At 47.4% G+C, this 136,385-nt stretch overlaps 2 protein-coding genes across 5 annotated transcripts; both read left to right on the plus strand.

The window, feature by feature from the left end:
• The first annotated feature begins 2,085 nt into the window (after positions 1-2,085).
• On the plus strand, positions 2,086-63,975 carry MACO1 (macoilin 1). 2 transcript variants are annotated; one of them, XM_047792630.1, is made up of 11 exons: positions 2,088-2,382; positions 18,570-18,711; positions 20,156-20,282; positions 24,523-24,646; positions 26,595-26,773; positions 27,981-28,482; positions 49,116-49,274; positions 50,895-51,077; positions 54,965-55,085; positions 57,198-57,372; positions 62,797-63,975. In XM_047792630.1, the coding sequence occupies exons 1-11, from the start codon at positions 2,303-2,305 to the stop codon at positions 62,997-62,999; spliced, it is 1,995 nt and encodes a 664-aa protein (XP_047648586.1). In that variant the 5' UTR covers positions 2,088-2,302; the 3' UTR covers positions 63,000-63,975. The 2 variants fall into 2 exon arrangements, with proteins under 2 accessions (XP_047648588.1, XP_047648586.1); XM_047792632.1 differs by lacking the exon at positions 49,116-49,274 and having other exon boundaries at positions 2,086-2,382.
• Positions 63,976-97,911: 33,936 nt separating this feature from the next.
• Positions 97,912-121,647, plus strand: LDLRAP1 (low density lipoprotein receptor adaptor protein 1). Of its 3 annotated transcripts, none has more exons than XM_047792640.1 (9): positions 97,912-98,094; positions 107,254-107,396; positions 108,171-108,283; positions 110,184-110,298; positions 115,581-115,653; positions 116,046-116,129; positions 116,595-116,725; positions 118,188-118,219; positions 119,710-121,647. In XM_047792640.1, the coding sequence occupies exons 1-9, from the start codon at positions 98,007-98,009 to the stop codon at positions 119,852-119,854; spliced, it is 924 nt and encodes a 307-aa protein (XP_047648596.1). In that variant the 5' UTR covers positions 97,912-98,006; the 3' UTR covers positions 119,855-121,647. The 3 variants fall into 3 exon arrangements, with proteins under 3 accessions (XP_047648596.1, XP_047648595.1, XP_047648598.1); XM_047792639.1 differs by having other exon boundaries at positions 97,913-98,094; positions 118,185-118,219; XM_047792642.1 differs by lacking the exon at positions 97,912-98,094 and adding an exon at positions 105,923-107,089 and having other exon boundaries at positions 118,185-118,219.
• The last annotated feature ends 14,738 nt before the right edge of the window (positions 121,648-136,385 follow it).

Genomic DNA, 136,385 nt, shown 5'->3' on the forward strand with positions numbered 1-136,385 from the left:
GTCTGGTAAGCCTTCAAACAAGCGTCAACGGAAAAAGAGGCTCTGAGACATTCGGTAACTTGCCCAAGCTAGTAAGTGGCCAAGCTGGAATTTCAATACTGGTCTGAAAAAGCAGGTACTCTGGCCATTTTTCTAAACTGCATCTCTACAGGGTGTGGATCCAATCTCCAAGAAGCTTTTCATCTAGGTGGATGGACAAGCTTCACCCAAGAAACCACAAATTGGGAACAGTACTGGTGGAGATGCTCCATGTGGGAGTGAAGGCAGGAAGGGGGGAAGATAAGGTTGTACTAAAGGGTTTGAGGACAGTGAGTAGATAGGACTTGTTTGCCTGAGGAGGCCCAGAAATGAGGGGTGAGTCCCCATGTGACCAGCTTTGGATGCCATAATAAAGAGAATGGCTTTTCTTTTTCAGGCATTGGGGGATCTTCAAAGATCTGTGGATGATGCGTTTGGTATAAATTACAAGTTCCTTCTTAGGGTGGGTTTTTATTTAGGGGATGATCATAGGGCAGGGAGAGGTTCACACATCCCAGGACAAAACAAGATGACATCTGCTTCCTGCAAGTTTCTTAAATGTGCTGTAAGACCTTCCAAAGTTCCCACTGTTGGTGAGTGTTTAAGCTGGTACAGCCCCTTGATAGGATATTTTGCAACCATCAGAAATATTTAGGAAGGGTGCATCATAACACGGGAAAGTGCTCTTGTTAGCTAAAGAACAGGATTCAAAATCAAATAATGTGATTACTATTCTGCTTCATAATAATAACAGTAACTAATAATATATCATCCACGGGGGAAAACTGGAGAGAAAGGAAAAAATACAGAATTCTAACAGTACTTGTGTTAAGGTGATGAGATTCATGGGTGTTTTTTTTTCCCCTTCATCTACTTTCTACATTTCCCCAGTTTTCTTTAATGACATGCATTCCTTTTTGAAATATATTCATCTTTTTCTTTCTCTTAATAAAAAATCTTTGCTGCCTTTTCTAATTGTTATTTTGCTATATGTATGCTGCAGGGGAGTAATGAGTAAATGAACAAATAGATGTAGAGCACCCAGCACAGTGCATGACCAAATCGAAGCTCTAGGAATTTTAGGTGAGAAAGGTCGCTGGTCGGGCATCCCGGCGGCCCCATCCCCCTGTATGGGGACCAACATGTTCCGACACGGACGCTTGCCTTCTCCAGCAGGCGCGGTGCCCGCTGAGCCTGCCGCCCAGCCATTCCTGCGGACGTGGAACTCCAGCCGAACCGCCCTACACACCCCCAGCAGCCTCGCGGGACGTCGCGCGCACCCACGGCCCCGCCCGCTGTGACGCGAGGTCCAGGAGGCGGGACCGCCGCGACCCCGCCCCGCGCCTCCTTCGATTGGCTGCCGCGCTGTCACCACGTCGCGGGAAGCTGGCAGGCTGTGTGTGTGTATGTGTGTGTGTGTGTGTGTGTGTGTGTGTGTGCGCGCGCGTCCGTGTGTGTGCGCGGTTTGCTTTGTCATTCGTACCCTGGTCGCTCGCAGACACGGCCGGCTTGGTTGAGTGCTCCAGAATCCTCAGAAAATGCTCCCGGTGATGTCCCCGGCGCCTCCCGCTTGGGGAGAATGCTGAGAACCCCTTACATAATGATGCGACTGACTGGAGCGCAGGTCAGCACAGAAACAGCACGTGCCGCAAACCCAGGCCTCTCGATTTCAGAGTGCTAGTGATAGCCTACCGTGAAAATAGCACGGTATGCTCTAATGTGGATTATTATACAATGAAACACAATCCAATAATAAAATGTACCTTCGCAACAAAGCATAATATAGGATGTTATATTTATAGGGCCTATTTATAAGCCTCTATTTAAATCTTTTCTGATAGGCCCAGACTCGGGCCCAGACGCCGTCATGATTGGCGCATTCTTCTGTCCTTCGAAGAGGCGGGTTCTAGAGTCCGTTTTGCCTCAGCGGGCCCTGGGCGACAGCGGTGTAGAGTCGCCTTCGATTGGTCCGGAAGCCCGTCCGTCAGGGCTGAGGAGGCGGGGCAGGCGGCTGGCTGGTGCTGGGGCGGGCGGGCCCCGGAATTGTCATTTCTTTGTTTCCGAAGGCGGAGGAAGCTCAGAAACCCCCCCTCCCCGTCCCACCCCCTCCCCCCCGGGTGCTGGCTCCATGTCTGTGTGACCGGGCCCAGGGGTAGAGTCCAGGCCCGACGCGGGCGGGCAGGCGGCGGCGGCGGCGGCTGAGGTGAGAGACGGCGGCGGCGGCGGCAGCAGCAGCAGCAGCAGCAGCAGCAGCAGCGCGGGCACCCGGCCCCCCAGCGGGAGGATGAAGCGGCGGAACGCCGACTGCAGTAAGCTCCGCCGCCCCCTAAAGCGGAACCGGATCACCGAGGGCATCTACGGCAGGTGAGCGGCGGCGCCCCCGCCTCCTCCGGCGCGGGCCCCGCGGCCCCCGGCCGGCTCCGGAGGGGCCGGGCCCCGTTATGTAACCCGGACTAGGCCGCAAGCCCGCGCCTGGGGCTACCCCGAGGAGCGCTGCCCAGGGGGCCGCGGCGGGCCCGCAGGGGTCGACCCCCGGGGCGCGGGGCGTGGCGAGGGTCGCCGGCCGGCGGGGAGGGCGCGGCGGGCGCGGGCTGAGGGAGCCGCCTCGCCGCCGTTGGGAGCGCCCGGGCTCCACCGAGGGGGAGGGGCGGCGACCCCCTCACCGCCCGCGCCGCTGGGCCCCGAGGGCCGCTCCCTGAGCCGACGGGCCTCTGCTGGTCTCCCAGCCCGGCTCTGGCCCAGGAGTCTGAGCTGGGAAGCGCGTGGACCATATACACTGGTGGGGGGAAGGCTGACAAAGTTGGGAGCAGACAGCGGCCCCGCGGTCCTGGGGCAGCCTGGGCAGGTGGTCTTATTGCCCCTCTTTCGCCTTTTATTCCTCTTCTGGGATCTCAAACTTGGCACCGAGGGCCGAAGCCGATAACCCCAAATCATGCCTTGTGGCCCCGCTCCAGATTTAGGAGTGATGATCATTTTCTCAGCAACATTATTTTGACAATCCCAAGCAGGTAGTTTTCGTCGAACCTTCTAAAGGAATTTTCTCCAAACTCGCATGTTTTGTTTTATTTGTTTTAATCCTTCTAAAACAAAGCAGTGTCTATCTTTTCGAGTAGAAATTGAATTCAGTACTCCGAGGGGTAGAAGGACAACAGGTTCATGGAGCAACTTAATGACAATCCCAGCTTCCCTAAGCAGCGTTTGTGTTTGACTCTTATTTGCTGGTTCTCACAATGGTGATTCTAAATGATACTTGCCTTGATAAAGAAATGATTTCAGTAGAGAAGTAATTAGTTTACAAAGGAGAGCTCTCAGGATGTGGATATAGGCTTAATTGAGTCCTGGTGGTGGTTTACAATTTAGCTCTTCTAGCTCTGGGACTTAGAGAAATATGTGAGTAGCTAGCTGATGACACCCAAGTTGCCTTAGCATAACTGTACACCTTGCACAGGCTACTGTTTACACATATAGAATGATTGCTTTTTGCAAGCAGCTGACTGATGTAAACATTTATTTCAAGTTTAAAAGCATCAAGAAGTCAGCTAAAGTGAAAAGTTCTTGGATATATCCTTGCATGATGAGTGATAGATCATAGGAGTAGTTCATTCATTCAACAAATACATAGACTATGTGTCAGGCCCTGTTCTGGCTAGTAAGGGGACAGAAGTGAGTAAAACAGGCCAAAATCCATGCTGAATCAATCAAACCTGATCATTTAAACCAAACTGTAATAAAAGTAAAAGCCACTTTTTCTACAGATTTAATGGAGGAAAGGTCTCTTCAAGTTACACCTACTGTAATTCCTGAATAAAGGAAGGGGTTTTCCCCGGCTATTGAAAAGGATTGGAAGACTTTAATATAAATAGTGACACAAGAATAGAAAAAGCATATTAAACAGAGTTAATAAACCAAGGACAACTCCAGCATTTGAATGGCTACTGTTTACAGTAACTTATGTGATGTGTATCTGTTTATACTGAGAAGATTGGGAATCTCATGTTGTTTACATGTTTTCTGTTGTATTTCAGCTTCTCTTGTATTTGAACAAATATGCCCAGTTTAGTACCTGCCGCCTAGTAACCAATCAGTGTGAATGTAGGAAGAAGTAAATTATTGTCTACTGAAGATCTATTATTTTACTGATGAACTTTTGAAATTTGATTTTCTTATGCTGAAGATTAATAGTAAATACCTTATGCAAACTATTCACAGTTTCACAGTTTCATCTGTAAAATTTTAAGAAACCAGCCATACTTCAGCTCTCAAATCTGTTCACTCTCCTCTATTTGGCTCTAAGTTAAATGTTAATAAAAGATCTACATATATTTCTACCTGTCTTTCCTCTTGTAGCATCAGTATATCAAATGAGTGTTTCAGTTCACTTATCTGTTTTGTAGTTTTTATTATGGAATGTTGGTCTGAAGAACAGATGATAGTTTGTGTTTTTTTGCAATTTTGTTTTTAAAAAGAGATTTAGAAAATTTCCAATTATTTTTAAAGCAGATAGAATGAGTGGGTTGGTTATGAATTAAGGATTTGTGAGTATCAAATTTGAGAATTTGTGAATATGATATTTCTGTTGATCATCAAATTTATGTCTACACTAAACTATTTTTCACACCATCTATTGCCCATTTTGTTTTTCAACATCTGGCCAATTTTTGTCTCATTAAATAAAGAGCTTTGTTTTTTTCAGAGGCTTTGTTGACAATTTTGATACCCACTATCTACTGTTTCATAGCGTAACCTGTCATGGACTTATTATTTTCATGTTCTCAGTCCGTACAACTTTCTGAGCTTGGGCATAGCAAGAAGGTAGCTGTGTTGAAGACAGCCCTGGACTGTGAGTGTCAGGGGACCTAGGTCTAGACTCAAAATCCCCGCTCTGCCATATGGAACAGGCAAGGGCATCCACAGCTTTGAGCTCCAGTTCTCTCATCTGTCAAATGAGTTTTGAGGACTAAAAGGAGATAATGTACAGTTTGTGAAAGTCTGTAAATTCTAGCATGCTTGATACAAATATTATTTACCATGTTGTTCACAGTGTACCATGTTTGGTTTATTCTTTAGGGACTCAGAAAAGACCATAAGGTTTGGTTCAACAATAAACAAAAGTTGGTTAGTCAAAACAAGTGTCAGTTGCTGCTTGGTCTTGCTGGGGTGGGGGGGGGGAACCAAACCTATTGCTGAGACGTTTTTAATCATGGGCGCTAATCCAGCAGCTGTGACCGAGGTGATTGTCAAAATAATGGCTGTGATAGCATTCTGTTTCGGGGCAAGGTAGATGGAAAATAGATGTTAACATTATATTAATGTTATCTGCATTTATATATATGCCCATCATTTGAAAACTGAAATGTATAGAAATATGTTATTCCAGTCAAGTTAATCAAACGTAAGAGAAATGAAACAGGAGTGGTGATCATTTTCTTTAATATTATTATGAGCTAGAATTCAGTGTCATTTTCAAAGTATCAGAGCCAGCATAGAGCCTGACACAGAATAGGAATTCACTGCTCAATAAATGTTGAGTGAGTGAATTAGTAAATAAATATCAGCTAATCCATTTTATTCATTTAAGAACATACATTGTTCTGCTACTCGGGGAGGATACAAGATATGACGTGGTTCCTTCTCTTCAAGGAATTTACAGTCGAGGAGGCCATAATAATTCCCTCTTAAATGTGTATAGTGATTTTGAGGTTCCAAAGAACTTTGTTCTGTTCAGGTAAAAATAGTTGAGTTAAATTTTAGCTTGCTGTTTTAGTGGTTTACCTGATGCATTAACAGCTTAATTTTGCCCTGTGCTATTTTATGATAAAGTAGGTAGTCACCACTAGGTGAGGGAACATATATATATATATATATATATATATATACACACACACACACACACACACATATATATACATATATACACACATATACACACACATATATACATATATATACACATATATACACACACATATACACATATATACATATATATACACATATACATACATATACATATATACACACACACACATATATATATATTTTTTGTCTTTTTAGGGTCACACCTGTGGCATATGGAGGTTCCCAGGCTAAGGCTCTAATCGGAGCTGTAGCTACCAGCCTACACCACAGCCACGGCAACAGCAACGCAGGATCCTTGACCCACTGAGCAAGGCCAGCGATCGAACCTGCAACCTCATGGTTCCCAGTCAGATTCGTTTCTGCTGCCCCACGAAGGGAACTCCAAGGGAATATGTATTTTTAAAATTTTTATTTATTTATTTTTGTCTGACCTATGCAGTGGCTTGATGTAGGATCTCAGTTCCCAGATCAGGGATTGAACATGGGCTATATAACCACTAGACTACCAGGGAACTCCCGGGAATATGTATTTTCTAATTCAGATGAAATAGATGTACAAGTTCTTTGGAAGTTATGAAAAAACTTATTAATAAGAGAAAGGAAAATGAATAACAAACAAACAAACAAAAAAAACACCTCTACTTAACTATGACATTTCAGATGCCTTCAGGTTTTAGGGCAATGATTCTTTCCCTGTGTCTGCCTTCACACACACATCAGACACTCCTAACAGTAATGTCTAGTTACTGCTTGCAGTGACTCTCCAGGTTAGGTAGGGTTGGAGTACTATGTAGTTTTTAAAAGTCTTAAGGAGATTCCATGTGGTTCACCCACCGTTCATCTTGCCATGCTCTCTGCTCCCCTCTGACAACTACTGACTTTATAATAGGAAGATAAGGAGATAAGCTGTGGTGAGTAGAAGAACAGAGTCATAAACATTTATATTTAATGTTTCTGCAGTTAAAATCGTTGCTTTCCCAAGTAAGTATAGTAAGAATTTTAAGTGAGGCATGTGTTTTAAGCTTCAGGAAATTATTTTATATCTTTGTTGGTGGTTGAGGAAGCACCCCTCCACCTGTGGATTTATGAATACTTTCTGTCATGGTATGCTGGGTTCTGCCTGAAGCTTGAGCAGTGTAATACTGTACCTGGCTCTTAATATTTTTAGCTCAAAGCCAGGACCAAGGACCCAGGACTTCCCTGGTATGTATGACACCTTTCCCCATCTTTATTTCCGAGAAGAGTTTTCTGGCCTTTAACTTTTTAAATGGTCAAAGTTTGCGTACTTCTCAGCTTCCTAATTTCCTTTTTCAGATTCTTGTCTAAATAATCTGGTCTCCAGAGATTTCACTTCACTGTTTTGCCTGCCGCTTTAATGATATTTCCTAAGCCTCGTTTTAGACTTCCTTGGGCTGTGCTTATTAAAGCCACTGGAGGATGGCATGACCCTTGGCTGCCTTGATTTTACGTGTGTTCTGCAACTGAAACCCCAGATACCAGTGTTGCAACCTCACAGCCTAAAAGCATTTTGGTAATCTTGTCAGGCCGTAACTTCAGCAACAGCTGGACCTGGCATAAAAGTGATAACATTCAGTATTGTTTTATAGGGGTATTGGTTAGGAGGTAAGCACAGTGGAGGAATTAGAAGTTGGAATGTTTTCACTTACCTTTCTAATGAGATGTTTAGCTAAACCATCATATTTGTAGTTTCCACAAAATACATTTAAATAAATCCTCCATACTGGAATTCTGCTGGTAGTATACTACCTTTAAAACTACTTTCCTTCAACTTTCATTTATGATTCTTCTCATCGGAGCATTGTTGGCAGTTTACTTTCTTAGATGTTTGGAAAATCCCTTTTTAAAATTTATTTTTTATTTTTATTATTATTAAAGTATAGTTGATTTACAGTGTTTTGTCAAGTTGTACAACAAAATGACCCAAAATCTCTTCAAATTTCTACTGCAGATTGAGGCAGGGAAAGGAGGGAATGTGATCTATTTCAGATTATTTTCATAAAAGCCTCCTATTTGTTCAGTGATACTCTCCTTTTTCTTCACATTGATTCCTCATGGCTTTTCTTGAACCTCAGTAGATTTGGAAATTGATTTAAAGGTATACCTAATAACTTGTTTTCATTTTTGTGTTAGTTATATACCTATATATTGTGGACCCAACTTATGTTCTATAAGCACTTTTATTTCCAGTCTTTTCTTCGGCCATTTCTCCCAGATCACTCCAATATTAACCCTTTGGAGTTTTATGTGTGTGTTATGTGTGTTTTGTTTTGTCATTTTCTGGGCTACCATCCAGGTGATGCTTAAGGGGCTATAACAAGATATAACATATATCTTGTGGAGTCTGGAGATCAGATAGAAATTTTATAAACTTAGTTTAGACCTTAAAGTTAAATACTATAATTGGGTTACTTTTCTTGTTGAAATTTAGTGTGCTTTTCAAATATACTGATTACTTTATTCTTTAGGCTTCCCAGATTTGAATGTAATTATTTTACAGAATCATTTTCAAGAAATAGGTCCAGAAGAAAAATAAGTTGTCTGCTCAACAAGCTGCGTAGGTAGAATGGTACATAGCAACAGAAGAAACATATTCTTTGGATGGACCTCCCTTCCCGCCCCCCCCCCCCATCATGGGTTTCTTCAAATACTTGAGAAATGACTATTTTCTTAGGGTCTCTCACCTTTAGGCATATGTGTCCTAGGAATGGAAACTTTAAAAATTATAATCAGCTGTTAGAGTATATTCTTTGAGGCTTTATATCTTTAACATTTAATTTAACTGACATCAAACTGACCCCAGCTCATTAACCTTCTGAGGTGCCTATCAGCCCTAGACTTTGAAGCCCCTTCATGGCACTGGCCTTCATTCCTTTGTATTTTTCCCTCTGCTGCCCTTAAGATGATGTCCTCACATTGATTCATGGGGTTGTGACATCAGAAGTAATTTTTCTCTCACCCCATCTCCTCTGTTTCTGTTGTAGAAGTTTTGCATTTAGTGGATTGAAATGGTGCCCTTAGTCCACTTTAGGCATATCCACTGGGATCACTGATTCCTTGAGGCTGTTTGGGATCTGTTTCCTACCCAGCACAGAGGAGGTGTCTAGAAATAATCTTTCTCTGTTTCCAAATTATAGTATTACTTTTGTTTATTTTCAAAACACTTTCAAAAACCAAATAAGCTGCTCAATATTAAAGTCAGTACTTTGCCTATCTTGTAGTGAGGACCTTTGAGCTCTAGAATGAGTGCCATGTTCATTGTCAAACAAAAACTGTCTCAGATGCGAGAAACACTAAGGCTGGAATCTTCTTTTTAGGATGTAATCAGTATTATTTTCTTGTCTTTCCTAGGCTTCACAAACTATACCTCATGGTTCATTGTGTTTCTGGCTTTTTAAAAAATGAGTTGTCCTTTTATTTTTAAATTACATGTTTCTCTTTTACAGTAACCTTCTATGAGTATGAATACTGTTGACAAGCGCCTTGAATTGTCCCGTCTTTTGTGCCATAGCTATTTCTGTAAAGAACGTTTAACATCTTTTTCTACAGAGCTTCATAGTGTGCTTACAAATTAAGTTTACAGATTCATAATTTATGAATTAAGGTACTGTTTATTCTTTCATTAAGTACATAGGCTCATTTTTTAAAAAACTTGGTTCTCTTGGAGAATTAAAGAATTACATAACTTGAATATATATACAAACTCACACAATAGGATATAAAGAAGGGAAATAATACTTATTGAGCATCATCTAATGAGAGTGAGTTCAATGTGATGGATAAGCATATAGCCTTTAAAACTTTGGATTTAGGTTCAGTTAATGTCCCTGATACTAGTTATGTGATCTCAAACAGGTCATTTACCTGCTTTAACCTTCAATTTTCTCGTCTATAAAGTGAGAATAGTAGATAATATTCTTCTTTATAGCATTTTTATAAGGATAATTGAGATAAGTCAGGTAAATACTTAACATAGTGCCTGATACAGACTAATTGCTCAAAAATTTGTTTGCTGTTACTATTGTTATAATTTATCTTCATTCTGTTATCTAGTTCCAGTAAAGATATTAGCTTGTTTCACTAGTGAAGAAACTGAGATCACAGGAGGTTTTGCTACTTGATAGACACTTCTGTCTAACCCCAAAGTCAGTCCTCTTTCTGTTTTACTTTTTGTGCTACTTCATTATTTCTTTCTTTCTTTTTTTTTTTTTTTGGTCTTTTTGTCTTTTAGGGCTGCACCTGTGGCATATGGAGATTCACAGGCTATGGGTCCAATTGGAGCCGTAGCCACAGGCTTACATCACAGCCACAGCAACACCAGATCCGAGCTGCATCTGTAGCCTACACCACAGATTACGGCAATGCCAGGTCCTTAACCCACTGAGCAAGGCCAGGGATCGAACCTGCATCCTTATGGATCCTAGTCGGGTTTGTTAACCGATGAGCCACAACGGGAACTCCCCTATTTCATCATTTCCGAATGGTGTTTATGAGTAATAACTCTTGTGGTCCTCTCAGACTCTATACTACATGTAGGACAAGTGTCATTATCTTCATTTTTCAGGTGAAGCAACAGGTACCAGGAGTGTCTTGTGCAAGGCCATTAATCTTTTTTCCTCCTCAAAATGAGAATCTCTTTTCTATTAAATAAATAATCCAGTATAGATACGACAGCAGTGCAAATTGTGATCCTGAACAAGGGTTGATCAATAGATCAGTCAGTCTATCTGTTGCCATAAAGGACATTAGTGAGAAAATTACTGAAATTTGAATAAGGCCTATAGATCAGATAGTAATAATATATCAGTATTAATTTCCTGCTTTTGATTATTGTTGTATAAGAGAATATTCTTGTTTCCAAGAAATTAGGGAGGAAAGGGGCATTATCTCTGCAAATTATTTTCAAATGGTTCATGAAAAAAACAGAAACTTGATAAATGTTTTAATGTTTGTGGAATCTAAGTGGGAAAACACATGGGAATTATGTATATATTATATACATACATAAATATTATATATATGTGTGTATATATATGTGTGTGTGTGTGTGTGTATATATATAGATATAGATATTTTTTTTTTGCTTTGTAGGACTGTACCCGAGGCATGTGAAAGTTCCCAGGGGTCAAAATCAGAGCTTCAGCTGCAGGCTTACACCACAGCCACAGCAGCACAGGATCCAAGTTGCCTCTATGACCACAGCTCATGGCAACCCTGGATCCCCACACCCACTGAGCAAGGCCAGGGATCAAACCTGCATCCTCATGGATACTAGTCAGATTTGTTTCCACACCACAACAGGAACTCCAAGAGAATAATATTATTTATGCAACTTTTCTGTAAGTCTAAAATTACTTTAAAATGAAGAGTAAAGAAAATTAAAGTAGCACATACTTGTTATGAAAAATTAAAGCGGTATGACAGTGAGTAAATATAATGTAAAAGCCTTAGTCCTGCTCCGGAATGAGCACTGTTATATAATTTATAAATATGGTTTCTTCTTTGATCTGTACAAACATATGTATTTCTTTGTTAACAAAAATAGGATTCTGTTTTACACAGAAATTTCTTGTTTTTTCTCCTTAATCTGGTGTCTATTTCTTTACATAGATATTTACATTATTTTTTAAAATCAGCAACACAGCATTCCATGTAGAATTCACTCTGTTCTCTGAGGTCTCTTAACTCCCATTTTTGTGCTCTTTCAACAATGCTCTGCAGTCTTTTGAGTTTCCAGTTCCTCAGGTTTCTTTCCTATAAAAGGGTAATCACTGCCCTACCTATGACACAGTTAGAAGGATAAAATGAGATAATTAATATGAAAGCATTTGGAAAAGTTACAAGTTAGATATAAATGTAAAGTGTGATTAGTAGGTGATTATTACTGTTGAAGATACGAAGTACTTGATTCATTTATAAAATGAATTTCTTTTTTTTCTTAGTCCAAAGTTATTTATTTATTTATTTTTGATTTTTAAATTTTTATTATTTTTTTATTTTACAGTGGTTTTTATTTTTTCCATTATAGTTGGCTTACAGTGTTCTGTCAATTTTCTACTATACAGCAAGGTGACCCAGTTACACATACATGTATGCATTCTTTTTTCTCACATTATCATGCTCCATCATAAGTGACTATGAAATGAATTTCTAATGTTTATACAATGTTAACAGTTTTTTTTTTTAAAGCCTATGGGCTGTTTTCTTTCTCCTAATGTCTTCTTCACCCCTCTTCATCTCAAACCCCCAGAAATTTTCCACACTGTTGGAAGTGTTTTTGAAGCAGAAATTCTAAAACTTCAAACTCTCCAGTTGCAATAGGTTACAGTACCTGTCCTTAATATCTTAGTAGTCATATAGTACTTTATAAAAATACTATAAAACACATTTCTTTTTTGTTGCCTTTTTTGTGGGGGGGTGGGGTCCACCCTCAGCATATGGAAGTTCCCAGGCTAGGGGTCAAATTGGAGCTGCAGCTGCCAGCCTACACTGTAGCCACAGCAACACCAGATCCAAGCTGCATCTCTGACCTATACCATAGCTCACTGGCAATACCGGATCCTTAACTGACTGAGTGAGGCCAGGGATCGAACCTTCGTCTTCATGGACACTGGTTGGCTTCATTATCACTGAGCCACAGCAGGAACTCCCAATAGCACAATTCTTAAAAGGTTTTTAAATGTGATTTTCATTCTAAGTTTTTTTTCTTTTTAATTTGGACATATTTCACACTTATATTTGTTACTCCAGTGGCTGTGTATGTGTATGAGAGAGAGAGTGACTCTAGAATGGTTTTCTTTGCAGTCCACAGGAGGACCAGAATAGAAAGGAAAAATACAGAATAGCTTAGGTCTTCTCAAGCTGCCCCATTTTCTGGATTTTACACAGAATGTGGTTGCAGAGTATAGCAGTCGTTGCAGTCTTGAGGCTCAAGCACAGATATCTGTAGACCACTAGTCCTCAAACTTTTTTTGTCTCAAGACCTCTTTACACTCTGAAAAAGGATTGAGAATCCCAAATAGCTTTGCTTTATATGAATTATATCTAAAATCTTTACTGGATTAGAAATTAAAACAAAAATTTAAATAATTACTCCTTCATATAAAAAATAACTAATAAGTCTATGAGGAGAATAACGTGTCTTTACATTTTTGCAGGTTTCTTTAATGTCAGACTAATAGAAGATACTTTGAGGATGCCCATGGTAGTCAGAGCTAGTGGCATGTAGGCTAAATGGAGTGGTAGTCTGGCATCCAGAGCAAGGCTGATTAAATTCTTTTCCTCCTAACAGAAAAATATTGAGAACAGATTGGGGCAGGTGCATGGTAATCGTTCAGGCAGAAGCTGTTTTTGTTACCTTTGTTGATGTTGCTTTGTTCAGATACCCTTCCCAGTCACCTGTGCATCTTCTCTCCCTTCATTGCAGGTGTGTGCTTTGATAAAAGCTCTACTGTTCGTCCTAAACACTCTTGTGCATGGCAGATCAGTCATTCAATAAATATTTGTTAATTTCTTCCGGTGTGCATGGCATTGAGAATAAAGCAGGGAACTAAATGGGCGTCTCCTTTGTTCTTGTGGACTTTATGTTTAAACAGTAAATTGTACAAAATGTTATTTAATTATAATATTATTAAATATTCTTATGGTATAGGGTAATATATGAGTATATAATGGGGTAACAGTTTTTACTGTGGGATCAGGGAGGTCTTCTTTGAGGAAGTAATGTTTATCCTGCATGCTGAAGGATAAATAGTAGTGGAAGTGCTTGATTTAGTTTAAATTGTATTTAGGTAAGGATGTTGTCTGTGACTCAGAAAGAAATGCAGAAAAATTGAAGAACTAACCCCAAACAGTTTGAATGTTCCCAGTTGAGGGAAGGCTAACAGTTTGAACATAAGTGTGGATAATCTGAGTAGATTGTTGTCTTCTTTCTGAGATATCATGGAATTCAGTGGAAGTTCTATGCCTATGAGAAGTTTATGTAATAGACCAGTACTTTTCCAGTTTTAATGTATGTACAAGTGATCTAGGGATCTGGTTAAAATGCAAGCTTAGATTAAATAGGCCTGGGACGGACCCTGAAATAATGCTTTTCTAAAAAGCTTATGCACGATGCTGGTTCTGCTGGCCCATGGACCACACTTTGAGCAGGAAGACTATAATTACATATCATAAGACTTAAGGGAGTTCCCTAGTGGCCTAGGGGTTAAGGATTTGGCATTGTCACTGCTGTGGCTCGGTTTTGATCTCAGACTTGGGAACGTCTGCGTACCTTGGGTGTGGCAAAAAAAAAAAAAAAAAAGAGCAAGAGAGAGAGATTTTAGCAGGAGACCAGCCAGACAAGAGGCTAGGTGAATATTCTAGAGGTGATGTCCAGTAGGCAGAAGTATTTGATAACATTTGTAAACAAAGCAGTTCAGTTCAAGAAGTACCCTGCTACATACTGAAAGATAAGAGGGATTCACAGTTGCTCTTACAGAGAGGACAAGAAAGCTTGGAATTGAGATAAATAGCTGGCTGCTAGCATAGCCAGTGAAATATTCCACAGACTTCTTTCTGTGGTGAGGACCAAGTGAATTAAGTGGCCATTAGTCTGCCTAGGGAAAAGGTCAGCTACTAAGGATTGATGGCCACCCTGTGGTAATTATGTGGGCTCTATAAAATAATCTAAGTGACAGGCAGCTAGAGATACTAGAGAGAAGGTGCACTTTACTTGGAAAAAGAAGAATGTTCAGTACTATTTCATTAATCATGGATGATTAATCCATAGATGGATGGTATTGCTAAGCAGCTTCAGTTAAAAAAAATGATTGTAAATGGCAAGGGTAGGAATAGAATGGGGGAAAAAAGAATCTTGTAGTTATTATCCACTATGAAAGAATTACCACCATTAACCCTAATATTTGCATGTCTTGTCTTTAATTCACGGGCACCCAAAATAGAAGCTAATCAGATCATCAAAAGACATTATTGGTCTGCCCTTGTTTCGATATATTATTATGGAAAATAGCTTTTGTTACAGTTATGCTTTAAATTTTTGTTTAAGATATTTTAAGTTATTAGTATATTTATGAGGATCAGAGAATTAAAATAACATCAAGTTAGTTGTAAGTCATATTTTGAACTATATGTATAAAACATTTTTATTTAATCATTTTTATGGTTTAAAATAAATATTTTGAAATATTATAATTACGGCTTAAAACTCTGCCTAAAATTTTCTCCTCCTTTAAAAAGACATCTTTTGATTTGGCAAAATCTTATGACCTTCAGAACATAGAAGGAAAGGAATTAGTTTTTCTGCACTGATGAGCAGTCATTTTAGGTACTTGTTTTTCAACTTTTGTACATGTACCTATGGAAGGATAATAGGCATAATTTACTGAAACAGAAGGCTCAATACTGAATCAGACAACTGTCTTAAATTTTCTAAAATGATTAGATTGAAATGAATCTATAAAATTTAAGACTAGTCCTAGGGTAAAATCAACTTTGTTAACTAAAATTGCCTCTTTTTTTTTGCTTTTTAGGGCCACCCCTGTGGCATATGGAAATTCTCAGGAATTGGAGCTGCAGCCTCCAGCCTACACCACAGCCACAGCAATGTGGGATCCAAGCCACATCTGCGACTTATACCACAGCTCGTGGCACCTCCAGATTCTTAACCCACTGATCGAGGCCAGAGATTGAACCTGTATCCTCATGGATCCTAGTCAGGTTCATAACCTGCTGAGCCACAATGGGAACTCCAGTTGCCTCTTGATTTTAGAGGCAGGCCCATCTAAAAGAGCATCCTGAGGAAAGCTGAGGGTTAGCACATGTTGGTGAAAGAGCAAGTTTCCTTAGATATCTGTACTTCTCTACTGTGACTCTGTAAGAACTGGATGTCAGGGAACATCAGATGTATGAAAGCAGTTCTTTGAAGAGAAATGAAATATATAAAAAGAAACGCCCTTGAAGTTATAGGATTAAAAATGAGTAGTCACTGTAGCAGAGATGATCGTTTTTGTATTTCCCTGGGTTTAAATGATAGAGTTATTAAAAAAGTATTCTACAGGCTGCCATTCTTAGGATAGTGCTCTCTAAACCATGAAATGGAATGTTGTCAGCTAGACTAGATTCCTGCCATACTTGGGAGCATTAGTTGCAGAGAGCAGTTGGTAGTATTCTGGCTTCACCACCTGGAGAATAGTGATGACTGGGCATGATGAGATACCCACCATGTCTTATTCACCTACGTTCCATAGACAGCCCCATGGGAAGATGGATTCATCATCTTCCATGCCATGTCTTAAATGCCTTAGGTACATTTCTTCTTTAGAACTTGGAACAATTCTAGAAGCAAGGAAAAAACCTTTCTGTTTCAAAGCCAAGCTTGGAAATCTAGTTTCAGACTAGATTTGTGTTCCCGAATGCCTGCATGACTCAGTTGTTCCTTCTAACAAACTATGCCTTGCTCTCCACTGGATCAATGAGTGAGAATGAGGGCTCCATTCTCATCTGGCTAACATGACTCTAAAGAAACTGGAGTTCCTGGCGTGGCAAAGTGGCTTAGGAATCTGACTGTAGCAGCTCAGGTTTAATTCCCAGCCTGATGCAGTGGGTTTAATTCCCAGCCTGATGCAGTGGGTTGAAGGATCCAGCATTGCTACACTGTAGCATGGCTCAGATTTGATCAGGGAACTTCTATATGCTGAGGGCGTGGCCATAAAATGAAAAAAAAGAAATGAAACTAAAAGGTGGAGCTTAGAATCCAAGCCTGTGTTCTGGTTTGGAATCTGGTTCCTCGATTCTACAGCATGCCTCTTAATCAGAACTTACTGTCATGCCCTAAGGAGTTTTACCAATAGTTAGTATTAGAAATTGACTCTAGTTGCAAATTATGTATAATTATGATTCTGTAACACTGAGGGTCATATGTGTCTGTTTTTTTTGTTTGTTTTGTTTGCTTTTTAAGGCTGTACCTGTGGCACATGGAGGTTCCCAGGTTAGGTGTTGAATCAGAGAAAGCTACAGCTGCCTGCCACAGCCACAGCAACTCGGGATCTGAGCCATGTCTTTGACCTACACCACAGCTCACGGCAGTGCCAGCTCCCCAGCCCACTGAGCAACGCCAGGAATCAAACCCACATCCTCCTGGATTCTAGTTGGATTTGTTTCCGATATGCCATGAAGGGAACTCTCCCATGTGTGTCTGTTTTTGACATCTATTACCTGTGTGGCTTTATAGGGTATAGAAAGAATGCTCAATGCTGGATCCTACTTTTATTCATTTTTCCCCTAAGAATATGTCTTTTTGTACCTTATTTTAATATATTTCAAAATTATTCATTAAAAGTCTTGATTTTGTTGGTTGTGTGAGTTCAAACAGGTGATTTAATCACAGCAATATTGGAATGTTTGTATTGTAAAACACCATGCAGGGCTCTAGCCCAAGTCAGAGTGAATTTTAGGTATTTCCAATTTGTATATCATAAAAAACTTTTTTTTTTTTTTTTTTGGTCTTTTGTCTTTCTAGGGCTGCACCCAAGGCATATGGAAGTTCCCAAGCTAGAGATGGAATCAGAGCTGTAGCCACTGGCCTACACCACAGCAATAGCAATGAGGGATCCGAGCCACATCTGCGACCTACACCACAGCTCACAGCAACTCTGGATCCTTAACCCGCTGAGTAAGGCCAGGGATTGAACTAGTCCTCATAGATACTAGTAGGGTTTGTTAACCACTAAGTCACTATGAGAACTCCTGAAAACTTTTCAAAAAATATCTGAATTTAACTCTTTCCAGAATTGAACAGATTAAGGACCTAGAATTAGGAATTTATTAATGGGTAGAGTCTGAAGGTTTCTATTATCTGTGATACAACTAATGAATTAAAAGAATGGACTTTTAGATTATACAAAAAATATTTTTCAATCCAGATTTTTACCTTGCTTTGAGATACTATAATGGTTAGATGTGTGTTCTGACTGTCTTGTCAAAGCGTGTTTCTATGTAGTATAAGTCCAGAGGGAACTGGGAGCACACATTTACATCTCAGCTAGAGCAAGGCTGGGATATTTCAGAATTTTTTTCCTTAATGTACGTTTTTGTGCCCTCATAGCCCTTAGAAGTGATTGGTGTCTGTTAAGTTCTATTTTGGGAAGTCATTTGGTTTTTGTTTGGTTAATGCAGATAAATACTATAGAGAGAGGCAAGAGGAGAAGAGGGAAATAAAGACAGAATTCTTCAAGCATGTAGGGATGTGCATCATGAATTTCAAAGACGCTTCAACAGATGTAGAGGGTGGAGAAACAGCAAAGTTGAAGCCGTTCAACCATGACATTTTCTTCTAATGAAGAACAGCTTGAAAGCTGTAATTTTGAGAATATTGCAATATTTTGAAGCCAGACACTTTGCACATTTTAAAACGGTGAGGTTTAAGTGGGTTTTTTCATCTTAAGTGAAATTAAACATTTTTGGTCATTATGTTATTTTGATGGTTGTGGGTCTCAGAACAAACACTAGAGCTTTTAAAGTATAGATGGGCCATGGCAGCATCTCTTTTTGTCCTGTATCTCTGTTGTTTTCATGGTATAGGAAGATATACTTTGTCTCTTTTAAACAAAGCAATGCGTTTTCTTTTTCTAGTTCTTCACGAATGACCTTGACTTCTTTATTTTTATATTTTGCAGTACATTTTTATACCTGAAATTCCTGGTAGTGTGGGCACTTGTCCTCCTGGCAGATTTTGTCCTGGAGTTCAGATTTGAATATCTGTGGCCATTTTGGCTTTTCATCAGAAGCGTCTATGATTCCTTCAGATACCAGGGACTGGTATGTTTGTTCATACATGTTTGTCAAGTATAAAGGATTTGATTATCCTTCCAAGAGAGTCTTCAATAATTGAAAGTGAAACTGTTTAGATTTTATTAGTAATATTTAGGTGACTATATCGCGCTAATAGGGTCTATGGATTGAAACTGGCTCTTAAGACTATTTGGTCTAAACCCACTGATCAAATCATTATACTACCTCCTTCTCCACCATTCCAATGAAAAAAAGGAGAGGGAGGGAGGACTTCAGGAAGGAGACAGAGTAGAGGGAAAGCAGTAGTTGCCCAGTCCTACCCTGAACACCTCTGGAGCCTCTACCACTGGGTTAGGAATTAGGCAAGAGTTAGAGCAGTGGTTCTCAAACTTTTGGGGCTCAGGATCTGTTTATACCCTTAAGAACTACTTGGGATACCAAAAAGCTTTTATTTACGTGGGTTCCATCTATCCATATTTACTATATTAGAAATTAAAACTGAAAAAAATTAATGCTTATTAATTCACACTCATTTCATGTTAATACACATTGCATTTTAAAATGAAAATTAACTTTATTTTCCCAAATTAAAAAAATTAGAAGATTAATTGCATTTTTGCAGATCTCTCTAATGTCTGGCTTGATAGAAAACAATTGGATTTTCATATCTGCTTCTGAGCTCAATTGATTACAATATCACATCATGTAACTTGCAGAAAATGCCACCATACTCCTGGGTAAATGAGCCTGAAAAAGGCAGAACACCTTAGTATTATTATGAACATATTTTTTACTCCATGAAAGGACCTCAGAGATCCCCAGGGATCCCCAGACCATATTTTGATAATTACTGGATTAGAGCAAGGGTACAGGACTGGGCTTGCTCCCTTGGTTTGACCTGTAGTTCTTTTGTGTTCCAAAGCCATGTCTTAAACTCTGTAACTCTGCCTTCCGGACCTGGTGCTTTGGTCAGAACAAATCCATGCCTTGAAAAGATGGTTTCCAGCTCATGTCTTGTTAGTAATAGATAGTGGTGTATCCAGAGGAAGGTTGCATTGTTAAAATTATGAACATTAGCATACTACTGTGCTCCAACAGCCTGTCCTCTAGGAATGAGGTGCTTTAGCAGTGTTTTATGAGGATAGAGGAGCCTTTCCACGTTAAAATTTTAGTTCTTTGAGTTAACACACCTGTGGAGTCCAAATAAACTCACTGTGAATCCACCTCAATTTGTTCTGGTCCAGTTTTTAATGATTTGAGGCCATAAATAGCATTACTCTTTAATATTAAATTAAACCACTACTTTTATATGGGTAATTTTAAATACTTAAAATTTCCTGTTGTAACTTGCTCTGTAGTTATTGCATAGCAGTATTAGAGATTTGTCTGATGTGTTTCTAATAGTCTCTTCTGTTTCTGCTTGAAAGTAACAAATTCTAAGGTGTGTTTTTTATTTTGTTTTTCCCTCTAGGCCTTCTCAGTATTTTTTGTTTGTGTAGCATTCACGTCAAACATAATATGTCTGCTGTTCATCCCCATTCAATGGCTTTTTTTTGCTGCTAGCACATATGTGTGGGTTCAGTACGTATGGCATACAGGTAAGTCTTAATGATTTCTTAGATGGATAAAAACCTTAGATTCAAACTTTTTCAGTGTAGTGATTTCTTTGAATAAATTATTTGGAGTTAAGTTTTAATGTTGGCATTTTAAAGTTCCCCTTTCATAATAGGTAATATACCTTTAAAATGTATCTTCTTTTTTTTATTATTGAATCAAAAGTTTAAGCCTTTATGATTTGTTATTTCAATTGTAGGCTTCTCAGTTATCAGTTCTCTTTTTGAAGCAGTTTTTATTTAGGTAGACTTGAAGATAGCCATGTGCCAAATAGGAAAAATGTTGCTGGAGCTTTAGTATTGAAAGGAATGTCATCAGAGGTCATTTAGTTGAACTCTTATTTGGTAGAAGACTCCCTACAGCATCCCTGGCACATGGTGGTTTAACCTCTGATTGAAAACCTGTAGTGACAAGGAACTTACTGCTCTTGTTTTGGGGCAACTGGAATAGAAAATTCTTCCTCATACTGAGCCAGAATTTTCCTCTTTACACTTTTGACCCAGCATGCCTTGATTGTCTTGGGGCTCACTGATTGCTTAGAAAATGTAAAGGGCTTTCTCTCTCCAGAAAAATATCTGGGAATGTATGGATTTTTTTTTCTTCTAATTTTAAGGGGCCTACAGCCCATCCCTCTAGTCCAAACATTAGATCCCTGCATTAGAGCTACACTGAGTTAGTGTAACCTTCCAGCCACATTAAGATTTCTTTAGAGTTCTAAAGACACTGTCATATCATCTCATCTTCTTTTCTGTAAACAAAACATCTGTGATTTTATCAGCTTTTCCTTAGATGTTATTTTAGGCAGCTTTACTATTTTGATTTCCCTAGTTCTTAACCGTTCTGTAAATCAAAATGTGCTGTTTCAGGTATGTTCTGACTTGAGTGGAGCCACAGTCACCTCCCTTCTTCCTAGAGCTATACTTCTGCTGTTTCAAACTGAGATGAGATGAGATGTTTTGATAGCTCTAGTCCACTATAAAGCCTGCACACAGGACGCGTGGGGATGTGCTGAATGGCTCTCAGATCATCACACTTGTCTGTAATGCCGCATGAAACTTGATTACCATGCCCAGCTGCAACCTGTAGCATTTTAATCACTGAGAGAGTGCCAACTAATAAAAGCTCTCTGGAGCATCATTTATCCTCTTCTCTAAGCTGCTGGAAGGATGATGTCCATGTTAGAAGACAATTCAGCTCTGTTATTTAAAGTATCCGCTGTGAAAAAAAAATAAAGTATCTGCTGTGAGCATAGATTTCTCTCATCTTCAGCACTCTCATTTCAACACTAAGCATGCTAGTTCCTTAGTCTGCTTATCTCTAGTAAAAGTGAATTTTCTATATACTGGTTTTAACTTGTATTTCCTTGTCCTGGGCCTCAGTTTTGAATGGGTTGCCATTTACACTTGTCATTCTCTCTAGGTCTCAGCTTCTTCTCTGTCGTATGAGGGTGGAGCAATCTAGATAATGTCTAAGAGAGCCTTCCAGCTTACATAATCTGTGACTCCGATGAAATATAATTACTTATTAATGTCTTACTAGTTGAGAAAAAACTTCGCATATAACAATTAGTAGAACCTATTGGAGTTTAGTGGGTGGCCCACAGGGCAGCAAATGATGCTAATGTCATAAATGATATTGGCATCTCTTTAGCTCTAGGCTTAGAAGTGCATGTTGGAGTATGTTTTAATTTGGAATGATGAATGATCACACAGACAAAACAAACTGTGTGTTCTTATTAGGCCCAGTAAATATGAGTATAATTTTTATAACTGGATTAATTTCTCTTTCAGTTGTTAAAATTAAAAATTCTTTCCTAAGAATATTAGGAGTGATTGATAAAATTATATTGCCACAAAAGAATGATATTATATCATTAATTTTTTTCCTTGCTGATAAGAGAGAGAAAACTAGGTATAAAACTGTATGTATGGAGTTCCTGTTATGATAGGCTCAGTGGGTTAAGAATCGGCATTGCCACAAGCTGCAGTGTAGGCCAAAGATGTGGCGCAGATCTGATGTTGCTGTGGCTGTGGCAGAGGCCAGCAGCTGCAGCTCCGATTCACCCCCTGGCTTGTAAATGTCCATATGCCATGGGCATGGCCATAAAAAGAAGAAAAAAAAAATTGTATATACAACATGATTATTATACTAGTTCAAAATGTTTTCAACATTATGTTATTTTATTTATTTGGTAGGTGTAGAAATATGAGCAGTTTGTCCACACTTTCCTATAATGTGCTTATGCTGTTTCTGATAGCTTTAGAAATTAATATAGGGAGTATTGAATATAAATTTTTAAAAATTAATTTGAAAATGCATTATCCTAAGATTGCTATTTGTCTTCTTACATTCTGAAAATACCCTTTTTTGGGGGTATATTTAATCTGTAAGAATGGTTGAGACCAATAGCTGCTTTCACAGAGCTTCAGGTGCCTTCTTCCCTTATGGATTAGATCTAAAGGGACTTAGATTCTCCTAAGAAGCAGATTCAGTATTATCTCTGTGAACTTGGACTCAATTCGTATAAACTCTGGGCCTCACTTTACTCTTCAATAAAGTTGGGAAGTCAGACTAAATGATCTTTCTAGTCCCAAGATTCTATAATTTTTTTTGTGTTTCATCCCAGAGTCTTAGAAAAAAGCCATTTAGTCCTTCAGGTCCCTGATTTTCCCTTCCTGTTCTCTCTTCTATAACTTCCTTGCTATATATAGTTTCAAAGGAGATCTTTCCAGAGTTACTGGATCTCATGCCTGTGGTCCATCTTCATAAAATATCCCATTATTATTCAAGTCCTGACATAGTTGGACCTAGCCTGCAGACTTTGATTCTAAAACTTTATGAAAATTATCCAGTTATTTGCATCTATTGCAAGTTGCTTTTTCCTCCATTGAAAATTGTTTTTAATTACAAAAGGAATATGAGCTTATAGTTTAAAATTTTTTTAGATAATACTTAAATGTCAGAAACATTTCTTAGTACTGTAATTCATTCTTACTTAAGAATTGGGTTTTTTTGTTTTTGCTTTTTTTTTTTTTTTTTTTTTTTTGTCTCTTTAAGGCCTCGCCCTCATCATAGGGAAGTTCCCAGGCTAGGAGTCAAATCAGAGCTGAAGCTGCTGGCCTATACCACAGCCACAGCAATGCCAGATTCCAGCCATGTCTGTGACCTATGCCACAGCTCACAGCAGTGCAGGATGTTTAACCCACTGAGCAAGGCCAGGGATCAAACCCATGTCCTCATAGATTCTAGACAGGTTCATTACTGCTGAACCACAACAGAACTCCAAGAATTTGTTGGGGTTTTTTACATATAATTTTATGGCAGTACAGATCTTCATTGTTTTGAAAAGTTGCATCATATTTTATTATATGGATTTATCATAATTAAATAGTTCCTACTGATAGTCATTTAAGTTAATTCTAAATTCTAATTTTTGCTATTGCAAAAATAACGAATATTCCTATGCATTTATCCAGGGCTCTTTTGTATTTTTATAGTGTAGAGTCCTGGAATTGGAATTTCTGGGTCAAAGGTATAAATTTGTTTTTGTTTTTGCTTTTTTTGGCCATGCCTGCGGCATATGAAATTTCCTGGGCGAGGGATTGAACCCACAGCACAGCAGCAACCCAAGTGGCTGCAGTGACAATGCCAGATCCTTAACCCACTGTGCCACCAGAGAACTCCAGCGTTTTTAATTATACTGCCAAATTGCCTCCAATAAAGTTGCCCCAACTTATATTATTGCCAAGTATGAGAATAAACGCTTTTGCGTATCTTCCATATACTCTTACTCATCTTTAAAATTTTTGCTTTAACAGGTTAAAATAATCGAATTTCATTTAAACAATTTTTATCTCCCTAATTAGTAGTGAAGTTGGCATCTTTTCAACATGTTTTTTAGCCATCTGTATTTTTTTCTTTTATGACTTGCAACTTTTTTTCTTCAATTGCCTTCTTATTGACTTCTAGGAGCTCTTTGTATGCTGTGACTCCTTTGTTTTACATATATTGTAAATATTTTCTGCTTGAATGCTTATCTTTATTTTTGTCTATGATTCCATGTCGTCTTTTCCCATAAAAGCTTTGAGTTTGGATCAGATTACTTTATAATTAGTTTGAAAGTCTTAATGAAAGTTGTTGTAGTTGGACCAGTCTCCCAAACAACCCATCTGTTGTATTAGTTAATGTTTCACTGATGCTTGTCTTTCTGCTACTTTCTCACAGAAAGGGGAGTGTGTTTGCCCACAGTGTCCCTCTGGATACTCTTTGTTTATATTGAAGCAGCCATTAGATTTAAAGATCTCAAAAATTTTCATGTAGACCTTTGTCGGCCATTTGCTGCTCACTGGTGAGTATTATGCATATTCTTAATCTGTAATTCAATTCAGTAGTTTCAATGCAGAATGTTAAATCCAGTCATAAATTTTATTTAGAGAAGAACCTAGAAGACAACATAACATGGTGTGGTAAAGAGCATGCTCTCTCTATTCAGGCACACGAGTGTCTGAATCCCAGCTCTGCCCCTTAACAGCTTTGGACATGTCACCCTCTCTAAGCCTTAGTTCTCTTACCTGTATATTGGGAACCTATCTCATGGGGTCATGGGAAAGATGATATATGTAAAGAGTTTAGCTTAATGCCAAACACATAGGTGTCTGATAATGTTATCTCTTTTTATTGTGATTAGATAATGATTCCAAAAAGTCTTGACCAAATATATGGCTGTTTCATGACGCTTAAATGAACTTACTATTTCTTCTGCCTATTTACAAAAGCTAGAGAATATTACTAATATTTTTTAAGGACTATTATTTTTAACCTTAAACCATGAAACTTTTTTTTTAAATGGAAATTCCCGGGCCAGGGATTGAATCTGAGCCAGAGTTGTGACCTATGCTGCAGCTGCAGCAATGCCAGATCCTTTAACATACTCTGCTGGGCAGAGGATTGAACCCATGCCTCCACAGTGACCTGAGCTGCTACAGTCAGATTCTTAACCTACTGTGCCGCAGTGGAAACTCAGAAACTTTTTTTTTTTTTTAATGAGCTTGATTCTTGTTTATGTCTGTTGGAGAAATAGGCTCTTAATGTATGTTTTCTTTAAACACACCAATATTTGCTAATATTTGTGGCAGAAATCAAAATACATAGGAATCAACAACAACAACAACAATCATTTCTGGTATGTTTAAAGTCTTTTCATAAATAAGTGAAGTAAATAAACCTAGTCAGTAAAACTTGTCACTTTAAATTTGTGGTGGGATCACATTTAGACTAATTATAATTAATAAGTTTTAATGAATCTTAATATGAGTTTGACAGTGTTTTCAGAGGCTTTGAAATGATATTAAACAGACTTTTTTTTTTTTTGCTATTTCTTTGGGCCGCTCCCGTGGCATATGGAGGTTCCCAGGCTAGGGGTCGAATCGGAGCTATGGCCGCCGGCCTACGCCAGAGCCACAGCAATGCAGGATCCGAGCCGCGTCTGTGACCTACACCACAGCTCACAGCAACACCGGATCGTTAACCCACTGAGCCAGGGCAGGGACCGAACCCGCAACCTCATGGTTCCTAGTCGGATTCGTTAACCACTGCACCACGACGGGAACTCCTAGACAGACTGTTGAGTTGAATGAAAAAGTATTTTAACTTTTTATGTCAGAGATTAGAGTTATAAGTATAGTTGGTTTAATTTGTTGTTATGGACCAAATGTTGGCATTGATGTCAGATACTTATTTAAATGGTTCTTAAATTTATGTTTGACAGAGTGTTTATGAACCCATTCTCCAGAAATAGCTGGTGACAGTACCCCTCAGACAGCAAGATTAGTCACCTGAATTTGACCCTGCCTTCTTGTATTAAAAACCAAAAGATGTTCTTTAGATTTTTTAGCACTTGTGATGTTCACTTATGACCACTCATAAAACCTCTACCTGTGTTGGTTCTTAAAAGCATACCGATGCCTAAGTTCTAATCATGCACAAGGCAGTTCAGTGTTAATCAGCTACTATATCCAGCAGGCCCTCTCATAACTTCTTGAGTTCATTTGAAGAATGCCGAAGTCTGATGCGCAGCCTCTTATAGTCCAGCAGTCCTGCTGTTCCCTGGGGTTTGTTCCATGTGCTAGTTGCCTCTCATTTCCATAGCAGACATCACATTCATTTGTGTGTTTACTGAATGCTCAAGCATCGTCGTCTAGAATTTATTAAGTTCATAGATGTTCCCATGTGCTTGCTTGATGCACCTGTTGCTTGTTTTTAACTTAAAATTACTGGTGGGATTGTCTTCTTTCTAGTATTGGGTACCCTGTGGTGACTTTGGGCTTTGGCTTCAAAAGTTATGTCAGCTACAAAATGCGGTTGAGGAAGCAAAAGGAAGTGCAGAAAGAGAACGAATTTTACATGCAGCTTCTTCAGCAAGCCCTCCCCCCAGAGCAACAAATGCTGCAGAAGCAAGAAAAAGAGGCCGAGGAAGGTAGGTCTTTACTCTAAAGCTGTTTGCTCAATAGGTTAGTCATTATTTTGTCTGTAGTAGAAGTTTTGTTGTTTTTTTTTTTTTTTTTCTTCCAGAAAAGTTGCTAGGACTTTAGAAGATTACCAAGGCTTTTCCTGTTTTCTGATGTTCCTCTTCAGGGCCTTCACGGCCATTGCTTTGTTTGGTCATGAAATGCAAAATGTGCCTGATGTTTTCTACTTAGTCTCCAAAGACCATGTGCTTTTAAATATGTTTATTTTATTTTATATTTCATTTTAATAGCTTATTTTCTATGTTAATGTCTTAGTTATGTATATTTTAAAATACTCTCAGTAGGAAAATAGTGTATATAACTATGTGCATCTGTAATTAAAAGCAAGCCAAGAACCAAAGTATAAGCAAGATAACAAAGTAAACATATCGAATTGTTTTATAGGCCAGAATTCTTCTGAGTAGAGTAAAGATGAGAGGTCTCATTTTAAATGGTTTGCATAATGCAACCTGAATCTTAAATTGACCTTTTTCTGACACAACCTCTCTCATGAATATATAGCCAGTTCAGTAGATGAGCTGACAGCAACACCAGTTTTCTCTGGTTTGAGAGGATCATGCTTTTAGTTGATATGTGACAAAATCTTATTCTCTGGTGTGGTGTATAATTATCTCTTAAAGTAGACTTTACTTGGAATATGTAGACCTGATATAGAAAATTCCTCACCAAAGGCCTAGTAAATGATAACAGACTTCTTATTACTTTAACAGTAGAATCAAGACAAAGGATAGATGCCCTGTATCTTAACATCACTTAAGCTCTTTCTTAAATGAGAAAGAGATTTGTTTGGTCCAAGCATCTTTTAAAATGTGGCATCTTAAGAGTGCGATCTGTCTATGTCCTCTCACCTCAGTGATAGGTTTGATTTGACTGAAAAATGAAGTATGACGTGATTATAAAATCCTCATATTATTTTCAAGGCCAAAACTTTAATGGTTTGGTGATTATAAATGTGCAGCTTCTCAAATTATTTGGATTAGCATAATGTTAGCATAATGTTATAGTGTGGTTATTGATTCTAATTGGGTCTGCAAATTAATGTAGTGGGTTTCTAGGCACAGATAATAGAGTTTGTTGAATCAATCCATGTGTTTTTATACAACTAAATATTCCAGTGTGGGTTTTTTGCTTGTTGGTTTGTTTTTGGTCTTGTAGCAGCCAAAGGATTACCCGATATGGATTCCTCGATCCTTATACACCACAACGGAGGTATCCCAGCCAACAAAAAACTCTCCACAACTTTGCCAGAGATAGAATACCGAGAAAAAGGGAAAGAAAAAGACAAAGATGCCAAAAAACACAACCTTGGAATAAATAACAACAATATTCTACAACCTGTAGACTCTAAAATACAAGAAATCGAATATATGGAAAACCATATCAATAGTAAAAGATTAAATAATGATCTTGTGGGAAGTACAGAAAATCTCTTGAAAGAGGACTCATGCACTGCTTCCTCAAAAAACTACAAAAATGCCAGTGGAGTTGTGAACTCCTCACCTCGAAGTCACAGCGCCACAAATGGGAGCATTCCTTCCTCATCTAGTAAAAACGAGAAGAAGCAGAAATGCACTAGCAAGAGCCCAAGTGCACACAAGGACTTAATGGAAAACTGTATTCCTAATAACCAGCTAAGCAAACCAGACGCACTGGTAAGGTAAGTGTGTGTGCCGTGTCCTCACCAACACTTCTCATAAACTTGACTTAGGTCTTAAAAACTACACCTCTAAACAGGTCTGAAGGAATTGTTTGTGATCTGTTACTGTGACAGTTAGCTCTGTGGTATTTGACATTTTAGTGTTTTTTTCACATGGGTTTGTTGGCCACCTAGTGCTGTTGTCCAGAAGGGTTGACGCCAGTTCTTTCCAGTGTTCTGAGTAAGTGGTGATGGTAATTACTTTACATATTTGACAAATTTACATGTATCTTGATTTTTCTTGTGGAATTGAGAGGCCTATCTTTAGTCTTTGACCTTTTCTGTTTGCATATCTAAAGCTCTTGTGGCATAGACACACACAAAAAAGAGTTTGTGTCCTGTTCACGCCTTTTTTTTCAGACAGATAACAAAAATGGGAGTGGTGGTGGTGAAGAAAGTTGTCCTTTACCACCTTGTGCTTGTTCTTGATTTTCCACTGAAAATACGAATTATCCCCCAAATAACTCTGGGAAAGTTAGGTTTGAAAAATAATCTCTTTCTAAAAATTCTGTAGGTTAAAATACAGTTGACCCTTGAACAATGGGAGTTTGAGCTGCATGGGCCCATTTACACATGATTGTTTTTCGGTAGTAAGTGCTTTAATACTGCACAGTCCATGGTTGGTTGAATCTGCAGATGCGGAGGAACCATGGATACAGAAGGCCAGCTACGAATTATACTAGGATTAACCCCCACGTGTTCAGGGGTCAGCCATATGGTGTTAGACATGGGTTTTAATCAGCAATGTTCCTTTCCCCATCTTTAAGTTGAAGAATAACATCATTGTATTACCTTGACTGGCTTAGACTTGATTTTGCTGTGTTTCATGTATTTTATAAAATATGTATATGTTCCTTTTATCTCATGTCTTTCAGTTTGGAAACTGAGATCTGAACTGGAGCTTTTTTTATTTTTATTTTTTTCTCTCTTTTTTTAATTGAAGTATAGTTGGCTTACAAAGTTGTGTTAGTTTCTAGTGTACAGCAAAGTGATTCACTTATACATACATATTCTTTTTTATATTTTTATCCATATGGTTTATTACAGGATATTAAATATAGTTCCCTGTGCTATACAGTAGGACCACATTGTTTTTCTATTTTATATATAGTAGTTTGTACCTGCTGATTCCAAACTCCTACTTTATCCCTCTCTCACCCCCTTTCCCCTTTGGTAACTGAAAGTTTGTTTTCTATGTCTGTGAGTCTCTTTCTGTTTTGTAAACAAGTTCATTTGTGTCGTATTTTAGATTCCACATATAAGTGACATCATATGGTATCAGTCTTTCTCTTTCTGACTTACTTCACTTAGTATGATAGTTTCTAGGTCCATCCATGTTGCTATAAATGGCATTATTTTATGGAGCCTTTTTAAACCGTATAACTCAAGAGGGCAGTTCTAACTCCCCCTGTCCACTAAGTTATCGTATATTCTTCTTCCTTTGGCTTGCTTCAGAGCAGACAGTTTATTCTAGGAGGGAAGGTTTCTAGTGTTAAAATTATATAATTTAGATTATTAATTTATTTTAGTTTTCTAATTGGCAGCTAGATCAAGAGAAATGTATGTGGGTTCTATTGCTGAAAGCTCTAGAGGTTTCATAGCCCTCGGCCGCTTTTGGAACCATACTCTGTTGTTGCTGATGCCAGGCTGGCATCCACATCTGTTTGTTATGACATTCTGCCCCCATCATACCCTGCAGAGAAAACACTCAGCAGAGAACTCTCTTCCAGATGCCCATGGGAGAAAGATGAATTAGTTGGCTGTCTATGTCAAAGGGAATATCCCACAAATTTACTCTATGCTATAGATGAAGCATGTGCCACTAGCTTTTTAACATCCTTTCTCCTGCACAGTTTTATTAATAGCAGTCAAGTCAAAACAATTTTCCTTTTGGGTGTTGCAGAGAGAGATTGGTCAAAGCTCAGTCTTGTGATACCACATCACTTGGGCCTCACTTGTCATGTTAGTTGACTTTGCTACCTGATCTGCCTTTAGTAAAGAATTTCAAAGACTCAGATGGCCAATTTTCCAGTCCTGGGTTCAGTACTCTGTGACTGCTCCTGGGGTGCACACCTCTTCCTGTGGTCACTGACGTGTACTCTGAAGTGCTGTGATCCTGAAGGCCTCAAAATATTACCCTGTTTTAGGGAATGCCTGCTGTCAAATACATAAATATCAAATATTATATTTAAATAGTTCTATAAGCTTCTGTAAGGATTATTTCCCATTTTTAATGTAATATAAAAAATAAAGAGATGATATAAATACCCAACAATAGGAGAGAAATTTAAATAATTATGGTCCATCTATTTGATGGGTTTTTAATACAGATATAACAAAATCATATTTTTGAGCCATATTAAACAATATAGGGAAGTGCCCTTGACATAATATTTCATGATGAGAGTGTAAAGCAATTTTATCAAAAACATTTTGTTTTTCTAATATAGACAGAGAAAGGATTTGAATGGAAAGGAACCAAAATGATAACAATAGCTATTGCTCCATGATAGTACTGGGGCTTTTAGTTTTTCTTCTTTCATGCATTTTCAAGTTTTTCTACAATAAACAACAGTGAAAGCTTATAAAAGAAAGAGTATCCTAGCGAATTGTCATACTGTCCCTTGTCCTTCTTGGCTATCTCCTGCTTCTTCTTCCTTGATTTTGTGTATGTTTTCATGAATATTAATAAGGCTGTAATGGATCCAAACCTGACATGTTTGAGCTGTTAGCCTGAGAGTGGTTTTGTTATCTTCGGGTGAAAAGGGCTAAACTTGTCTCTAAGGCTCCTTCTGATGCAGAATACATGGGCTAATGGTATGTAGTGAGTCCTTTATTCCTGCAGATACAGCAAGGGCTGTATACAGGTCAAGGCTGGCTGTAGGGATGAGACCGATCACCCCTTTTATAATTTTTTTTTTAACTTGAAAACCAGTATTATATTATTAGTAGAAATTAATTGCAACATGTTCTACGTGGCTATGTCGGTCTCAATATCATGGTTGAAAACTGCTATATTTGAGAAACCAGTTCATTGACTTAGAGAAGAAAATTCATTGGTATACCACTTTCAGAGAAAATTCTTGGAGATCTGTGTGGCTGTCAAAATAGAGTTTGATGGTCATTCCCTGTGAAAGTACAAGCAGTCCTTCAGGTTTTTCCACCATCTCTCCAAGCCCCCTGGAGGTTCCCTAGTGTGCTATGTACCACAGGCTGGCAAACGACTGCACGCACGCCAAAGCTGGCCTACTGCCTGTTTTTGTAAAAAAATTGTATTGGAACACAGCCACGCTCATTCATTTACGTAGTGTCTGTGGCTGCTTTATGGTGGCAGAGTTGAGGAACTGGCCAACAAAACCAATATGTTTACTTCTAGCCCTTCATAGAAAAAGTATGCTTATAGATCACTAAGGTGGGGGAAGGTAGGGAACTTGGGAGTAAGTGTTGCCCATAGGCTCCTTCCCAGGAAAAGTTTGGGAACTTGCTAAATCCACTCCAAAGTCCTCTTTTGGTTTGAGAAACACATATCTTACAAAATGACCCAATTTCTGCCAGCTTGATTTCTGAATTCTTTACCCAAGTTATTTAGAAACAGACTTAAAATGTTGGTAGCCAAAAATATCTTTAATTTTGACATGCGAAAAATTCTAGACAAAAACAGAAAAGTAGGAGTTCCCATCGTGGTGCAGTGGTTAACCAATCCGACTAGGAACCATGAGGTTGCAGGTTCGATCCCTGCCCTTGCTCACTGGGTTAAGGATCCAGCCTTGCCGTGAGCTGTGGTGTAGGTCGCAGACGTGGCTCAGAACCTGTGTGGCTGAGGCTGTGGCATAGGCCAGCAGCTACAGCTCCGATTAGACCCCTAGCCTGGGAGCCTCCATATGCTGCGAGAGCAGCCCAAGAAAAGGCAAAAAGACAAAATAAATAAAACAAACAAACAAACAAAAGCAATGAGGAACATCAGTTATTTTAACTAAGTGCTGGATTAGAAAGGAATAATATAAATTAGAATGAAGCTTGCTTAAATTTTTTCTTCAGTGGTCAATTTTAAAATATTTTAAGTGCAAAAAAATTATAGAAGCTTTGGATGGAAAAAAGGGGAATATATGACACAAATCACTTTTAAATTTTTGTTTATTTTCATCAGTTAAGTTTTTGTTTATTTCCACAGCTGAATTTATATAGCTGTGACCATAGTGTTTGTGTAGTTTTTGTGCCCTGCTTTTTTACCTAAATTATATTGAAATCATTTTCCCAATGTAGCCTAACCTGGTTTTCACTTGATACGGAATATTCCATGGCAGGGCCAAGTGACCCATCACTGGTCACTCTAGGACTGGGCAGATCAGGGTGCAACACCTGAGCTGCTTTCAGTTTTAGGGCTTGCAGTTTTAGGGCTGCAAGCAGAAGAGCCAGCACTTTTGTTTGTACTTGGCACAATGCTCCCTCTCACACACAGCCCAAGACTGTGGAGTTTCTTGTTAGGGTTTGTCACTTGTTTCAGTTTCTTAGTTGAGGGAGAGAATTTAAAACTTTGAACACAAAATGTAAAGTGATCCATATTCTGTAGAAATGTTGAAGCAAAAATCTCTTCTTGGTTTATTTCCATCCTACTTTTTCTTTCTTTCTTTCTTTCTTTTTTTTTTTTTTTTGGTATTCAAGACAGAATATCAATCTTTCTGTTTCTAGTGCTTATTCTTAATAAGGTATCTATCGACTCTTTAATGTAGTTGAATAATGTTGGTGTGAAGAGTCATAAAGAATAAGTATCCACAGTTTGGCTAGTAAAGATGAATTTAACAAAATTGAGTAGGATTTAGAATAATGAATTTTGCAAGAGTTCTGAGAGACATGTAGACCAGCTTTCCCAACCCTGTCTTTTTATCCTTGGAGTAAACAAGCCTTAGAAGAGTAAACGGCTAGACCAAGTAACCCAGCCAGAGTGGCAGTTGCCAGGACCAGAACCGAAGTTTCTTGACTTCTGCCTTTGCTGTCATACCGTACTGCTTTAAAAAAAAGTTTTATCAACCTGCTTTATTTTTGTGTGTTTTTTTTTTAATTTTTGTGTTTTTGTTTATTTTACATGCACATACAGCTAAAGTTGGCACAGGGCTTGGTATCAGAGCTAAATTTTATACATTCCTGGCTAAAATCTGTAGAAGAAATGCTTAGAATTTCAGAATTCATTTATTATCCATTCTTCTAGAGACATGCTGTTTTAAATGTTTTAAAAATTCTTGCTCTTGCCAAAGACACAGGGGTGTACTTATTTCTGAACAGAAAGGGGCCATCCACTCGTACCCTCGGAAGTGAACAGAATCTCTAAGAATTCAGCTCTGGTTAAGCCTAGCGTGGGAATTATTCAGATTCAGACACCTAGGGCCACCCAGCAGGGAATTTGCCTTTAAGAATAAATCTGTAGAAGGCTTAGCTTGATAGCAGCAGATCTAAGAGCCTTGAAATAGAAAACTTAGATTAGGGATGTAACCATCAACTTACCTGTGGAAAGGCTACCAGGCTTTTGCTTTTTTTTTTTTTTTTTTTGGTCTTTTTGCCATTTCTTGGGCCGCTCCCGGGACATATGGAGGTTCCCAGGCTAGGGGTTTAATCGGAGCTGTAGCTGCCAGCCTATGCCAGAGCCATAGCAATGCAGGATCTGAGCCTCGTCTGTGACCTACACCACAGCTCATGGCAAGGCTGGATCCTTAACCCACTGAGCAGGGGCAGGGATCGAACCCGCAACCTCATGGTTCCTAGTAGGGTTCCTTAACCACTGCGCCACGAGGGGAGCTCCGCTACCAGGGACTCTTGGAAGGCCTGGGGCCTGGGGTGTGGGCATGGCCATGGTAGTAAGTTCTGAGGGCCGGGGTTGGGGTTGCTTTTCTTCAGCGGAAAATGGAAATCTGGGGTATGTTGTAATATATTGAGTACCCACTCTTTACTCCTCTCTAAATTCATTTGGTTGTTTCAGGCACACCAAAGTGTTACTACTTATAACTTTGTTCATACAATTCTGCCTATTTGGAGACTGGAGAGCCTTGGCAGAAAATTGTTTATCATGATTTTTCCAGTAATCACTAAGCAAGTGGTAGCCCTGCCTCAGAGGGGAGGGAGGGAGAGAGAAAGGATAGAGGAGCAATAGATAGAAATTTTAACTCGTTCACTTCACTGAGAAGAGTTTAACTTACACTTATACCCAGGAACTAACTTGTATTACCAGATCTGGGTCTTAGAGAAATATTTTGGGAGCATATATAGGTTGATGAGAACATACTTCATAAATAGGCTTTATGATGTTCTGGCTCATCAGCAATATATATTGATTAGTGTTATGTTTTAGTAGGCTGTGATACGAGTATTTGCTACTCATCTCTTTCTAGTTTAAGCTGGTGAGAAAAATGTCATTGGTCTTCATTCCACTTTCTAGCGCATATAAACTTGTATTTATGTTTTATGATTTTTTTTGTTTCTCTCAAGAAGGGGGATAAAGATGGCAAAAGCAGTAACAGCCAGCTTTCCTTTTTGACAAGACTTGCTGGTGGCACATATTGCCCAAGTGGTTTGACTAGCCGTTCCTAGGCTTTGTATTTCTAAATTTTAATCTTATGCCCAGCCATGAACATTTGAGATTGTTATGTAAACTCTGCCTTAGGGCTCCTTGATGTGGTCTTGCTTCCTGTGGAAAAGCAGCAGGAGACAGTTTACACTACTTCCTATTTTTCATTTCACCACATTTTAAGATGTCTACACACAATGAAAAATACATATCCATTGAAAGGAAAGGGCCATGTTTTTAGATACTGATTTTTAATAATCAATGGACTAGTATGATTTTTGGTGTGAATAGTAACTATGAAAAAGAGAAAGTAAAGAGAAAATCCAAGAAGCCTTTGTAGGTACGAAGCAAGACTAGTATCCAAAGCTGAGACCTGACTAAGGGGAAGAAACAAAACAGAGCAGTCAATTTCAGAGGTAGAGCCCACTTGCACTCCCAGGGACAGGCACTCCAGGGAGAGGTGGCCCTTTATGGGCCTTTCCAGCCCTCTCTCAAGTCCCTGCAGAGTCCTGAGTAGGGAGTCACAGTAGCTTAAGTGGAAAAGGCTACAAAAGATTCTCTTAAAAGGTGGAAACCCATTCTAAAAGAAGGTAATAGAGGAGTTCTTATCGTGCCTCAACGGTAATGAACCCGACTAGTATCCATGAGGACACGGGTTCGATCCCTGGCCTTGCTCAGTGGGTCAGGGATCCAGCGTTGCCTCAAGTTGTGGTATAGGTTACAGACACGGCTTGGATCTGGCATTGTTGTGGCTGTGGTATAGGCCAGTAGCTACAGCTCTGATTCTACCCTTAGCCTGGGAACTTCCATATGGCACACCTGTGGCCCTAAAAAAACAAAAATAAAAAAAATAAAAGAGTAATAGAAAGACCCCAAGATTGATTGTTAAAGGGGAGGAAGTAGTAAAACAAATCATATGTTATGAACCCTTTGCAAAATATGGGTAGATATCATTTTTGTAACATTTTATAATAGGAGAAATAGTATGCACCAAATGGTAGTTGTAGTCGATTATAGGAGGTGTTTACTTTCTATATTATCTATTCTACATATTTTGAATTTTTACACAGGCTTTTTCTCATAATAGAATGTTACAGAGACCTCTTTTCTCTTGTCTGCCGCAGTCCACAGTGATTGGCACAGAGAAGATGTCCAGTAAATACTCTTTGAATGACTGTTATCTTTGTACAGGGGAAATACTAGGAAGAGGACAGGGGAGGAAAGATGGGCTTTAGTAATTTTAGTGCAGTGCAGCTCAAAGGCTTTTGAAGTTGGGAAACCTAAATATTACATTAGACCAGGCCACAGACCTGCCATCCAGTGTCAAACTGTATGTTGTTCTTGAGTAAGTTGTTACTGATTTTATTTCTAAAAAATATACTTGCAATGGCTTGTGTTGCTGCGGAGGCGCAGGTTTGATCCCCGGCCCGGTGCAGTGGGTTAAAGGATCCAGTGTTGCTGTAGCAGCGGAGGTCACAGCTGTGGCTTGGATTCAGTCCCTGGCCCAGGAACTTCCATATGCCATTGGCGTGGCCATTAAATAAAATAAACAACAACAAAAAAGACTCTACTCCAAGCCCCTTTTCTTGGTATTTCCCAGGAAGTTTCAAAATTTAGAACTGTCAGAACTTTTTCCCAGGGTTGTGCAGGAGGTTCAAGAATTTCTTGTTTTTGTTTTTGTTTTTGTCTTTTTGCTGTTTCTTGGGCCGCTCCTGCAGCATATGGAGGTTCCCAGGCTAGGGGTCGAATTGGAGGTTCAGCCGCCGGCCTACACCACAGCCACAGCAACGTGGGATTCGAGCTGTGTCTGCAACCTACACCACAGCTCACAGCAAGGCCGGATCCTTAACCCACTGAGCAAGGCCAGGGATCAAACCCGCAACCTTATGGTTTCTGGTCGGATTCATTAACCACTGAGCCACAACGGAAACTCCCGGTTCAAGAATTTCTGAAGGTTACAAGAGCAAGGGGGGAAAACTCCAAGGGATTGCTGTCAAAAAAGCCATTTACTCTGGCAGTGGGTTGGTTGTGCTTCAGGGCCAAGGAATCTCGGCACAAGCCACATGCCAGCCAAGAACTTGGAGGAAATCTCAGTTTGCCATGTCTTAGTCATCTTTGCTGGTGGGTCTTGCCTTCTCTCTCCCCCTTAGTCCTGGCCGTTCTCTTCGTATTTGCGGTAACCGGAGAGAGAGCTCAGATCCCATGATTCTGTTCCAACTTCCCTCTAAGGAAGTACCCCTGGTTAGAAAATGTGTTGACTGTTTATATATCATCTCTGGTGCTAGAGAGAAAATGGTGTATTTGTTTTCTTTTGTATTTGAATACATTTTGCTGTGTGTCAGGAATAGTTTGAGGATGAAAATTTGACCTGCGAGACAGTGATCAGGGCTTTGGGGCTTTATCCTTGTTGCTTTCCTTGTGTGCACTCCTTGTCACCTGTGCTGACCACCTGTATTGCACAGTGACTTGCCTGACACTTTCTCCAGTGAGTGACAGCTGCCACAGTAAGCCCTTCTGCTTCTACAGGTGCATTTGATAATTTACTTGTAACAGTGTCATTTATAGCTGAGGTAAAATATAGCTGGATACTTAAAGGTTTAACTTGATTAGATTAAATATGTTGGATATAACTGCTACAGAATTATTTGGAAATAATTATTAAGTGGAAAAAGTAAGTAGTGGAGCCATATTTCTATTTAGTAAGTTTAGTGTCTCTATAGAAACATGTTTTTGATCTATATTACCCCAGCATTGTTTCTGAGCAGATACACATTGTCAGACCTGATTTATTTTAATTTTCTGCCATGCTCAAAATATTTAAGGTGCCTTTAGGTTTTACTGGGTTAGCTTTGTTTATTATATTAATTCATAATATAGTTTGAATTTACTTTAACCGTTACAGGGATTTAAAACTATAATATTCTGGGATATAAATGTGGTAATAGAAGCACAATAATTTTATACTCAGCAGGGCTGTTTTATGGCTTGAAAACTGTATAGCACTTTAGAAGCTAGGCATTAATGAATTTAAGCCAGCAGTTTACTTAATGTCTTTATATCCAGATGATCGAAGAAGATAAGTATTTATGTTGTATAGGTAAGTTATAAAATAACACATAAATTATTTGGTGGAGGGAGTCCACATTAGAAGCATTTTTATATTGAATACTGAGAGTTTATTCTAACAACAGGGATTTCTGATTAGACAATTAGAAAGTTTCCTCCCTAGAATTCATAAGGAACTACTAGAAACCTTTGTGTTAAATTCTGAGTCAGTACCCCTACTGGCATATAATGAACTGACATTTCCAGGTAAGGGGATTAAGGGTGGATTCCCTAAAGGGAAGGTACTCCAAGGAAAAGGAACTGTGTTCTTTAAATGTTACTCATGGTATCATTTAGAAACTGGCTATTTGAATACTCTGACAGCCAGTGTGGGTATACTTAAGTCTGTGTAGTCCTCTTGGGGATCTCTTAGACCTTTTTTTTTTTACTAGCTGGGACTCTCAGAATTAAAACAAGTTTTGGTTTCTTTTTTATGGGAAGAATGACAACTCTCCTCTCTTATAAGTTACATGTCACCTTTCTCGGTAAAGTGTTAGGATAGATTTGAAACAGAAACACTGTAATGAACTAGAAAGGACCATTGTCCTTACTCTCCCCTTGGCCTCTGGTGAGGGTGTTGCAGACTCAGACACCTAAGGAGCGAGACAGAGCACAGGCATGAGTGGAGAGGCCAGGGTGGGCATCATCTGTATTCAAGACTGCACCTGGCACCTGGAGTTTGGAAGCACATACCCTTCTAAACAGGACAGCCAGTTGTTGCTGGGGTAGGGGTTTTCAGGCCCAGTGTTGCTAAATCTTCAGATATTTAGAAAGATTTCAAAAATAGATGTCTTTATGTGAAGTCTCATAGTTAAACAACACATTTTTACATCATGTGGAGGATGGTCAAAATATGTTTATGGACCAGATTTGTAATCTCTGTAACTGCCCCTTCCTGTTAGTCCTGTATTTGGTTCCATTCTCTACCGGCCCCACCAATCACAGCTGGACTCTTGTAGGAAGGGCTTTAGTTAGGTGCTGTCTGGTAAATCCCATGAACTAACCTGCCATGTATTAATGGGACCGTTTTGCCTTCTCCTCTCCTTCAGTTCCTTGTGCTCCTGGAAAACATGCACCTATTGACAGCACCACTCTAGAGCCAAAGATGGTCCCTTTTTTTGTTGCGTCCTCACACCTGACCATGAGGCTTTCAGACCACTTAAAAGGAGAGGGGACAGCCTTGAAATAATAAGGGTGGTTTGAGAGTTCCTTGGTGCACAGTGGGTTAAGGATCTGGTGTCATCACTGTAGTGGCTCGAGTTGCTGCTGTGATGTGAGTTTGATCCCTGGCCTGGCCTGGGAACTTCTGCATGCCACGGGCGCAGCTAAAAAAAAAAAAGAGAGAGAGAGAAGGGTGGTTTGGGTCCCTGGTGTTTACTCAAACCATGTGTTGCAGAAACCTCCTGTGCCAGAGGCTCGTGAGGTCTTCCACACCAACATACTTTTCTGCTGTGTTGTTGGAGCGTAACATATACCCAAACTGGGCACATGGACACTGGTTACTAACAGACTTCACCGACCAGCTGACTTAGAATCTGGACCCCCCAGCACCATTCACACAAATGTGTGTGTCCCACCAAGGATGATGTCAGAGAGATGCCTGCTTTCCTCTCTCCAAAAGGAGCCAAGGATAGGAGGATAAACTACAGCTCCAGAATCTAGATTGAGACAAACTACTGCTTTGATAAGAACTGATGAATGGGAAGTAGTTGATGTAGATTTAGGAACTGAGACATTTTCTACTTCAGAAAGTTAAGTTCCCCTTTTCTGGAGTGACCTAAAAAGTTTATAAAGTGAAAGAATTGGGTTTTCCCTAAGGCTTTCAGATTGTTCTGAAACCAGCCTGTGAGTGACATGGGTAAATCTAAGAGTAACCATGAGTGTTGAAAAGCCATGGAAAGCAAATTGACAGCTTCCTCTTTTAAAACAACTTTTCTCCCAATCATAAAATGATAATTAAACTGTTTAAAATAAGTTATGGATGTTGATTACTTCCAACTTCGAAAATAAAGGATAGCCACCATCTTACTATATCCTCTCAGTCTTTTTTTCTTACATACATAATCTTTTCACAAAGTGAAGCTCGTGCTATGTATAATGATTTATAGTTGTCTTTTTCTCTGACTTTATCATGAGCATTTTCCCAAGTCATTGAGTATTCTTCATCAATGATTTTTCATTGGTTCATGTCATACACATGGATGTGCAATTTATTTAGCCCATCTTCTATTGAATATTTAAGTATTTCTGGGGTTTTTTCTTATTGTAAATAATGCTGCAACAAACACACTTTTACTCAAGTCTTTGTATGCATTTCCAGTGTACATTTCCAGTCTGGGAGTGGGATGCTATATCAACAGTTATGAACATTTTAAAGACTTTGATATAAACTCTCAGGTCTGACCATCCTTTAAGGACCTTATTAAAAATGCTAGTTCGTGGCACCCATAGCTTTATTCTTGAAGGGCTTAAAGGGCTTTAAGAAGTCAGTTTCCCTTTTCCCTGAATGACCAGTTGTGTGAAATCCTCTAGATTTCCTTTTCTGTCTCTCTGTGTTCCCTAATGAAAATGACTGTGTTTGACAGATTAGGAGCATAAGGTACTTTGTAATATAGTTTTGTCTAGCAATCAGGTCATCAGGCCGTTGCTAATTTTTGATGACTTGTGCCTGGTAAGTAAGCAATTGTAGTAACCACAGTGAGACCTGAGGCAGCTTCATTTTGCCTTTTCCAAAGTCGTGGATATAGGATACTCTGAAAGCTTCATCAAGTCAGCGTGGGCCTCACTTAAGATGAGAGACATTCATGTTCTTTTTTAAAATTTTTGATATTTTATTTAAAAACATTCAGATGTTGTAATTTCAGGAGTTCCTATTGTGACTCAGTGGTAACAAACTTGACTAGTATCCATGAGGATGTGGGTTTGATTCCTTGCCTTGCTCAGTAGGTTAAGGATCCAGTGTTGCTGTGACCTGTGGTGTATGTCACAGACGTAGTTCAGATCCCACATTGCTGTGACTGTGGCCTAGGCCGGCAGCTGCAGCTCCAGTTCCACCCCTAGCAAGGAAACTTCCCTATGCCACAGGTGCAGCTCTAAAAAGCAAAAAGAAAAATATTGTAACTTCAGCATGTAACCAATGAAAAGATTATTGATGAGATTTTACATTCTTTTTCTCATACTTTACTTTTCTCCAAATTATTATTTACTCTCTCCATGGGGTTAGAGAAATTCCCTAATTTTCGATCTTGCTATAGTGACTTTCCTCCAGGTCCAGCAACTCTAAGCTTTGCTGACCACATCATTGTCACTTCCACCTCACACCAGATGCAGGAGAGGACCCCACCTCGGATTCCTCCCTCCTCTCCCCACTTACCTCCACTCTTGAAGGCTCTTCCAACCTGATAGTTCCATGACTCTCCAGGGATGAATGGGAGCAGGTCTGAAGGTATACAAACTCAGATTCCCACATTCCTCTACAAGAAGTCCTTCCTGAAGTCTGCCCACTCCTGTCTCTGCTGTAGCCTCAGTGTTTGCCCAGTAGAGCCCCAGGTCTGTGAAGAGGGTGATCCTAAAACACTCTTCCTGCCAACAATGCAGGGCTCACACCTTTACCTCCTTTGGGACTTAGCTCAAAGAGACATTCATGTTTTTATGTGAATGACCCATGCTGCCCATCTCATGAGTGTGAATGACCTGGAAAGGGGGGGAAGGGAAGGGGTTGATGTTTCTTCGGGGGACAGAGGTTTGATATATGAGCTCAGCTTTCTGCATAGACAGCTGTGTGATCCCTAAACAAGCCTCGTCTTGTTGATTAGTGTACACCAGGGGATCTCCTAATGGAATTAGGTACTTACCGAGATGAAGCAGTTGCTCTTCATTCATTCTTTTCATGTGCACCTGCTTTCTTGATAAGCAAACACACCCATTTACCCCTGTCTCCTTCAGCCACTGTTTAAACTAAAAATCTGGCTGGAGATAGATTGTTCCCAGAGCCTCATGTATCATAACACTGACCTTGTTCTATTCTAAGCACAGAGGAGATGGACACAGAGTGAGGGTTAGAGACATGGTCCTAGAAGGATTGGAAGAAACTTTAGAAATATACTTCCAGTTTCTAACTTTAGAGCACTGTCAGTCCCTGGCTTCAAAGAACTTGTAGGCTTTTTAGAAATAAGACACATACACAGGAAAAGATTAAAAACCAAAACAAATTAAAACACAGCACAAAGCAATGATACAGTGCCAAAGGAGAAACACCAATGGTGAGGGCTTTCAGATTTCAGAACAGGGGACTTTGGGCTCTTAGCTATCAGCACCTCATGCTGGAGAGTTTGTTTAGTTTGTTTTTTGTTTTGTTTTTTGACTGGGCCCTGTATGAGTGAGATTTGAAAATTGGAAGCCATTCCTCTGGGAGATATGGTATGATTAAAGGCAGAAGACATCTGGAAGGAAAGAGTGGATTGTTTTGGCTGGTATGATGTGTTTGTGAGAAAAACTCATCTTTCAGTCACTTGGCTGTATATTTGGAGATGGCCTTCTGAAGCCTCTTTTCTTACCAAGCAAGTGGCATTGTGAGTCCTGTGTTGTCTTGCAGGGCCTGCAGCATCTTTCTCACAGCTTTTTAGAGTTCAGAGATAACCAGATGAGCCAAGGCTCCTTATCTTCTGGTGACCTCAAGGGGTCACGCTGGCAACCCACAGAAATACATGTAGGTCGTTTTCTAGAGTGGGTAGGGAGTGTGATTCACAGAGTTTGGCAGGGACGGAACCTAGTCATCCCTAGGGGAAGTCCTGGCTGAGAAAAGGTCTCCCTCTTTTTTGCAGGACTTGCTTCCTGGGGAAATTTACTGCCCCAAAGCCTTAAAGTTCTGTGTTCTCAGGCCTCATAAAGCCTCAGGCTTTATGAAAATATGGAGGTCCTGGCTGTACACATTGGAGACTTTTAAACTTTCGGTGAAGTCATAGTACTGTGGCTGTAATTCAAGTAATTCACAAAGATAAGGATTACAAACATTTAGACCTAAGTATCTCCCTACTTTTTCAGATACTTGAAAACAATATCTCTTTCAACTAAAAGCTGACACTTGAATACTACACTTTGCTTTACTACCAGGTGTGCTTCAAGATACCCAAAGATATTTTTCCTGCTTAGCCTACCTGAAAGACTCATCTTTGAGCTTCATTCTTTTGGTCAGCTAGGAATTACCCCATTATTAAAATGCAAATCTTTTCCCTTAAAATTAAATAATTATTAACCATTTACATTATAGCTTAACCTTAATCAAGTAGGGTGAGGGAGAAGATGAGATTGAGTTGAGGTTTGGAGTGTGTGAGAGGGTTCCTCAACTTGGCAGTTTTGCTCTGAAGTCAGCCAGGCAAGTGGGTGAGTGCTGCCTGAGGAAAGGCTGCTCCAGGGACTTCACCTCTTGCTTGTGAGTTAGGGAGTCCACTGGGGTTCAGAGGTGGCTTTGCAAGGTTAGAAGTTTAAATTTATCTGTGAAGTGGCTCAGCAAGGTGCTTAGACCTAATAGGTAACATCTGGAGTTGATTAGAACCCTGGCTTGTCTGATGAGACACAAATGTGGATATATATATGTATGTGTGTGTGTGTGTTTGTTTTTTTGTCTTTTTAGGGCCATACCCGCACCACATGAAGGTTCCCAGGCTAGGCACTGAATTGGAGCAGTAGCTGCCAGCCTACACCACAGCCACAGCAACGCCAGATCTGAGCCGAATCTGCAACCTACGCCACAGCTCGCGGCAACACTGGATCCTTAACCCATTGAGTGAGGCCAGGGATTGAACCTGCAACCTCATGGTTCCTAGTCGGGTTTGTTTCCGCTGCGCCATGACAGGAACTCAGCAAATGTATATTTTTGAGGGACATGTAGACCCCAGTCTTGCTGTGGGCCCGTCAGTATCCCAAGTGGCAGCACTATTGAGCAGCCTTGATAAGGGTGAAGACCAGTGCCGCAGGAGTTGGGCAAGAGGGAATGCGTTTATTTCCTGCCTAAGCCTTACCAAACTTTGGCTGAGATCTTTCTGACCCATTATTTCTCTTTTGTGGATGAGTTTGTGGCTCTGCCGGAGGAAAGTTCACTTTTATCATCTAATCTTTCTTTCTTTATTGTCTTTTTAGGGCCATGCCTGTGGCACATGGAAGTTCCCAGGCTAGGGGTCGAATTGGAGCTATAGCTGTCGGCCTACGCCACAGCCACAGCAACGTGGGATCTGAGCCAAGTCTGAGACCTACACCACAGCTCACCGCAACGCCCAATCCTTAACCCGCTCAGTGAGGCCAAGGATTGAACTCTCATCCTCCTGGGTAGTAGTCGGGTTCGTTACCACAGCTACAACAGGAACTCCCCCCAATCTTTTATTATGTAGGGAGGAGAGTAGGATTTAGCCTTGATAAACAGATTTGTGTTTATGGATGAATTTTTTTCCTCCTTTCTTTTGATTCTTATTTATTGAAATTAGTTTTAAGGGTTATGAACATTATTTCTGCCTCACTTTTTTCCTGACCACTTGCCTCTAATTTAGGTTGCAGCTATTGACATTTTAATAAAATCCCATGAATAGATTTGAAGATTTTGCATTAACCTCTTAACACCATTTAATCAGTACTTCTTGGTGTTTTACACCAATAAATTATATATCTGCATTTTACCTAGTGAATATTGACCTTCAGCATCAAAGGGTTAAGTATACCATTAAGACAAGTAGTAGTTATCTGTTTGATAAATGCCCTTGGCACTTGACTGGCTCCATTCAGTTAAATTTATTAATCCACATAATTCTTTAAAAACTCATGCATACATCTTTTTATCAAGCGTATGCAGAAATTGAGATATATCTTAGAAAATAGGACTTCACAGTATGTCTGTACAAGGAGTATGCAGCAATTGCGAAAAGTTTCTAATGGTTTGTAAAGGTGCTTAAGATATGTAGACTACACATGTGGTTCTCTCAGCAATAGTAAAAATATTTACATGTTAAGAAAAGACGACAAACAGAAATGGAGTAAACCAGATACAAATAGTGGTTCTGTCTGGATGAAAGGATTTGAGTTATTTACATTTTAATTCTTTACACTTTTCTGTTGTATGCAGTTTTTTACTTTTATTGGGTATCACTTTTGCAATAAAAACATAAACCCAATAAAGGATTATAGATCATTTTACCACCTACCTCAGTAAAGATTTAAAATATAGTGAACGTTCAGCATTAAATTAATGCTTTCTGTAAAGAGACAATGAAAAATTTCCCCTCATAAATTTTAAAAATATTTGGGTTTACCATTCACATTGTTACCCTATGTGTTGTTACGCAGTTTCCCGTGAATCAGTGTTTCTCGTGTGTGTGTGTGTGTTCATATATATTTATTGTTGAATTGCATAACAGTCTGACGGTTGTTCACTTAATTGTATTATATTTCTTTACTCTTCTAATCTAATGCTATTTTTTTTTACTTTTACTTTTACTTTTTTTTTTGGTCTTTTTGCTATTTCTTTGGGCCACTCCTGTGGTATATGGAGATTCCCAGGCTAGGGGTCTAATCAGAGCTGTAGCCGCCGGCCTACGCCAGAGCCACAGCAACGCAGGATCCGAGTCGCATCTGCGACCTACACCACAGCTCACAGCAACGCCGGATCATTAACCCACTGAGCAGGGGCAGGGACCGAACCCGCAACCTCGTGGTTCCTAGTCGGATTCGTTAACCGCTGCACCACGACGGGAACTCCTTTTTTACATTTTAAAAATTATTTTTTAATGACTTTTATTTTTTCCATTATAGTTGGTGTTGGATCAGTGTTTGTTAAATTGGGGAACACTGGTATTAACTGGTATTAACACTGTTAGGGAATTCAGAGTTTTACAGAACCAATGGCAGCACTTATAACATCCTGAAGTATTTTAGTTCTCTGCCTTGTGAAGTTTTTTAATCTTTGAAAATAAGCTTTTTTTTTTTTGAAGTATTACACACATCCACAGAAGCATACAAATCTTAAGTGTACAATCCTACACTTAGGATGGAACATAGCCTTGTAACCATGTCACTTTATTTTTCTTGTGTTGTGCTGCTATATGTCTTAGAAAAAATTTTCATAGTTCTATACACAAAAGATATTGTTCAGTGTCCTGTGGTCTCCAGAAGTTATATTGTAGATATTTTACACATTTTGCTGTCATGACTGCACTCTTCGGTTTTTTACGTTTCAAGGAACTCTGAAGTTTCATTTAGAATATTGTTATTCTTAGTTCATAGTAGGAAAACTTGGCTTCTATAGATTAAAAATTCCAAAAATCAGTAACTTCAAAATTATTGACATCTAGCTTTTGTAGATTTAACTTTTCTTTCATACCCAACTGCAGCACATACTTTGCCCCAGAGGCTGGTTCTGTGGAACCTGATTCCTGGGCCTCTGCACATGATACAGCTTAGGTTGCTCATCTGAAGGAGCAGATCAGCGGCCAGTGCTAAGTGTGTCAGGCCTAGAAATCCTAGACCAGTTGGGAGGAACCTTAGAGATCGTTTGTGGGGAACGTTACAAAGGTTACCTTGTGACATGTACAGGCCTTGCCCAGCGTCACAGAGTTGGCATCAGAGTTGAGTCTAGGATCCTGATCCTAAACCCCATTTCTAAACCATGCTGGGTCCCTATTCTCTTCTTAAAACTCAACCTTTCTACTAAAAATGCAGTCCTTAGACTGCGAAATTGACTTCTCTAGGAAGATAAATTACCTAACACGTCTTCAGCCAGATTTCTAAATGGGGATAATCTGACAGCATCGACCTGTTTTGGCAAACATCCCTTGAGTTACTTTGGGTGACTGAGGGATGGCATGGGGTGATATAAATGCCAGTCGGTAATCGTTAGAGCAGTTCCGGGAGTACATTCAGCTGGAATAACCCTGGCAATAGGGAAAGCGTGGCGTGATGTCGATTTCCCTGGGGAGCAAGCTGTGTCAAGAGACCCAGCAGCACTTTTGGAACACGCGGTCTCTAGTCTGTGCTCCCAGACACTGGACAGGGGAGTGACCACTGTGCCTGGGAGATAACCATCAAATTTTGTGGCTTTTGGCTTTTGAGATTTTGTTTCAGTTGGCTAAAGGTAGACAGGTAAATAGAGCTGCTCTTTGGTTTTCTAAGGACACACAGATATGTATTTAGTAAGTGTTGATCACTGTAAAGGGCCCTGGGGATATTGTGCTTCATAAAACATCTATAAGGATCCAGTCTGTGGAGTTGGCAGTTCAAAGGAGAAATCACAATTGCCCTCCAGAAGTTTTTCTTCTCTTGGGATGGTGGATTAATGAAAGGCACAAGCGTCTCATCAGAGCTGGCTGACTTTTGCCAACCCATGTATTTGTAGGAAATAGTGTCTTCTGAGTGTCATTTGGCAGTCTTCCTTGGCCTGACCGTCAGTTCCATTCTCTGCAGTCCCATCTGCCAGATTTCTTCTATCCCTTCGCATTCTGTTCCCAGAGTACAAGCCTTCTCCAGAGGCCAGACGGACTACTCTGCCCCCAGATATCTGTGGCTCTCTTGTTTTTGAGCTTTGGGGCATGTTTCCCCTTGTGTGGAAAGCTTTCTCCTCCCCTTCTGCTTCTCCATAGCCTGCCCAGCTTTGAGGCCCAACTCAGTTCCTATCTTCTTTCCTCAGAACTCATGTGGCTCTTCTCCCCAGGGAGGGAGACGAGGGAGCCACAGTTTAGCCTGCTGGAGAAGAGAGTGCGCTCGAGCTAGGCTGCCTTCATGACCTTGGGCTGGAAACTTTCCTGAATCTAGATTTCTTCATCTCTAAAAATGGGACTGATAATTGCCAGGGTTATTCAATTTAGCCCATAGTTGTACACATTGAGTTCATACCGCTAAAGCCTACACAACAAGGCCTGGAACATAAGTTCTCATTAAATATTATTCTTTGTAACATGTATTTAACCATGGCCTTCCCGTGTTATTGTTTAACCATTTTAAGTGCCTGTTTATTGGCCCCTAGTGAAATTGTAAAGTTCTCTCATGAAGAAAGGGGCTTGACTTTATACTTTCTGTTGACCCTTTTCAGTCCTACATGTTCGTTTAGTAGTTCCTCAATACATATTGCTTAAAATGAAACTATTCCTGGGAGTTCTCTTGTGGCACAGTGGGTTAAGGATCTGGCATTGTCACTGCAGTGGCTCTGGTTGCTGCTGTGGCATGGGTCCGACCCCTGGCCTGGGAACTTCTACATGCTGTGGGCACAGCCAAAAAAGAAACTATTACTGTATTAAAGAAAATAGATGTAACAGGAGTAAGCAATTGAAAGGAGAAAATAAGCTTCATTTCACAGATGGAGTTTTCTTATAGTTTGTAGATCATCTAATTTATTCCTTTTTTCATTATTGTTGAGTCTAATGGGCTCTTCTGTCATAATCACCACAAGTGTGAACAGCATTTAGCAAGGATGCTAGCGATTTTAGCAATTTCTTCCAGACCCATGGTTGGGAGGGAATCTCGGACAGCAGATTCTGATTTATCAGAACATCTTAGAGCAGGTGGGTTTTGCTGGTTGTGATTAACATATCTCTCTTGCTGAGGGACATGGGAAATTCATTAATAGGGAGGATCTTACCCTTCAGCCACTCTCCCCCTACCTTCCCCTGCTCCTTTCTGAGCAGATCAGATATATTCACAAGCACCATCTTCACCTGTCAATGTCCATAAATATTTGGGGGTGAACCAAAAGTTACCATCTGGTGGGAAGAGGTGGGGACCCAGGTGGAAGCCCTCAGTCAAAGGCTAGTTGCAGACAGGAGTTGCGGTGATGTCAGGAGCTACCAGAGGGGTGCTCCACATCCGCCCAGCAGTCCGGGACTTCAGCCAGGGTCTCCCACAGAGCCCTGTGAGTGCCCTCTCAGTGATGAAGATGCTGCGTTTCTCCTTCTCCTAGGCTGGAACAAGACATTAAAAAATTAAAGGCTGACCTGCAGGCCAGCAGGCAAGTGGAACAGGAGCTCCGCAGTCAGATCAGCTCCCTCTCCAGCACCGAACGAGGGATCCGCTCAGAAATGGGCCAGCTCCGGCAGGAGAACGAGCTGCTGCAGAACAAGTACGTGTACCTCTGGGCCTTTGGCCATGAGCCACGCAGCCTCACGTCGCTCTTGTTTCCTGGGATTGGAGCACAAGACTGTTGATGACAAAGAGACCTAGCAGGGGGTTTTTTAATAAAATGTTTATTTTATTTAGGACCAGGTATTCAACATGTTATAAAATCTGTAAAATCTTATTTCATTGTAACAAAACAGTTTGTTAATATTACTATTTTGTCTTCTCTCATTTAATGACTTTTCTTAGTTTAAAATGGCTATTGAACTTTTTTGTAATGAGTAAAATTGACAAGAAGTATTTCTGCCTCAATTTGAAACTCTTGCTCTTTTGCGTGAAAGTTTCTAGAGGATTAAACTCTATTTACTTTGTTTTCTGGAACTAAAAAATGACACTGAACTTTGACTTTATTTGAAGAGACAGACAAAAAACCAGCGCTTCTGTGTGAATTATTTTATGCTCATTCTGGAATTACTTCTTGACTCAGTGTGGGTCTTTTTTTTTTTAATCTTTAAGCATTATGTGTCTGGGGGTAGTGATTACTGTTATAAGCTCTGAACTTTCTGCACTTGCCCGTGAAAGAGCACTCCTTCAGCATTTTCAAGGACTATGGCTCAAAGCTAGAGCATTATAGGCAAATAACCTTTCCGTTGCTTCGGACCCACGCATGTGTGTGTCGGCTCTAGCATTGTTACATAGAGAACATCTCCCCTTATGCTGATCTATTGAGAGAAACTCACATTATATATGAAGCTGGGAGTAATAGTAGCAGGAAGGGAATGTGGCTTAAATTTCTATCTGAAATGAAGCATCCTGGGAGTCGACAACTACAGGATCTATTTTGGGATACTCAGAGAAAACATCTCACAGCTGGAAAAGAAAGGCAGCTTTAGGCTGCAGCATATTTTATTCAGGCAAAGAAAGACCTTCCCTCCCACTCTTCAGTTTCACTGGGGCTGGTTCTATCAGTTATTCCTTGGTCTCAGACTGAAGCTCTTTCAGGGTGCATTGGGCCACTAGAATTAGTTCTACAGTTATCTTTTCCTCTGATAGAAACTTATTTTAGGAGTTCCCATCGTGGTGCAGTGGTTAACGAATCTGACTAGAAACCATGAGGTTGTGGGTTCGATCCCTGGCCTTGCTCAGTGGGTTGACGATCCGGCGTTGCCGTGAGCTGTGGTGTAGGTTGCAGACATGGCTCGGGTCCTGTGTTGCTGTGGCTCTGGCGCAACCGATTAGACCCCTAGCCTGGGAATCTACATATGCCATGGGAGCCGCCCTAGAAAAGGCAAAAAGACAAAAGACAAAAAAACAAAAACAAAAAAAAAGGAAAAGAAACTTATTTTATCTATTTTCTGGATTACCTTCTATAGATCACTCATGTTAGTAGAGAAGAGGCTTGGTCTGATTCTGTATCATGTAAGGCAGCTTGTTGATGGTATTTAGGAATTGCTAAATAATAATGTATTTTCCCTGGGCACTCTGCGAGCTGACACTTATGATTTACTGTTCATATCTCCACTTTATGTTGACCTTAAAATGATAAAGAGGAGCCATGTTTCTCCAGGGTTCCTAGTGAATGTTTCTAATTGTAAAACTTTGTATGACAACCATTTCCATATAGGTTGCATAATGCTGTGCAAATGAAGCAAAAAGACAAGCAGAATATCAGCCAGTTGGAGAAAAAGCTAAAAGCTGAACAAGAAGCTCGAAGTTTTGTAGAAAAGCAGCTAATGGAGGAGAAAAAAAGGAAGAAGTTAGAAGAAGCTACTGCGGCCCGGGCTGTTGCATTTGCTGCTGCATCTAGGTATGTCCTGTCCCCTAAGTGCTTGATCCAAGTTTGGCCTCCTTGGACAGAGGCAGACATGGGAATTTGATGCCTTGGGCAGGACTGGAAGTACACAATCATGTGTGAATGGATTGCTTTTAAGTACCATTTTATTAGCTGCTTTAAACTCCTATCTGTGCAAGCTTGTGTTCTCATCACAAGGTCATCCATCAGTGACCTCCTCTATAAAGTGGGGTAAAGGACTCACCGTGCCTTCCACACCCAGGAGGCAAAGTGCTGCTCAAAAAAGGGTTTCTGGTCACTTTCTGTAAGACTAATATTACTGAACGCTTTGAGAGAACCAGTCTGGACTTTTGTTCTCTTTATAGAACTATCATTACTCTCTACTCTTTTTAAGTGTGTGTTTCTTGAGTTTTTAATCTTAAAATGGAAGAAAGGTAAAATCTTGGTTCCCCAGGCACTGTGTACTGACTGCTCATGTCTTTTTTGGATACTAGCAAACTGTCACATGAGCTGGAAAAAATGGGAAAAAAGTTGAGCCTCTTTTTCTTCTTCTCTCCCTTCCTCCCTCCATCTCTCTCATCTGACTTTTATCACATTTTCTTTTTTCCTTGTTTTATTGATTAGTGAAGTTCATCTGCATGATGAAGGTCAGCTGTGGATTTATGGATCATTTTAAGTTTCTATCCTAATTTGTATATTTATGTGATGTAATTCTGCTTTTTGCTTTTTTGTATTTGGCATGTTAATAGCCTTTTTTTGGGGTTCTTGCATTTGTATAATAGTTGGTAAACCATCATTTCATCTTTGAGGAAACATCAGCAAGAGAGAGAACTCTCTCTCCTGTGTGATCCTGCTTCCCCCAGCAGACCCTGTACTGCAGATGGCTGAGCTCACTTGGCCCATCGGCATCTATACGGATCACAAGGCCCTTTAGTAACCTGCCTAGAATGGGTGTATGTGTGAGGGGGAGCTGTTTGTTCATTCATTTAAAGATTCGTAAGCATTTCTGGAGTACTTAGACTTGCAGGAGATTTTCCTGAACAGTGATCATACTCTTTTTGAAAAAAAATCCCTGAGGAGGATATGAAAGTTCCTTAACCATATTGTTTAGTGTCTCTTATGCCCGAGAGTCAGTAAATTGGTTTCAGTCTTTACTCTAAATCTCTTTGCTTTCAGTCAAGCTTATTTCCTTTGCTCTTATCCTTGGATGGTCCTAGTTTGTCATTGTTTATGTAGACATTTGTTTATGTAGACAATTGTTTTTATTCTTAAGTAAATCTCAAAGCTTAAGTCTCTCCCTGGACCTTCCTTTTTGGTTCTACTTTCTCTGACAGACCGTTTCTGAAACCTAAACAGTTAATCAGCTTTGCACTGGCCATTGCCATCATCTTTTTCAGTGTGTCCTTATTATAGCCCTGAGAAGCAACCTAATGCTGCTCCCTTTTTCTGTTTACTGCAGCCTTGTCACAACCTCAGGACTAAAGAAAGGGGACGTTCCTAATGCATAGCCCCTCAAAAGTGAAAGTGTTTTTAGCTCACTGCCCCCTGCTGGAGACAGCAAACATGTGGCTCTGTCTTGCTTAGTTCCTGTGCCTTGTCTCAGGTCGTATTGCTGGGTGGGAAGCTTGCTGAATTGGCAAGCCAGAAAAACCCTAGTTCTTCACCCAGTTCTGTGACCTACAAATTAGGTGACCTTGGACTAGTATTATATTTAAGTAGCTTCAGTCTTCTTCTCTGGAAAATGGGATAATAAACCCTACCCCAGTAAAGAAAGTAGTATGGATAAAGTACCTGACTGGGTGCCTGGCTCATATTAGATACCCAATTAATAATTATTTTATTTTTAAAAAATTTTTTATTGTAGTTGATTTACAATGTTCTGTCAATTTCTGCTGCACAGCAGAGTGATCCAGCCATATATCCATATACATTCTTTTTTTCACATTAGCCTCCATCATGTTCCATCACAAGCGATCAAATATAGTTCCCTATGCTATACAGCTGAATCTCATTGCTAATCCATTCCAGATGCAATAGTTTGCATCTGCTAACTCCAGACTTGAAGTCCCTCCCATTCCCTCCCCTCCCTCTTGGCAACAAGTCTGTCCTCCATGTTCATGAGTTTCTTTTCTGTAGATAGGTTCATTTATAGGCCATAGATTAGATTCTAGATATAAGTGATATCATATGGTATTTGTCTTTCTCTTTCTGACTTCTCTTAGTATGAAAGTCTCTAGTTCTATCCATGTTGCTGCAAATGGCATTATTTTGTTATGGCTGAGTAGTATTCCATTGTGTATGTGTACCACATCTTTTTTTTTTCTTTCTTTCTTTCTTTTTTGTCTTTTTGCCTTATCTAGAGCCGCTCCTGCGGGACATGGAGGTTCCCAGGGTAGGGGTCTAATCAGAGCTGTTGCTGCTGGCCTACGCCACAGCCACAGCAACGCAGGATCCAAGCCGCATCTGTGACCTACACCACAGCTCATGGCAATGCCGGATCCTTAACCCACTGAGCAAGGCCAGGGATCAGACCTGCAACCTCATGGTTCCTAGTCAGATTCATTAACCACTGAGCCACAACAGGAACTCTTGTACCACATCTTCTCAATAATTATTTTAGATCACTTTTTTTTTTTTTTGGTCTTTTTGTTGTTGTTGTTGTTGCTATTTCTTGGGCCGCTCCCGCGGCATATGGAGGTTCCCAGGCTAGGGGTCGAATCGGAGCTGTAGCCACTGGCCTACACCAGAGCCACAGCAACGCAGGATCCGAGCCGTGTCTGCAACCTACACCACAGCTCACGGCAACGCCGGATTGTTAACCCACTGAGTAAGGGCAGGGACCGAACCCGCAACCTCATGGTTCCTAGTCGGCTTCGTTAACCACTGCGCCACGACGGGAACTCCTTTTTTTTTTTTTTTTTTTTGCCTTTTCTAGGGCCGCTTCCGCGGCATATGGAGGTTCCCAGGCTAAGGGTCTAATTGGAGCTGTAGCCACCAGCCTACACCAGAGCCACAGCAATTCGGGATCCGAGCCGCATTTGCGACCTACACCACAGCTCACAGTAACACGGGATCCTTAACCCAATGGTCAAGGGCAGGGATAGAACCTGCAACCTCATGGTTCCTAATCAGATTTGTTAACCACTGTGCCACGACAGGAACTCCTGTACCACATCTTCTTAATAATTATTTTAGATCACTTTTAAAATTGTCAAAAAACTGGGAGTTCCCATTGTGGCTCAGTGGGTTAAAAACCCACCATAGTCTCTGTGAGGATGTGAGTTCGATCCCTGGCTTTGCTCAGTGGGTTAAGGATCCAGTGTTGCTGCAAGCTGTGTCATAGGTTGAAGATGCGACTTGGACCTGGTATTGCTGTGGCAGTGGTGTAGGCCTACAGCTGCAGCTCCAGTTCAGTCCCTAGCCCGGGAACTTCCATATGCTACAGGTGCAGCCATAAAAAGGAAAAAAAAAAGGATGATCAAAGAACAGAATGAGCAGGCTATGCCACAAGCTAAAAGGTGACTGACTCTGTGAGAGTATAAGAAAAACATCAATCCTACAATATAAGTAAACCTGTAATCTTTTTTTTTTTTTTTTTTGGCTTTTTGCTATTTCTTTGGGCCGCTCCCGCGGCATATGGAGGTTCCCAGGCTAGAGGTCAAATAGGAGCTGTAACCACTGGCCTACGCCAGAGCCACAGCAACGCGGGATCCGAGCCGCGTCTGCAACCTACACCACAGCTCACAGCAACGCCGGATCGTTAACCCACTGAGCAGGGGCAGGGACCGAACCTGCAACCTCATGGTTCCTAGTTGGATTCATTAACCACTGCGCCACGACGGGAACTCCGGTAAACCTGTAATCTTTTAAATCCCCTTTTCCCTTCTCTTCTTTTTCAAAAGGGGAGAGTGCACCGAAACCTTACGGAATCGGATCAGAGAATTAGAAGCAGAGGGCAAAAAGCTCACGATGGACATGAAGGTGAAAGAAGACCAGATCAGAGAACTAGAACTGAAAGTCCAGGTAAAGGGAGAATAGCAGACTTCATCGCACTTGAATTCCTCTTCCGTCTTAGGTTTGCACTCGGTGCTTCAGTGTGGAGATGCTGCCTCCAAATCTCATTGCTGAAAATCTCTGCATGAAAAAAGCTCTCATCTTGTCTCACTCAAGTCATATTTAATTTTGCTAGATTCTAAGACAAGCCAGAAATGTTGCTGGTCCTTGACGTTTTATACCAGAATTTGACTTACTGTAGATTTATTGCACTTTTTCAGGTTATAGGTCAGATTAGTGTCCTTTGGAACTTATATGCCCCTTCTTAGCCCTGAGCCTCTGTCTGTCACCAGGGAATTGACCATTCTGGATGGCTCTGAGCCTTTTAGATGGCCACTCTGGGCAGTGTGTGCTGAGGAAAGCTGCCAGTTTTAGAGGCTGTATGTCCCTTTGTTGGCTCTTCAAAGGGACATTTAAAACTGATGTCATATGTTGTAAAGTTACAACAATTGGAATCATATGGAATCCATAAGAAATCAATGGCAGGTCAGTGGAGTAGAATAGATGGCCCAGAGATAAAGCCTCAAGTGTGCAGTGAAGGTGGCATCAGAAATGGACAAAACAGCAAGGGTTAGTAAAAGGCTTGGTAATAGCTAGATAATAAGAAAAAATAAAATAAAACTAGATGTTTATCTCATACCACACAAAATGATATTCTAGATGAAGAGTTGAATGCAGGAAAAAAAAAATTCTGTTTTAAATCATATAAGTAAAAAATAAATAAATTGGGGGTCGATATTGCAATAAATATTATAAATAAGTAATTAATGTTCTCAATATGTAAATAGCTAATAAAGAGTGCTAAGAAAAGCTCAGATTTACAGAAAAATAGGCAAAGAATATGAATAATTCACAGAAGAAATATAAATGACTTAACGTAGAAATATGTCCTCATCGATCACCAAAGACAGATTAAAATTAGATATCATTTACCTTCTGTGCAATTAGCAAGGAATTTTTAAATGGTAATATCAACCTGGGTGAGGATGCAGTGGCCTAGTCCTCATGTGTTGCTGATGGAAGTGTAACTTTCTAGAAAAGGTCATGTGTTTTTAAAAATATTTCCCTCAGACTCCAGCCTAAGGTAAATATTTAAAAATATCACCAGTGGTTGATATACATAGATGTTCATCATAGTGGTATATAAATGCAGAAAATACTGAAAATAATGTGAGATTAACAATGTGAGATTTGCTTAATAAATTATATTACACATATAATTATATATGTGCAGGATTATATAACCAATACACATATAATTACACATATAATTATATATATGTGCAGGATTATATAACCAATACAAATTGCATATTCAAAGAACAGTTGAGATACATAAGTTTTTTAGAAAAATAGTACATACTGTGTGATTTCCTTTATGCTAAAAGATACATGTATGCTTTTAAAAAAACTAAAAATAAATCAGTTTTTGCAGCATTGAGATTTTGGGTGATTTTTATTTTCTTCTTTGAACTTTTATCTTTTTTTTAATTCACTATAATAAGTTTGGCTATAATAGCTGATTTTTTTTTTTTTTTTTCTGGCTACACTCACAGCACGTGGAAGTCCCAGGCCAGGGTCAAATCTGTGCCACAGGTGTGGCAATGCTGGATCCTTAACTTGCTGCGCCATGAGGAAACTTCTTAGCTGATATTTTAAGTGGGCTTGTTTTACAGTGTGCCCTGTCAAAATACTTAACACTTTTGCAATTTTTAGTGCAGGTTGAGAGTAAAGTTTTGGCAAATTTGACTACAGCATTATGGCAACATTTGCAACTGGCAACCAGGAAAAAGTTCTTTGTGGTTCTGAATTAGGATTGTAAGAAAATCTTTTATTTGGAGACAGGTTCTACTGTTATCTAGAAACAGCCTGCACAGTCAAGAGCTTTTGTATGTGCACATTACTGTGTAAATACATTTGCACTCCCTCTAAGCGGTGAGAACTAAACTCATGAAACACCAAGATTCTGTGTTCTCGGGGTCAGTCAATAATAGTGGGATTTTATTTGTGATTTCAGGCTAATTTGTAGGCATCCATGCCAAAACTGTTTTTGTAACATTGCTCCTTTGATGCTGTTGATAGGAGCTTCGGAAGTATAAGGAAAATGAGAAGGACACCGAGGTGTTAATGTCAGCCCTCTCAGCCATGCAGGATAAAACACAGCACCTGGAGAACAGCCTGAGCGCAGAGACACGAATCAAGCTGGACCTGTTCTCTGCACTGGGGGACGCAAAGCGACAGCTGGAGATTGCCCAAGGTAGGAGAGCAGCGGGCCCAGGTCAGGCGGCGTGGGTGAGAATGCCCAGTGCCCGGAGCACAGAGCAGCTTTAGAGCTCAAACCAAAGACATTTCAGTTTCCTCTTCAAGTGCCTTGATAAGTGCCTACCATGGACACTGGGAATCATTACATTAATTCATTCTGCAGACATATTTTGAGATGAGACCATATCAAATGCAGGGCACACAGAGAAGGGGATGAGTCTCTGTGCTCAAGGAGCTCAGAGTGTTGTTGAAGAAATAAATAGAGAACTGCAGTCACCAAAAGTTGCTAATGTAACAGGATGTCTGGGGGCTATAGGAACATAAAGAGGCAGAGACTAAGCCAGTTTGGAGGGGGTCAGAGAGGGCCACTTCTCTGGGGAGCTGATGTTTGAGCTGGGTCTTGAATGAGGAGAAGACAGTTAACCCAGTGAAGAAGTCCTGGGGCTGAGGGGTAGAGAGGCATCTAAACAGAAGAAACACCTCAGGTAAGGCCAGGGAAGCTAGGAGAGCCTGATGTGTGCAGAGGGGCAGCTGGCTCTGCTTGGCTGGAGTGAAGGGTGCAGATGAGGGAGTGGTGGGAGAAGAGTCTGGAGAGCAGGCCATTCACTCAGCAGATACTACTGAGATCTGCTGTGTGCCAGGCACTATGAGGATCCCTGAGGAGACAGACAGTAATAAGCAAATACGTAATATGTGATGGGTGCAGTGAAGAAACAAAGCAGTGATGAGGCAGTGTGTGTGTGTATAAGTATGTAGGGCTGCTGGTTTGACATGGAGAACATGGAAGATTCTTTGATAGGTAGCATTTGACCGAGACTGAGGGGAAGTGAGAGTGAGAGCCATGTGAGTCTCTTAGGGGGAAGCACTTCAGTCGGAGAGAGCATGCGTGGTGGCCAGTGGGGCTGCAGCCTCGGTGATGGGGAGAGTTGTCAGGGTCAGAAGTAGCAGGAGCCACCTTCTGCCAAACTTTGCAACCCATGGAAGGAATGTTGGGCTTGATTCTGAGTGCTGTGGAATGCTTTGGGAGGTTTCTGAACAGAGGCCTGACATGACTTGATGAAAAGAAATTGAGATTTTGTTCAAGAAATTGATAAGCCACCAATAGATTACTGAAAAAAATTTTAAGCAGTTGACTTAGTAGAAGGAAACTATTTCACACTTAGTATTCACACTTACTCTTTGTAAATCTTTATACTAGAAGGCAAATGGGAGACAAAGAATAAGACAGGTCTAGTTGGGGGTCCACTGAGGTGGTAGTGTTCAAATTTTTGGGCTTAGGGACCCCTTTGCACTCTTAAAATTATTGAGAACCCCAAGGAGGTGTTTTTCAAGTGGATTATACCTAGCAGTATTTACCTATTAGAAATTAAAACCTAAAACATTTATTAATTCATTTAAAGATAACATAATAAACATATTACTTGTTAATGTAAATAACAGGTAGTTCCCGTCGTGGCGCAGTGGTTAACGAAGCCGACTAGGAACCATGAGGTTGCAGGTTCAGTCCCTGCCCTTGCTCAGTGAGTTAACGACCCGGCGTTGCCGTGAGCTGTGGTGTAGGTTGCAGACGCGACTCGGATCCCGCGTTGCTGTGGCTCTGGCGTAGGCCAGTGGCTACAGCTCCAATTAGACCCCTAGCCTGGGAACCTCCATATGCCGCGGGAGTGGCCCAAGAAATAGCAAAAAGACAAAAAAAAAATGTAAATAACACTTTTATGAAAAATAGCTATTTCTCAAAACAAAAATTTAGTGAGAAAAGTGGTATTGTTTTACATATATAGCAAATCTCTCTTATTTCTGGCTCTATTTCTACATTCAGTCTGTTGTAATTTCACTTGCCATATTGCTTCTGGAAGACTCCACTTGCACTCGTGAAGGAATGAGCATGAAGAAAACAGATAATATCTTAGTATTTACATGAGGTCAGCGTGGACCCTGTGAGAAGTACTGCCCTGGGGAAAGCCACACAGCAAGGCCTGCCGCCACTAGATAAGAGACAGATGGCTTGGAAGGGAGGGGCCGTCGAGTGGACTTTGAAGGATGAATTCTGAGAGCAGAGATGGCAGAGCACGTCGTTACCTGAGGAAACGGTGTCAGTGAAGGAAAGAAGGAGCTGAGAGTGTCCGGGTGAGCAGTCCAGTGGCCTCAGACTGTAGAAGAAGAGAATAGCAGATGAAGAGGCCGGTGGGTGAAGCTGTGCTGGAGGACGTGTCCCTGGAGTTTCGGGAGGAAGCGGGTACTGTGTGCTGGCAGGGCTGCTGGGACCACAGAAGGAGAGCAGAACAGATGAAAGGAATGAGAAGAAAGAATGAGTTTGGTTTGGGATGTTTTGATCTGGAGTTGCCTCCCAGTCACTGGGCTGAAAGATCTTCATCAGTCAGTGGGAATTTGGGGCCTAAACCCCAGAGAGGGGGTCCAAACCCCTGGGGTGGCAGAGCAAGAAGATGAGGGTTGAGAATCAGGCTTACTAATCGGTGGACTCAAGGAAAGGCATTTAAAAAGAGGAGTCCTGGGAATCCTGCGTTAAATCCAAACTTGTGACCTTGCACTGTTTTTTTGCCTGCCTGGCTCACCTCCCTGAGCAGTGGGCACCCTCTCTCTGCTCATCCTGGTTTACTTGGACTTGCACATGTGGAAGAGGTTGCCTCCCTGAGTGAAGCAGCATCTGGCCTCAGAGTAGCTGAGGGGAGCTCGACTTCCCAGCACAGATTGTGTATGCTTTGTTGCTGGCCCAGCTTTGTTGCTGGCCCAGTAAAACGGTGAAGAAGCAAAGAGAAATGCCTTTTCCAAAGCTCTGGGAGTGTTTGCACGTTACTGATTAAAGCAGTCAAACTTAAATCTGCGTGGAAGAAAAGATACAGTGGCTCATAGATCAGATGTCGTTTGGTATTTTATTCATCTGAGGCGAATTTCTTCAAAGGGAGGGAGGATACTTGCTGCTTACCTGAAGCCCAGGGGACATGAAGGAAGCCAAGGGAGCAGCTCCCTTCTACTGCTCTTTACTGCCGCCTTCCCCCTACTTCCCGCCACTGTCACGCTCATGCTTGGAATATTCTGATAAGAACCCAACTTTGTAATTTAAATCAAACCCCTTGTTGGTTTTCTCCTTCCTACTTTTTATGTCATTTGATTCATCCTGGCTCCAAAACTTTCATCTCTACTGTATCATTTTTTAAAATATGCTGCCACACGCTCTTACGTTTCAAGTATGTTACCATCTTCTGTAGGACTCAAAGTGAGTGCAACTCAAATACAACCCCTTTCTTTCTTCAGTACTTACATTTCTGAAGGCTACTCCTGAGTGTTCTTCCCCTAATAGACAAGGGAGTGTCAAAGTGTGATGGAAATGAGGGCTTTGGAACAAAGTGTTTCTGGGCTTAAATCCCTCTCTACCTCTTAATAACTGAGCGACTTTGGGCAAGTTACATGACTTTCAGGGCATCAGCTTTCTACTTGGCTGGACGCTAGGGCCATAGCAAAGGGAAAAAGGAGACACAGTCTGTGCCCCAGGGAGCTCATGGTCCAGTGGAGAGATGGAGGACACATCAGCACCCAAATGAATAGTCCCAGGGGACAGAAGAATGCAAACTGGGGGTTCCCGGTATGGCTCAGTGGTAACAAACCCAGCTAGTATCCATGAGGATGCGGGTTCAATCCCTGACCTTGCTCAGTGGGTTAAGGACCTGGTGTTGCCAAGAGCTGTGGTGTTGGTCACAGATATGGCTCAAATCTTGTATTGATGTGGCTGTGGCATAGGCTGGCAGCTGCAGCTTCAATTCGACCCCTAGCCTGAGAACTTCCATATGCCGCAGGTGCAGCCCTGAAAAAAGGCAAAAAAAGAAGAAGAATGTAAACCCTGCCGCCAGACTGTGTAGTTGTTGTTTAGCATATGGAGTTCCCCGGCCAGGGATTAGATCTGAGCTACACCTACACTGCAGCTGCAGCAGTGCCAGATCCTTTAACCCACTGTGCTGGGCCAAGATCGAACCTGTGTCCTGGTGCTGCAGAGACACCACTGATCCTGTTGTGCCATAGCAGGAACTCCAAATTGTGTAGTTTTGACTCCTGGCTCTGTCACTCAATTTCTCTGTGCCTCATTTTCCTCATCTATAAAATGGATGATGTTAATAATTCCCACCTTATAGGTTGTTGTGATAAATAAATGAGTTAGTCTGTACAAACACTTAGAACAGTGCCTGGCACATATGTGTTAGCTGCTGTGATTATTATCATTATTACAAAGAATAAACTGATGCAAAGGAAAGCTTAGTTGAGGATCGAGGAGTTGCAGGCTGGGGTAGCATCTGATCTAGATGGAAAGATCAGGGAGTTCCCGTTGTGGTGCAGTGGAAATGAATCCAACTAGTATCCATGAGGGTGTGGGGTCGATCCCTGGCCTCGCTCAGTGGGTCGCGGATCCAGTGTTGCTATGGCTGTGACATAGGCTAGCAGTTAGAGCTCTAAATCGACCCCTAGCCTGGGATCTTCCATATGCTGTGAGGCAGCAAAGAAAGGAAGGAAGGAAGATCGCTTGATCAATCAATTAATCGATCAGGGAAAGCTTTGTGAGGAAGTAGAAACAAATCTCATGAGTTCATGGCACAGAGAGTGGGAGAAGCACAGAAAGGAAGGCAGCCCTGAGGCAGGCAGGAGTTGGTTGTGTTCTTTGGTCTGACACTCAGAGATAGTCCTTCCTACTAGAAAAATATTCTAGCTCAAGAGATGGAGCCATAGTTCAAAAACAGCACCTGCTTAGGCTGCCCTGGTGGCTGCCGAGCTCAAAGCATGGTGCCTGGAGATGGAGCTCTTTGCTTTATCACACCTGCATGAACAGAATCCCTGTTCACCTGTATACCATGGCCCACAGGCCGGATCTGCCACCTGTTCTTATACCACCTATGGGCTAAGAATGGTTTTTACATTTTTCTATGATTTAGAAAACAGCAGAGCACAACAAAGACAGTTTATGGTTCATAGTGCTTAAAATATTTGCTATTTGGCTCATTCCTGGAAAAGTGTGTCTCCCCTTACAAACCATCAAAGCCAAAACCAAGAAGTTCTTGTCATGTCTCAGAGAAAACGAAGCTGACTAATATCCATGAAGACACAGGTTCCATCCCTGGCCTCACTCATTGGTTTAAGGATCCCACATTGCTGTGAGCTGTGGTGTAGGTTGCAGACACGGTTCAGATCTGGTGTTGCTGTGGCTATGGATGTGGCTGGCAGTTACAGCTCCAATTCTACCCCTAATCTGGGAACTTCCATATGCCAAGGGTGCAGCCCTAAAAAGACCAAAAAAAAAAAAAAAAAAAAAGCCGGAGCCAAATCCATTTGGGATTGTGGGATTGATTGGCCCAGGAGGGCATTGTGTGGGGGGAGCCTTCCCTTCTCACTAAATGGTTGGTCTTTGATCTTCCAGGACAAATTCTTCAGAAGGACCAGGAAATCAAGGACCTCAAACAGAAGATAGCCGAAGTCATGGCCGTCATGCCCAGCATAACGTACAGTGCTGCCACCAGCCCCCTGAGCCCTGTTTCCCCCCACTACTCTTCCAAATTTGTGGAGACCAGCCCCTCTGGACTTGATCCCAATGCCTCTGTTTACCAGCCCCTGAAGAAATGAAGGCCAGCAGTGTGTTTTGTCCAACCATTGGGTTTTCAGAAGGCATCTCAAAGGAGCGTCTCTGGCAGTCAAGATAAAAAAAGTTTATATTGTATTTTGTGGGACTGTATATGTTGTCGTTTTTTAAAAGGGGGGAAAGATAACATCCAAGTCCGATTAGAACTGCCCATCAGTTTTTCTTGTAAATTTTTAGAAGACCTCACAGAACTTTGCAGTTTGTTTTTTTCGGCCAATACATTAAAACCATTCTTGGATTTCCAGTAGCCAATTTTTCCTTTTATGTATTCTTACAGTTTCCTCTTGAAGAAAAAAAAAGCAGAGTTTTTGCTTCTCAACCCTTTATTTTTGTTCTGTTTTGTTTTATTCTTAAATCAGCAAGCAAAACCTGTACATTGGATTCACATGGGATGATAATGAAAACTTTTAGTTTTTAGCGTGAAAAGGTTAAATAATCTAACACAGCTTTGATCTTACAGCTGTATTAAAGAAGATGATCATTGATATTGCAGGAAACAAAAATTGATTACCCCTCCAAGGACCAAACAGATTCAAGGGGTGTCATTTCAGCTGAGGGCAGAGCCTCAGGTGATGAGACTAGCTGTGAGAATATAACAAGGGTTGTGTCTGAAGTGTGTGTTTTCCCATCGGTGTGTTTAGTCCCAGAAAATGGCTAGCAGCAGTCTTGTTCACAGTGCCTTGGGAAAAGACATTTCAAGAGGAAACGACGATTTTAAACAATAGCCCCCTTCACCGTCATCTCTCTTCTCTATGTATCGAGCTCACTACGGATCCTGCTGTAAAACTGGTGGGTAGTTGGGCTGTTCCCTCCCACCAGGGCCGCACCTTCTGTTTCCTTTCATAGAAAGCACCACAGTGTTCTGGACTTGGCTCGAGGCGAGCACCGCAGGAAGGGGAGCTGGCCGGGGTTTGCCTTCGAGAGACTGCAATGACAGCTAATAAAAAGCTGCAGTTCTAAGTTTTGTTTTGTTTTTTAAAATTTCATTTAACTGTGCTTTCCACTCTTCGTCATCTTGTGTTTGACGATTTCAAAGAAACTTGACAATTCCTCAGTTCTTGTGCCAAGAAGGGTTTTTTTTTTTTTTTTTTAAGAGTTTAAATCTCAAAACTGCACAAAGATTTTGGTTTCAAGTGTATATTATACATTGGTAGAAAAGTGTTTGCACTGGCAAGCCTTGGAAGTGTTTAAGAATCAGGGTGGGGGTGGAGGGTGGGACTGGGAGAGGGAGGGGCAAAGCAAAATTATATTTGGAAACTAGGAAAATTAAGGAACCAAATAGATTGGTTTTGCTTCCTTGCCATGGATTCTGGAAGGACATAGTTCTTCTAAAATTTCCTGTTAATTGGCATGTATGTCTCATTTAAAGCAAATTAAGTAGGACAAGCAAGTCAGCAAAATAGAAGTATTAAAAAGAATCATCCTTTTAATCACAGATCTTATTTTGGGATTAAAAACTTCTAGCTTTAGCCAGGTGTGCATGTTGCTGCCATTTTGCATTTTTGAATCATCTTGTGTAATTGTCACCATGAAAGTGTTACTCAGAATTGTCAGATTTTTTTTCATCTTTGTGCAAAAACATGGAAAATTGTCACTGACTTTGTGTTGAGGTTTCCCCCATTTTGCTGCCTTTTGGGACACTATTTTGGTTAAATACTTGGTCTTGGCTGCATTCTTTTTTTTTTTTCCTGTGGGGTTCAAAAGAATAAACATTTTCTTACAGATAAACTAGTTTTCTGCCTTTTTAACTTTTCAGGAGGGCACGTCAAGGTAGACTGTTGAGCTCGGGCCTTGGATTCTCACTCCTGTTCTGTCCTCATTTCAGCACCCACTTCAGTGGCAGTGTCCCGTGCAGCGGGCGGGCGCAGGTACAGGATTTGGGGTGAGTCCACCAGGGGCTCAGGTAGTTTTAGTTCTAGTCTTAACATAGGGTGGGTCCATTCTCAATCCTCCCTCCCTCTTCCTTCCCCGCCTTTCTTCCTTCCCCTCCCCCCTCCCTCTTCCTTTCTCTCTGGCATCTGTTTAGGACCAAGGCTGACTTGTTTTCTGGTCTGACCTTCCTTTTCTAAAAAAAGCCAATTAGGGGTGGGGTTGGAGGTAGTTGGTGAGACATTTTTGAGAGCCAGTTTCCTTCCCATTTTCCAGAATCTCGTCGGGCTGCTTTGTGACCAGCACCCTGTTGGGTTTCCTATGTGTCACAGATCCTGAACTGCCCTCGCAGGTAACCTCTTCGGTAGTCCTCCCTTGTTTCTAGAGGCTTTGTTTTTGTTCTCTGAGAAGCCAGCCGCCTCTCTTGGCCTTTGTTACAATTGATCTTGGCTTCAGTTTTGGAAAATACTGCTCTTGGCACCTCCCTGTCCCTGTGGCTGGATAGCCTTCCTGAGTCTGGGCCGTTGAGGCGCTCGCAGACACACCACACTTGATACTGGGAGCAGCGCTCCCTGGGGAACCTCCTCAGCCTGGTATTTGCCTTCGCCTTCCCTGAAGGCATGTGTCTGCCTCCAGCATTCTCACTGTCATGTTCTTTTCCACCAAAGAGCTCTCCAGTTGTTTGTGTTATTTTAGGCCCATCATAAAACGGTTCCCTTTTAGTACAATATAATTTATTACATGCCATAAAACCCGGTTTGCCATTCTGGATGGTTAAATAGCTAAGGAAAGAATGGACTGTGTGTGCTTTGGCTGAATAACCTCTTTGATGACATCTCCTAACTTGACAGAAGGAAATACCTGTTGTGTGCCCCTTCCCTCAGCATCTTTCCAAGACATCTCACAAGATGAGAATGAACGGTTCCTCAGGCTCCCAACCTGAAGGCAGGGCAGAGTCCTTCTGCCCTCCCAGTTCCCCAGGCTCCCTGGGTTGTATTAACCGGGCTGTGCCAGGCCACCTGGATGGGCTGAACATGCCTCACAACTGCTCTCAGGTTGCTTCTGGCAAAATTCACACCACGCCAAAGGGAGGTGAGGAGGTAAACCGGAAACCCACCTTAAAGCCAATGAATGCAGTGAAGGCCAGCCAGGCAGCTGTTTTCAGGTGGGCCGCAGTAGCTAGACCTGGCTAGGATAAGGAGCCCCTGAGTTCTCGAGATGCCTCCTTGGCCGTGACTCAGTGATGCTGACCGATGAGCGGGTTTCTTCACAGGCCTGCCTCTCCCCTCTGCAAAGCCCCTCGTCTGCTCCAGGCCTAGCCAAGCCCTGTGGATGGGATGGGAGTCTGCTCCCTGCTGTGCCCCAGCAATCTGTGACCCCCTCCCCTTAACCTCTCTGGGGTGGGGGCTGTTTCCTCACCTTTAAGAAGGAGAATTGTTCCTGGCTGCCCTGACTGCAGAAGGAGCTGCTGTGGGAATTAGGTGAAGTGACGACAAACAGGCTCTGCCAACCAGGGCCTCCAATGGCGAGGTCAGGGGCTGCAGCTGGCAGTGGCGGTGAGGCGGGGCCTGCCTGGAATCTGGGTTCCCAGCAAGCCCCGCCCCGCCCTCTGCGGCCTGACTCCCTGGGGAGCTCCTCACCAGTGTGGTCCACACCTCGGGCCTGCCCCCGCTTCAACGTCTCCAGGTGATTCAGTTGCTTATGCATAGTTTAGAAGCCCCAACCTGAGCTGACTTTCCAAATTCGAAGACTCAACACTGTCCCTCTCTCTGCTAGTTCAGAAGCAGCCAACGCTCAAAAGCAGACAAAGCTTCAAAAATTAAGAGCTTAATTGATGAGGGGCAAGCTGGAGATGGAAATCTCAAATGTTACACATTTTCCTGCTTTTGTTATCTCTCCCCTCCATTACAATGTAAACTCTACAAAGGCAGGAATTTTTGCTTGTTTATTTACTGCTATAACCCCAGAACCTAGAGCAATGACTGCCACGTAGCAGGTGCTCAATGAATACTTACTGAATGAATATAGTTAATTAATAGATTAGACATGTAACCTGAAATACGGTGTCTTACCTGGATCAGAACACCCCTGCAATCATACTATTCGAATGACAGAACTCTTTCTAGGAGAGGAGAAAATTTGAAGTGGCATATTCACCGTGACATCTTCCATCTGCCTGTCTCGAGTTTCTGCTGAAGCCTTGTTTTGCTTGATTTGTCTCTACAAACTCCTGCTTGACTTTGCCAGGTGCGAAGATTTCCTAAACAGCTGGATGCCCTGAGAACAATCACGTCTCCATCAGGAAAACCTCACTACTGGAAGCTGCTGGGGGCCTAGCCGTTTTTAGCCAGGTGGCGCCTCAGACCCGATTTCCCCAAGTGCTGGCACCACTGCACCTGACCTCAGTGTGGGGCTTTTTCATTTTGACAGTCTTCAAATTGTAAAACAAATCTTCTCCAGGAAGGTACCTGCTTAAAGACTGATCCATTTGCCCAAGGGGACCGCATTTCTTTTCTTGGCTCCCTTCTTCTTTGGGCTTACTTTGTTCCTGCTTTAGTCCTACTTCAGTGTTTGCCTTTCATTCCTCTGCCTCTGCCTGAAGTTCATTCTTTTTATCCCCTCAGGATGGGCTTGCTAGGGTTCTGGAATCATCTGCCATTATACCTCTGATCTCTGTCCTAAGAATCCCAGGCTTAGCATCAACATGGTGTGGCCTTTTAAGCCCCATCCAAGAAGCCCAGACAAGTTTCCTCTGGGCCATGGTCCATTATGCCCCTGTTCCACAGCTCTGCAGCCTCCAGACACCTTCTGGCGGGGACTTCAATGAGGTGTGTTTGGCTGGCGGTGTTGTCAGCAGAGTCGGCTTTTCAACATTCCCTTCCCCTTTGTCCTCAGAACTTGTGCTGTTTTGGCACATTATCTGGTACCAGGCCCACACTTAGCTAGAACAGTGGTTCTCAAACTTTAGTGTTCATCAGAAGTGCCTGCTTAATGGCTTGTTAAAATGCAAATTGCTGCGCCCCCACCCTCGGAGATTCTGATTCTGGACGGTTGGGAGAGAACGTGAACATCCGGGTTTTGAACAAGTTCCCAGGTGAGGCTTCGTCCCTGGGACCCCCTGTGGGAATCACTGACTGGAGAGCAAGGCTGGGCCCTGGGGCCCAGCCCTGCCTGCAGCCAGCCCCTCTGGCTGCCACTAGAGGGCACATGCGGTCTTAGCAAGAGGTCCTTTCACCTCCAGTGCCAGCTCCACTGGACAGCAGAGGTTCTTCCGTAAAGATTTCTTTCTTTTTAATTATAAGTTTTGTTACTATGTATTTGGAATACTGATTTTAAAAAATAAGACAGGTTCTCAAAGTCTGTCTCTGACAAGCATTAACGGTCTGAGGGACCAGCCTTGCGATGGAACTCAGAGTTCCCACTGTAGCGCAGCAGACACGAATCCGACCAGGAACCATGAGGTTGTGGGTTCGATCCTTGGCCTTGCTCAGTGGGTTAAGGATCTGGCATTGCCATGAGCTGTGGTGTAGGTTGGAGACGCGGCTCGGATCCTGCATTGCTGTGATGTAGGCCAGTGGGGCTGCAGCTCTGATCAGACCCCCTAGTCTGGGAACCTCTATATGCCATGGGTGCAGCCCTAAAAAGGACAAAAAGATAAAAAGACATGGAACTCTGTTTCCATAAAGACTTCCAGGGGCATCCCACCCCCAGCACAGTAAAGCGGGGACTTTCTTTCAGAACATCCTAGAATCGTTCTGTATTCAGAACCCAATTATAGGTGATTTTCATTTTCTTCTTTATATATATTTTATATATATATATAATATATATATATTATATTCACTGTATATTCCAAATTTTCCACAACAAATTTACTATTACCTTTATAATAAAAGTAATGGTTTTTGAAACACATTTTAAATGTAATTAAAAGCCAGAACAGCAACAAAGCATTTGAAAGTGGGAGATTTCTAGATTTTGTTTTGTTTTCTACTGAGAAGGGCAGATCTGACATCCCTGGGTGGGGTCTGGACGAAGCTGGCCTCAGGCTACACCCTGTCACTCCTTAGAACCACCTGGGGAGCTCTTAAAACTGCCCAGCCCTGGGGCCCTCCCCTGCAAGCCTGATGTAACCAGGCTGGGAGGAACCTGGGCTTTGTTTTGTTTTAATTCCACAGCAGTTTCTAAGGTACAGCCAGGGTGGTGAGACTGGGAATTAGAGGAAATGAAAGGAAGCCTGGTTCCTGGCTGGGGCCTGGGGCCTCATAACAGGGGTTGTGGGTGTTTGGGGGCCTGGGGCCGGGCAAGGACCCTAAGGTGTTTCCCTGAGCTGTCAGGGAAGCCAGTCTCTCTGCCCACCTTCCCCATGGAGACCCTCATGGGCTCTCTTCTGCCTTCTGGCCCTAGGGTGACACTTCAGGCCCTTGTCGTGGGCTCCTTCTGCCAGCCCCCTTTATCACACTGATCTTCACCCCCTCCCTGTTTCCATAAAGAAATTCTGTTAGCATCACCTCAAATTTGTTACTGTTCTTCTGATCTGAGGTGTTTATATTGCAAGCCGTAGACTCGGACTGTGGCTAGTATAACTCCAAAAAGGAATTGAGACCAAAAAAGACAATAAAATAAAATAAGGAGTTCCTGCCCTGGTGCAGCGGAAACGAATCCAACTGGGAACCATGAGGTTGGGGTTCAATCCCTGACCTCACTCAGTGGGTTAACAATCCTGCGTTGCCGTGAACTGTGGTGTATGTCAGATGCAGCTCGGATCCTGCATTGCTGTGGCTGTGATGTAGGTCAGCAGCTGTAGCTCTGATTCGACCCCTGGCCTGGGAACCTCCATATGCTGCAGGTGCAGCCCTAGAAAGACCAAAAAAAAAAAAGGCAAAAGGGAATTGAATGGAAAGGGATGGGTGTACACGGTTGTGGAAGTTGAGAAGCCAGCTGGGAAAGATGGGAGTCAGCCAGTCAGCCTCTTGGCTCTCAGAGGCAAGAACTGCTCAGCGGGGCCCCAGCCCTGCCCCTGAGTGAATGAGTCCATGACCCAGCTTCTCTTGAGCAAGAGCCTGTGATAGACGCGTATTATGGTTCCCAACCCGCCACTCCAGCCCCACCGAGGATTAACCACCCACCCTCCCGGGTATCAGCTGGCTTCTGGAATGTGAATGGACGTCCCCTGTGCCCCATCTGAGCTGAAGCTTTAAATGCACCTGAGTGGTTCAGGCTCGCCTCTGGCTCTCTGTCAGGAAAACAGTCCTTCCCACAGAGGGGCCACACGTGGCTGGGAGCTGAGCTGAGTCAAAACCAACCCTTAGACCCGTGAATAACAACAACAAGGACGTTACTGGTGGAGGCCACTGAAATTTGGGGGCTGTTTGCTACCACAGCTAAAGCTGACTGATACAGAGGAAGAGCGCAAGCCTGAGCCCTCTGCCCTCCCCTAGGCTGAATCCTGGGGTGCAAAGTGGGGCTCTGGGACCCCTCAGCTTCATGGTGGGGGACAGAGCTTGTGTCCCCCGCCTCAAGTCCTCAAGAACCAGCAGGATTAGCCCAGCAGGGGCATCTCAGGCGTCCCTGGCAGGCAGAGCAGTGGATTCCACGGGCCTTTGTTGGGGAAGCCCTTGTGAAAGGCTGTCTGCCTGGTCAGTCCAGGCGCTGAATAAACCGAATTCCTTGTGAGAGCAGAGGGGGTGATGTGACCCCACCCCTCAGGATGCCTTCTGTCAAACAGAGCCTGGACCAAGTGCCTAAAATCTCTCTGCCTCACGTTCCTCCTCTGTGCAATGGCGATGATAAAAATGGCCTTCAAGTCACACTTTTGCTGGGAGAATTCGGCCGAGTGGTACCTGCCAGGCCCTGGGCACTTACCTCACCTCTCAGGTCACTAAGTGCTTTCGGGTCTTTTAGGGGGAACAAACGAGAAGTGGGCTGGGAGTCTGTTGCAAGGATGATATGAGCTGAGGCATGTGCGTCTCTAAGCTCATTTAAATGGCCACACATGGTGTGTGTGTCTCCACGCATGAGCATTCACCCCTGCCCCCGAGGTGATCTTACCTCCCCAGGTTTTAGAGTTTAAAATTGTGTTTCCTCGCTGATGACTCTGACTTTCTTAATCTTCAGTTTAGCCCTGACTCCTCAAGGCCAGACTTGTATTTCCAGATGCCTCTTGACAATTCCTCTGGGATGTCTCACAGGCACCTCTGATTCCATATGATTAAACTGAAGTCCTAACTGCCTCCCAACCCTCCCTCCCTCCGTCCTTCCAGTCGCTCAGGCTGTCCCTGGATCCTCCCCGACTCCTCTCTTTCTCTCACGCTACATACCTTGTCTGTTGGCAGATCCGGTCAGCCCTACCCTGGAAATAAAATATTTCCAGAACTCAACCTGTTCTCACCTCCTCCTCTGCTACCACCCTGGTCTGACCCACTACTCTCTCGCACCCGGCCTTGTGCAGGAGCCTCCTCATGTTGCCGAAATCTCGGCTGCTCTGTACACCAACGCCAAATAGAAACATGGAGACAGAATTGGAGGAAACAGAAAAAGGAGTTTTAATTGCCAGGCGAAGGGTAACACAGCAGGCTAGTGCCTTAAGGATGGTGCGCCCCCTTAGAGGGGGTAGTGAGGAGTCTTAGAGTGTTTGAGGAGCAGGGCATGATCAGCTTGTGGACACTTTCCTGACTGGTGGGTGGTGAGGTCACTGGGAGTCAGAGTCATCAACCTTCTGGTTCCAACCCGTCTGGGGTCTACGTGCTTGTGGGCAGCATCCAGTGGGCTTCTTCCACCTGGTGGGGGCTTCAGCACCTGCAAAACAGCTCCAAGGACGTGGCTCAGAATATTCTCTATAACCTTCGACGACGAACTGAAGGTCCTTGACTTTGTTCAATGGCTGAATTATTATTACTGTTTTCTTTTTTCTCTGTACTTTCTCACTTCTCTGATTAAATTGGTTCTTTGACTAAAGTTTTTCTATAGATCAAAAGGCAGGTGGAAGATAGGACTGGGGGCCATCCTGGGAAGCCCTCGCAGGGTCCCACTCACTCGCTTACACTCACTGACCTTCCTGCTTCAGCTCTTGCCCCACAGGGTCCAGTTTCAACAGAGCAACCAGGGAGATGCTGTTAGATTACAAGCAAGATGGTGTCAAAGACTCTTCCAATGGTTCCGAATATACTTCAGAGCAAATAAACGTCCTTAAAGTCCCACCAGCCTGAACACAATTCATTCCCCACCTACCCCTCTGATCTCCTCCCCTCCCCCTCTCCCGCAAACAATGCCTCCTTGCTAATCCCACCAGGCACATGCCTGCCTCAGGGCCTTTGCACTTGCCGCCACTCTGCCCTCCTCCATTTTTGGATAAACATTTTATTTTAGAAGAGTTTTAGATGTGCAGAAAAATTGATAAGGTAGTAACAGAAGTTCTTGTACCCTCCCAGCTTCCCCTGTTATTAACGTCTTACACATTGTACATTTGTTACAATTAAGGAACCAATTATTAACTGAAGTCCACACTTAATTCAGATTACCTCCGTTTTTACCTAATGTCCTTGTCCTGTACCCAGATCCCATGTAGATACCACATTACTCTTACTCATCACATCTCTTTAGGTTCCCCTTGGCTGTAACAGTTCTTTTCAAATGTCTGACTCATCTCCTTACCTCCTTCTGAGCTTTACTCAAGTGTCACCTTCTCAATGAGCCCTTCTCTGTCCAGGAAACCAAACCATCTCCAGCCTCCTCTGCTTTCTTCTTCTCAGTATGTTACTATCTATCATGTTTTAAATTTTTACTTATTTTGTGGTTTGTCTGTCTCCCTGGCAGAAAATAACAGTTCCATGAAGACAGGGATTTTTGTCTGTTTTATTCACTGCTGTATCCCTGGCACTTAGTATCATGCCTGGCACACAGTAGATGTTCCATAAATGTTTGCCGGATGAAAGACTGAGCCCTAGAATCTGACTGCAAGCCCCGGAATTCCCTCTCCATCCCTATTCTGCACTTCCTCCCAATAAATAAGAGAAATATCTCTGAGCACCTCCCTCCTAGGGCCCCGGGTTCCCTACCCTCATTTGTTTTCAGGGCTGGTAGAGTTATCTTGTCCTCATGGGTGAGGAAACAGGCTCAGAGAGGCAGGGTCACACAGGCAGGGACCTCCTTCAATCTACCAGCCTCCCAGAGACATCCCTCTCCAGCAGCCTGGGATTCCTCGGGCAGTGAGAGGGAGGGGCTTTGTGCCTGGGTTTGCAGAGGGATTCAGCCCAGTCAGAACGCTGGCACGGTCAAGGAGGGGTCTAGTGCGCAAGCGTCCTGCCTGGGTCAGCTCCTCACCACAGCTCTGGGCAGGCGGACAGACCGAGGCGCTGGCCAAGCTCACACAGCCAACCAGAGCAGGAGTGGGCGGGGAGGCAGGACGGGCGGGGTGGAAACAGCAGCTCCCCAAGTGAGGTGAGAGTTTGTCCCTGTGGTGTGTGCGTTCTCAGCTTCAGGTGACAGGAGCGAGTGGGCGAGGGTGGCCACGTCCAGGTACCCCTCCTTCTTCCACCTGGATTCAATTCTCTCACCTTCCTAACCTGCAGGCGGCTGGAATTGATGCCTTCCCACTTCCGGGGCGGAGTCAACCCACCCATGACATGCTTCAGACTGCTTTGATTGGTTCAGGGATGGACACTCAACCCCATGAGGGCCAATGAGATGTGAGGAGATATTAGCAGCCTTCTGCAAGAGCGCTTCCCTTCTCCCCCACCCGAACCGCCACGTGGTGCAAGGCTTTGTTCAAGGTGGCCGAAGCCATTTTTGCCAAGCTGTCGTGGGTTGTCCACGAGGCAGTGGGCAAAGAGCCTCACTCACAGGCTGGCCAGGGTGAAGAGGGGAGACAAGGCGGTGCTCGACTACCAACCACAGGGCTTAGCACGTACTAAGGGTCCCATAGATACCTGGCATCTAGCTGTGGTAAACTTGTCCTGAATAAATGAATGCATGGACGAATGATGCCTGCCCTCAGCTCTCCATCCCAAATGAACTGCTGAACTGGACTTGTTAGCTTTCCTTCAGCTGCTCTCCTGTCCCAAGTGTCTCTAGTCTCAGCTCCCTAATCTGTGTAATGAGTATAATAATAGTATTTGCCTTCTAGAATGATTGTGGGAACTGAATGAATTTGATACATATATGTAGTAGGTACACAACACATATCAGTTATTATTATCGTCATCATCATCTCCCTCTGGTTGCCTCTGTTTTCTCACCGTTGAAATGGGAATTCATCTATTTGTTCAACGAACTGCTGGTCATTATCCATGTGACAGGCATTGTGGGAAAGGTCTGGGGCGGTTATAGAGATACAGGAGCCAAGGTCTCTGCCTGGAGGAATTAACCTTCTGGCGTGGCAGGCAGGCAGAGTTAACTCAGCGGGAGGAAAGCCGGGGCATATGGCAAATCTACTGTACTGACGTGGGGTGACCTGGGCTGGTGAGACGCTACCTCCAAAATTGGGCTGAGGTGAGGGATGGGACAATTCCATTTCCCCTGCTCTTTCCAGTATGTTGAGTTGGCATGACAACGTTTGGAGTGGGTTCCAGTTGTTGACCAGCACCAGACAGAAAGGGAAGGTAGACCACTACAGAGTCCAAGGTTTAGGGAAGGTAGATGGATAAAATTAAGGGCCAGGGAAGAGCAAACCAACTTCTATACCAGATATTTCTCTTCTAAAATAAAAGAGATTTTTTTTGAAAAAAAAAACTTGATATAATATGTACATCTAATTTTTTATACTTTTGTCTTTTTTGAAAAATGAGTGAAATTTTTATTTTAATAGAGGTTAATATCTGAGTGGCCAAATGACGCCACCTTGTGGTAGCATACTAAAGTCACAGGTTGTTTTATTTTGTTTGAGATGAACAAAACACCACAAGCTCAACTTTTGGACATGAGCAGAGACACCAAAGCCATGCCTCCAATTCCTCCTTTCCCCACCCCTTTACGGTCTTTCCTTATTTTTTTTTTTTTTTTTTGGCTGCACCCGTGGCATGTGGCAGTTCCCTGGCCGGGAATGGAACCTGTGCCACAGCAGTGACAATGCCAGATCCTTAACCTGTTCAGTCACAAGAAAACTCCCCCCCCTCTTTTATTTTATTTTTTATTTTTTGCCTTTTTAGGATCTAACCCACAGCATATGGAGGTTCCCAGGCTAGGGGTCAAATCGGAGCTACAGCTGCCAGCCTATGCCATAGCCACAACAACACAGGGTCCCAGCCGCATCTGCAACCCACACCACAGCTCATGACAACGCTGGATCCTTAACCCACTGAGCAAGGCCAGGGATCAAACCCAAGTCCTCATGGATACTAGTCGGGTTTGTTAACCACTGAGCCACGATGAGAACTCCCTTCACTCCTTTATTAAAACCCAACTTCCATAGTTGATGCTCCCAAGTTCCCAGTTTTTTGCCTGAGCCACACCTGCCCGTTTCCCAGCAGACAAGCAAACCTGCTCCTCCTCTTTGTCTCTTGCCCGCCCTTCACTAGGCTTGGACAGCCTCAGCCCCATCTTATTCCAGCTCTATATTTGCTCTAACACGTCTCCCAGCCCTTCTTAGCCCAGCCTGAAAGGGGAATGTGAGACTATGGAGAGACCCTAGTCCAAGTGCAGATGGTACACTTGGACTGATGTGGGTTCAAATCCCCACTGACCACTTACTGGTTGTGGTCTCTGGACCTCTCTAAGGCTTCTCTGAGCCTCAGATTCCCCACCCGAAAAATGAGATGGAGTCTGGATTCAACAAGAGACCTTTTCTTTCTTTTCTTTTCTTTTCTTTTTTGTCTTTTTAGGGTCGCACCTGTGGCATATGGAAGTTCCCAGGCTAGGGGTCTAATCAGAGCTGCAGCCACCGGCCACAGCCACAGCCACAGCAATGCCAGATCTGAGCCACATCTGCAAGCTATACCGCAGCTCACAGAAACACTGGATCCTTACCCACTGAGCAAGGCCAGGGATTGAACCCACATCCTCATTGATACTAGTCCCATTCTTAACCGGCTGAGCCACAATGGGAACTCCTTCAACAAGAGACTTCTTGTTCTTTCTTCTACATGTCTTTCTGCTTCTCTTTCTGCAGGGGTTGGAATGGGTGGGAACCAAGAAATGATGGGGAGAAGTAGGGCGGAAGAGGAGCCCTTCCGCCTCAAGGGCCCCCCTCCAGAAACGGCGAAGGCCTGGCCTTGCCTGGGGCTCTTTCACAATGTCCTTCCCAGGCCGTCCCCATCCTAGCCTATCCGGTCCTCTCTCCAGCTTTCTTCAGAGCCTGTCCCTAACACCCCATATCATCTTATAATCAATCCTGACACTCCACACTTGTCAGAGTCATCAGTAATCTGTCCCCTTCGCGCTGAAGGGGCAAGGAATGAGCACAGGTCCATTGGCCTCTCCTTGGGGCCCAGAGAAGGCGATGCTTAACCCTCTCAAGTGTCTCCTAAAAGGTAGCACTCCAGACTCAGGGGGAGGGGAGAAGTTTTGAAGCTGGGCTTCCCCACTCTTGGAAGCCACCAGAGAGCCTTGTCCTGAAGCACAAGACACCAGCCTCTGCTCCCCTACTGGCGCTGCCTGGATCTTGCTGTGTGGCCATGGATAAGTCACTTCCTCTTTTGAGCCTCATATTCCTCATCTGCAAAAGGAAGCTCCCCAGAAGCCGTTGCAGCCCCCACAACACGGCTTCTGGGCCTGGGAAGGGGAGGCAGGGCCAGGCGTCCTCTCCCTTCTGCTGCCTCCTTGGGGAATGCCAGGACCCCGCCTGGGGGAGGAGGCCCTGCTTCCCCTGGGGAGGAACATCCCCGGGGGACTCTGTGAGCCTCCCCCACACTCACTATGGGCAGCCAACCCAAGTGCTGTATTAATTATTACCAACTCCCCCTCGGGAAGCAAATTCAAAATGAGGTCACCATAGTAACCCAGACAGTGGGCAATGTGACCAAATTTTTAAAGGGTTCAGCATGTTCCAGGCAAATTACCTCTCAGTGGAAAAGAAAAAATTGGGGCCTCAATCCCACCCCTCAGTGGCCTGGGGAGCCCAGGAGCTCGCCTTCACCTGGAGAGGCTGAGGAGGGGGCAGGGTGGAGAGGCCAGGGCAGAGCTCGAAATGGCATCTGAGGTCCTGAACGAGGCCTGGCCCGAGAGCCAGAGGCCCTGGGTGTAGTCCCAGCTCTGGCACCGTCTTGTCCTCAGTCCCAGGCTGGCACCCTGTCCTCTCGGGGCCTCCAGGAAGCTTCACCCAGCAGTACATCTTCAAAGATCAAATAATTGAGCCAGTGGGTTGTTAATGTTACATGTAGGGGGGAGGAGGGAGGCCAGGGAGTTGGGGTGTTTTGTTTTGTTTTGTTTTGTTTTGTTTTTTCACTAATCAGGTCTCCAAGGCAGACAGACCACCTGGCTTCACATCCCACCTCTGCCTCCCAGCAGCTGTGTGACCGTGGGCCCCGCCGAGCTTTCCTTCTTTACTTGTAAGAGAGGGGCTAACAGTGGTCCCTCCCTTCAGGGTGGTTGTGAGGCTTCAGTGAGCTAACTCAGGGCAAGTGCCTAGCGAGGGGCCCTGTGCACAGCAGGTGCTAAGGTCATCATAGCTGCTGGGTCTCGTGGGCCGGGCTCCACACTGAGCAGGTTCCACATGATCCAGCACTGCATCCTCACCGCCTTTCTCCCATGCAATGATTGCTGTCATGAAGCCCATTTTACAGCTGTGGAAACTAAGGTGAGACAATTCACTGAGGTGTACAGACACCCAGGGGGCGGGGCCTGGATTCCGACCCAGGTCTGTCTGCCTTGAGTCTGAACTCAAGCCCTCAACCACTCCTTACACATCCTGAGGATGAAATGAGACAGGTCTTGAAGGCCCAACATAAGTGTGTGGCATACAGTTGGTGTTTATTAAATGGTGGTTTCGTGTTACAGCCGCTGTACTGTCCCTGACCCGTGTCTTCTGGGGCCTGGATACCTGGATCTGGTGGGTTCAGGACTTCCCTGGCTCAGGCACTGATGGGGGAATTGGAAGACCCCTCTTTAGGCCAGTGCATCCCTGGGACCCTCGGTGCCCCCACACTATGGGGACACAGACGACCGGGAGCTGCCTCTGACCTCATCCCAGCCTAGCCACTCTGTGGCCTTCCTGGCCCCTCCCACCCCCTCCTGCCAGGTCAGCCTCCCTCCCCGCCCTCCCCTTCCAGCCACCCCCAGGCAAAGCTGGCTTTCCCAGGACAGAATGGGGTCAGGCCTGCTAAGTGATAGATGGATTTAATAAGCAGCCATTCCTACCAGCATCCCACTTGCCCTCCACTGTCCCAGGCCCACATAGGGGCCAGAATCAGCCTCCTCCATCAGGGATGAGCCGCAGAGGGATGGAGACCCCTCCCAGGTGGCTCAGGGCCCAGGTGCCCCGAGCAGCTGAAAACTTTGGATAGGGACCCCTCATTCTAGCCCTTCTCCCTGATGGTGGTATGACCTTGAGCCAATCATTGCTATTCTCTGAGCCTCAGTTTCTCCATCTGCAAAATGGAGTGAATAATGCCCACTGCCTGCCTCATGGGGTTGCCTAACTGCCTGAGCCAGAAGCAGGCTCTCTTTGTAAATCTCCACACACACAGAAGACGTGATTCTGGTTATTGATTGTCTTGGCTGCTCTCTGGGTTGGGTTCCCCCAGAAGCAGGCCTGAGACAAGATGAGAGAGGTTCTCTCAAAACTTCTTGTGCAACGATGCCCAGGTGGGGAATCAGGAAAGTGAAGCAGGGAAGGGAGACTCCAATTCAGGGTGTGCCAGTCAGTGGGCTACAGGCCAGCAGCCTACAGAGGCTGGGCCCTCCCGGAGACTTCTGGGAGGCAAGGTAGAGCAGGCTTCAGATTTGTCCTGATCAAGATGTGAGAAGCTGGCCTTTTTTGTAGGGGGCAGCACCAGCAGCATATGGAAGTTCCCATGCTAGGGGTCAAATCAGAGCTGTAGCTGCTGGCCTACACCACAGCCACAGCAATGCCAGATCCCAAGCTTCATCTGTGACCTACACCACAGCTCACAGCAAAGCCAGATCCTTGATCCACTGAGCGGGGCCAGGGATCGAACCCTCATTTTCGTGGATACTAGTCAGTAGCCACTGAGCCAAAACGGGGACTCCCACGAAGCTGGTCTATTTACGTACCAGCCCTCATCCATCTGGGTTGAGGCCTGCTCCCTAAGACCCTTGGCTGCTCCCCAGCATTTCCAGACCTCCTGGAGGGGCGCCAAGTGTGCCCACTGGGCAGAGAAGGCCCTCAAAGGGATACAGGTACTTACATAGGAGAGTCACGTGTGCAGCAATGGTGATGCTGAAAGGGTGCAGACAGGCCTCCATGTACACGAGCTCATTCATTTTTATCTTCACATCCACCTTTGAGGGAGGTACTTTTTTGCAGATGATGAAAGTGAGGCTCCGAGAGGCAACGTTGACTTGCCCAAGGCCACGCAGCGCAGAAGGGGTGAGGCAAGTCTTAGAACTGGCTACAGGGTCTTTGGTCTTTCCACTGCCTCGCAGATTGGCAGGACTCATTTGCATGTGGGTTGCAGCCAGTAGCATGCTGAGAAGTGTTTAACCACAGGAAAAAAAAGCCCTGGCTCAGAGTGTTTACTGGTTGCCATGGTGTAACTACTCCCACCATGGCCAATTTCAAGCTCCCAAAGTGATGTCTGTCACTGAACACAGAGGTGGGAAAAGATGCTAACAATTGGCTCTCATGAGCTGGTATGAGCTGGATCCAGTAAACCACTGGTTGGAATATTTTTGGTCTCATCTCCTACCCACCATAGCTCTCAGTTCCCATGAAACTGAATTTCTCTTCAGGGTACAAGCATATCACACCTGTTCTAGCTGCCACCCCTTTGTTTCCACTGTTCCTTCCCTCTGGAATGTCCTTTCCTTCCTCTCCCTGTGTCCAAATGGTATTCACCTTTTCAGAGCCTGCTCTGGTCTCAGGTCCTCTATGCCGTATTAGTCAGGATAAGCATTACGAGCTGCTCTAACAAACAACCCCATACTCACAGTAATTTAGCTCAATCTAAATGTATTGCCCCTTCGTCCTGCAGTGCAGAAGACGTTCTTCTCATCCTGGAACCCAGATTCCTCCCGTTTTTACATGCTACCATCATCAACACTTTAAGCCTAAGTTCACCACAGGCATGAGAGAAAGCATGGAGGATCCCACGGCATCTTATGGCCAGCCTTGAAACTGATATTCATCCTTTCTACCTATTTTGTTGGCCAGAACAGCCCCTCCTGACGGTAAGGGGGCCAAGAAGGATGGCTTAACTGGAAATGCGATTTTCTTTCAAGGAGAAAATGACACAATGCCAATTAAACAAAGCCAACTTCTGCTTCTACTTCCACAGTCCAACCAACCTCTTTCTCGTCTAGATTCTTCCAGAACATACCGTCCACAAACTGTTTTCTTTGGTCTTTGACTCAGACTGCCAGGCATGGTTGCTGGGTTGGTCTTTGCTGCCTCCATAGACTCACTGAGTTGAGCTATGAAGGGTCCCTACAAGCAGAGTTCCTGATGCTTGTTCCAGGTGTGAATCACTTGTGGATTCAGAGCTTCTAGGCCTTTTAATGCAGGTAGGGGAAAGAGCCCAGCAATCAGTATTTTTTACCAGCTTGTTAGGTCGTTCAGATGTGCAGCTAACATTGGGACCACTGATCCAATCCAAAGATCCCATTTCATGGATGTGGACACTGAGTCCCAGAGAAGGGGAGGAATTTGCCCTAAGCCATGGAATAAGCTAAAGCTGGATCAGAAACTTGAACCCCAAGTTCCTGACTTTTCACCCTGGACTCTGTCTGTACACCACGGCATCTCCCCAGGAAGACCTGGCCATAAACTCCAGCAAAGACACTGGTCACTGCTGGGTCGGTCATGGATTATCAAGATGACCTTTGAGTTGACCATGAGCTCTAGAGGTAGGAAGACCTAGGTTCCAACTCTACTTCTTCCACCTGCTCATTTTGGCATCTTGGGCCAGTCTCTTGACCTCTCTGATCCTTGGTTTCCTCACCTGGAAAATGCGGATGATAAAGGACCTTTCCCACAAGTTAGGAGGATAAAATGTCTGAGGGGTGCTCAGCGTGGTAGCTGGTAAATTCTGAATAATTATTGTCGGCTCTGGTTAACGGATGAGGTGAGTTGTTCTCAAGGAGCACGAGGGACATCTGGGAACAACCTCAAGGATGAGGCTAATCCAGAAGATTATCTCCTCTGGGTGAAGTTTCAGCTGCTGTGGAAATCTTTCATGAAAACCAGCTCCCCAAATGCACACGCCAAGCCCTTGGAAATTCAAGCAGCACCGCTTGATCTTGGTTTTAATTCAACTGGGCACATAACTAATTGCTTCAAAAATGTACCCAAGCTGTGTGTGTGCCTATGTAAGCCTGGGCCTTACTTCTGTGCCCAGAGGCTGTATGGATCACAGGAGGTGTTGTCATTCAGGGCAGCTCCGGCTCTGCTGCAATAAAAAACACCCCCAAGCTTAGAACTGCAAAGTCTGCTTTCAGTCACTCTCCATGTCCATTGTGGTTCGCCGGGGTCTCTGCTTCTGGGAGGTACTCAGGCACATGGGCTGAAGGAGCAGCCACCAACTCAACTCAACTGCTGCTGTCCCGTGTGGCCAAGAGAAAGAGGGCCTTACAAGGCAATGAAGTGCTCACTCCTGGAAGGGTGTCACATCACTGCCTGAGTCCAAACGCTGACACTACCTCACTGAGGCAAATCCCTCAGCCTGTCTCCTTCTTCTTCTACATAAAAGAAATGAGAACAGTATTTATCTCGTAGGTGTGAGGGGCTGCCTGACATGATACTGTGGAATTCTTAGAACAAGGTTGAGAAAGAACTCCATGGATGATGGGTTATAATAGCCAAATGGTGCACATAAGCCACATGTCCATCAACCGATGGGCGGGGATAAACAAATGTGGTCTGGCCGTATAATGGAATACTACTCAGCCATTAAAAAGGAATGATATACTGTCACATGCTACAACATAAATACTTATGCTAAGTGAAAAAGACAGTCCCAAAAGGTCTTATGGTATATGATTCTATTTATATGAAGTATCCAGAACAGGCAAATCTATAGAGATGGAAAGTAGACTAGCAGTTGCCAGGGGCTACAGGTAGGAAGGACAGCTAATAGGACAGGTTTCATTCTGGGATGACGGAAATGTTCTGGAATTGTTTGGTCACACCAGTTGTGGCTATACCACAACCCACTTTAAAATGGTGGAGTTGGAGTTCCCGTCGTGGTGCAGTGGTTAACGAATCCGACTAGGAACCATGAGGTTGTGGGTTCAGTCCCTGCCCTTGCTCAGTGGGTTAACGATCCGGCATTGCCGTGGCTCTGGCATAGGCCGGCGGCTACAGCTCCGATTCGACCCCTAGCCTGGGAACCTCCATAAGCTGCAGGAGTGGCCCAAGAAATGGCAAAAAGACAAAAAAAAAAAGGTGGAGTTCAGGGAGCTCCCAAAGTGGCTCAGCAGTTAACTAACCCTACTGGCATCCATGAGGACACAGGTTTGATCTCTGGCCTCGATCAGTGGGTTAAGGATCCGGCGTTGCTGTGAGCTGTGGTGTGAGCTGTGGTGTAGGTCGCAGATGTGGCTCAGATCTGGCGTTGCGGTGGCTGTGGTGTAGGCTGGCAGCTGTAGCTCCAATTCAGCCCCTAGCCTGGGAACCTCCATATGCCATGGGTGTGGCCCTAAAAAGCAAAAAATAAATAAATTAATAAATTAATTAAATTGTGAAGTTTATGTTATGTGAGTTATAGCTCCAAAATATAAAAATAAAATAATTAACTAGTAATAATTAATTTGTGGAGGGTGAGAAATAATTCCCTCCCCCTACAGAGTTTTTTGCCCCCACTCCAAACTGTGAGCCTTCCTCCACTGTCATCCTTATCTTTATGTTGCCTTTTGTGTGGACTGGCCTGTTGCCCCTGGTCCAGGAGCCCTTCAAGGTCATGGTGGAGACTGGCTATTTTTGTTCTGTTGCCCCCTGCTCCCGGCAGTCAGGGTCAGGTGTAAGAACGATGCACTCTCACTCACAAGCTGTGCCCACACCGTGTGTGTGTGTGTGTGTGTGTGTGTGTGTGTGTGTGTGTGTGTGTGCGTGCGCGCGCGCGTGTGCAGCTGGGGCCTGGAGCCTGCAGGGAGCTGGTCATACAGCGGCCCCCATGGCAGGGGCTGCCTCCCCTTCTGGTCCCCCGCTCCCACTCCAGGCCCTTTGCCTGCTGCCCCCTATGGGATGCCTGGGAGGGAAGAGCCATCAGCTGTCCAGCCCCTTCCACTGGGTAGTAAGGCAGCCAGGTTCAGGGAGGGAGGGCTTGCCTAGTGTCACACAGTGAGGTGGTGGCCGAGCTGGACCAAGCCCCCAGTCACCCTGCAGCCAGCCAGGTGTCCCTCCTGCAGCAGTAGCGTGTCAGAGGGCAGGCCACGGGGCTGGGCACATGCAGAGAGATTCTTGGGCCTTCTCAGAGCCCCTCACACCAGACAGGTGACCAGCCTGGTGTGTGAGATTGTGGAGGCGACAGCGGGCTGGTGGGACCAGGGAGACCGAAGTTGTGTGGGGAAGGTCCCAGGAGCTAGCTACTTCCTGTTTTTCATCATTGCTCATGGGAGATAGCTGTCACCACAAAACCACAGCACCAAACCTACTGTTTCCCCTTCACATGGGCCCCTCCCTCCCAATGGCCTGACCCCAGGATTATGTCCCCTCCGTCTCCCTCCAGTCCCTGCACAGAACTGGGTCCCCCACGGCAGGGAGGAGGCTGGACCCTGAGAAAACCCACCCACCAGGAGCCATCACTGTAGCCAGGCCACAGGTTCACTGAGGGTGGACCCATCCTCTCTTCCAAGGGCTCTGCATTTATGCATTTATTGAGCACCTATTGTGTGCCAGCTCCTCTACCACATGCTGAGGTCAAAGGGCATCAACACTGACCTGTCCAAGACTCACTTGAGACAGTGTAGCCAGGCTGAGGCTGGGGTACAGCTCGGGGGCTCAGCCCATTCCCAGAGCCCAGTGCCCCAGCCTCCCCCATGAATATGAGAGGTCACTCTTGCTGTCTGATGTTTTTCACAAGGAGGGGACGCATTCCTGAGATGGATCAGAAGACACAGATGTCACATTGAAAGACACAGACTAGAGTTCCTATCATGGCTCAGCTGTAATGAATTCTACTAGTATCCATGAGGATGCAGGTTCGATCCCTGACCTCACTCAGTCGGTTAAGGATCCATCACTGCTGTGAGCTGTGGTGTAGGTCACAGACACAGCTCCGATCTGGTGTTGCTGGGGCTGTGGCATAGGCCGGCAGCTCTAGCTCTGATTCTACCCCTAGCCTGGGAACTTCCATGTGCTGCAGGTATGACCCTAAAAAGACAAAAAAAAAAAAAAAAAGGCACAGACTCACAGAAGGACAACAGGTTTCCATTTCTGATATGAAAGAATCTTGAATGGCTTCTTTCCGTCTTAAACACCTTTCCGACCTCCGCTGACCTTCCTTGGAATGCAGAGACTGGCCCTGAAATCCAGAACCCTGGGGGCACCAGGGTCCAGCTAGAGTTTTAAGACCACGCTTGATGAATATCGTCCTTGTGCCATTGCTTAGCTTCTATGGCAGTCGTGCAGTTTTTCCATTTACGCAGTTTCCTTTGAAAATAAATGATTTAAGTAAAGACGAGTTGGTTTTTCAAAAACCGCCAACGAACAAAAGTGAAAGTTGTTTTGAATGTTTGGGTGGTTTGGCAAACACCGTCCCACAGTTTGGGGATCTGGGAGGTGGGGTGACGTAAGCCTGGTTTTCTCCTGCTGAAAGGACCCTGGCCTGAACGCATCCACTGACTCCCGGTGGCCTGAGACCTTGTCTTCAGAGCATCTGTCTCCAGGGCAAGTCTGGGGAAGGCGCTGCTGGCCCCAAAGACAGGCCCCTGGGTGGAGGCCACCCTCCCGCAGGTGCTGCATTCTCCGTGTGTGAGCTCAGCCAGCCTGGCCCGGGGTTGCCGTGTCACCTGGGGCTCAGGACCCAGAACCATTGTCTGCATCTCTTCCTTCCCCAAAGCTCTTCCTATAAACCCCTCAGATGACAAACAAGGGGTCTGACTACCCCCCCCCACACACACACACCCACACTTCCAGGTAAGTCGGAGGTTCCCCAGCGCAGAGCTTCTGCCTCCTCTTCCTGGCTCCTGCGTATAGCTCCCCGCTACTGAGAGAAGCTGCCCTCAGGGAGTCTCACATGCTTTTCTAGCACCTTCTTTTAAACAGCACTACCACCTCTATCTGGGGGAATCCAGTAGGGCCGGTCAGGACTTGGGTGAAGCTAGTGAGGTGCTTGGCGCCCAAAGTATCTTTCTCCGTGGTCACACTGAAAGTGAGTGCCTCCTTAACTCCTGTGCTGGATACCTCACCCACCCTCCGCTGGTCCCAGTCATGCTGCAGAACAAGAGAAAGAAGCCTGTGCTTAGGAGGATGTTCTTGGGGCCACTGACGCTCTGAGTCATTCTCACGGCTCATACAATACCCCAGGGAGGCCGATCTGGAAGGTAGCTGCCTAAACACAGTTGTGTATGGTGTGCACTGCACAAGGGTGTGAGGCCAAGAAATCCAGTCTGTCTGAACTCTTGTGTGTCTACCCACGGGAGGCTGCATCAGCCTGGAGGAAGGGGCAACTTTCTGTATTTTGTCCACTGGTGAGGGCACCTTTCAGTCCTTCCTGCAAGGGTATCAAATGGCCTTGCAAATAGCGGGAGAGAAGGTGATCAGAGAGGGGCAGGGGCGCAAACCTAGAATCCGAGGTCCCCCTTAGGCCTTTCTTCTCTGCCCCTCCCCCACCCTGCCAAGGCAGCATTCGTTTATTCCCTCCCGGGTGTCTTTTCAGCACCTTGGACTTGCCTCTAATCCCGAGGCTGTCTTTCCCACTTGGCCTGTGAATTCCTGGAGGGCAGAGAATGGACCACGTAGCCTCCGTCTCCACACAGGGCTTACTAAATTCTGTGTGTGACGTGCATGTGTAACACACGTACCTGGGACCCCAGAAGGCCCCACCTTGGTTCCAGGAAGGCCGAGCATTTCACAAGACACAGACCAGTAACCAAAAGTAATTTTAAAATAATTCCAGCTGTGACCTGTGTCTCTCTAACACTCTCTCTTTTTTTTTTTTTTTTTTTTTGCTATTTCTTGGGCCGCTCCCGCGGTATATGGAGGTTCCCAGGCTAGTGGTTGAATCGGAGCTGTAGCCACCAGCCTACGCCAGAGCCACAGCAACGCTGGATCCGAGCCGTGTCTGCAACCTACACCACAGCTCATGGCAACGCCGGATCGTTAACCCACCGAGCAAGGGCAGGGGCCGAACCCGCAACCTCATGTTTCCTAGTCGGATTCGGTAACCACTGCGCCACGACGGGAACTCCTCTAACACTCTTAAAAACTTCTTCCCAGAGTTCCCGTTGCAGCTCAGTGGAAATGAATCTGACTAGGAACCATGAGGTTGCAGGTTTGATCCCTGGCCTCGCTCAGTGGGTTAAGGATCCGGCATTGCCATGAGCTGTGGTGTAGGTCACAGATGCGGCTTGGATCTGGCATGGCTGTGGCTGTGGCATAGGCTGGTGGCTACAGCTCTGATTACACCCCTAGCCTGGGGATCTCCCTATGCCACGGGTGCAGCCCTCAAAGGACAAAAAAGACCAAAAAAACCAAAAACCAAAAAAAAAAAACCTGCTTCCCTCCATGTCTCTGTCCCTTTCCCTCTCACTTTCCACTTTAGGCTCTCTCCCGCCATTTTCTTGGTTCTGTGACCCAAAACCTAGAAACCGGTTTGTCCAAAACCCAGACTCGCCTTATAGAGAGAGGGGTTGTAAATCAGCTGGTTGTCCTCCCAAACCATCCTCCCCTTCCTCTGTGGCACGTGGCTGTGCTGCGTGCAACATTTCCCAGCCTCCCTTGCAGCAGTGGCCATGGGACCAAGTCCTGGCCGTTGGAAACTAAATGGCAATGATGGAGGCCACATTCAGGGTTTGGCCTTCAGTCACTGGGTCCCTCCTTGTCCTCCCTGCTGGCCGAGACTAGACATGGTGAGGGTAAAGCCTGATGGGATGGAAGAGTCACAAGGTGGAAGGAGCCTGGGTCTCTCTGCAGGACTGTGTGGAGCAGACGTGCCCTCCAGGCCTGGAAGCTTCTGTGAAAGAGAAATACACTTCCTATCCTTTAAGCTGCTTTGTTTGGGGATTTCTTTGCCTTAGGAAACAGCAGTTGAGTCTTATCCCTAAATAACAGAGCAGGGGAGGGGAGAAATGGCTGAGTATCAAAACCAGAATTCTCTTTAGGATAAGGGGGAGCAGAATCTAGACCAGTCCCACGTGACGAGCTTTGTCCCATCCCATGCATGAGGAATGACTGACTGAATGGCCAGTGGGTGGTGGCCGTTGCACTGAAAGCTGACTCTTTGTTGTGTAACTAATGGGGAAAGGAAGAGAATGGGGTCACGTGGCGCCAGGGTGCAGGCCTGACCACGACTTAAATGTGAGAGAAGTAACTTTCATTTTATCCGCATTAGTCTTCCAAAGGACCCAGGTCCCCACCACCCTTCCCTGGGAGGAGGGCACAGGCAGCTCCCCTCATTTCTCAGGGGCCTCCCCAGAGGAGAGTGGCTGGCTCCCCCAAGGTCCCCCTGGCCGTTAGAGGCAGCAGGGGCCAAGGAAACCCCATGAGAGGACTTGGAGCCAAAAAGGATTTGAACCTGGCAGCAGATGGGGAAGCCAGCAAGGGAATCTTCCCGAGGTGGAAAGATCAACTCAAGAAGCTGCAGCTAAAGACAATGGATGGAAATGACCTAAGGCATTCCAGGAAGCAGAGGAGCCTGGGGACCAGGCACCTGGTGAAGTCGCACTGTGGCCCTCTGCAGCCGCCACGCACACCGGCAATGCTGGGGCTGGCAGGAGGCAGAAAGGCTGAAACAGTGACGTCTCAACAGGAAATGCCGGAACCACAAAGTTCTAATGTGAGGTGATGTGAGTTGTCTGAGCCAGAATGGACAAGGGTGGGGGGGAGGGGGCCTGCAGCCCAGATGGCCAGGGAGGGGAAAGACTGGGGGGACCCCAGTTTTCCCAGGTCATGGCCATTCATTCAGCAGCCCTCCAATATTTACTGAGTGCCTGCAATGTAATAGGCACCTCTGTACCGGGGGTTATAGTCATGAACCAAACAAAGCCCCCATCTTCTGCGAGCCCACATTCTAGTGGGAGGAGCAGACTGTAAAAGACAAGTCAAGAAACAAGAGGCAAGACAGAAGAAAGACGTCAATCACGTAGCATCAAGAAGCCATGAGAGCTGCTTAAAACAACAGCAGGACCAGGAGGGATGGAGACAAGACCGACGGCGTCATTTACGGAGCCCAGTGCAAAATGCAAACATCGGCTGTTGTTCAAAAAGAAGAGAAAGGTCTGGTACCCAGGAAACTTCCTTCTGCAGCCTCTCTCACTGTGTTTTCTGCTTGCTATTTAATTTTTCTCTAAGTAAAGAAAAATTAAAAATTAAAATTATTAACATGAGTTTTACCATTCATCTTTATCTTGTGCAATGCCAGCTTTAAAGGCAAATATCAGAGCATATAACTCATGTGTGGAATCATGGAAATTACACAATTTGTATTTCATAGCTCGTCCCCAAGGCTTAAATGCCAGCCTGCCAGAAGAGGCAAACAGGAAGCCTGGGAGGAGGAAGAAGCCATAAGCCCAGCAGCAGAGCGAGGGCGTGCCACTGGGCACAGGGCTACCCTTGGGTGACGATTCTCACAGGCACCCAGGGGCCCCGTCCCACCACCAAGGACATGCCCTCTCTCCAGAGCCTCCCAAGTCCTCCCTCCTGCCAGATGGGGCACAGGGTCCTGCCAGAAACCAAAGAGGGAGGGGAATAGGGCTTGAGGTATTGATGGGCAGGGGAGCAGCGGTGAGAGCCAGCACACACGTGAGCTGAGACCAAGGCCCTCATGCTCCCTTGTCCCATCAGCCTTGTCTTACCAAAGACAAATTTAAAGATAAATTATTAAGAATTTCAAGAGTTCCCATGGTGGCACAGTGGTTACAAACCTGATTGGTACCCATGAGAATGTGGGTTTGATCCCTGGTCTCACTCAGTGGGTTAAGGATCTGGCGTTGCCATGAGCTCTGGTGTAGGTGGCAGACACAGCTTGCATCTGGCATTGCTGTGGCTGTGGCTGTGGTGTAGCTCTGATTGGACCCCTAGCCTGGGAACTTCCACATGCTGTGGGTGCAGCCCTAAAAAGAAAACAACGAAGAATTTCAAAATAGTGCTGGTGGAGCATAAGATGCTAAGCGTGGGACCCTTCTGAGCACAGGGCCCATGCAAGTGCCCTGGCAGTGCTCCAGGAAAGCAGGGCCAGGAGGGAGGGAAGGTTATCATTTAATTTTAATTTTTTTTTTTGTCTTTTCTAGGGCCGCTCCTGCGGCATATGGAGGTTCCCAGGCTAGGGGGTCTAATCGGAGCTGTAGCCACTGGCCTACACCAGAGCCACAGCAACGCAGGATCTGAGCCACGTCTGCAGGCTACACCACAGCTCACGGCAATGCTGGATCCTTAACCCACTGAGCAAGGCCAGGGATTGAAACAACATCCTCATGGATACTAGTTGTGTTTGTAACCTGCTGAGCCGCAATGGGAACTCTAGGAAGGAAGAGTGGTCAGATTCTGATCAGTTCATAATAACAATCTATGGAGTATTTTTTGGGGCCCCATTATGCTGCCCAAGGTCTGGGGCTCAGTGTTAAGCAGGAAAGACGAGGTTCCTGCCCTCATGGAGCTGAGGTGAGGTTGAGGCAGACGATAAGCAAAGAAAGAAGAATAAGAAAAGTATTGGACATGATAAGTGCTCTCCATAGAATTAAAAGCAGGTGACGGGAATACTTCTTCAGACATGTAGCCAAGGAGGGCCTGTCTGAAATGACACTTAGGCTGAAATCGGAGCGACAAGGAGCCACCATGACCTCAGGGGAAAATCATTCCAAGCAGGGGGCACAGCATATGCAAAGGCCCTGTGTATCCATCAGCTTGGGCTGCAGGAATGAAATGCTGGACTGGGTGACTTGAACAACAGAAATTTATTTTTCTCACAGATTGGGAGGCTGGGAAGTCCAAGATCAAGCTGTCTGCTGATTCTGTTCCCAGCGAGAGCTCTCTTCCCAGCTTGCAGATGCACACTTTTTTGGGCTGTGCCTTGCACAGGCTTTCCCTAGTGCATGCACACGGAGACATCTCACACTTCCCCATTTTATAAGGCTACCAATCCTATCAGATTAGAGCCCCACATAGGACCTCTTGTAACCTCCATTACCTCGCAACAGCCCTGTCTCCAAATACAATCACATTGGGAATTAGGGCTTCAACACATGAATTTGAGGGGGACATGGTCGAGTCCACAGTGCCCCGAGTTGGAGAACAAGCTGGTCAATTCAAGGCAAGACAAAGACAAGGCCAGGGGCAGAGGGAGGGTGCTTCAGGCGGAGGCGGGAGTGGCAGGCAGCCGTCAGCTCATGCAGCCTTTGCAAGCCAGCCTGGGAAATTCAGATTGTACGCTAAGCGCTGACCATTTTTGAGCACTTTCCTATGTGCCAGGCATGGTGCTAAGAGCCCTTTGGTGTGGTCTCATTGAATGGTCACCGTAAGCCTGGGAGGTAGATGTGTCCCTGCCAGTTCTACAGGCAGGGAGACTGAAGCTGAAGCAGCAGTTGGGAGAATGGAGAGGCTTCCATTCACCTGCTGAGCTCAAGCCCCCGGGAGTTGAGGACAGAGTGGCCCTCAGCTGAGCCAGCAGGACTGGCTCTCCAGCCACGGCGGCCTCAGGAGCACACACTGGATTCAGGCCAACCAAGGAGGCCTACTGAGCCCCTGGTCCTCCCGAGGGGTGACTAGGAGGCCTCAGGGTCAATCAGGCACAGTCCCAGCAGGTGGGGACAGGGTTTCTTGAGCTTAGCTTCTCGAGTTCTCTGTATCCGATCTCCTGGGGCACAGGTTCTTGAGCACCCTGCCCCCCCACTCCATGGATACAGAAACTCTGAAGGTGTTGTCTAAGAATCTCCATTTTTATGTTTATTTGTAAATTTTATTTACTTATTTATTTTTATCTTGTCTTTTTAGGGCCACATCCACGGCATAGGGAAATTACCAGGCTAGGGGTTCGAATTGGAGCTATAGCTGCTGGCCTATGCCACAGCCACAGCACCTCGGGATCCAAGCCGTGTCTGCGACCTACACCACAGCTCACGGCAAAGCCAGATCCCCAACCCACTGAGAGAGGCCAGGGATCGAACCCGCATTCTTATGGATACTAGTTGGGATCACTACCACTGAGCCACAACGGGAACTGCATTTTTAACAAGCACCCCAAAGGGGAAGCACAGATGGAGGAGGCAAGGGCAAGGCAGCTGGACAGGGGGCTCCCGGGAGACATGCATCCACAGCACCTGCAGAGAGCAGCTTTCACCGGCCTGGGAGGTGTAACTTGATGGGCCCTGGAGGAGGAAGGATTTCCCAGGGTGGAGAAGGGGGCGGGAAGAAGAGGGAGCTGCCTGAGCAACGACTTGGAGGCTGGGCGTGGCTAGAAGAGAGAAGGGAAGGAAGCAAGGCCTAAGTTTCTCCCATCCCACTGTGCCCAAGGGACACTGGGACCAGGGTTGGCTTCCTTAGCCTGCAACAGCTGGGGGACAGGACTATTGGAAATTGTCCCCCTCTTGGCTGCAGAGGGAGCACCCCCTTGCTGAGGTTCCCCCAAAACCACTGATGGCTGGGTCACCTGGATCCTCTGACTCAGCTTCTCTTCTTCCTTCTGAGGGAGGAGACAGATGAAAGATCGCACAGGCTTTATCCTGGAGAACAAAGGAGCTGGAGGCTTGCCGGAGGGGGATGAGTGAGGACTTGTGGGGGGCCTGGCTGGCCTTATGGCCCTTCCCTGGGTGGCCCTCAATGTGCTGGCCAGGCAGTGGGCAGGGGAAGGCAGTCTGTCTCCTACCTGGGGGCCCAAGCCTCTGGTGGCTGCTCTTCTGCTCAGAGCAGGCACACCCAGAGGGGTGCTGGAGCTGGTGGCTCATAAGAGCAGGTTAACTATTCAGGAAATTTGCAAAGCTGGTTGTTAAACTCTGGGTAACTTAAAACTTGGCTGTGTATTCACACCATGGAAATGGGCAGAGCTGATTAATCAGGAATCCCAACAAGAGAGCCACAGTCACCAGGCCTGTGGGGCAGGGAGCAGATGGAGACCCTTGCCCAACACACAGTCTCTGTGCAAGCCCTGCCCTGGGCCCAGGAAACATCCAGGTACATCAGATGCTCTCAAGCATCTCTGCTCTCTGGGAGCAAGCATCTAGTAGGGAGACAGAAAAATCAACCCAGGCACTTAGAAGTCAGAGGGTAACACTAATAGCAGCTGCCATACAGTGCTGGGAATTTTTCACCCATCACCTCTACTCCTCACAGCACATCCCACTGTACAGATGGGGGAAATGAAGACCAATAGTATAAAATCATGGGCCCAGAATCACATGACTGGCAAAGTCAGGTCTAAAATCCACATCGTTCCGACTCTTGAGCCTATAGGTAGCCTCAACTGCTGCACCGTCCTGCTTCCGTGTATCAGGTTGCACTGTGGCACACAGAGCAGGGAGCACCTAACCCTGCCTAGGGCAGATGCAGGGGTGGCACGGGGAAAGGCTGCCCAAGAGTGGGCATTTGGTCTGGCCCGTGAAGGATGTATAAGTACTAGGTGCTAACTGATTGTGCCACTGGAGCTCCATGGGCCTTGAAGGATGAATAGGAGTTTGGCAGTTTTAGGGCAAAGTGGAGAAAAGTATTCCAGGTAGAAGGGAAAGCATAGGAAGAGGCATGGAATTGTGGGCAGGTGTAGGTAGTTCAGGGGAAGAGTGAACAGGGTGATTTGATGAGGTGGGGGTGGGGGAGGCGGCAAGATGGGATAGTCGGTTGGGATTTTAGTGGAAAGGGCCTTGAAAGCCAGGCTAAGAGATTAGGTCTTTATCCTGCAGGCTTTGGGATCCCCAGGAGTTGAAAGTCCTGAGAACCATAGAAATATTATGGAGAGATTGTTAACGTTGTCTGATTTTAAAATGTCCTCTAAAGCAGTGCTTCTCAAACAACTTGTGGAGAAGGTCTGTTCTTTAAATTTTTCTGGTCTGTCACAGACCGATGCTTTTGTAAACTACAAGGAAAATGAACTACTAGAAACATAAAATGAAAAAAAGTACAGGCTTATTTTTCTTATTATGAGATGCAAGATATAAAACTACTCTTTCGAATTGCTCTACAAGTTTTCGACCCTTAATTTCTGCTTTGATAGAGACGAGCTTGTCCAGGGATCTCTGTTACAGGCACAGGTTTAGGACAAAGGCCAGTTCTTCGAATAAGAGCTGAGTCCTCTCAAACAAATCCTACTTTGGAGATGAGGAATCTGTTGCTCAGAGAAGGTAAGTGGGCTGCCAAGGTCACACAGCTGGTGAGGAGCAGGGCTGGAATTCAAACCTGCTGCCTTCAGCCTTGCTGCACTCGACTCATGTGGCAGGTGCAGCCCAGTCGCTCAGCAGAGGGCCTTGCTCCAATCCCTTAGCCTTGTACCTCCTCTAATACAAGGTCAAGGGCCTTGCAGAGGGGGAAACAGATCAAGTGTTAGAAGGGAACTTCCTTGCCCTGGGTCCCACAGCAAGAGGGTGGCAGAGGCAGCCAGCCTCCAGGTCTTCTGACATCAGCCTGTGCTTTTTTGCCACTCTGCCTCTTCCCGTGTCTGTGCAGTGACCTCCAGGCCAGACGGTGCCAAGGAGGGCAAGGGTAGGAGAGGCAGGAAGAATCAGGGAACTCATCAATTGCTGGCAATTACACGGTGCTTTGTCATTCTTAATTAGCTCAGCAGCTCCATAGCCAGAGTCATCCCTGTGGATGCCCAGGCTGAGTTGGAGACAACTGCTGATCCTCCCCTAGAGGGAGGTCTGGGCCAGTAGGGGCATTTGATCTGGACCTTGAAGGATGTATAAGTACCACATGCTAACCGATTGTGCCACTGGAGTTCTGTGGGCCTGGAAGGATGAATAGGAGTTGGTAGTTTTAGGGCAAAGTGGAGACATGTATTCCAGGTAGAAAGAAAAGCATAGGAAAAAGCATGGAATTGTAAGCAGGTGGAGGTAGTTTGAGAGGCAAGGTAGGAGATGCAAGATATGAAATTGCACCTCCCCAGCCCCTTTAGGTGCTGCTGTTTCTCCACCTGCAGAGGGTCATCCACTTGCTGCGTGTGCTCTGAGAACCAGAGGACAGAACTTAAGTCCACCTTTGCATATGCATTGGGCACCTCCTCTGTGCCAGGCACTGGTCAGCTGCTCCAGGGGACCCCGGGGGAAAGGACAGTTTCTAGCGCCTGTGTTTCAGGCAAGATCAGCTGCTGCAAACAGGTTCACCAAAACCCATAAAAAATGAGAGATAACCAGTGTGGCCATTTACTTAGCACTTGTCACATGCCAGGTTGGGGGCTAAGCATTCCCCACATATTATCCCCCAGAAGCCTTGCAAAGCCCTCTAAAGCAGGTATTATCTCCATTGTACAGATGGGAAAACTGAATCCAGGTTAGCTAAGGTTGCACATATATAGACAGAATACTTGGTGTTAGAGCCCAGGTATGCAGAACTCCAAGATAACAGGTATTGTCAAGGGTGTGTGTGCGTGTGTGTGCGTGTGTGTGTGTGTATCTGTTGTGGAGGAAAGACAGGTGTGTGGGTAGCAGTGACTGTGGGTGTGGGGAGGAGGCTAACTAGATGTTCTGGGCCAAGGTGGGGAGGCTGGGAGAGTTGAGGAGAAAATCTGGCAGGATGTTTCCATAAGAGGAAGCAGCATGGACAGGAGGGACAGGTTCAGAGGTGGGTCAGTGGGACACAGCAGGCACGAGAGGCCCCACGGGTTGGGTGAAAGGTCAGAGCCACGTCTATGCAGAAATCCCTGGGCAATAAACCCAGGTTCCTTCAGATTCCCTGGGAGAGGGCTGCCTCAGATCTGAGCCTGAGGGGAGTGGGGGTGGGAGAGCTCTGGGGAGAGGTTGAACTACCCACAACTCAGGCTGGGCCAGGCTGGTTCTAGTCCCAAGAGAGCTCCCATCCCTGGGAGCCAGTCAGGAATTGTGATAATAATAACCACTCCATCTTCACTCTTCACCTAGTGAGGATTTCAGTTTTATTAAAATATGTGATAGGAGTTCCCACTGTGGTTCAGCAGGTTAAGAAGTTGACATAGTGTCCACAAGGTTGCAGGTTCAATCCCTGGCCTCGCTCAGTGGGTTAAGGATCTGGTGTTGCCACAAGCTGTGGCCTAGGTCTCAGATCCGGCTCAGATCTGGTGTGGCTGTGGCTGTGGTGTTGGCCTCAGCTGCAGCTCCCATTCGACCCCTAGCCTGGGAACTTCAATACGCCGCAGGTGCAGCCCTAAAAAAAAAAAAAGAAAGAAACTGACATACATAGCTCTTATTATATGCCAGGCATAATTCTAAGGATGTCCCAAATACTATTTTAATCCTTGCAGCCACCCATTTTTACAGATAAGGAAACTGAGGCCTGTGGAATTTAAATGACTGTGTAAGGTCCTAAAATAAAGAAATGGGGGAGATGGGATCCCAGACTCCAGTATCCATGGGTTTCACCATTTTGCTCTGCTAGTAGGAGGCAGAAGACATATGCTGCTATAAAAACTTCCATTGTATGGATGGAAAAACGGAGGCCTAGCCAGGAGAAGGGAGTGGCTCAGGAGGACCAATTACTAGAGAAAAAATCAGGGCTCCTGATCCCAGCCTAGGCTTCATTCAGTCTTGGTCCAATTGCAAGCCCGACTGACAGCTGGAGAGAAGCTGAGAGCCCTCCCAGCTCCCTAGCACCCACTATCTCATTGGGCTCCCATGAGCACCCAGTAGGGGAGAAAACAGTAAGCTACAGATGCCAGCCTATGCCACAGCCACAGCAGTGCCAGATCCGAGCCGCCAGAGCTCAGGGCAATGCCGGATCCTTAACCTAGTGAGCAAGGCCAGGGATTGAACCTGCAACAATCCTAGTCAGATTCGTTTCCGCTGCACCACAATGGGAACCCCAACATTACAATTCTCATACCATTTTCCTAAAGACAAAAGCCAGTTATTCCCAGAGGTAGCTTTTCTCTCCCTTTATTGCTTTTTTCTTTTCTGATTATTAAAGAATTTATGATCATTGTAAAAAATTTTATGAAGTTAGATCAGAAGTAAAAGAAAAACCATCTAACACTCCTTTTTGAGTATCGGTGTATTTTCAAAATTTCTTTGCTCCCTCTCTGTTTTCATAAGCATCCAAGCTTGAAGCAAGAGACTTGGCTTCTGGTGTGACCTTGGGCAAGTCCCTGCCCTTTTCTGGGCCTCATGCTCCTCATCTGTGAAATGAGGGTTTGGATGTGATAACCTCAGAGAAGGCCCCTCGCAGCTCTGACCTTCTGTTTCTGCTTCTGTTTCTGTTACTGGCAGAAGGGGCACAAGCAGGCTGCCCCTCTGCGGGGGATGCAAGGCTGACAGCTCCCAGCAAGTCACCTCCGGGAGGAGGGGATGGCCTGTAAACAGCCTTCATTGCAGCACAGAGTTTCCAGGCTTGCTGGTTTACTGGGCCCATATGGTTCCCCAGGCCAGCTGGATGCCACCAGCTGCCCTTCACCAGCCAGCCCCGGGTGACTGCTTTTCCTTCAGGCTCCAGAATATCCTCTCTCTGCCCCAGGAATGAGCTGGCTTGGGGTTAGAGAGCTGGGGGTTCAGCCCTGCGGACTTACTTAGCCCTCACTGCAGCCCCTGGCAGGAGAAGACAGCCTGCTGGGGTGAAAAGCTGGAGAGAGGGAGGAAAGGAGGGAAGAAGGGAGAAAATAAACACTGACTATATTCCAACTCCACTTGGACTCCTTCCTAGGCATTTGGGATTCAGAAATGAATCAGAAAAACTGACAGCCTTCGAAGGACACAAAGTCCGCCGGAGGCGAAAAGAGTAGAAACGGGCAACAACCACACTCAGGCCTGTGGCATCTCACCAACAAAAGAAGTCAGGCTATGGTCTGAATATATGTGCTCTTCTTTTGACTCCCTTCCTAAAGTCTGATGGGAAGGCACAAGATCCTAGAGAGAATTCTAAATATTGGACTTAGAACATCTGTGCTTGAGGAATTCTGAGTCCAGACTCCCCTTGAAGTGCTTTCTAGCAAGCAGGGCACCGTCTGGGTCAAGGTCTGGCAGGTTGAAAGAATCGCTAGAGGTAGGATCTCATCTCACTTTACAGATAAAGATTAAGACCCAGAGAGGGAAAAGAGTTGCCCGAGGTCACACAGCAAGGCAGCATCAGAGCTAAGGCTCCTTTCCCCACACCTCAGAGCATAAGACTCAGGCCACACCACCTCTGAGACTACTTGGGGAGTAGGGTGGGCAGGGGGCAGCCCAGAGTGCCCAGATGGTGCCAGGGAGAGGCTGGGTCTGTTGGGTGAATCAAGTGCCCAACGGGTCTTGCTAAGGCAAACTTTATATGTCTGCCTGCCCCGTTGCCAGCAAAGTTCTATCACGGTCAGCTCTCCTTCCAAGCCTCCCACTGGCAGTGGGCGTCACCCTCTTCTTCTCTCCGCCCCTCAGTCTCCCCATCAGTAAAATGGTTTTCAACTACTTTTCAGCGGTCGAGAAATCTTAGGCCAGCGCCTCCCGCGACGGGTGCGGCGGGTCTCCAACCCTCAAGCTCCTCCCCGTGGGAAATAAGGAAGATGTGCAGAGGAAAGAAAAGACGGGGCGCCTAGGGCTGTCGGCTCCCGCCTCAGGGGGGCCCCTTGTCTGACAGCTTTGGGGAGCTAGGGCAAAGGCCGGGCGGGGCGGGGCCAGGGGCGGGGCCGGGCAGGCCCTCGCCCCGCCCCGTCGGACGTCGGCGCGGAGCTCGCACGGGGAGGGGAGGAGCGCGGAGCCCGCGCGCCGCCTGGCCCCGGCGGAAAGTTTTCCCTGACGGAGTTTTGGCGGTGGCAGCAGCAGCGGCGGCCAGAGCGGCCATGGACGCGCTCAAGTCCGCCGGGCGGGCGCTGATCCGAAGCCCCAGCCTGGCCAAGCAGAGCTGGGGGGGCAGTGGCCGGCACCGGAGTGAGTGTGTGCGCGTCCAACCGGGCCGGGCGGGGGCCGGGCGGGGGTCGGGGCTTGCGGCTCGCGGACCCGCCTCCTGCGGGCCCCGTGGGGAGAGGAAGGGCCTGACCCGCGCCCCGCGGCCTGGCGCGACCTTGCCCGGCCCTGCAGGGTTAGGGGTCGCCAGGGGTCAAGTTGTGTTCCCGCTTCTGTCCCTACTCTGTGCGGCTGGGGACGAGGGGAGGAGACCGGAGCTCGGGGTCGCCAGGTGAGGTCTGCAGTGTGAGGGGGTTGCGGGTCACAAGAACAAACTTGCGCTGCCCCAGCGCCTCCCCACCTTGGACAGCTAGGGGAGGCAGGAGCTCGCCGTCGGTACCTGGGGGAGAGGGAGGGGGACAGGCTTTTAGGAAAATGCCCCCATCCCGCACCCCTGCACTAGAGCCCGGAGGTCCGCGGCTGGCGGGAGCCCACTTGGCAACCCCCACCCCACGAGGCCATCTTTTGACTCCTGGGCGCCCAGAAGTCGACTCAGGTGTGAGCCTAGGTTCCCAGGTATCTACTTGAAGTTGGGGGTGAGGCTCAGCTTGGGGTCTCAGAAGGTACTGCACACCCGGCTATCTAGGCCCCGTTGTCCCTTCCTCTGGTTTGGTCCAGGTGGCAGGGCTGAGATCCTGCTATTTTTGAAACCTGTTTTTGTCTCCCACCTTCCCCCTTGAGCTTCCGAAGTCCCTGGGCGCCCAGGGGAATGGCAGAGCCACCTCTCCCAGGGGCCCCTCGGAGCCCGGGAGGAGCCTCGCCCGCCTTCCCCTCCTCTCCCTGTCTCCAGTTACTCTCTGGGAACCTGGCACCTGGCACCTTCCCCTGAGGCCTGAGAAACCCAGTCCAAGTCCCTTGTTTTTCATGAGGAGAAGCGGAGTGGCTTGCCTGGGGTCACATCAGCCGTCCTGGTAGATGTGGAGCCAAAGCCAGGACTCCTGCACACTCCCACTCCTCTGCCAACCGCCTGGGCCCCTGGCCTCTCCTGCACCAGGAAACTGCTGTCAGTATAGTCACACCCCACCCCCTTCCCTCTTTGCCTTCCAGGGCTCCACCAGGGGAGCCCGAGTTCCCCAGGCCGGGGAGTGCCAGCGTGTCTGGGCCTAGGGAGCCCGCCTGCCCCGCCTCTTGCCCCACTCTGCTCTTCCAGCTGTGGCTGCCTTTTAAACCAAGACTGGCACTGGGAACGTGGCCTGGTGCCTGCTGGTGGGGGTGGGGTCAGAGACCATCAGGGCTGGAGCAGGTCAGGGATGCACCATCTCCCTCAATTATTGGCTCCCAAAATAGCTCCTTTAAATATTTGTGGGATTTGACCAAGACTTCTGAGAATGATGGCCTGTTCCAATGGGGGAATCCTGCAGTTTCCCTAGGGATAAGGGAGGGGGTGGGCCCTGGACAAGGGAAGGATACTTAGCAGCCCCGCTCAGTACCGGGAAGGGGAGAGGTAGCCACCTTGGATGGTGGAAAAGTTTTTCCTTCCTGCTCTGGTTTCAGGCAAGTCACCTGTCCTTTCTGATCCTCAGTTTCCTCATTCGCAAAACCGGGATAAATATTCTCACCTGGCAGGGGTGTTGTGAAGGTTGTTGATAAAGCTCCTGGTTGGTGGTTTCTTCCCCCCTCACTCCCCTTCCCCCTGCCTGTCATGTGGACATTCCGCGTAGCTCTTAATGTAGCGGAACAAGTTCTGGGGGCTCAGAGCCTGCCTCCATCTGCAGAGAAAAGGAGAGGAGAGCCCCCCTTCTCTTAGGTAGCCCCCTCACCCCCCCCCGGAAATCAGAGTGTTATCCTGGAGCCTTCTGGAACTGGAAAGAGCTGGGGTAGATCCCCCCACCTGTCCCTTATATTAAGTCAGTTTTCTCACTTGTCAATAACAGTAGTAGCTGCCTCAGATTTCGTTGTTGTTGGGAGTTAAATCGTGTTTTGCCTGGCATAGAGAAAGAGTTCAATAAATGGTAACTACTGCTTTTGTCACTTTACCTTTTCCACGTGTTTTTGCTTCCATTATTGCATTTGCTCCTGTGAGGTGACAGAGCAGGGGTTCTTATCAGACTCATTTTACAGATAAAGGAGTCTGAGGCTCAGGAAAGTAGGGTCATTGGCCCCAGCGTGGAGTTTCCAAGAGCTAGCTCTGAATCCCTGCAGGGGTCTTATCAGTGTTGCCACATGGACTCTGGCCATGGAGGCAACTGGGGCAGGGCTGGTGGCCCCTGAGGTTGGCAGTGGCCACAAGTAGAGCTGGAAACTGTGGGGTGTGTCTGGGGTGGGAGTGCTGGAGCAGCCTGGCCTGTGGTGGTGTCTCAGCCAGGCCTTGGACCCATCCCTCAAGGTATGAGCCCTGTGGTTGAGTTTTGGGGCCAAACTGAAGCCAGCAGTGTTAAGGTTAGACTTGACACCTGCTATCAGCTGTGACTTGCTCCTCACCCCTCCAGGCCCTCAGCTGGGATTAACTTGATTATTGTTTTATTTGCAGAGAAACTGAAGCCCAGAGAAGGCCTTGCCTGAGGTCCCAGTGCAAAGCCAGCAGTAGATAGGCTTCTTTGCACTGAACCTCATTATCCCCTGTCTCCCAGTTAGTCCTGACTTTGAAGGAGCGCTCACTCCCTCTCCCATGCATGGTTCCCTTCACCCCTGTCTCTTTGGGGACCATAAATATTTTGTCTCCCTCCCTGCCTAGAGCTTTCCTTTCTTCCAGCTGCCTGGAAGGGTGGCTCACCCTGGTCCCTCCGTACCTTTATTTCCTAGAGGAGTCCCTCTGACCCTCGGTCTCCTCCATGGGTTGTCAGAAAACTCCCTGAGAATGGGGCAAGCATCCAGGATACAGGTTTCACTAGAGCTAGTTCATGGTGGTAGGCAGGGGCTGGAGGATCTCTCCATACTTATTTATAAGGCTTGCAATGAATGAGACAAACCCCAAACCATAATATTGATTGAGCACCGACTCTGTCGGGCACCAATAGAGGGGTCGGGGAGTCTAGTGAACGTATGTCTCTTCCAATAGCACCAGCCCTCTGGTGGTGGAGGTAGACGGTGTGACCAGGATTCAGATGAGTGGTGTGCTCGTGGGTAGTGGTGATGCTGAGAAGAAGATAAAGCGGGTGAGGGTGACGTCCTTGTTTGGGTTCTTCTAGATGCAGATGCTGAGCCCAGGATCTGAGTATGAATCATTCATTTGGGAAGAGATCCCAAGAAATATTCTTTTTTTTTTTTTTTGGTCTTTTTGCCATTTCTTGGGCTGCTCCCGTGGCATATGGAGGTTCCCAGGCTAGGGGTCCAATCAGAGCTGTAGCCACCAGCCTACGCCAGAGCCACAGCAACGCGGGATCCGAGCCGCGTCTGCAACCCACACCATAGCTCACGGCAACGCCGGATCCTTAACCCACTGAGCAAGGGCAGGGATCGAACCCGAAACCTCATGGTTCCTAGTCGGAGTCATTAACCACTAAGCCACGGGGGGAACTCCCCAAGAAATATTCTTAGGAGAAGCAAGAAGGGAATCCAAAGAGTGAACAACATGAAGCCATTTTCCACTGTGGGTGACCTGGTCGCCACCCCATAGGGAGCTCTGGGGAGTTACTTCGTTGAAGGAGCAGGTCCCGCCAGTGGTGGGTGTGGGGCTGCTGGGGACAGGAAATCTTACTGCCCGAGCCTGCACAGGCTTTGGTGTCTCTGGCAGCCGGAGCGTGGTCTGTCAGGTGGAGTTTGTGGTACCCATTAAGGAGATAAGGTGGGGTACTGAGAGGGTCCGTGCAGGGAACCAGGGAAGGCCTCTCGGAGAAGGTGACATGGACCACACCTGTGAATACAAGGAGGGAGGAATCTGGGAACAGCATTCTAGCCAGAGGGAACAGCAAGTGCAAGGAACATTTAACTGGAGGCTGGGACTCTGCTTCTCACCAGTCTGGTGGCTCAGGGAGGGGTGTGTGACTTGGAGGAGTCAGGTCACTCTGTGCCCACTGCAAGTGAGCCAGACGCTCCTTTCAGGCAGCCCTGCAGGGCAGGATGCCCATTCTTCTGGGCGGTCCTGAGCCTGGCTCTGCCTTTCATGGGAAGGGGCATGGTGGGCTGCAGGAGAGGGTAAGGAGCACAGCTGTGGGATTCAAGGCCCAGCAGTGTGGACTGTGGCTCATGACCGGACTCCTCTGATTTAACTTCTTCGTCTGTGAAATGGGAATCCTAATATATCCTTGACTCATAAAATATTGCAAATAGCTGTGTACACATTAAAGCTCTTTGCACTTGGCCCTCGTTGATGCCACTTCACTCACACCTGTTATTTGCCAGACATGGTTCTAAGCCCACCTCATGTATGCACCAGTTTCACCTCACAACAGCCCCATGGGTGGGTACTATTGTCCCCATTTTCAAGTGAAGATACCAAGGACCAGGAGTGTAGAGTGACTGTGAAGCCCACAGCCCATCTCCAGACCTCACCATTTTAACCTTGACAGACTGTTTTTCTCTTGCAGTATAAGTAGGTACTAAGGAAATAGTAGCTGCTGCAATTAGCAGTTTTGGGGTTTTATTTAATTTTTTTCTTTTTAGGGCAGCACCTGCCGCATATGGAAGTTCCCAGGCTAGGGGTTGAATCGGAGCTATAGCTGCCGGCCTTCACCACAGCCAACACCAGATCCAAGCCGCATCTGCAACCTAAGCCACAGCTCACGGCAACACCAGGTCCTTAACCCACTGAGCGAGGCCAGGGATTGAACCCACATCCTCATGGATACTGGTCCGGTTTGTTCTTGCTGAGCCTCAATGGGAACTTCCATTATCGGTTTTTTATTATTTTCTCTTAATAATCTTAACAACTTCTGAAATTTGCTGAGCACTTTTCACATGCTGCACCTTTTCCCAGTGATACTCCTGAGAGACTGAGCCCGTCTGTCAGATGAGGAGATTGTGGCCTAGAGAAACAACCTCAAGCCAGGTCTCAGCAGAACTTGAGTCCCTTCTGAGACATCACTCTGTGGCTTCTGAGGCCATCTCTCTGCCAGGCTGGAGGAGGCCGGAAGACCAGGGCTCCAGTTCCCCAGGAGGTTCCCCCCTGGTCCCGGGTTGGGCTGCAGCTCTGATGTTCCAGATACTAGCCAGGCCAGGTCTCCCAGGGCATCAGAAGGGGCACAAGGGCGCCATGCCCAGCTCTGATTCCTGGGCAGGGGGCCCCCTTAATGAGGAAAGAGCACATGTTTGCAGCCACAAGTTAGACTGGGCATATGGTCCATCCGTCTCCAGCTGATTCTGACAGCAGGTCATCTGTAAAATCGCAAAGTTAAAATAGCGCAGTCATTACCCACCACAGGGCCAAAAATAACCAGGACCGGAACAGGCCTGTGGACTCAGGCCTGTATTTGCCCGGAGGCCTCTGGGAGCCCTTCCCGAAGCCCTGGGCTCCTCCTGGGAAGGACCAGGTGGCCTCTACCCTCTCTGAGGTGGCTGGATGGTGAGCAGGGCGGGTGTGGTCCTGAACCCCGCCTGTCTCCATGAGTGCTGCTTTCCTCAGGGAGAGACCTTATACCTCATTGAAGAGATGAGTCATGCCCAGAAGTCCAGGAGTGAGGCAGGAGTCCCTAGAGGGGAAGGAGGTGCTCCTCTGGGCCTGGGTGGGGTCGGGTGGGGGCAGCAGAAGTAGGATGAGGCAGGACAACATCAGGCAGGGGTGCACCTTCTCCGCACCAGCTTTCGGGGAGGCACGCCTGCACAGAAGTCCTTCAAGAGGAAGACACACAGGCAGCTGCTTGCTGGTGGTGACGTGGCCTCAGGAGGAAGAGGAGGAAATCTACACTCAGGAGGGGCAGAGCTGCCCCGACAGGAGAGATGAGGCTCCACGAGGCAAAGCCGGGAGCAGGGCCCTGCGCCAAGCATGTCATGTTTTATTATTTCATAATCTCATCAGAGGGTCAAAACAGCCTTGTGAGCTGGAGACTTTTCCTTCTCCTGTTTATAGAAGAGACCTGTTGAGGCTCAGGAAAAGTAATGAACTTGCTCAGCATTACTCAGTGGCAGCACTGGGCTTCTAGGATTAAGGCCGTTGCTGTTAACCACTAGGCCATACTGCCTCAAAGGAGACTTCCTAGAGGAAGCTGGATGATGAGTTTCAGTCAAGCAAGGGGGAGGGCATCTCTGGTAGAGGGAACGACTTGAGCGAAGGCACGTGAGTGAGAAAGTAAATGTTACCCTCTGGGAAGAAGCTCTGCATGATTGGAGCCTGGGATGTGTGCATGTGCATGGGTACAGGGATGTTGTAGGGGACAGGAGACCGGGGACCCTACAACTCACAACAGTCATTGTGGCACTTGCCCATAGTGGATTGGGAGCTGGGCTCCCTCTGACTTGCTGTGTGATCTTGCACAAGTTCCATCCTTCTCTGGGCCTCAGTTTCATCATCCTCCAAGTGAGGGGTTTGGGCCGAGGGTCTCTGAGGCTGATGGAGTGGCCACCAGTCTACCAGGGATCTCTTCCAGGAGACCATAGAAGAGGGGAAGGGTCAGGCCAGGGAACAAGGATTGCAGAAAAATGCCAAGCATTTCAGAGGTCAGGGAGGATTGGAGAATGTTTTGACAGCAGAGAAGTCGTCTGTGACCCTGGCAGGCTTTGGCCCTTTGGAATGGAGGGAGCGGAAGTGGCTTTGGAGAGGGGCCAGGAAAGGGCTGAGCTGGCGGAAATGGGAGAGAGGAGACATGAAAATGGGGGGAGGAAGGATGTTTGCTGTGGGGCAGGGATGGAAAACCAGATGAATGAGGCCACCCCTGATTGATTGGTATTGCCTGCCTGGAGCCTTGTGTTGAGAAACAGTTCAAAACCTGTAAATCAGAGCTGCAGTTGATTAGCAATGTCTGCCAAGGACACAGACCACAGGCATGGCAGCACGTAGTTTGCCATCCTTGCTTAGATGGTTCTCAGGTTCAGGGTGGTGGTCTGGGCAACTACCTACAGATGGGAGGCCCCAGGAATTAGGAGTTGTGGGGGAGATACCTCCGGTTTTAGGAACTTCTCCTTGACCTTTTGCTAAAATGAGGGTGGTTTGGGAGTTCCTGCTGTGGTGCAGTGGATTAAGGATCCAGTGTTATTTCTGTGGCAGCACGAGTTCCGTCTCTGGCCTTTGCAGTGTGTTAAGAATCCAGTGTTGGGAATTCCCCTTGTGGCTCACTGGGTTAAGAACCCGACTGGTATCCATGAGGATGTGGGTTTGATCCCTGCCCTTGCTCAGTGAGTTAAGGATCTGGCATTGCCACAGGCTGTGGCGAGGTTGCAGATGTGGCTTGGATCTGGGGTTGCAGTGGCTGTGGCATAGGCCAGTGGCTGCGGGAAGAATCCAGTGTTGCCACAGCTGTGGCGTAGGTCACAACTGCTGCTTGGATTCCATCCCAGGCCCCAGGAACTTCCTATGTGCTGTGGGTGCAGCCATCAAATTAGGAAAATGATGGTAGTTTGTCTTGGAACAATAGTGTGGCCTTATGGCTAGGAACTTGGGCTTTAGAATCAGACAACTAATTTGACAAATTTCTTGTCCTTTGGGGCTCAGTTGCCTCATCTGTGAAATAGAAGTGAAAAAATGGCAGCTTGCAAGGTAGCTGTGAGTGTTAGAGCGCTGCTGCTTTGTTGTTAGTGTGGTCTGTGTTACCAGATAGGTCTGTTTTGCCCTGATGGTGGTGGTATTTTTGCTTCCTCTGAGAGCAAGGCCCATGTCTGAGTTGCTCTGGGGTCCCCATCACCAAACCCAGGACTGGGACACCTCGGGGGCTCTCTCATTCTTTCTGGGGACCAAATGAAATAGGCTGGTGGTTGGTGGGACAGAGGATGGGGGGGACACTGAGGTCTTCTACATGGGGGCTGGGCCCCATGTTGGGTGGAGGCCTAAGGGCAGAGGCTGGAGGGAGGTGGGCCAGGGCCCAGAGCTGAGGAAGGCATTGGGAGGCGTTGCAGGCCTGAAAGCAGCCTTGGGGTTGTCTGGGTCATTCCTTCACTCAGCTGGATGACAAGTTAATAAGTTCCTGCTTACCTGGGGCTCAGTTTGGGAGGTTGGGGGCTGCAGTTCTTGTCCTCTTATGAGTTCCTGTATGACCTCTCCCCCCAGTGAAGACCACACTTCTTCTCCTGTCCCCCTGCCTGCTCAGGGCCCTCTCTCACTTGGGTGGGCCAAGGTGGGGGCCTCTTTCCAACTCTTCCTCCTGGTCTGTTTCACCACCCAGTGAGCCAGACTCATCCCCTCATTTCCCAACCTTGCTGACCTCAGCCATGGTCAGAGCTTTCAGAGGATGCTTCCCACATCCCCTGCTGTGTGCCACTGCCATATGCCCCTGCCGCATGCCCCTGCCGCAGCCCAGGCAGCACTGTCTCAAAGGAGAGGGGCCTTTCCTGAGACTGTGCAGGTGGGGGAAGCAGAGCTGGAATTTGAACCCAGGTCGGCTGGATTTAGCTGGCTGTCATGTGTTGTCATTGGAGCGGTCACCTCCCCCTTTCCCCACTGGGTCCTACCCCTCCCCTGTTCTCCTTGGGTTGCTGTCTTTCCTGGTCCCCCTCCTCCCTACCTCTTGGCCTCTTCAGCTGTGTGGACGGAGGGAAGCAGGCCAGGCTGGGGCCGTGGGAATCATCCAGTTTTGAATTCTGCCTCCAACCCTTTGTTTGTTGTATGTGAGCTTTGTCTGATGACTTTACTCTCTGAGCCTCAGTTTCCTAATCTGCAAAGTGGGAATAATATCCATCTCACAGGATTGCATTGAAGATTCAGTAAGAAAATGGCATAGTTTGCCCTTAGCAAGTGTTAGCACTGAAATTAAGAGTCCAAATTGGGCTTTGGGCTAGAAAATAAGAGTTCGATTCTTGGCTGTTCAACTTGCTGGTTCTGTTGACTTGGTCCTGTGATCTCGCCTGCCTGTGCCTCAGTGTCTTTGCAGATGGGTATGAGAGACGTGTCTACCTCATAGGTTCTCATGAGGATTAATGGGAAGATTTTTTGTAAAGCTTCCTACCATGGTGCCTGGTATGTACTAGAAAATATTAGCTCTTTATAAAAGATAAACACAATGATAGGTAGGGGGACCCCAAAGGCCCTCCTTGGGTCTTCCTAGGAGGTGGGGCTGTGGGAGCTGTTGCTGCACTGGGCCCTGCCGAGCAGGGTCTGAGAGCCTGTCCTCCTCTGCCCAGAGCTGCCGGAGAACTGGACCGACACTCGGGAGACACTGCTCGAAGGCATGCTCTTCAGCCTCAAGTACCTGGGCATGACTCTGGTGGAGCAGCCCAAGGGCGAGGAGCTGTCAGCTGCCGCCGTCAAGAGGATCGTGGCCACGGTGAGCTCGGTCGGGGCACCGTGGTGGGAGCCCGAGGGGAGGCCCAGCTTCTTCCCGGGTGGGGGTGCTCATCCCCTGCATGTCACTGGGATCAGATGTGTCCGAGCCGTCCCTGCCTCTGTGTCCCCCTGCTTCCAGCTTAGAGACGCTAGCGGGGAGCCACTGGGCCGGCAGGGCCAGGGTCAGTGTCTTCTTCTCCAGCTGTTGTGACCAGGGCCTCTCTAAGCCTCCCCTTCCCCAACTCAGGCCGCCTGCCACGGGTCAGTAACTTAGTGTGTGGGGAGAGTGGGGAGTGGCTTGAGGGACAGGGTGGCCCTCCGAGACTGGATTTCCTCCCCAGCCTAGAGCGAGCATGTGCACAGAGTCCACCTCTCCCCGAGGCCTAGAACCCCTCAGCTCGGGCCTTGGCAGAATCAGTGGGTGGAGCAAGCCCTTATCCTGCGGGTTTTGAGCGCATTCAGCCCTCAGAGTCTGAGGTCCCTCCCAGCTGTGTGTCCTTGGACAAGTCCCTTAACCTCTCTGAATCCGTGTCCTCCTGAGGCGAGACCCTGCCGCCTGTGAGAAGGATTCGAGGGCCAGTGCTTGGTGGACAGCAGGTACTCAGCAAGCGGCACTCATCCCTGTTTTCCTTAGAGGAGGGTGTTGTCTTTCCCGTCACCTAGGCCTCGGCCTCCTGTGGGCCTCACACCTGGGGCATAGACCAGCTAGATGTAGCCCACGAGGGTGGGTCCCAAGTGAGGCAGGCAGGCTCCTCTGACCCACGTCTGCCCCAAGGCGAAGGCCAGCGGGAAGAAGCTGCAGAAGGTGACTCTCAAGGTGTCACCACGGGGGATCATCCTGACCGACAGCATCACCAACCAGCTCATTGAGAACGTGTCCATTTACAGGTACGCTCAGCATCGTCCACCCTCTGCCGCGCGGGCAGTAGATGGAGTGCCCTGTTTGAATCCAGGCTCTGCCACTTCTGTCTGGTCACCCTGGGGCCTCCAACTTCCTCATCTGTATGCGGCGGGGGGGACAGGACCTGCCTTGGGGTGCTGCTGTAAGCCAGGGGGGCATTCAGCGCTTCGTAAAGAGTGCTCGGCTAAGAGGCAGTTGCTGCTGCCATTATCACTAGTTGCAGCAGGCCTAGGACACCCCTGCTCCCCGCTGCCACTCCCGCAAGCATGCTGCTGAGTCAGGCTTGGAGCTGAGAGCTGCATAGTCACTGCCTTTTTTGCTAGGAATGCAGCAGCTCAGCTCTGGACATCTGGCCAGGCGTCCAGGGAGGCTGCAGGCTGAGTCTGAGGCCAAAGTGGAGATGATCTCTTTGGGGGTGGGGGCTGTTCTCAGGGAGGCAGGACTCAGCCCCAGGAGCCTCAGGCTGTCCCTGCCTCTCTTGGCTGGTCAGTTGTAGGATTTCGGAGCTGAAAGGGACAGCTCAGGTCCATTTTCCAGATGGATAGCTGACGCCCAGAGAGGGAACCGCCCGAGGCTTCATGGTGAAGTGGTGGCTGAGCTGGGACCAGGACACTGAGACCAGAGTTCTGTCCAGCAGGCCCTCCACCACCAGGCCTCCCTCCACCCTCTTGCTTCGTCTCCAGTCATCCGGGCTGGCTCAGTGGGCTGGAGCACTAGCCCATACTGGGAATGTAGGTGTGTGTTGGGACGTGGTTTTAGAATTTCTAGGGGGTGTCTTCCTCTTACCTTCCTGATTCTACCTGCCTTCTTCAACCAGCATTTTCTAAGTACCTGCCCTGCTAAGGTCTGTGCCTGGTGAGGAATCAGATCCAGACCCTGCCTGCAGTGAGCTTCCAGCCTGGGAGGGATGGAGGGGGAAATAGGAGGTAGAGTTTGTTTCCTAAAAGGGTAGATCAAGAGGGGCCTGCCTGGGGGAACCTGGGAAAGCCTCTCATGGGAGGTGGCACCTTGCCAGGGCAGAATAGCAGGATCTAGTCGATTGATACCAAGGACCCAGGGCATTTAGGACAGGCAGCTGGATCCCCTGGGCTGGAGAAGAGGTAGCTGGGAACCTGGCACCCCCTCTCTCTGCCCATCTCGGGGTTTAAGTGGTGCTGATCCCTATGTCAATGCCCGTGATTGAAGTGGGGGCCACATGAGGTCAGGGAGTCTGCTGAGCTCCTGTCCCACTTCTGGGCTGCCAGCTCCTCTCCTGATTGGAATTCCCAGGATGATTGGAGGCAGCGTGTGGGATCAGACAAGGTGGAGGGGTGGTGGCAAGTGGTTCCCTCCTGGGCCCCCGCCCTACCCTCAGCTCCTCTGCCCCTGCCACAGCTCCAGGAGAACTTGTCAGCCGTCTTAGTCACCCTGGGGGAGAGGGGACTGGGACTCATCTGACCTCTGGGCAGGGGTGTGATCACAGGTAGGGCAGGGGTGGTGGGCGGGGTGGTGTCCTGCCTCCCCTTCCAGCAGAACCCTTAAGAGGCGGCATGGCCATGGTTAGGACTTGCAGAATCTAGCCTGGTGGTCTGAAACTGTTAGCCTTAGTTTTCTCACCTGAAAAGTGGAGAGAATAACAGAACCCCTCTCAGAGGGCAGTTCTGAGAATTCAGTGAGGCGTTATCTGTCTAGAAGGTTGCCTGCAGTCTTTGCCCCCACTCACTCCTTCCTGCCCAGCCTGGGCTTCCACCTCCCCAGAGACAGCCTGGGATACCAGGCCCAGAGTCCCGCCCTGGTAGAGTGGGATGGCAGGCTCTCTGGAACTCAGGGGAGAGGCTCTAAGGGGCATTACAGGTGAGGTGAGGCCCCTGTGCTGGAGTCTGGTGACACTGCCCCCTTGCCTTTCAGAATCTCCTACTGCACGGCAGACAAGATGCACGATAAAGTGTTTGCCTACATCGCACAGAGCCAACACAACGAGAATCTCGAGTGCCACGCCTTCCTCTGCACCAAGCGGAAGATGGTCAGTGGGGAGAGGCTGGGATCCAGCCAGCTCTGGCCCCGCCTTGGCAGCCCTCCCCAGGGGTCCCTGTCTGGTGGGGGAGGCAGGACCCAGAGATGACAGGGATTGGGGGCTGAGAGCTGAGGGCACCGTTTAGGGCTGCAGTCCAGTGGGCGGCCTGTCAAGATGGGCTGCCCTTGGCTGGCCTGTGGGCAGTGACAAGCCCATGTTCCAGTGCCCTGGGCCCTTCCCTCTCCACAGAGTAATTTGATGGATTTGAGATTTGGGAGGGGTCCTCCTGTCACTCGTATGGTCTGGGGGTACAGGGCCTTATGAGGGATTAATCCTTGGAGACTGGCGATCAGAGGGGCCCAGGGTGAAAGGCAAAGGCGAGAACCCTCAGCTGTGGCCAGAGCAGGAAGTGCAGTGGCTGTGTTGTGGTACCTCGTCTGTCTCTGTTTCAGTGGTGATCCTTAAAGTATCGTCTCATTTAATCCCCAGAACAACTCTGCGAGGTGGGCGCTGTTGCTGTGTTCCTTGTTTTATTTTCATTTTTAATGAGGAAGCAGCCTCACAGAGGTCCGCTGTCTTGCTAGGGAAGATGACGAAGCCAGCCAGGGAGAGTGAGGGTCTAAACCTAACTTTCCTCCCTCCCGAGTGACTGTGAGGAGCCAGGAGCCCCCGCCCCACATCCAGGCCACCCTGAGCACATCTAGCGGGGACAGGTGGGACCTTGGTGGTCCCTGGGCATTTGCTTTGGGCATCATGGCCAGCAGCTGGAGTGAGTCAACCTTTGGCATTGAAGCTTTTGTTTCTGAGCCTCTGACGTCTGAGCACCCACCCTGGAAGGAGGTTCCTGACATTTTATTGATTTGGATTTGGCCTCTGTTCACCTCTCTGTCTGAAGCCCAGAGCCCCAGTCCCTGTGTCCTGTGGTCCTTATGGCCAACAAGACAAGATTCTCTCCCCTACCCCGTCCAGGGACACAGCCAGGACATCCCAGGCTTTCCATGTCCCCCCACCACCACCCCCTGCTTCCTGCTGCCCCTCAGGGCCTCTTCTCCAACTTCAGAGTCAGCAGTGAGGAGCACCGTCCAGCCGCCCTCTCTGCTTCTGTCGTCACATTGCTATTTCTGACTCTCAACCTCCTGCTTCCCTCTCATAAGGCCCTTTGTGATTGGGCCCGCTGGGTAATCCAGGATAATCCCCATCTCAAAATCCTTAACTTAATCACATCTGCCGAGTCCCTCTGGCCTGTAAGGTAACATTCAGAGGTTCCAGGGATTAGGATGTGGACCTCCGGGGGGGGGGGGTGGGGGACCACTCAGCCCACCACGGTCTCGTGGGAGGAGACAGGCCAGGGGGTGGAGCCTGTGACCGTGGATAAGACCCTGCCCTTCTCTGGCTGCGTGCCTCCGTCACCTCCAGGATTGTTCCGAAAGGTCCCAGTTTCTCCTGTGCACCTTGTTTCTTTCCTGCAGACTCAGTGTCGCCTGCCACTCACCCGGGCCTTGTGATGCCCTAGGTCCCTGAGCTGCGGTGGCTTCTCCCGTGACAGCCTTGTTCTCACAGAACAAGCTCATTATGTGCCCATTGTTTGTCTCTTCCTCCCCAGTGACCAGAGCAGGCGCTGGGCAGGGGAGTCTGGCCCTCGGCCATTGTTGCAGAGCAGGGGCTCCCAACATGCAGAGGCTTCCTTGAGGGGGAAGCAGGGAGGGGGGAGGTCGGGGGTAAAAGAAAGTGGATGCTGGCCCAGCAGCTAAGGATCTGGGCCTGGGGGCTTTAGTCAGGCTTGGACTAAACCGGCCTGCTCTAGGCCAGGAGGTCAGGTACCAGGGAAGACAGCCGGCCCCCGCTTGGTGCCGAGCCGTTGGGCAGAGGCAGGGCCCAGGCCCTCTGCTCTTCTTGGCCCATTCTCATCAGGTATGGCTGGATCTTGGCTTGTCCTTCTCTGGCCTTTCCTACCTGACATCTCCCATCAGGGAGCCCTGCAGAGGCCCCTTGAAGAGAGCCCAGCCCAGGGTGGTGGCCTTGTGGCTCCCGAGTCTGAGCTGCCAGTGTGTTATGGCCTCGTGGTCTGGCGATACTAGAGGTCCTCCAGGCGGAATGGAGGTTTCTGAGGAGGAGACAGAGGTGAAACGGGTGCCTCAGGTTCTGCATCCTGCCTGCTGGTGGTACCTCCACAGATGTTTGCTGCTGCCTGTCCCAGGCTAAGTGAATGAGGCAGTGGGGGGAAGAGCCCAGATTCAGTAACAGGACAGGGAGCCTGGTGCTGGAGGAGGTTATTAGGTCATGTTGGAGACCTCTCAGAGAAGGAGACATGAACTGGGCTTTGAAGGATGGGTAGTCAGTAGGAGTTTGCCAGGCCAGGAAGGCTGGTGGGGTAGTTGTGGGCGGGGGGGGGGCGTGCGGGGGAGGGTGCACGCTGCATGGGAATCAGCACTTGCAAAGACACAGAGGGCCAGACCTAAGCGGTATGATTCGGATGTTCCTGGAGCCAGGGTGGGTGGCAAGGTAGAGTCTGCCTCAGGGGAGCCTTGAGTTTGGATGCTGACGTGGCTCTCAGTCCTCTTGGCCAGGGGCCCGGAGTCTTCACATCCCCACCCTTTCTTGCTGGGCTGCCCGAATGAGCAAGAAGCCTGTGACCCACCCTGGGTGTTGGGCGGGAAGGGTCCCTTTCTAGGTCACCCACCAGTTCAGCTCAGCTCAGGCAGGACCATCCCCAGGCCTCCCTTCCTGGTGGCTTCTGTTGGGCATGGCCAGGATAAGGTTTTCTGCAAAGAAACGTTTCCTTCTGCCCACTGGGGAGGCCTCAACAAGCACTTCAGCCTCTGGGCTCTGAAGCAAAGCTGCCCTCACTGGTATGTGGGGAGCCCAGGGTTGCGGGACAAGTGGACCCCCTAATTCTCCAGGGGCAGGGTGGGGCATAGCTGTCCCCTCCTATGGCCAGTGGCCTTCCTCAGGTGATCCCTTCAGACAGGGACTCACGCTTCTGGGCTGAGCACCTGGCCCCCCTTGGCTTGAGTACCCGGCTGGGCTCCTGGATCCCTCGGTCCTAGCGCAGGTCTGCAGCCCTAAGCTGGACCTGGTCCCTGTGAGAGGCCAACAGCCTGTTTACCTGGAACAGGACAGGAACATGAAAGCCTGGGCAAGGTGGTACCCAGTCAGGGTAATAAACAGACTCCACAGGCGCTCAGGAGGGGCAGGCGCCTGGCCTGCGGGATCCAGGAAGGCTTTCCGTGGGCAGCCCCGCAGTCCTTCCCTGTCATGCTGGTGCCCAGATTCCTGCAGTCGCCCGGGAAAACAGGGCCCACTCGCCTCCCGGTTCCTGCCCAGCCTGGGCTTGCAGCCACCTGCACACATCCACATCTCGAGTTATATTTGGTTTAACTTGCAGCTCGGGACTTCAGGCCGAAAGGGCAGGGATGTATGCAAATGAGCAGACAGATGTACGCAAAAACAGTATCAGGCTTGTGCCCCCAGATTTCCTGGAGGCAAAAATAATGGTGTTCCCATCTCCCTGCCACCTTGGGTGACCAGCCCTTGCCTGGGTGTATAGTGATCTGACTCTGGCTGGTAATTAGCCCATATTTTTAGTTCATGGGCAATTCGCAATGGTAACTGGGTCTAATAAACTTGATTCAGACGTGACAGCTTAAATTGTAAACAGCTGTGAGGAGTTTCATACTTAATTACCATATTTAAGTTTTGCTATAAAGCGTCCGCACTTCCATCAAAAATGTAAATGACGGAGACATTCAAATGAGATTTTATACTTTGTGAGGTTTAATTGGCATGGATCAGTCAGCTTGTTTAGGGATTTTAAATTTAAAAAAAAGAGTTTTAAAGGCAGTAGCCACAGATTCATTTCTCAATTAAATTCTGTTGTCTGGCGGAGGGGAAGGGAGTGGGGCTGAGGCTGGTTAGGGCTGAACTTGTTGTGCACTTGAAAGAGTCTGGTGCTTTCTTCTCCAGGCCAGGCTTTCAGAAGGAAGCTCCATGTCCCTTCCGGCTACAGCTTTGAGCTCTGGGACTGCTGCTTCCAGCTGAGTTGATCAACCCTGAACCCAGAGAGGAGGAGGGGCTGAGATGAAGGTGGGCTGAGGGTGGGTCCTGGTTGGAGTGTGAGGCCTCAGCAGACCTGCCCCCTGGGCAAATGCAATTCAGCCAGCATCATCAGCACCCACGGAGGGCTTTGGCCTGCTCTGGGAATCAGGGGTGTTCAGATCCCTGTTCAGATGTTTGCCTTGGAGTTTTCATCGTGGCTCAGTGGTAACAGACACGACTAATATCCATGAGGACGAGGGTTCAATCCTTGGCTTCACTCAGTGGGTTAAGGATCTGGCGTTGCTGAGAGTGTGCTGCAGGCCGGCAGCTGCAGATCCAGTTCGACCCCTGGCCTGGGAACTTCATATGCCACGGGTGTAGCCCTAAAAAAGCAAAAAGAAGAAAACCCCCAAGCCCCCAAAAATCCAGGTGTTTGCCTTTAAGAAGCACCCAGGTACAGTGATACAGGCATTTGAGCTGGTGACACTTTCATATGCATGATGCCAGAAAGAGGTAAGGCAGGGCTGTAGGAGCCCAGTGACCTGTGACCTGAGTGAGGTGGTAACAGTTGAGGTGGGTTTGAAGGGGTGGATGGGGGTCCCCCAGGGTTTGAGGGCCAGGGTGTGGTCCTTCTTTAAGGCGGGTTACCGCACTGGATGGATGGTTTTAGTCCTCGGCCCTGGGCATTTGTTGACATCTTGCACCTGCCGGGAAATGTAGACGCCTCCTACCCACTTTGTGGCATCCAATTGTAAGCCTCTTTGACCCAACATACTAGTAACTAGAGTCTCACCTTTGCCTCTCTGGCTGTGGCTCATTCAGGCTCCTTCAGGGCCTGGCTTTTCTGTTGTCTGTTTCTAAGGGCTACGTCACTCTGTGAAGTCCTCAGGGAATAAGGGAGGGATTCTCTGAGGAAGTAAGCCTCACAGTTACATTTAGGGAAGCCCAAAGGGGAAGGGAAAAAGTGGAGGTGAACAGCCGGTGCCAAAGCGAGGGTGTACTGGTGGGAATGTTGGCTGGGCTCCTGGTGGTAAAGATGAGGCCCCACCTGCCTGGGGAGGGTGCAGCCTCATGATGTCCAGGCTGCTTTGCTGATATGGGAGGGGCCGGGACTCTGCCTCCACCCATCAGACATTCCAGAGCCTGGGACTGAGCCGGGGTGGGCCTGGCCTGGACTCCCCTGGCCTCCAGTCGAGACTTGCTGTTACCTGCCTAGCACTGGTACCCCTCCTCCAACCCCACTTCCTGTTTTGCAGGCCCAGGCTGTCACCCTCACAGTAGCCCAGGCCTTCAAAGTCGCCTTCGAATTTTGGCAGGTTTCCAAGGAAGGTGAGCCTTGTTTGTGGACATGGCGGGTGGGTGGGTAGCATGTAGGGGGGGGCAATGAAAAAGAGCATTGGAGCAGTGGGGGTGGGGAGCATGGTCAAGGCCCTGGAGTCAGGCCTGGACGGACTGTCAGCTTCCTTACCTACCTGGTTGTGGCTTTGAACTGGTCCCTTTACCTCTGAGTTTCAGTTTCCCCATCCAAAGAAATGGGAGCAGCTGTCTTCCTCCCCCAGGGTCCTGGTGAAGATTAAAGGAAATACACATTTTCTTTCCTCCCTTCTGGAGACCTAACACCTGCCCCCTGAGATTGGCCACAGCCTGCCCGCTACCCAGTGAGGGCTAGGGATGGAGTGCTGGGGTCGGGGGCTCCAACACGATGCTCCTTGGTCCCACAGAGAAGGAGAAGAGGGAGAAAGCCAGCCAAGAGGGAGGGGACGCCGGTGGGGGCCGCCGAGACAGCGTCCCTTCGTCAAAGAGCCGTGAGTCTTGGGGAGGGGGAGGGGCTGGATTCTGCTGTGGGGCCCTTTCCCTCCGGGGCTGGGCTAAACTCCTGGTTTTTTAGTTTTGGTTTTGTCATTAAATAAATAGTACACATTCATTATAGATAAATTAGCAAATGTAGGTAAAGGGAGAAAAATTACTCCTTTTGGTGCATGTTCTTCCAGCTCTGTCCCTATGCAGACATTCAAACCTGTTCATCATCTGTCTATTCACTTTACACCCTGTTGTGTGATCTCTTAAGAAACTTCATACCTATTCTGAATATGGGTTCCAGAGTGGGAGAAAAGCTGCCACTCTGTGGGCAGCTGTCCAGCTGTTTCAGGAGGTGCCAGGGTGGGGCTCTGGGTGGCCTGGGTGCTGGGGCTAAGGAGGGATTCAGGACCAGGACAGCCCAGGAGCTTCCTCTCTCCTGACCTGACCCCTGACATCTGACCCCCTCATAGTGGTCGTGACTGGGAACCTGCTAGACTTGGAAGAGATGGCCAAGGCCCCACTGTCCACAGTCAGCGCTAACACCACTAACATGGACGAGGCGCCACGGCCTCAAGCCTTAAACAGCAGCAGTGTTGTCTGGGTGAGTGGTCTAGTGGCCTGGGGACCCCCCCACCCAAGGATCCAGCAGGCCTCAGCCTGATGCCTGGACAAGGCTCTGGGGTGCAGACTCTGCACCCATGACTTTCAGGCCTCGGGGAGGGCCAGACCCAGCCTAGCATTGCTCAGGCCCAGGGGAGGGGGTGAACAATGTCCCCTTTGAACCTAGGACTGTGTCCCCAACAGGCTTGGCTCCCAGCACAGCTGTCTCTTCACAATGCCTGGCCTCTTGGCCTAAACATCCCCCGGCTCTGCCCACTGCAGGACCAGCCAAAGGCCCCCTTGTTCTCCGCGTGGGCAGTTTGCTCCTGACACCCCTCCCCCTCGGCCGTCTGAATGAGGAGCCTGAGATGAGCAGGCCGCCTGGCCCTTGACTTGGTCGGCCAGCCCCCGACCTCTTTCTGTCTCAGCTTTTTCATTTCCTCAGTGAGGATGATGACCTCTGCCTGCAGAATCTCCCAGAGGAAGATATTTTTATCAAAAAGTTAAAATTTTTTTTATTTGGAAATAATTTCAGACTTATACAAAACATTCCAAAAACAGTATGACAAATTCCTGTTCCCCTTCATGCAGATTCCCCAGTTGTGAACAACTTACATAACTGCATACAAAGATCAAAATCATTAACATCGATACAACACTGTTATATAAGCCATAGACCTCGATTCGCATGTCTCCACTTGGCCCTTCATTGTCCTTTTTCTAGCCTAGGAGCCACTGCAGAATGACATGGTACTTTACTTGTCATGTCTCTTTAATTTAAAGAAACCTAGAACATTGAGGGACTTGCAAGACTGTCAAAGCCCACTGCCTCTCAGGGGCCACCCGGGGGCCCCCCGGGCGTCCCACAGGCAGGCACCAAGAGCCTGTTCTCTGCTGTCTGGGAGTCAGCCTTGCCACCTGCCTGTCCGCCCTGAGGCTTGCAGGGGAGCCTGGTCCATTGTTTCCCCACCTAGGCTGTGGGATTCCTGCCATGGGCTCTCCCTCACGAGCTTGGAATTTTGGCTCTGCTTTTGAGAGTGAGTGAAAGCAAGAAAACCTTCCCACCCTCTCCCTCTCGAAATTTTTGAAAGTCATATAGAGATCCTCCAGTCCATCCCCCTCATTGTACAGAAAAGCTGAGTCTCAAAGAGGAGCGGTGGCTTTTGCCTAGGGTGTTGCCGAGTCGTGGCAGAGCTGGGGGAATTGAACCCCCAGGTCCCTAGACACGCAGGTGCCCCTTCTCCTGCCCCACATCCCCGGTTTGGGTCCATGTGCTGAGATGCTGGTGGCAGTAGCCAGGCGGGAGGCCCGCCTGTGCCTTTTCCTCCAGGCGCCCATCAGACTCCTATGCTCTTGCATCCCTTGAGTCCCTGTGGTTTACCCTGGGCTGGGACAAGCCCCTGCTGTGAGTACAGGCTCCTGCACTGAGGGTTCATATCTCCTGCTTTGTTTTCCCCAAGGAGCTGGATGATGGCCTGGATGAAGCATTTTCAAGGTAACATTACGCTGGGCTCCTTGTGTGGGGGAAGAGGTGTGGCACTAGGGTTGCTCCCCAGGGCCTGTTGCCGCGACTGAGAACATGAGCTCTGAGCAAAAATCTCAACTCAAATAGGGGTGGGGAGCTTACTGTCTGGCCAGGTCTGCTAGAAAGCGCTTAACTGTGGAATTGAAAGTTCTTCCTTGGGGCTGCCCTCCCGCAGTTTGAGCTGAACTGAACACCCTGCAGGTTGTCTTCCCCTTCCCACACCTGGCGCAGCCTTTGAAGATGGGCCTTTTTTGCTGGCTTTGTTCCCTCCAGAGGTTCTGCATTTATGGAAAGAGGCGGAAAGAAGACCGTGTTTAATTAAGCCCACGGGGTGTTACCTGAAGGAGGGAAGCCAGGCCCATCAGGAGATATTTGGCCTCACCTGAGGCTGGTGGCATTCCCCCTTTGCCTAGGGGCCATCTTTGTCCCTGGCTCCTGTCAGCTCAGGGACGTGCCACCAAGAAGGCTGTGGCCAGGGAGAGGCCCGGGCAGCTCAGGGTTCCAAGTGCTGGGCCCTGGTCAGCCAGGCCTTCCTTTCTCCCTTGGGACCCTCGGAAGCCCCTACAGCCCTCTCGCAGCTGTCCCCACCTGCTCCCTGCCAGCCCTGGGGAGTGTGGGTGGGGCAACATGTGTGGCCCCTTCCTGATGATTTTTGCCGTCTTCCTGCTTCCTCGGCTGACTACATCCCCCTTGTTCGAAGGAAATCTTTCATTTGCTTTTTCCAGATTACTCAAGTGTCATGTGCCCTTAATTAAAAACTTTGCAAACCAGCAAAGTATTAAACAGGAAATAACACCATCCCATAATCCCATAGCCCAAACTTTGGGGCTTAATTCAGGCGAATCCTCTACATATACATTTTTTCCCCCCACTGATCAGCTCGTCGTATTTCCTTTGAGGAATCCTGATTTTCCCTTAGTGCTGGCTTGCGAGGTGCCCTTCTCCAGGCTGTTAAAAACTCCTAAACACCTCCTTCATCGACTGCCTCGCCATGTTCTTTAAAGGACATGGGCTGTAACGTACTTACCTCTTCCTGTCCTTTGGACAGTTTTTGTGCCCCTTTTGAGTTTCCTTTTCCAGCAGCACCGTGTTGAGCCTGGTTAAAGCACACAGTGCCCCATGGCTGGCCCAGCTGCGCCCACCCCTGCTGCTCTCACTGTCCTCCCAGTGCCGCCCTTTCTCTTCTCTCCTGGGCATGGGTGTCCCCTCCTCTCCGTGGCCGGAGTGGCACTGCCTGCCCCACGGGTTTCTGAGCCGCTTGATCCTTAAAGGTGGCTTCTCTGTGTCAAGACTCCACCTCTCCTGACATCCAGAGCTTTCTTCTTTGGCCCCGTGTCCTGCCGTTTTCCCACCTGTTCTCTCCTCCTCCCGCCCCTGGTGCTGGCCAGGCTGAACTGGCTCCTCAGGCCCCCCGCCAGCCCTTTGCCTGGGCCGCCGGCTCACACAGCTCTGCCTTCCAGGCTTGCCCAGTCTCGGACGAACCCTCATGTCCTGGACACTGGACTGACAGCACAGGACCTTCAGTACGCCCAGTGCCTCTCGCCTGTCGACTGGGACAAGCCTGACAGCAGTGGCGCTGAGCCGGACGACCTCTTCAACTTCTGAGGGCCTGGGGCTGGCAGGACACATGACGGACCAAAGCGACCCACGCCGGGGATGGGGGCCAGCTCCAGGACCCCCAGCCACCCCCTTCCAGTCGGCAGCACTATCAGCCTGCAGATCAAAGCTGCAGCCAGTCACGCAGAGGGAAGGAGAGATTTTTTTTTTTTTAAACCCTGTTCGTTCTAAGAACTGAAAGATGCCTTGAATATTTATTCAGTGACTCCTGGTTCAACCCAGAAACCAGTTTTGCATCGGGCACAAGCGCAGTGTTACAACCAGCTTCCTGCCCTCTCTTGAGGGAGTTCTGCTCCACTGTGGCTGTCAGGATGGTGACCAAAGCATTTCTTGTCCCTTCTCTCTAAGGGCCTGGATTTCCCTGGAGGCCCCTGAGTTCCTCAGTGTGATTGGAGCCTTCTTTCTGCCATCCTTTAAGCACAGGGGGGCACCGTGGCCTCGGGAGAGGTGGCCCAGCGCGCCCCAGCTCGAGCCCCTGGCCCTGGGGACTCCCAGAGACAGAGGAGCAGCCCCTGACCAAAGACAGCACACAGCTGGCACTTTAAAGCACATGCAGCAGGTGTGGCCTCCGGCGCCTTGACGGTGCTGCGTTGCCCAGAGCTTGCTTTCTGCCCTCCTTCCATGGAAGGCGCCCAAAGTCCCCATGGAGTGCCCCCAGCCGTGCTCGGAACCAGTGTAACTGGCTGCCCACGCACTCTCAGAGTCTGCCTGCGATAATGGGGTCCCCATCCTGCCCTCCCGAGCTTCTGTTTGGTCTGAGTGCCACCTCCCCATACTTCCTGAGATGATGCGTGAAGCCTAACGCCTAGATTTGTTTGAGGATGTGCTGTTGCCCGTTTGTAGATGAGGAAACTGAGACCACAAGCGAGGAAGGGGTAGAGTTGAGTGTGGAACCCAGATCTGGTGCCAAAGCTGCCTTCTCGCCTACACCTCGCAGCTCACACCTCCTTTTCTCTAGCTGTGTCGTCCTCCCAGGAACCAAAAAGCCCCAGCTATTTTCTGACCAAAATGTGTTTCATAACAAACCATCTGGTGCCTTTACACACAGAACTGGCATGAGCCTCCGTGCCCTGCTAGCTGTCTCACTGTTGATTTCTGTGAAAATGGAAGTGTTTGAAGTCTGCTAATTCAGAGGGTGAGACAAAACCAAACTTCGTAAGCATCACGCTCTTCCTTCCTGACTCTCCGACACCAGGTCGGGGACATGCCCGCAGCAGCCCGCCTGCAGAGTCTCCCTTCCTTCCCCCTTCCCACGCCCCGGGGCTCTCGGAAAAGCTGCCAGCACCTTCTCCATCCTCAGGTACCTCCCAGGCCTGGCTTTACCGAGCTTGAGTCCCAGTGACAGTTGGGGCAGGTTTCACCAGGCCAGGAAATACCCCATTTCTTAGAATCTACGCATCGGACTAAGCGGCTGAATCAAAGCACAGGGACAGAAGTGCCTAGGTGAGGGGTGGGTGGGACTGTCTTTATCAGAGTGTGGGGACAACTTCCTTTCCTGGCCCAGCTCCGGTACCCCCTCTGCCCACCCCGGACGACCTTGGCGTCAGCCCTTGTATTTGTCACAAGGCCGCCCTTGGCACGAAGGTCCAGGAGCCCTGAGAAAGGCCGTGCTGTGTTTGTGTGAGTCACGCTGTGGCCTTCATCTGTCTCTGGCCACCAGCGGTCGGTGTGCTCCCCTTGTGTCTGCAGATAAGTTTTGTCGTGCTTTACTTTATGTTGCTGTAAAGGAAGTCCTAGTGAGGAAAAAATCAGCAATAAATGTTCTCTTTTTGAAATATAAAGAGCACTTGGACGGACTGGCCCGGTGGCCTCGGGCAGCCCCTGTCCTGGGGTGGCTGCAGCAGTGGTGCCCACAGGCCCAGATGTGGGGGGAAGTGGTCTGTGGTCCCCCAGATGAAGCCAGTGGGCCTCTGTCTCACCCGACAGACGGGGTGCGCAGTGCGTCATCTCTGGAGAGCTCGGAGTTCAGCAGAGGTCGAGGTCTCTGAAAACCTAGGTCAGGGCCTCCTAACCAGGGTCTGTGACACTTTGAAATGTACATTACGTGTGTGGCCACTCGTACATTTTGCGTGGGGCGTGGGGGGTGGCTGTCATTTCCTTCACATTCTCAAGTGGATCCATGAAATTTATTCATTTGACAGACTTTGTGCTAAACACAAACCAGGCCTGGGACTCAGTGCTCAAACAGCGGTTCCGACACCCTGTTTGTATGGACTCAGGATGTGTGGCTTGGGTGTAACTGCGGTCAGGGATGGGGGTTGGTGGAAAGTGGATTTTCGAGACGGGAGACCCAAGGAAGCTCTGGCTCTGGCTCTGCCACTTGAGGCTGTGACACTGGATCAGTCCCTTCTTGCCCTGAGCCTCAGTTTCCCCATCTGAGAAAAGGGTATAACAGTATCCAACCCCTCCGCCTCCCTGGGTTTCATGAGAGCCAGGTGACAGTTATCATGTCATTGGTGATGTACTTGGATGGCTCACAGGTCATCTGAGAGCAAAAGGCAATTTGAACCAAATACATTTAAGGAAGTCAAAGTGGAAGGGATCGCTCTGGTGGCTGCTGTTGCCTGAGCTTGCTCTGTGTCAGGGGCTGTGCCAGGCTCTCCTCACAGCAGTCCTGTTGAGCCCAGGCAGTACCAGCTCCTTTTCCTGCTGCAGGCACCAAGGCTGCATCCACGCTTCCAATTCTTGGCAGAGCCACAACCCCGACTCTGTGACCCCTGCCTCTGCCATGTCCTGGTCCCCCAGGAGCCATGTCTGCTGTCATGCTGCCTGTGGCCTCCTGCCGAGCCTCACAGAAAGGCCGCTCTCTTCAGCCTCCAGTGGGGTCTTCTCGGACAGTCATCTCTTTGTTCCTTTCCAACTATGATCATAAAAATATCCGGAACCCAGGGGCGGAGCCCTCTGTTGTCAGCTGTTGGCCAGACCAGCTGTGGATTCTGAGTGGATGGTAGAGATGACTAAGAAATTCTCTCCTTTCTTCTCTCATAATCTGAAAAGACACCCAACAAGTTCATCTTTCGGTTTAAATTTGGCCAGTGCCTTTAGTCTCTGGATGCCTCAAATTATGAATCCTGAGCACCTGCCATCTGCTCTTTCATGCATAACGGATGAAGCCGCGGCGAACAAAGTCGCCTTTCAGATTTGATGTGACCTTCAGCTTCACTGAGTGGATGTGGGGTCTCCTCTCCCAGGAGAGACCATCCCAATTAAACCTCTCCCGGGACTTTCTGACAAGGCCGGATCAGGAGTCTGGGCAGAAGCTGTGCCATCAGGGCTGGCCTGGGGTCTGGTCTTCCCCCAGATCCCAGAGGTGGCCTCTTTGTCATCGGGGAGCAAGCCTTTCTCCAGGGCTTGCATGCCAGGCCCTGCTCGTCTGTTACACTCAACATCAGGGCTCCAGGTCCTAGCAGCCGTGCCAAGAGGTGGGCGATCCTAGTCCCATCTTCAAGATGGGGCTCCTGTGGGTCAGGGAGGATAAGTGAATTGGCTAGAATCTCAACAGCCAGTAGGGAGAGGACCTGGGGTTTGAACCTCAGTCAACCTGACACCAGCGCTTGTGTATCTCCCCGGTGCGCCCCCCTGTGGATGAAGAGGGCCCTGCTCTGGGGCGCCTCTACCGCAGCACAGACGGAGGGCCAGGGCCTACGCCGGGTTTGGCACTTGGGGCCAGGCCGTCTTCACAGATGGGTCAGGACAGATCCTTCCCGCTTCTAGATGGTGCTCCTTGGGCTGTCTTTCTGGATGTGCCCAGTTCACGACTCGGCAGTGCGTGTCTCATCACATCAGGGCCCTGGCTTGTCCCTGCCGGCACTGCCCAGCAACCCACAGCGAGTTTTGGTGACCCGCAGAGGAGCAGACTCAGTGGGTGGCAGTGGTGAATCCCAGTCTCAGGGGGGACCAGAAGGGAGGGGAACTCTTCTCCGGAGACTGTTAGCTGGTTAAAGCTGCTGCACAGTGACTGTGTTAGTAGGCGCTGTTAGCCCATTTTACAGATGGTGACACTGAGGCCCACAGAGCTTATGTGACCTGCCAGTCTCCCACAGCTGGTCGGAGGCAGGCCTGGGATTCAGAGTCCGTGTTCTCCCCTGTCCCAGGATGGCCCTGCTTCTCCGCAGATTACTTGGAACATTTGGACAATGACCTTGCTTCCTTAGGAACCTCTGAGTCCGGCACAGAGTGACCTTAGTCGAGTGCCCAGCACATGGAGCCTGGGTCAGGTTGCTGCTTTTGCTTCTAGCCAGGACTTGTGTGGGCTGTGTCACAAGTCCCTGTTGCCAAGGAACAGTTCTGACTGCATCTGCCGAGCTCCAGCTTGGGGTAGGGCCTCCAGGACCTGTCTTAACCTCTTCACAGTCCAGGGTAGTGGGTCTCAGTGCCCTGGAAGCGCCTGGGCCAGGTTTGTACCACACCAGGAGGACATGACAAGTCAGAACTAGAAGCCAGGGAGGGTTCCTAGAGGAGAGGGGTGTTCCCACTGGGCCTTAAAGGAGGGGAGGAAGGTTGGAGACTGGCTTCGTTAGCCTGGATGCCCCGAGAGGCCAGGGCTGGGGTCTGATTCACCTGTGGCTCCAGTGCCCAGCTTAACACAGAGTGGCCGTCAGTAAGGCGGGTCAGCCCATCAAAAGGGACAACCAGCCCGGTTTCTTATGAGACCCTGCTGAGAGCCTCAGGTCAGCAGGCGAGTCTGGAGCACCCACAGCCCAGTGATCCATGCTGAAGGTTATCTGTTCTAGAGGTGAACCCTCCCTGTGGCTGACTTCCCCGTGCCCACTGGGCCTGGCTCTCTGTCACACAGCCCTGGCCTTATACACCCCGCCCAGCCTGGCTGGGTAAAACTTGGGTGGTCCGCTCCTCTGCCCTGACCCAAGAGCTTAATTTTCAAAATGTCTTTAAAGCGGGATTCTAGAATGTTAGATCTGGAAGAGCCCGTCGGTTCTCCAGCCCACTCTCCTGGCTCACAGTCAGGGACTGAGGTCCGTGGAGGGGCGGAACCTCCCCAGGCCACGTGGGCAGTTGTGAAGCAGAGCTGAGATTGGAGCCTTATTCTCCTTCAGGGGCGCCCACCCCATGGAAGGGAGAGAGCATTGCCTTCCCTGGCGTGCTGGCGGCGGCGGCCTGGGCTCGAGGTCTGCTTGTATGGAAGTGGAAGTGATTACGACAAGAAGAGGCTGGAGAAAGGGCCTCGGTGAATTCTCAAGCACGTAATGAGCATCAACTCATCACCTGTCTCTTCATTCCCCCTCGTCGAGGGCCCCAAGATCTCATCTGCTGCTCGGGCTGCTGGCACAGATGTCTAGAAGAGAGAGCAGAGAGCTGATTATGAGCACGGTCCCGAGAGCCCAGACTGGGTTTGAATCTCAGATTTGCCACTTATTAGGCATGTAAATGACTGAAGAGCAAATGACTTAATAGCCCGGGTCTCAGTCTACTCATGTATAAAATAGGACGATAACGGCACTGTCCACACGGGAATGTTGTGAGGAGTAAATGAGTCAGTGAGTTAGTGCAGGTGAGGTGCTGTGCACACAGGCCACTGTGGCTGTCACTTTGTTCTTCCTGTTGCTGTGAGGGCTGCTCTGTGGTTCAGGGGCCCGATCGGTCTCACCGCAGGGTCACGTCCCACGGGCTTCCACCCTGAGGCCACCTGAGTTCACGCTCTGGCCCCTCCCCACCATCAAAGTGTGACCCATGGAAAAATGCTGGAAACTTCACTGTCCAGTCAGAATTCAGGCCAGGGAATATTCCATTCTAGCTGTTTCAAGTAGGAAATAAACTTTCTACTGAAGAGATTCAACTCACGGGACCACTGGAAGGGCTGGGGGTGTGAAGGAGGCCCCTGCAAGGGTTTGGGGAATCAGAAAAGGTTGGAGCTGAGGGAGCTGCCGCCAGTGGCCGGGGAGCCACTGCTCCTGCGCTTCTGTGGGATCTGATCTCACCCGCAGGAGCTGATTCGAAACCAGTGGCCAGGAAGTGGGAAAGTGGTTCGCAGGCATCCAGCCCCCGAGATGCGAGAGGGCACATGGACAGGAGGCGGAATGGTGCGGAGGCACCCTGACGTCCTCCCTCCCCTGACAGTTCTGGGAGAAGCTGGGGTGTTTGGGCCAAAGAAAACCTCACTGCCATGAGGACTGGGTCAGGAGTGGTATCTTCAGTCCACATACCAGCCATGTGAGAGCCCAGACTTGGAAACCGAAGTGACAGAACCAGGGCTGGACCCCAGGTCTGCCTGCCCATCAGCCTGGGCCATGCTCCGAGATGCTCCCTGAGCTAGGCTGGACATCCAGAGGCATTCCTTCAGCACTCATTGACTGATCACCCACTGTGTGCCACGCTGGGTCCCCCAGTGCTTGGAACATGGCAGAAAACCAAATGACAAAGATCACATCCCGTGGAGGGGCAGTCCAGTGGGAAGGGGGATGCTGACCTTTCCCATTCCCCAAATATAGAGAAATAATCTCTGTGGTTCTCAGTACCACGAAGGGAAACCCGCCAGGGGAGGGGACTGGGGGTGAGGGTTGTTTGAGGATAGGCCTGTCAGCAGTAAGAAGAAAGAGCACCAGGGACAGAGGAGGCTGCAAGCGCATCCCCAGGCAGGCAGAGAGTGGAATGTGCGAGAACAGAAGGGGTGAGGAGATGTGTGTGGGCAGAGGAGAGCTGCGGGATGTGGTCCGAGAGTCAGTCGGCTGCTCGACCTCGGGCCAGGACAGGGGTTTTGACTTGCGTCTGAGTGAGATGGAGTCGTCGGAAGGTTCTGTGCAGGAAGAGATGCGAAATCACAGAGGCTGCTCAGAGAGGGTGGGTACAGAAAGCTGGGGGTATGGCAGTCATGCGGGGTCAGGCCCAAGAGAAAGGGCTCAGAGCTGGAAAAGAGGAGGGTGGAAGCTCGGCCACAGGACGCACTTCCTCCCCCTCTGTTTTCCGGAGGCCCAGGTGTGGGGAGCCTGGGTCCAGGGTTTGTGTATCCTTGTGTGGTGTGGAGGGCTGGCACCTCTAAGTCCCTCCCGTCGTGAGGCTGTGGTGTTAGTGTCCTCGGGTGTGCTTGTGTCATTCCTCCAGGCATGTGGAGCCAGTGCATTTTAGCTCTGTGGTCTGCGTTGCTCCGCAGGCATGCATACGTGACCATGAGCCTATGGACGTGTGACCTGGGGAGAGCGGGCATGTGAATTTCTTTGTGCATGTGTGTGGGTACCTGCTTGTCTGTAGGAGGCAGCAGTGGGGAGTGTCTGATTTTGGCCCCGTCACTGTCAGGGTGCTCTGTTGCTTGATGCTCTGCAGAGCTCAGCTCTCATTTGTATAGCAGATCAAAACAGATGCCCCTGAGACCCAGTGGAGTTGATGTGTGCTCTTTAGGGATTTGGGTTGAGGATCTGCCCTGTGGGGACATCTGACAGCTGAAGTAGCAAGGATGCCCAGCCCCTGGTTCCCACATCACTGTGCTTTAAAGCGCAGAGACCCCCTCCTTCCCCAGGGATCAAGCTGGACCAGGGCTTTCACCACTCAGGAAGACTGTCCAAAGTATGGGCTCTGCCAGCCCTCTGCCAGTAAGAGTCAGATTCCTAAACCTGGAGGCCTTCTGGACAAGCCAGGACATCAGCACTGTGGAAAACAGAGAGTTAGGTGTCAGAGGGACCGGGTTCAAATCCTACTCTGTCACTTACTACACATAGTCACTAGTTCATAGCCTTGGTCAAGTAATGACTCAATTTCCTCTCTGTAGAATGGGGCCCCACCTCAGGATAGTATCATGAAGATTAAATGAGCACTTTTTATGTGCCAGGCCCTGTGCTAAGGGCTTTGCATGGATCACCTTATTAAATGCTCACGATAACCCTCTAAAGTGGATGCTGTCCTCATTTTACTGAAGAAGAAACTGAAGCCCAGAGAGGTGAAGTTACTGGCCCAGGGTCATTCAGCTGGGACTGGGAGAGCCTGGCTGTGAACTAGGCAGTCTGGCTTCAAAAGCAGCAGCATGAGGCAGTGAATATAAAGCCTAGTGCCTGACTCTAGCAGGTGTCTGGTCCATGGTGGTTGTTATTCCTGATGCCATTGGGAGATTCAGGATCAGGTTCCCAACCCCCAGAATAGCTCTGGGTTCTCTTTTCTCCTTTTACAGTTGCAGAGACCAAAGGCCACCGGGAAGGGCAAGTGAGGCCTTTCTTCCTCTTCCGAGAGCAGGGCTGAAGGGCAGAGGCCAAGGCCCCCTTGGTTAGCAAACCCCAGTTACAGGGCTGGAGTCTTTGCTGCCCCTCCCGGTGTGGGGAGGCCATTTGTTGCCATCAGGTTAGGCATTGGGGCTGGCCTGAGGCACAGACCAGAGGAGGGCCTGACAGGGTGGCCCGGGGCCAGTGCTTGGGCTCTAAGAACAGAGCAGCTTCTTCCAAAAGCATGGCTGTAGGACGCATGGGTTGGGGAGACCTCAGCGGGGCCTTGGGTGCCGGCCCAGTGGCTCTGGCCCATGGTGATACCCTGTGGGCACAGCATTCAGTCACAGCCCTGCTGAGTCACCCCCAGTGCCATCTCAGTTCCACTGCCCGGGGAAGATCAGGGGAGAGAATGTCTTGAATGCTGCTTTATCGCAATAAGTTTGTCGATTCAGCTCATTACATTTAATTAGAATTATTTAATTAGAATCTTAATAAAAGAGTAAAACAGGAAGGAGGCTGAGAAGCAGAGGTAAGGAAATCCATGCTGAGCGTATGAAGCAGACCCAGCTGGGTGGTGGAGGGGCAGCGGCGGGGGTGGCGGGGGTGCTGCCAGGAGGTTTGCCTGGAAGGCTGGGTAGAGGGGTCTGTGTGCCTGGACCACCAGGCTCCAGGGATCTGGCGGTGAGGAGAGGGGAGCGTGCTGAGGGCCTGGGGCTGGGCTCTTGCCCACCCACTCTGTACCACGCAGCTTGGCATGCTGGGTCCTGGGCTGAGGCCGCTGGCCTGGGGAGCTGTAGGACCCATTTCCAGTTCTCAAGGGAAGCAGACAAGAAGCCAGACAGTCAGAAGGCCCAGTGCCCTTGGCTCTGATGGGGGCGGCAGAGGTCACTGCACCAGCCCTGGGTGGGGTGTCTAACTGGGTTGGGGTTAGAAAGCTTTCTAGAACATTGATGCCTGCCTGCGGTGACACCTGAACATGGAGTTGCAGGTAAGGCGAGAAAGGGAAGCGCTTCAAGCGGGTTTGAGGGGGTCGCTCTCATGGGGAGCAGGGTGGAGTTGGGGTTCAGAGCAACGACCTGGAGCCGGGTGGCTGCTTCCCCCTCAAGGCACCATGACAGTGGGCTCTGGCAAGTTACCCCCCCGCCCCAGCCTCGTTTTCCTCGTCTGTGAATGAGAGCAACGCCCCCATCTGCTAGGGCTCTTGTATGAGCTGAGCTGATACATGGACAGCACTGGAAGAGCAGCCGGGCCACGGTCAATGCTATGTGCACTGGCTCTTAGACGTCCCTTCTTGTCCAAGGAAAGACATCCAGGGGGTGGTCAGTTACATATGTTTGGGTGGGGACCAGGTTCTGGGGGTCATCAATGAAGCCACCAGTGTGAGTAGGCACCTCAAGAGAGAATGGGGGTCACTGCTGCCATCTGTCGCCTCCATTTTCTCTTTCCTCACTCCCAGGAAGACCGTTTTGTTCAGAGATCTGCCCCTAGCAGAGCCCTCGCTTTTCAGGACAGCTGACCCTACAGCCCAGCTCCAGAGAGGAGGGATCTGGAGAGACTCAGCCAAGTCTGGCCATGACATTCCCTTGGTGCCGGTTCTCCACGAGGCTGGAGAGCTGGCCTGGTTCTATGGTCAGGGGAGATTTGTCCTCTCCTCCCTCCCCCTTCCCCATTCCTCCCCCTTCCCCCCCTCCTTTTCCCCCTCTTCCTCTCCCTCCCTGGCACATACTCAAAGAGGCAGGTGGCTCCATTGCCACCCCTTAGGGAATCAGAGCTAGGATGAAGCCAGGGGTGTGCTGGCATACCACCTCTCCAATTGAAGAAGATTAAAAAAAAAAAAAAAAAAAGGCCATGATTTGTAGCACTTGCTGATTTCCATGGTTTAAATATCCTTTCCAACTGCCAATGTGATGCCACCACACACACAGTTAGGATGCACAGTCACCTCTTGGACGTCAGCATGAGTCAGTTCCAGCATCCCTGGATAAAGCCAGCCCAGGGGATGGCCGAGCTGAGAGAGAAAACTTGGGCTCCTCGGATAGCACTGGGAGCTGTGTGTGCTGGGAGTCCCCCTCCCCCGGACCTCCACTCTTGAGGTTTTCTTTTCCTTGCAGCCACGTGCATCCCACGAGCTGCAGCAAGGCAGAGCAAGAAGAGAAGAGGACCCAGGCCCAGCCAGCCTGGAGGAACCACCAGTATGAATGCAGTAGGCAGAGATAGAGGAGGCTGTGAACTCAGCTGCCACTGGAGTCTGGCAATGCAAAGGATCATGCTTTGCATTCGGTTTTCCACAGACTGCATCCTGCTGCAGTGAAAGATAAGAGAATTTTTAGTCCAGTTAGAGAAACTCCCTAGGCTCCAGTTTATGCCTTGAGCCAAGAAATTAGGGATTAAAGCTTGTTGTTCTTTTTCTTTTAACTGTCCAGTGTCATAGAAGCAGCCACCCCATCTTTGAAGTCGTGCCACTCATGTGTTCAGTGGCAGTGGCGACCCAGGCCCTCAAAGCTTTGCCTTCAATGGCACTTTTCTCCCCAGATGGCCGCAGGCCATAATTTAATTAATTAATTTAATTTAATTAGCGGTTTCACCATGACATGCCACAGGCTGCTAGGTTCCCATCCCTGGATACTAACTGGATTTTCGCCACCTTCAGCCTCAACCAGAACAGATGAGTCTTTCCTCCTTTCCCTGAGGGGGTGTTGTCTGAAACCCACTCCTTCAGACCCGTTTCCAAACCAGTCAAGTTCCTTGGTTGAAAACAATGGAAACTGACGCTCGCTAATTTAAGCAGAACAGAAATTTATTGCAAGGCCAGCAAGGAGTTCACAGAATCCACTGGAGGAGCAGGCTCAGGGGGAGGGGGATGTGAAGGGGGCCGGCAGCTCCACTCATAGGCAAAGGGCCCCTGCAGGAAATGTCTGGTTCTGGTGCCACCTTCACTGGGCAACACGGCCTGGGCACAGCCTCTGGCCCCCGGGAATGATCCCAGCTGTCCTTTGCGGCACTTTAGTAGCCTCTGTCCCCAAGTTCAGGGTGGGCTCCTGATTGATGGAGCCAAGTCACATGGCTGCTCCTAGTGACCAGGGGAACGTCCGTCTGTGTTGGGAGGACAGGTTGCCTCCCCAGGGTCCACCCCATGGGGTGGTCTCTCAAACAATGAAAGGAGTTTGAATGCTTAGCAGGGAAAAGCAAACAAAAACATATAACCGCATGTGTTCCCCTTGGCCAGGCACCCTGCTAACGGTTTGCCTGTAGTATCTTCATTTAACCGTCATAATTTTTGAGAAGTGTTACTTCTATCAGCCTCGTTTTATAGCTGGGGAAACAAACTCTGGGGTTCTTCATGAGCAGTAACCCCAGACTTTGGGAGATATTGTGAGAACCAGGCTGGACACCATGGGCCCCGGACGGCTCAGAGCCAGACTTCTGGAGGGGTTGCCCTACTTTTAGGCCAGCCTTGGCCTCTACGCCTCGCAGAGGCAGAGACAGCCTGTCCAATCTGAGAACTTCCTAATTCTAATTACTGATGTTGGTCTGCCTGGAACAGGTCCTAGACTAAAGGGGCACATCCTGGGGACCGTGACAGACACAGCTGAGCTGCCAAAAGCAAAGGGTGTATCAGGAATGTGTTTTCTGTGGGGCCAGCTGTCACAAAGCTGGCTGTGGCTGTTACGTCCACAGAGAGATGCTGGGTTCTGGGAAACAGGTGAGCTCGCTCACCCCACACCTGGGGAGGGGAAGGAGCATCTGAGGGGGAGGCAGAAACCAGCCAAAGCCCAAGCTTCGACACAGGGCCTCTTGCTGGTACCCCAGGTCTCCCCCATCAGATTGGAGTTCCTGAACCCGAGGCAAAAGTCTCCCTCCTTAGACAAGCCTCCTTCGAGTGGGGGGATATCTCGTCCAACATACCAGGAGGTCCTATGTTCTGGGCTGTGTCTGCCCTCTCAGCCTGGGGCTTCTAAGGGCGGGGCTTCTCTTCCCTCAGACTAAGGGTCCTTGAAGGCAGCGCCGAGGGCTCTAAGAAGTCTGGGTCAACAAGAGCCGTGCAGATTGGAGGAATGGGACTAGCAGAGCTGGGTGGAACCTGGTTACCCTGCAGGGGACCCTGAGATCCAGAGAGGGGCAGGGCCTGCTAGGTTCATTCCCCGTGGGGGTACCTGTCAAAGGCAGTAGCTCAGGATCCTTGCCTCCCAACCAGGAGGAATGGGGGTGACAGGACAAGGTGTGGCCTTAGGAATGAAGCTCCCGGAGCCAGGCAGGAGGAGACAGCCCTGAACGGACCCAGGCTGCACCCTGGGCTGCCAACCCCACCCCTTGGAAATTCCTCCTGTGGTTCCGTCCTGGATGTTGGAGTCCTTGGCCAGGCTCCTGGGCAATTGCCTCATCCCATGGACACCGACAGATGTGCACAGCTGGAGGAGGGAGGGTCTGGGTAGAAGCAGCCTTGCCCAGCCAGGGCCCGGGCCAGGGGTGCTGGGAAACTGGGTTCTAGTCCCTGCATCCACCTCCACCTGGTTGTGTGGTCCTGGGCTGGACTGTGGCCTCCCTGAGCCCCGAGTTGCTTCTCTGTCTAAGGGGGGAGGCTCTTCATTCTGTCCTTAGATGTTGACTGAGGGCCCATGATGTGTCAGCTCTGTGCCATGCCCCGGGCACAAGCCAGACCCTGTGGTCCCTGCCTTCAAGGAGTGTATGTTCCTTGGGGAGCTGACATTGAGCATCTGCAGCAATTTACGGAGCTTTCAGTGTGCAGGGGGCTTTATAGGAAGTGGTTTCATTTTTCTCCAGTCTCTGGCCCCAACTGTGTGGTGGCAGATCCCAGGGGCTGTGGTCACATTGTTTTTACAAGGCCATCTGTTTGAAATCCCAATCCCAGAGGCAATTCAAAACGTTCCCTTCCTTTGTCCCCAGACACCAGGCTTACGGGACTTGGAGTTTAGGCATGTTCGTGTGTGTGCATGCGTGCGTGTGTGTTACCACACATCCGGGTTGGGGGGGGGGAGACTTGTTCTTTCCTGGTCCCCTGACTCCAGTATCTTGGAGTATGTAGGGGTCCATGGCCTTCTTCTGGGATGCTTTTCCCCTCCATGTTTTTCAAATGAAAACAAAATTTTTTAAATTTTATGGCTACACCCATGGCATGTGGAAGTTTCTAGGCCAGAGATTGAATCTGAGCCCCAGCTATGACTTTTGCTGGATACTTTAACCCATTGCACTGGGTGGGGGATCAAACTTGCACCTCAACAGACCCAAGACACTGCAATGGGATTCTTTTTTTTTTTCTTCCTCTTTTCAGTGTTGCACCTGCAGCATATGGAAGTTCCCAGGCTAGGGGCAAATTGGAGCTGCAGCTGCCGGCCTACACCACAGCCACAGCAACACAGGATCAGAACTGCATCTGTGACCTACACCAGAGCAACACCAGATCCTTAGCCCACGGAGCAAGGCCAGGGATTGAACCTGAGTCCTCATGGATACTAGTAGGGTTCGTTACTGCCGAGTCACAGTGGGAACTCCCTGCAGTCGAATTCTTAACTCATTGTGCTACAGCAGGAACTCCATCAAATAAAATGTTTTTCTTTTCTTTTTCTTTTTCTTTTTCTTTTTTTTTTTTGCTTTTTAGGGCCACACCCTCGGCACATAGAGGTTCCCAGGCTAGGGGAAGAATTGAAGCTACAGCTGCTGGCCTACACCACAGCCACAGCAATGCCTGATTTGAGCCGCGTCTGAGACCTACACCACAGCTCACGGCAACGCCGGATCTTTAACCCACTGAGTGAGGCCAGGGATCGAACCCGAAACTTCAGGGTTCCTAGTTGGGTTTGTTTCTGCTGCACCACGATGGGAACTCCAAATTTTTTTTTTAATTTTTTTTTTCTTATACAAGTCTTTTTTTTTTTTTTTTCTTTTTTCTTTTTTGCCTTTTCTAGGGCCAGTCCCATGGCATATGGAGGTTCCCAGGCTAGGGGTCTAATCGGAGCTCTAGCTACCGGCCTACGCCAGAGCCACAGCAACTCAGGTTCTGAGCTGCGTCTGCAACCTACACCACAGCTCACGGCAATGCCCGATCCTTAACCCACTGAGCAAGGCTAGGGATCGAACCCGCAACCTCATGGTTCCTAGTCGGATTCGTTAACCACTGCGCCACGACGGGAACTCCCCCCGATTTTTTTTAATTTTAAAAAATTATGGTAAAATATAGTAAAATATACATAACATAAAATCTACCATTTTAACCGTTTTTAAATGTACAGCTCGGCGGCATTACGTGCATTCACATTGTTGTGCAGCCATCACCACTGGCCATCTCCAGAACTTTTTTATCATCCCAAACTAAATCCCCGTGACTTTATAATGACAGCTGTGTTGAGATATAGTTCGCATAGCATACAACTCGCCCATCTAAAATGTGCACGTTAATGGTTTCTAGTACAGTCATAGGGTTGTGCAACCAAGATTTCAAGCAAATCGAAAACATTTCATCATCCCAAAGGGAAATTCCCTTCCATTCGACACCCCTTACCCCACCCTCTGCGACCAGCTCTCCACCCTAGCCAACCACCAATCAATATTTTATCTTTATGGATTTGCTGTTTCTGGACAGTTCCTATAAATGGAGTCATACCATACATGGCCTTCTGTGTCTGGCTTTTTTCTTTCTTTTTTTTTTCCTTTTTTTGCATTTTAGGGCTGCATCCATGGCACATGGAGGTTCTCAAGCTAGGAATCCAGTCGGAGCTATAGCCACAGGCCCATACCACAGCCACAGCCATGCCAGATCTGAGCCACATCTTCGACCTACACCACAGCTCACGGCAACACCAGATCCTTAACCCACTGAGCAAGGCCAGGGATCGAACCTGCAACCTCATGGTTCCTAGTTGGATTCATTTCCCCCATGCCACGATGGGAACTCCTGGCTTTTTTCTGTGCATAGTGCTTTCAATGTCCGTCCATGTTGTAGCTGGTGTCAGCCATTCCTTTTACATTTGTAAGTTGTGGCCTCCCTGGAGTAGGGGCTGAGGGACTCGGGGCTCAACAGGCAACATTTCCTTCTCATCCACCCACAGCTGGGCTCCTCCACATGCACTGGTCCTGCCGATGTGGCCCGCAGGCACATGTGTGCACTCTCTGGGTCCTGAGGGAGTCCTGGTCCCCACGATCCCCTGACGTGGGTATCAGGTTCCTCCGCAACCTCTTCCCTCCTCCCCTCCCAGCTCCCGCCCACACTAGGCCGCCCCACGGTTCCTGTCGCGGGACCCCTGGGGTGGGGGGTGCCTTCCCGGATGGGTACCCAAGATGGCAGAGCTCTGCTCTGTTCTCTGCCGTCTGCGGACCCTCAGCCAATGGCAGGCGTGCAGGCTGTCCCAGGGCCAGTCCCTCCCACCGCTGCCACTTCACTGCCTCTCCACCCCCAACCCCAACAGATGGGCCCCGGACCAGAAAAGTGCCCACCAGCACGGGTTCCCAGCAGGGAGGCGCCAACCCCCCTCCTAAAGGGGAGGGAACTTTAACCCGTGTTTTCCCTGGTGCCTCCCAGGGGCTTGGGTGGGTGGAAAGGGAGAGAAAATCCACAGCATCCATATGAAGCTGAGGCTTCACATCCCCACGGAATCCTTCTCCTCAGCCCAATCCCCAGAAGCAGGGCAGTGGCACTTACTGTGGGAGGGCAGTCTGGTCTCCCTGGCAAGCCCTAGAGGGGCCTTGTGGCCCCAGCTGGTGAGGCCTCTCTTCAGAACGTGACTGCTCAGCAATTAATCACCCGAGCTCTGCATCCCCGTTGGCCCATTCCTGTGCCAATGGAGACACCCCTGCCAATATCCTATCACACCTCCAACCCACCCCTCATGGGACAGTCGAGACAAGTGCTGCAAAGGAGTACAGAGAACACTCTGGTCCCTCGTGGGCTGCCTAGAGGAGGTGACTTTCACAGGCCCAGAGGAGAGCCTAAGCCAAGACGGTGAGGCAGAAAGGAGTGTGGCAGGTGGGGAGACAGAAAGGCAGTGACACTGAGACAGCGGTGACCAAGCATGAAGCTGGGCTGCCCCAGCGGCAGGAGCATCAGCATTTAGAGCCCACCCACCCTTTACAGCCGTTCTTGCCTGATAATTACAAGAGGAAATGACTGTTATCTCTTTTACACCTGAAGGTTTGCACCTGCTCAGAGAAGGGAGGGGATGTGTCTGAGATCACACAGTAGGTATGTGGGGAAGCTGGGATTTGAATCTGGGTGCAGGGCTGGACACACAGGCCTGGCCTCTGGGCTTCTGTGCAGACCTAAGCTGGGGGGTCTCGCCTGTCCCCACCCCATCCCCACCCTCCTCTTTTCTTCTCCAACCTTTCCCTGGGAGCCTGCCTAGGGTGGGACATGGGCCACGTGG

This window comes from Phacochoerus africanus, chromosome 8 (genome assembly GCF_016906955.1).
Source record: "Phacochoerus africanus isolate WHEZ1 chromosome 8, ROS_Pafr_v1, whole genome shotgun sequence".
NCBI classification, from domain to species: domain Eukaryota; kingdom Metazoa; phylum Chordata; class Mammalia; order Artiodactyla; family Suidae; genus Phacochoerus; species Phacochoerus africanus.

Bases quoted from the DNA above. Each gene is read 5' to 3' on its own strand.
- MACO1 (XM_047792630.1), top strand. From the start codon at position 2,303: ATGAAGCGGCGGAACGCCGACTGCAGTAAGCTCCGCCGCCCCCTAAAG. The intron at 26,774-27,980 runs GTAGGTCTTTAC...TTGGTCTTGTAG, and splicing joins AGAAAAAGAGGCCGAGGAAG to CAGCCAAAGGATTACCCGAT. The intron at 55,086-57,197 runs GTAAAGGGAGAA...TGCTGTTGATAG, and splicing joins AACTAGAACTGAAAGTCCAG to GAGCTTCGGAAGTATAAGGA.
- LDLRAP1 (XM_047792639.1), top strand. From the start codon at position 98,007: ATGGACGCGCTCAAGTCCGCCGGGCGGGCGCTGATCCGAAGCCCCAGC. The intron at 107,397-108,170 runs GTGAGCTCGGTC...GTCTGCCCCAAG, and splicing joins TCAAGAGGATCGTGGCCACG to GCGAAGGCCAGCGGGAAGAA. The intron at 116,130-116,594 runs GTGAGTCTTGGG...ACCCCCTCATAG, and splicing joins CGTCCCTTCGTCAAAGAGCC to TGGTCGTGACTGGGAACCTG.